At 44.6% G+C, this 139654-nt stretch overlaps 8 protein-coding genes and 2 long non-coding RNA genes across 18 annotated transcripts in view; 2 read left to right on the top strand and 8 right to left on the bottom strand.

Annotated features, from left to right (window-relative positions):
- Window positions 1–4235, bottom strand: part of lrrc73 (leucine rich repeat containing 73) — a 5476-nt gene extending 1241 nt beyond the window's left edge. The window contains exons 1-7 of the mRNA XM_062400604.1: window positions 4110–4235; window positions 3588–3813; window positions 2785–3158; window positions 2433–2593; window positions 1841–1963; window positions 1584–1684; window positions 1163–1403 (exon numbers count right to left, since the gene is read on the bottom strand). Coding sequence (XP_062256588.1) covers window positions 1163–1403; window positions 1584–1684; window positions 1841–1963; window positions 2433–2593; window positions 2785–3056 — 898 coding nt within the window. The 5' untranslated portion in view covers window positions 3057–3158; window positions 3588–3813; window positions 4110–4235. The remainder of the gene's footprint in view (window positions 1–1162; window positions 1404–1583; window positions 1685–1840; window positions 1964–2432; window positions 2594–2784; window positions 3159–3587; window positions 3814–4109) is intronic.
- A 541-nt stretch (window positions 4236–4776) lies between these two features.
- Window positions 4777–7683, top strand: mea1 (male-enhanced antigen 1). The gene is given in 5 exon segments (XM_062400601.1): window positions 4777–4920; window positions 6190–6508; window positions 6608–6716; window positions 6879–7021; window positions 7024–7683. Coding segments are annotated over 4 exon segments (603 nt in total). The 5' UTR covers window positions 4777–4920; window positions 6190–6205; the 3' UTR covers window positions 7072–7683.
- Window positions 7684–7717: 34 nt separating this feature from the next.
- Window positions 7718–19080, bottom strand: ppp2r5d (protein phosphatase 2, regulatory subunit B', delta). 3 transcript variants are annotated; one of them, XR_009923907.1, is made up of 17 exons: window positions 18807–19080; window positions 16930–17013; window positions 16102–16273; window positions 15083–15282; window positions 14037–14147; window positions 13780–13872; window positions 13571–13701; window positions 13075–13134; window positions 12708–12948; window positions 12417–12587; window positions 11660–11787; window positions 11310–11411; window positions 11107–11179; window positions 9996–10043; window positions 9661–9771; window positions 9048–9578; window positions 7718–8930 (listed from the first exon to the last, which is right to left on the bottom strand). XR_009923907.1 is itself a non-coding variant. In XM_062400600.1 (17 exons), the coding sequence occupies exons 1-17, from the start codon at window positions 18990–18992 to the stop codon at window positions 9450–9452; spliced, it is 1962 nt and encodes a 653-aa protein (XP_062256584.1). In that variant the 5' UTR covers window positions 18993–19074; the 3' UTR covers window positions 7718–9449. The 3 variants fall into 3 exon arrangements, 2 of the variants coding, with proteins under 2 accessions (XP_062256584.1, XP_062256583.1); XM_062400600.1 differs by having other exon boundaries at window positions 7718–9578; window positions 12708–12761; window positions 12840–12948; window positions 18807–19074; XM_062400599.1 differs by having other exon boundaries at window positions 7718–9578.
- Window positions 19081–22401: 3321 nt separating this feature from the next.
- Window positions 22402–35582, bottom strand: znf318 (zinc finger protein 318). 3 transcript variants are annotated; one of them, XM_062400834.1, is made up of 12 exons: window positions 35305–35582; window positions 34176–34688; window positions 33200–33309; window positions 31996–32743; window positions 30633–31815; window positions 30384–30490; window positions 30201–30300; window positions 29797–30101; window positions 27662–27844; window positions 27439–27532; window positions 26870–26988; window positions 22402–26289 (listed from the first exon to the last, which is right to left on the bottom strand). In XM_062400834.1, exons 2-12 carry the CDS (start codon window positions 34431–34433, stop codon window positions 23704–23706), a joined length of 5793 nt encoding a protein of 1930 aa, XP_062256818.1. In that variant the 5' UTR covers window positions 34434–34688; window positions 35305–35582; the 3' UTR covers window positions 22402–23703. The 3 variants fall into 3 exon arrangements, with proteins under 3 accessions (XP_062256818.1, XP_062256817.1, XP_062256819.1); XM_062400833.1 differs by having other exon boundaries at window positions 34176–34589; XM_062400835.1 differs by having other exon boundaries at window positions 34176–34586.
- si:dkeyp-121d4.3 (uncharacterized) lies at window positions 35535–57483 on the bottom strand. 3 transcript variants are annotated; one of them, XM_062400832.1, is made up of 21 exons: window positions 56550–57483; window positions 56340–56390; window positions 56067–56251; window positions 55938–55980; window positions 54873–54998; window positions 53795–53902; window positions 53506–53724; window positions 53259–53405; window positions 52785–53012; window positions 52482–52700; window positions 52042–52188; window positions 51710–51958; window positions 50558–50770; window positions 50248–50484; window positions 48878–48982; window positions 47733–47870; window positions 46630–46737; window positions 46327–46364; window positions 43921–46210; window positions 43067–43178; window positions 35535–35729 (listed from the first exon to the last, which is right to left on the bottom strand). In XM_062400832.1, the coding sequence occupies exons 1-21, from the start codon at window positions 57267–57269 to the stop codon at window positions 35641–35643; spliced, it is 5772 nt and encodes a 1923-aa protein (XP_062256816.1). In that variant the 5' UTR covers window positions 57270–57483; the 3' UTR covers window positions 35535–35640. The 3 variants fall into 3 exon arrangements, with proteins under 3 accessions (XP_062256816.1, XP_062256814.1, XP_062256815.1); XM_062400830.1 differs by lacking the exon at window positions 35535–35729 and adding an exon at window positions 36397–37254; XM_062400831.1 differs by lacking the exon at window positions 35535–35729 and adding an exon at window positions 36397–37254 and having other exon boundaries at window positions 53798–53902.
- A 1614-nt stretch (window positions 57484–59097) lies between these two features.
- On the bottom strand, window positions 59098–62499 carry srp19 (signal recognition particle 19). Its single transcript, XM_062401380.1, has 5 exons — window positions 62321–62499; window positions 61023–61098; window positions 60792–60863; window positions 60586–60694; window positions 59098–59737 (listed from the first exon to the last, which is right to left on the bottom strand). Exons 1-5 carry the CDS (start codon window positions 62356–62358, stop codon window positions 59607–59609), a joined length of 426 nt encoding a protein of 141 aa, XP_062257364.1. The 5' UTR covers window positions 62359–62499; the 3' UTR covers window positions 59098–59606.
- Window positions 62500–65065: 2566 nt separating this feature from the next.
- LOC133965826 (cullin-9) lies at window positions 65066–84976 on the bottom strand. Of its 3 annotated transcripts, none has more exons than XM_062400382.1 (45): window positions 84836–84976; window positions 83026–83727; window positions 82661–82815; window positions 81977–82570; window positions 81510–81651; window positions 81195–81439; window positions 80905–81091; window positions 80649–80831; window positions 80057–80255; window positions 79739–79940; window positions 79333–79523; window positions 79057–79253; window positions 78656–78795; window positions 78345–78433; window positions 78156–78261; window positions 77851–78078; window positions 77079–77169; window positions 76725–76896; window positions 76537–76642; window positions 76344–76439; window positions 76076–76251; window positions 75558–75691; window positions 75199–75384; window positions 74897–74926; window positions 74076–74212; window positions 73808–73990; window positions 73262–73419; window positions 72957–73155; window positions 72591–72759; window positions 71309–71454; window positions 71057–71183; window positions 70772–70977; window positions 70258–70517; window positions 69757–69874; window positions 69410–69658; window positions 68902–69042; window positions 68142–68306; window positions 67866–68029; window positions 67693–67786; window positions 67531–67605; window positions 67041–67151; window positions 66843–66960; window positions 66623–66756; window positions 66233–66324; window positions 65066–66113 (listed from the first exon to the last, which is right to left on the bottom strand). In XM_062400382.1, the coding sequence occupies exons 1-45, from the start codon at window positions 84966–84968 to the stop codon at window positions 65912–65914; spliced, it is 7932 nt and encodes a 2643-aa protein (XP_062256366.1). In that variant the 5' UTR covers window positions 84969–84976; the 3' UTR covers window positions 65066–65911. The 3 variants fall into 3 exon arrangements, with proteins under 3 accessions (XP_062256366.1, XP_062256367.1, XP_062256368.1); XM_062400383.1 differs by having other exon boundaries at window positions 74897–74923; XM_062400384.1 differs by having other exon boundaries at window positions 81249–81439.
- Window positions 84977–89020: 4044 nt separating this feature from the next.
- LOC133965824 (synapse differentiation-inducing gene protein 1) lies at window positions 89021–93177 on the top strand. The gene is made up of 4 exons (XM_062400381.1): window positions 89021–89087; window positions 89660–90297; window positions 90730–90867; window positions 93019–93177. Exons 2-4 carry the CDS (start codon window positions 89761–89763, stop codon window positions 93175–93177), a joined length of 834 nt encoding a protein of 277 aa, XP_062256365.1. The 5' UTR covers window positions 89021–89087; window positions 89660–89760.
- Window positions 93178–102072: 8895 nt separating this feature from the next.
- LOC133965899 (uncharacterized) lies at window positions 102073–103950 on the bottom strand. The gene is made up of 3 exons (XR_009923900.1): window positions 103657–103950; window positions 102933–103008; window positions 102073–102239 (listed from the first exon to the last, which is right to left on the bottom strand). It is a non-coding gene; the product is annotated as an uncharacterized LOC133965899 (long non-coding RNA).
- Window positions 103951–119630: 15680 nt separating this feature from the next.
- Window positions 119631–121882, bottom strand: LOC133966596 (uncharacterized). The gene is made up of 3 exons (XR_009923957.1): window positions 121440–121882; window positions 120721–120791; window positions 119631–120027 (listed from the first exon to the last, which is right to left on the bottom strand). It is a non-coding gene; the product is annotated as an uncharacterized LOC133966596 (long non-coding RNA).
- Between the last annotated feature and the right edge of the window lie 17772 nt (window positions 121883–139654).

The following is a 139654-nucleotide window of genomic DNA, read 5'->3' as shown; positions in this document are numbered from 1 at the left end:
TTCTTTTCTTTTCAAAGAACCACAAAGAACGAGATTTAACTAGATCCACACTCGTTATAGGAAACCCCAAACCTCCAACTGTCACAACGCAGAAGCTGGAAAACACCAGACAGATCTGATCCTGAACCAGGTTCATTAGGAGAGAACCAGAGTGTCACTGGACCCACAGACCCAGAATGACATGAACATAGGTTTTGTCTCAGTTCAGGCTCCGCCTCCTTCAGACCGATGGCGCCACAGCAGCCAAACTAGACGTTTCTAACGTTTCCTTCAAATGTCTCCTTCAGTTCAGGAAGGTGGATCCTTCTCGGGCGGACCTGTCCCAGGATTCATTGTGCACCAGTGGCGATGCAACAGGAAATCCTCCTCAGACCAGAAATGTCTCATTGTGGTTCGAACTTTACGGACTCCAAAGGAGGCGGACCCTGAACTGAGAGAAAAGTACAGAATCAGTTTGAATAACACAAGAACACTGATACTACATCAGCAGAACCAACAGTTGACTGATTCTACATTGGTTCTGATCTGGTTCTGTGGAACCTAAACCTGTCTCACTGTCTATGGCCCCGTTCACACCTGGTATAAACATGTGGTTTTTGTCATCCAATCACAAGTGGACAGCTCTAAGTTCATGTGAGAACGTTCTCAGATTGGATTGAGATCCGATCACACCGGACCACATTCAGAGTCTGAGCCACGAGTCCATGTTGTCCTGGGACACGTGAAGTTTCACCAAGACTCAAATGTAACCTTAACCCTAACATAATGATCCATAGTTTCATTAAACTGGTCAAATCTTTCTTCACAGCTGAGATTCATTCACACTCTGCTCACTCGTCTCACACACACACACACACACACACACACACACACACACACACACACACACACACACACACACACACACACACACACACACACACAGTGAGTTGAGATCCAGTCACGAGATGCCGGTGGGGTCACATGATGATACCAGGGTACCTGCCCTACAAAGCTGAGCTGCTAAGCAAAGACATGTGGGAGAGTGAGGGGTTCTTCTCTGGCTCCTTTAACAGCTGCTGTGTATGGGGCCTATGGGACCAGTATGAATAGTAAACTGGGACAAGAGGTGAGAACAGTCAGTAGGGGCGTGGTGTGGAGCAGGGGAGCGCTCAGCCCTTACTGCTTTGGGGGAGCCAAGCGGGGGGCTGGTACTTGTCTCTGATTGGCTGGTACTTGTCTCTGCTTGACAGCAGGTCACTGCTGGGGTTGGCGCGTATTACGAGGGGCGGGGCCTCTCTGTCATCCTCTCCCTCCGAGAGCAGGTCACAGATCTGCTGCTGCAGCTCCGCACTGATGTCGTTCTCCGCCAGAACCAGAACCCGCAGGCAGGTCGGGTAGTTCTCCACCATGTCGAGGAAGACCTGGACCCAGAGACGCATAGGGGTTCAAATATCAACAAAACTTTATTTATACATAACTTCCAACAATGGGCAGAGGTGTTAAGGTCAGTGTCACCCCCTGCTGGACAAACACAGCAACAACACAGACCTGACAGAGTGAGACGTCAACTAACAACAGAAGAAGAGCTGTGATTGGTCGACCTGTGCTGATTGGTTGGTCAGTCCGGTTCCCTCCAGGTCCAACACCTCCAAGGTTCTGCTGGACGCCACAGCAACCGCCAACATCCCTGCTATCTGATCACCTGGAGTCAGAACCAGGATCATTAGAACCAGAACCGTCAAAAAAAAAAAAGGGAGTTGATAGATAATAAACAGGAAATGGATAAATAATAAACAGGAAGTTAACTGATGGATGAACAGGAAGTGGATAGATAATAAACAGGAAGTTGACTGATTACCCAGCAGGTTGTAGTCCAGGTTGAGGACTCGGAGCTGAGAGCTGTGGGCCACAGCGATGCTGAGTCGAGCCCAACCTTTGGAGCTGATTCCTGCGTTAGCGCTGAGTGTCAATTCCATCAGGCCTGCACACACACACACACACACACACACACACACACACACACACACACACACACACACACACACACACACACACACACACACACACACACACACACACACACACACACACACACGGTAGGGTTTTGGTTATTTGCTCTCGAGCTTTCACTCTTATCACATGATCATGCTCCCATACATTTTATTCAGGAGGTTCCTATAGAATGATTTGCTGGTTGCCTCCTGCCTAACCCTGACCCTAACCCTGACCCTAACCCTAACCCTAACCCTAACCCTAACCCTGACCCTGACCCTGACCCTAACTCAACCATGACCCGACACAGGGGTTCGGTGTTGTCTAGGTGGTTGCAAGGGAAATCAGTGTTGCTCCTTGTGGTTGCGGGTTGTTATGAGGCTGAGTTTCCTTTGGTTGCTAACATGGTACCAGGTGTTTTTTGTGTTTTCCTTAAGTGACGTTCAGCTGGTTGTGACCTGACTTTGCTCCATCAGGGGGCAGCATCCCGCAGATCAGACCCAGCGCCTCATCTCCGAGCATGCAGTCTCCTAGATCCAGACAGACCAGGGCCGGGTGGGTCGACAGCGCCAAGTTCAGGGTCACCAGGCCAGCGTCCAGGAGCGGGCTGCCATGGAGACTGGGGAGAGACAAAGTCAAACCAATTACATGGTCCCCAGTGGACCAATCGTCAGGGTTCAGGTGACCTTGACCCTTGAGGAGGGAGTCAGCGAGGTCACTTGGACCATGACGATTGGTCATCACTTGGTCTTGTATTCACAGCCACTGAGATGAGTCAAGCGTTTGATTGGTCCCTGCTAGTCTGCTCACAATAGGGTCTGCAGGGATCGGTTGGTGCTCACGGCGTCGGCCAGGTGTCGAGTTCTGCTGATGCTGGAGACCACGCCCAGGTTAAGGTTGAGCTGGGCGAGCGAGTGAGACTCGGCAACACTGCGACAGATATGTCCAAAGTCACGATCGGAGAGCTGGCAGCCTCGGATGGACAGCAGACGAACGCTGTCCTCCTTCAGACTCTCGCAGATGTCCTGAACCTCGGCCGCTGAGAGCTGCTCCCCTGTGATCTGGATGGAGGCTGGCAGCATCCTGGATGGGACCAGGAGGGCTGGGGGAACCAGGAGCACCAGGAGCACCAGGGGGACCAGGAGCACCAGGAGCACCAGGGGGACCAGGAGCACCAGGGGGACCTGCATGAACATGGAGATTAAGTGTATTTCAAAACATGTTTATTAATGAAGTAGCTGAAATACCTTCCCTCATATCGGTGAACATATTGATCCAGCATGCGATCAATTTATAACCACAACTGCCACAAACATCTATAAGTTTATCGGCAGAGAAGTAATCTGATCTTGAACTTAACTTTTCAATAATTGATTTTCTAACAGCTGATACATGATCAATGAACTCTCACCACAGATCAATCTTTGATTGAATCATTCTAGCTCCTGTAATAGAAATCAGTCAGTGATCGATTATTGATCGGTGCTGATCAGTTTGAGATGATTAACTTAAATATTTAATTATCAGTATTGAAAATGTACTTTGAGCAGCTGATCATTGATCAATATTAAACTGAGACTCTGACTGGTTAAGCTGTGAGCTGATCAATGAACCTGATAAATGATCGATCAGATGACGAGGGAAGGATCGGGACTCTCACGCAATGATGTCATCACTCGCTGCAGACCACGCGACGGTTGTGATAGACCGCGACGTCACAGTCGATCGATCCGGTATCGATCGATCAGCTTCGATGTGAGAGCGGCCGAGGCTGCGTCCGTCGGTCAGAGAGTCCCAGAGAGAGAAGGAGCACAGGAGGTCTCACTCTGAGTGGATTCACTGAGACCAAACATCAGCTTTCATTAAAATAGAAAAGACATATTCATATTCCATTGATAAACAATCATCTCACAACTTTCTTCAGCACTTTGTTTATGATGACGTCACGTGTAAAATATCACATCATCGATAGTTTTTAAGTGAAATAACGTTTCAGAGAATTAAATGCATCCATTGTTTTTCGATATGAACACAAATTGTGAAAACTGAGTAAATGTTTTACAACACTTCTTTTTAAGAAAACTTTAGTTCTATTGATTTTATACATTTTTATTGAACTTAATTCAAATTCGAACCTAAAAATGAAACTGATCAGAGTGGTCCCTCTTCCTCCTACACCATCTTTACCCGTGTGACGTCACAACCCGCTGAGCCTCCTTCTTTGCTGGTGACGTCACGTGGATAAAAGGGGGACTGTAAGAGTATTAATGATTGATATCGATTATTGATTAGTGATCATTAGGTGATGGATCAGCTGATCAGAAACATCAACACGATCACCGGCTGACACTTCCGCTCCGGATTTTCAAAATAAGTCTTATGCGAACGACAAAGAGGAACACACACAGACGCACAAACATACAGACACAGTTTAATAAACCAGTTATTACGTCATATCTTTATATATAGCACAAACATTATAGAGAATTAAGTTTGAATGATTTTATTTACTTTACAATTTATTTAGTCCTTAAATGTGCCTGATTATTTATGATAAAAATCAATAGTGTTACTATTCATATTTAATCAGAATTATTTTTATTTATTCAATTTATTTTTCACATGTCTTTTTAAACCGAATTGGCAGTGCGTTCAGGCACCTGCGGTTTAGGGAATCAAAATCATATGAATCCATAACTGATACACAAAATTAAACAAAAACGACGATTCTTTATCTTTGTTATTTTCTTGATATTTTGTTGTTAATAAAGTTGTTGTTAAAAAAAAACGTCGGACGTCGTGACACACGCGGAAGTGCCTGATCCGCAGCTGCAGCTAGCCGCGGCTAACAGCTACCAGCTAACACTTGCAGCTCCGAGCAGAGAGACGGAAACAGACAGACGGAGACAGACGGAGACAGACGGAGACAGGCGGACAGACAGACAGGTGAGCGTCTGAACGGATGACTCACGTGGAGAATGTTTATAACTGTGACGTGAAAAAACAACAGGAAGAGAAAGTTTCACAACCGGAAACACAGCAGCAGTTAGCTGTTAGCCGCTCCAGATGCGCCAGGTAACACCGCAGTGTTAGCGTATTAACTGATCGGTGTCTCTGTGACCTCTGACCTTTACACCAGATCCGCGTCTCCTCAGGTGTCTAGACCAATCAGAGGCCTTCATCACTAATAATCTGACGGCTGACTGAATGATTGATGCAAGTGACGTCTACAGAACAAAATCTGTTTCTGAGCAAAAAACAACAACAACACACACGTTGCTATAGAAATGATTATTGGAATAGATTAATTGATGAATCAGTGATCACTTCAGAGCAGCTAACATGCTAATATCATGCTAAGAGTATGTGATCACGGACCATAGCTCCTGACGGTGTCAGCTGATCGAGGACTTTGATCACAACCAGAGTTCTTGATAGACAACATGTCTCCTCACATCTTCTACCATCAGGAGCTCCTCAGTTCATCTGCTCCTTAATCTCCATCACACATGATGTAGAAACACTTTAAACATGAAGACACCAACTGGTTCTTCTCATGTAGTGAATCCTGTTGTTGTGTTGTTGTGTTGTTGTGTTCAGTTCCATTAGCATGTGTGTGTCCTGGGAGAGGATCCTCACATGGGACTGAGCTTCATCACTGATCACTAAGTTTCTGTTTGACTTGTGTTGATTTGAGAACAGGAAGTTGATCCTTGTTCACATCTGTGAGACTAATAACATGTGATTGATTGATATAATCAATCAACAAATCAATCAAATTTGATTTGTTTAGCCCATATTCACAAATCACAATTTGTCTCATAGGGCTTTAACATGCTGAGACATCCTCTGTCCTTCAGCCTCAGCAAGAAAAGCTACTAAAACCCTTTTAACAGGTACAAATACGTAGAAACCTCAGAGACACATGTGAGGACCCGTCTCCCAGGACGGACACAAGTCAACAGATGTCAAGTGAAGGAAACATCATCAGGATTAAAGTTTCAGCAGCATTGATGAGGGTAGACATCTTGAAGGATAACTTCAATACCATATGTCAAACAGTCCTGCTGCATCATAGTCTGAGATATAAGACATTAAGAATTAATTAGTTATTGATCAGATTATGTTACAGATTGTTTGAAGTTGAAGAAACAACTCACTTCCTATAGAGGGCAGAACAGGGTGTACAATCTGACTCTGTGGTGCCCCCTGCAGGTGTCTTTGTCTGTGGATGGAAGTGCGGAGCTCCGCCATGGGACCGGAGAGAGTCTTACCGAGCTCCGAGGACGAGCTGGGAGAAAACGAACGTACGGCCAATGGAACGCTGCCGCTTCCGTCGCCGGGAGCCATGTGGAGTGGGGGCCAGGGAGGGGGAGAGGAGGAGGAGGAGGAGGGAGAAGAGTTGGAGCTGAATGGCGAGGGGGAGGAGGAGGGGGGTTATTATTATCAACCTTTGAACCAGGATCCTGAGAGCGTGCACGTCATTGAGGACGCGGAGCCTTCAAACGCTGAGCAGCTGCAGCAGAGGATCGAGGTGAAGTCAATACTGCAGTAAAACTTCTGCATTACCTGTATTAAGTATCAATATTGAAGTAATTATACTCTATTACAAGTTAACAAACGTCTCTTCCAGGTGATGGGCCTCCACCTTCCTGAAGCTCCGCCCCTTGACAGTGATGAGGAGGACGACCCAGAGGGGGCGGCGTCTCTGAGGAGCCGAGCCTCCATCCCCATGGACGCAGGTCGGTCGTCCACGTGTCCTCTACCCTAGTACTGTCATTACTGTGGTTGCTGTGGTAACTGTTGTCATTAAGGACAGAAATATTTGTCTGGTTCTGTTCATTTAAATAAAGCTTTTTAAATAAAAACAAGCTGATCATGACATCACTTCCTGATCTCCACAGACCACGTGGAGCTGGTGAAGAGGACAATGGCAGCGGTGGCCCTGCCGTCACTCGGCGTGCCGGCGTGGGCCCAGGAAATCTCCGACGACCAGTGGATGGACATGGTCCACCACACGCTGCAGAGCCGGCACACCGCCGGCACACCGCCGGCACCCTGCGCCTCAGCCACCATCGGGACATCAGCGGGCCCTGAACGCACCACAACCATTTCAGGGACACTGAAGTAACAGCATGAACGTCACAATAAACTTTATTGATGTCAGACTCCGTGACGAACATGGGGGTGGGGGAGGGGTTACACTACTCAAATTTTATTATTAAGCAACTGATCAATTGATTGGTTGAATAGAATTCTTCGTATGAAATCAGCTGAGAATCGAACTCATCAGTTAATTGATCAGAGATGAGGACCAATAACGTAAATGTATTGAACAGGAAGTTTCCACTGTCATGTTTTCAGAATAAATGTTATTTACTGAACTGATAAATGAAATCAATGACTTTATAGATTTCAAACTCACAAGGTCAAAGCCCCTGATATAACACTGAGCGAATCATGTCTGATAAATATCAGTTGATCAAACCTCATTGCGTTTCTGACATTTTATTTTGAAAATGACTGCAGGTTTCAGACAGGAAATGCTCTGAGGTCACAGGTTGTCCTGACAACTAACATTCCAGGTTTTTTTCTTTGTTCTGGAAAAAGTATTAAATTTTCTTGTTGATAAATGAAATTATTGATTAAATGTGTGATTTTTAGGGTGAAGTGTCATATTCCCACATTTATTAAAATACCTAATGTGTATATGTGTGTGCGCGTGTGTAAATCAAACTCTGTCAAACATTATTTCTTTTATTTTCTTCTGTACATGAACATTTGTACAAAATCACACTTTGACTCATGTGATGTTCGGACTTATTGAAAGGTAAAAATAAACTGAACCCTGGAATAAAAACTGAGCTCACCCATTCATCATGTGTCCAGCAGGGGGGGGCAGAAGAGCAGATGCCAGGCTGAGACATCCTGTTCTGCCCCCTGGTGGACAGAGCTCAACATGATCAAGTTTCTAAGTCCAGGGCTGTGATCACCGTTTTGTCCAGAAGTGAGTGAGAACTAGAGAGGCGGGGCTATCCCACCAAAGGAATGGTCACTGGTTTGAATGACAGCTGATCGATGTAGGACAATCCCAGATGACGGTGAGGGAGGGGCCGGGTCTGACGAAGGGGCGTCGTCCCGAGTTCATGGAAGAAGATTGATTTGTCACAAAATTGCGTTCAACATTTAACGTACAAGTTCACACAAAACCTGAAAAAGACGAAGTCCTGACCTGAAGGTCACATGACCATTTAACCACAAGGAAAAATTTATGTTAAGTTATTAACAATAATATTCCATCAAATCAAACAAACCTCGTGAATTTGAGCAAAAAAATGACAGATGAATTTATTTTCTCTGGAAAACATTCAAATTTAGTTTTTCACTCTGACCTTTGCTCTCTTTTTTTACAATCCAACATTATAAACGTTTATCTGCATCTTTCACAAATAAAGTCCAGTAAAGTCTCTGATGTCACAGAATAAATAAACACAAGTGTCGCAGCAGAGGATCATGGGAATCCCAGTCTGATCACACATTCGCCGCAAACTGTTCAAGCTCAGCATTTTACTTTGGCGGGTTGAAATCTCTGACGTCCTGTGTGAACATTTAAAGACGTAAATGATGAATTGTCATTGGCTTCAGCAGCCGTGATGTGGGCGGAGTTAAACCATGCAATGCTACTTGTTCCTTCCACATGGCTGCGCCCTCTAGTGGAGAATCCAAATAAAGACTGAAAGCAGTTAGCAAAAAAACAGAGCCTGGGTATCCAGGTCAGAGGTCAGAAGTGAAACCTGGTTCACCCCCATTCAGCCTGAGCTGCTTCGTCCTCACAAACCAATCAGACGGTTCCTTTCGTTTTGTCCAACGGCCATGTCAGGATTTAGTCTGTCCTCAGAGCCTCGACAATTCATCGCTTGGTTTGACCTTTGACCTGACGAGTAACGGCTACATCTCTACAGTTATAACAGAGGAAAGCAAAAAACGTTCAGTGGATGATGAGACTTCAACAAAATAAAACCAAGCAATCAGGGAAAGAGAAATGAAATCATGTTGGAGTCAAACTTCTGTACCTCCAGGATTTACTGGAAGCTGATTGGACATCTACATTCACTGTCTCCTCGTCAGACCGTTAAACTGACATCTTCTGACTCCGCCTTCCCTGGACCTGTCTAGTTTCATGGACCTGCTAGCGAAGCGTTCAGGGAGATGTTGGCGGTGCATTCAGGGTCCTGATGGTGTTCACACTGCGACAGGTGAAGCGATGGCGATGACAGGGTGGAGTTTTGAAACTGTCCTTCTTGTTGTCAGCCACCAGGGGCAGAGGTGAGAAGCCTTTTCTTCTTCTTTTAACGCAGCGTCAGCTCCCCCGTCATCTGACCCTGGAACAGCGTCGCCACAACAACGTTAACTTCCTCCCCTGAGAAACGGACGGGAGGGAAGCGGGTCGCTGCAAAGAAGAAACCGCCCCCCGGTCAGAGAGCCTCCTGATTGGCTGTCAGATACTCCTCTGCTCTCTTATGAGCCTCCAGAGCTTTGATGGTGAAGACGTCCTGAGGAAGTTCAGACCTTCTCCTCATCAGAGCCTGGTCCTTCTTCACACCCTGAGACACACATAGGCTGTTACACAACTAGTGTGTGTGTGTGTGTGTCACTGTGTTTCACTGTGTGTGTCTGTGAGTGTACCTGTGAGGCCTCACTCTCCACTGTCTTCTTCAGCAGCTGAATGTCTTCAACTGTCGGAGTTTCTACTTCCATCGAGTACACAGCTACAGTACTGTCACTGTACATCATGTACTGTACACACACAGACAAACAAACACACACACACACACACACACAGTATGCAAATCAATGGTGTCCAGATAAAAAACTGATCAGATGATTTTTAGACAAATATCTTTCTTTTATCAATTATAAATATGATGTCATCAGGACAGATTCAGATCAATCACAAACTGATCATCAATAAATAATCAATCAATTCAATAATTAAATAACTAATCAACAAAAAACCTGACCTCATCCTGGGGGGGGAGTCCAGGGCGGAGAGGGTGGAGCTTGTTGGTCTGAAGGTTAAAAAGAACTCATTTAGAGAGGGGACGTGAGGAGACACGTGAGGAGACACGTGAGAGGACATGAGGAGACATGTGAAGGGACGTGAGGAGACATGTGAGGAGACACGTGAGGGGATGTGAGGAGACATGTGAGGGGACATGAGGAGACGTGAAGGGACGGGAGGAGACATGTGAGGGGATAGTGAGGACACAAGTGAGGGGACGGTGAGGACACACGTGAGGGGACAGTGAGTCCACATGTGAGGAGACATGTGAGGGGACAGTGAGGACACATGTGAGGGGACATGTGAGGAGACATGTGAGGGGATATTGTGGATACATGTGAGGGGACAGTGAGGACACATGTGAGGGGACAGTGAGGACACATGTGAGGGGACAGTGAGGAGACATTTGAGGGGACATGTGAGGACACACATGAGGGGATATTGTGGACACATGTGAGGGGACAGTGAGGACACATGTAAGGACACATGTGAGGGAATAGTGAGGAGACAGTGAGGACACATGTGAGGACACCTGTGAGGGGACAGTGAGGACACATGTGAGACACATGTGAGGGGACATGTGAGGGGATATTGTGGATACATGTGAGGACACATGTGAGGACACACGTGAGGGGACAGTGAGGACACATGTGAGGACACAGGTGAGGGGACAGTGAGGACACATTTGAGGACACATGTTAGGGGACAGTGAGGACACATGTGAGGACACACGTGAGGGGACAGTGAGGACACATGTGAGGGGACAGTGAGGACACATGTGAGACACATGTGAGGGGACATGTGAGGGGATATTGTGGATACATGTGAGGACACATGTGAGGACACATGTGAGGACACATGTGAGGACACATGTGAGGACACACGTGAGGACACACGTGAGGACACATGTGAGGGGACAGTGAGGACACATGTGAGGACACATGTGAGGGGACAGTGAGGACACATGTGAGGGGACAGTGAGGACACATGTGAGGACACATGTGAGGGGACAGTGAGGACACATGTGAGGGGACAGTGAGGACACATGTGAGGGGACAGTGAGGACGTACCTGTGGGTTTTGTTGGGCCAGCTCTTTGATCTTGTGCCAGATCTCCTCTCTCTCTTTCACTTTGTATTTCTCTCTAAAGGAAATAATGCAAAAATCAGTCAATCAGAAAGTTGACATCACTGAAAGACACAATAGCTGCTGCAATTCATCAATTACCAATAATCAATACAACGAAAATGAATCAGTGTGTGTCTGTGTGTTACTTCTGTTTCTCAGCCTTGTACTGTTGTGTACAGTCGTCAAACAGTTTCTGGTTCATTTCCATGAAGAGTTTCAGAGCGTTGTAGATCAGACCATGGATCGTCCTGAGGAAGAGGAGGAGGAAGAGTACAATAACAGATAATTCAATATTTACAGAATAATTTCTACGTTTTTTTATGTTCATGTTTCCATTCAGTGCACAGCTAACCTAGCATAGCTTAGCACGAAGAGTGAACAATAACTAAACGGTCAGTTTGAGCCAGAGCAGCAGTAAACAATCAGAACCTGTATGTGGAGTATTGATCCTGTATTGATCAGTATCAGAGTGTGTGTGTGTGTGTGTGTGTGTTACTTGTTCCAGTGGCTCTTGGAGTTCTTGTAGAGAGCAGGGAACATGATGGGGAGGATCACGGTGGCGTTGTCACTGATCAGACTCATGATGTACTCGTTATTCCAATAATACAACGCTCGCTCTGCCACCTGCACAGATGACATGATCATCATTGTTAATGTGATCATTATCTTCATCATCAACATCTTCATCTTCATCCCCACAACCATCACCTTCAATCAATCAAATTGTATTTGTAGAGCCCATATTCACAAAGCACAGTTTGTCTCATAGGCTTGAACAGGGTGAGACGTCCTCTGTTCTTCACCCTCAACAAGAGTAAAGGGTGATGACGACCTTCGTCATCGTCATCATCACCGACATCATCATCCACTTCATGGTCATCATCCCCATCATCATAACAATCTTCATCCCAATCATCATCCCCATCACCGTCATCTTCACCATCATCATCAGACGGTGAGGACAGGCAGGACCAGAACCCTCGTTAAATGATAACTTGAGTTTGGCTCAGCAGATTGTCCTCTGGTTTGAATCCCTGTCTTCCCCTTCCACATACCTAAGTGTCCTTGGGCAAGACACCGGACCCAAAATTGGCCCCAAGGTCTTTGCCGAACTCATAGAGAAAGTGCTGCACTTAGATCCAGTGTATGAATGTGTGTGAATGAGTGAACAGTGACATCAGGAATAGATAATAAAATACAACTTTACCATCAACTGTCAAATAAGCACAGATGTTCAGTTGAGGTGTTGTTACCTGGAAGTGTGGGCTGGACACACACTTGGCGAGCTGTCTGAAGAGCGGCTCCTGGACTTTGACAAACTCTGACGGCTCAATGACGTCCAGGATCTCCTCCAGTTCGTTCAGGAACATCACCTCCTTTGGACTGTGAGTCTTTGGCCAGAACTTCAGCAGACCCATGATCACCTGCAAGGTGTGAAACATATGTGCTTCTACATGTTACACACATCACACAGGGCCCCCCCCCCCCCCCCTCTACATTACTGTAAAACAACATGGCCCATCACCAGCAGAGGTTCGACTCACCGGTTCGGTGAGGCTGCTGTCCTTCTCCAGGAACTGGACCACACAGTACGCCAGCTGAGGAGAGACACTCACATGGTTACATCCAGTCCTGAGGACATCACTGATGATGTCACAGACAATGTGAGGCCTGACCTGAGGATGGTAGACGCTCAGAGACTTCACTTTGTGAAGGGGCAACAAAACTCGAATCAGAAACATCTTGTGTTCTTCTTTCAACGGTAGAGCGAAGCCATTGATAATACTGAGAAAGAGACAGAGGGACAGATAGAGAGAGAAAAAGACAGACAAGAGACAAAGAGAGAGATGAATCATTAAACATGTTACACGGAAACAGTTGTTTGTGTATGTGTGTGCGTGTGTGTGTTACCTGCCCAGTATCTCCAGCAGCTCAGCGATTCCGTTGTGATGTTCGGTCTCATAAATAAATCTGTAAAACATTTAAACCACATTCAAGTTTGTTTTAGAGCTGCACGACATCAGGAAAATTTGTGATCTGCAATTACGTTGTTTAATATCGCGATGGTGATACGACTTGCGATAAATAAACATTCTCTGGCTATGGACGCAGAGACTACAGACAGCTACACAGCTGTCTCTCTGTCCGTGGGAGCAATGCATGGTGGGATATGTTGCTGACCATCAGTTGAACAAGACTTTTCAAGATGCATTGTGGGAAATTATATATAGGGCATAAATAAATTCACCAAACATTCAGAACTACAAAATGGCGAATTCACTATAAAGTCATAAGTGAGTGATTTCAGACAAAGTTCTTGAGACCAGACTGTTTCCTTTGAGTGTGATCTGTCCCCATGGAGTGTGTATGTGCTGTCAGCTGCTGTGATCTCAGTGCAGGTTCTGACCTGTAGAAGATGTTGTTGATCTGGCGGCGGATGTAGGCTCGGAGGCCGAGGAACTTGCCGTAGATACGGTGGAGGATGGTCTTCAGAAAGTCTCTCTCTCTGGGGTCCTCGCTGTCAAACAGCTCCAGAAGCTTCAACATGTCAACAGACCAGGAGTCAAAGTCTCATACGTCATCGTGCCAAACGTCAGCACATTGATCTGCTCTTACCGACAAAACAAACTTCTGGTCGATGTATTTTTTGGCGATGTTTGGCTGAAAATCTGTAGACTCCAGAAATCGAAGGAAGAACTCATATACGAGCTGTGGAGACAAACAAGGTTTATAAAAAACATCAATAACCATATAGTGGCTTATAAAGATGATCAGTGACTGTATAGAAAGATGATCACAGAAACCCTAAAGGTCTTAACCCTCATCACTCTGTAGGGTTTATGTTTCAAATGAACAGGAACCCGAACACACACCTGCAGGTGAGGCCAGGCAGCCTCCAGCGTGGGTTCGTCCTCCTCGGGATCGAACTCCGCTCCGGTCGGGTTTGATGACGGAGGAAGAGCCCGGAACAAGTTCACTGAAAACTGAACACAACACTGGATTTGTTCACGACCACACTCAGCTGCGTTGTTACATTACATTACATTACATGTCATTTAGCTGACGCTTTTATCCAAAGCGACTTACATTTTGAGAACACTCATCATTTTATGAGGGGCCATCTAGGGGTTCAGTATCTTGCCAAGGACACTTAGGCATGCAGATGGGATAGAGTGGGATTCGAACCGGCGACCTTCTTGTTGCAGAGCACCCGCTCTATCCCCTAGGCCACGCTCTCCCCATGAACGTTGTAACGTTAACACTACGACAATGTTTACATTACAGCACCTTTCAAAATCCGGCTCTGACTGAGATGATGATTATTTCAGAAATTAAAACAAGGTCGCAGTGACCTTTACCTTTGACGAGTGAAATGTAAACAATTCATCTTCAGTGAGTCCAAGTGAACATGTGAGCGTAATGTATAAGAATTCAGATGTTCCTGAGATATTACATACACATGTGTTTGAGAGGTCAGAGTGACCTTTGACCTTTGGCCACATCCTGGAGGCCTTTATATTGAAACACTTTTATATACATCTATGAAAACTGAACGTTACAACCGGTTTTGAGGGGGGTGTGTGTCTGTGTGTGTTCAGCTGCAATATGACACTTCACCACTAGATGTCAGTAAATTCTAAACACTTTTAAAAACATAGTTACAATGTGCAATTTAAAATCAGGATAAAGAATCTTCAAGAGTAATAAGACATTTAAATGAGATAACTCTTAGATTATCAATAATCAATCGCAGGATCAGTTTCATCGTTTGAAAAGTTAATCAATAACTGATATTGCGTTAAGGTCATGCTGCTGATTCAGTGTTGTGTTTGTTCGAATCATCTTTATTAAACTTCATAGATTTGATCAACATGAAACTCAGCAGGGTCACCACGTGCGTGTGTGAGTGGTGTGTCACCATGACGACGGCCTCGGGGTAGATGACCTCGGTCACCACGTCACTGTTGTGTGTGATGTGCTCCACCATCTCGTTGAGCCCCGCCCTCTTCACCTCTTTGTATTTGAGGTCACTGAGTGGGTCGATGATGAAATCAAACAGGACGCAGCACTGACGCAGCTTCTGCACAAACAGCTCCTCACACTCCACCGGGGGTGCATCTGGGGGGGGGGGGGGGGGGGGCAGGTATTATGACACTGAGACAAAACATACAAGCTACCAGCTGACAGACTTTAGTCTGATTGGTCACAGAGGGACATTTAGAGTTTCTGTGCATCAGGCTACCGTCTGGTTTACTGTGCTATGAAGAAGGATCTGTGGTCATCAGGTGACATCAGGTTGAATCTAGAGTTTTCAGGCCTACGAGGCGTGTTCACTTCTTATCAGGGGGAATCACCATTGTAACTTATCTCCAACTTAACTTGGAGCAGGTTATCTGTTCAGCATAAGAGATCGAACAGTATAAAGCTCCGCTAACCCTAACCCAATCAATTCCTTTGAAACACGACATCATGTTCTTAGAGGATCCGTGGAGCTGGTGTGGATGTTAGAGCCTCTGAGGAGGACCAGGGTCTTCAGAGACTGTTCTTTTTAGCCACAAGTTCTTCTTCATCGCCCACATTTTCCATTTCCTCTCTCTCCCTCCATCACAATCTCCATTTGCTAAAACCACCTCAGCCACTAGCGTCCACATAGGGCAGGCATCAACAGCAGTCAGGCTCAATCTGATTGGCCAAATATACGCCATGTATCTAGCTGGCTGATGATGTGTTTGTGATCCTGTATCATGTTGGCATCTGAAGTGGTGGTGGACCAGGATCCAGGTGGCAGCTGATGGTGGATCCTGATCGTGGACTCTGACCACAACATGACTGCTTGATATATAATACGTCTCCTCAGATACTCGACCATTACTGTCAACAATCAAAATACAGGCCCAGGTCAATGTCAAGCTAACATCAAGTTAATGTCGGGCTAACCTTTGAGCGCAGGGAGCTTCTGGAGCTCTCGGTTCTTCGTGAGGCTGAAGCGTGACGAGCTCTGACGACGTTCCCTCTTCACCAGCTGAGCACCTCCTGAATATTTGATCTTGTTGAGCTGCGTGGGAGGAGGCGTGCTGTTACTGGGACGTTTACTGCCGCTCTGCTGCACCTGAAACACACACACACACACACACACACACACACACACACACACACACACACACACACACACACACACACACACACACACACACACACACACACACACACACACACACACACACACACACACACACACACACACACACACACACACACACACACACACACACACACACACACACACACACACACACACACACAATGTTGTCTGGTTATGTGTCGGTTACACACGGGTCAGAGGTGAACCACCATCGGATCCAGGTCTAAACCGAAGGGGGATTAGGAAGGACCCGCCCTCCACCTCCAGTCTTCAACCAGACAAAGGAATTTACAGCTGCTGAGGTCATGGTGAGGATGTTGTGACAACAATTTTCATATGGCATCATGTTGTCTTTAAGATGATATCATCATTTCTCAGAGACGCTAGACTTTAGACATTAGAAAACGATGTGAGAGATTTTTTACATTTCATTTCATTGATGCTTTTATCCACAACGACTGAAACTAAGAGCGTTCAGCCAATAGGGTTCAAACCCAGAACAACAAGAATCAAGTGCGTTTGTCGGTTTCATTCATATATTGTCTTTGTGTGTGTGACCAGTCTCAGTGTGAAGAGGTGACCCTGAGCCATCATGTGTGTAGCGTGTTAAACGTGTCACTCACCTCATCTGTACTGTCTGTGGCATGATCTATCCCACAACTCGTGTTGCTGTTGCTCTTCGTGCTTTTGGCAGATTTGTTTGTTTCCTGTATGAATCAATCAAAAACATCATGTATCAAATCTGACGATTCTGTAGTGATGATGATGGTGTGTGTGTGTGTGTGTGTGTGTGTGTGTGTGTGTGTGTGTGTGTGTGTGTGTGAATGGAACAAGTTCCTGATGAGTCGATCAAATCCACCTGAACAAACCCGACTTCAGTGGTAGAGGAAGTGATGAAAGATTATGATTTAGTGATGATTAATGGTGTGATTTAATGATGCTGTGATAATCATGATGATTTTTTGTTGACGTAATTTATCTGCTCAAATATTAAATAAATGTGTTATTCAATATCTAAATCCTCACACTTACTGATGAGGATGACTGAGGGACATGGTTCAGGTCTGACTGACTGAGGGTGATGGTTCAGGAATGACTGTCTGAGGGACATGGTCCGGGTCTGACGGACTGAGGGACATGGTTCAGGTCTGACGGACTGAGGGACATGGTTCAGGTCTGACGGAATGAGAGACATGTTTAAGGACTGACGGACTGAGGGACATGGTTAAGGACTGACGGACTGAGGATGATGGTTCAGGACTGACGGACTGAGATACATGGTTCAGGTCTGACTGTCTGAGGGAAATGGTCCGGGTCTGACGGACTGAGGGACATGGTTCAGGTCTGACGGACTGAGGGACATGGTTCAGGTCTGACGGACTGAGGGACATAGTTCAGGTCTGACTGTCTGAGGGACATAGTTCAGGTCTGACTGTCTGAGGGACATGGTTAAGGACTGACGGACTGAGGGACATGGTTCAGGTCTGACGGAATGAGAGACATGTTTAAGGACTGACGGACTGAGGGACATGTTTAAGGACTGACGGAATGAGGGTGATGGTTCAGGACTGACTGACTGACTGAGGGACATGGTTCAGGACTGACGGACTGAGGGTCATGGTTAAGGACTGACGGACTGAGGGTGATGGTTCAGGACTGACGGACTGAGACACATGGTTCAGGTCTGACGGACTGAGGGACATGGTTAAGGACTGACGGACTGAGGGACATGGTTAAGGACTGACGGACTGAGGGTGATGGTTCAGGACTGACGGACTGAGGGTGATGGTTCAGGTCTGACGGACTGAGGGACATGGTTCAGGTCTGACGGAATGAGAGACATGTTTAAGGACTGACGGACTGAGGCACATGGTTAAGGACTGACGGACTGAGGGACATGGTTCAGGTCTGACGGACTGAGGGACATGGTTCAGGTCTGACGGACTGAGGGACATGGTCCAGGTCTGACGGACTGAGGGACATGGTTAAGGACTGACGAACTGAGGGACATGGTTAAGGACTGACGGACTGAGGGACATGGTTAAGGACTGACGGACTGAGGGACATGGTTAAGGACTGACGGACTGAGGGACATGGTTAAGGACTGACGGACTGAGGGACATGGTCCAGGACTGACGGACTGAGGGACATGGTTCGGACGTGTTGCTGCTCTGAGGGGTTCCGGAGCTAACAGCTAACAGCCTGTCTTCTGTCCCATGAATAATTGAGGGACGGGGAGCGAGCTGCAGCTGGAGCCCGGGGACGAGTCGCTGCAGCCCGGGTGATCGTCAACTAGTTCCCGGCCAGACCAGCAGGAGTTTGAACCAGATCAGGCGGCGGGTTCATAGGAGACACCCGCAGTCACACAGTCTTCATCCGGCTAACAACTCTGCAGCTAACGGAAAGCTCAGCCGTCCTGTGCTAGCGGGGCCTTAGCATGTTAGCTCTGCGCTGCTCGTTAAACATACTCGGTCCCCGGGTAACGGTTCCACAGACTCACCTTGTCCTTCTTGGTTTTGTTCGGCATCTTGAATCTGGGGCTGGGTGTGTTTTCCCGGAGCCTCCGTGATGCTCTTCCCCGGGAATCAGACGCTGTCAGTTGGTCTATGTCTGATACCTTCGTCCGTCCCGGTGCCAAGTTATCTGATTGGCTGCCGGGTGAGGGTTTGCCTCGCGACCATAACATCACATGCAGGGATTATTATGATTCGGTTAGATGAGGGGGAGGCGGGGCTTCTTCCTTCCCCAGCAACAAACACCTGGAGGCTTAGGGTTCTGTGAGTGTAAGCGTGTGAGTGAGTGAGTGAGAGTGAGTATGTGAGTTAGTGTGAGTGAGGGTAAGAGTGAGTGTGAGAGTGAGAGTGAGTGTGAGTGTGTAAGAGTCAGTATGAGAGTTAGTGTGAGTGAGGGTAGGAGTGAGTGTGAGAGTGAGAGTGAGTGTGAGTGTGTAAGAGTCAGTATGAGAGTTAGTGTGAGTGAGGGTGAGTGTGAGAGTGAGAGTGAGTGTGAGTGAGAGTTTGAGAGTGAGAGTGAGTGTGAGTGTGTAAGAGTCAGTATGAGAGTTAGTGTGAGTGAGGGTAAGAGTGAGTGTGAGAGTGAGAGTGAGTGTGAGTGTGTAAGAGTCAGTATGAGAGTTAGTGTGAGTGAGGGTGAGTGTGAGAGTGAGAGTGAGTGTGAGTGTGTAAGAGTGAGTATGAGAGTTAGTGTGAGTGAGTGTAAGAGTGTGAGTGAGACTGTGAGTGTGAGTGAGAGTTTGAGTGTGAGAGTGTAAGTGTGAGTTTGAGTGTGAGAGGGAGTGTGAGAGTGAGTGTGAGAGTTTTTGGGAGTGTGTGAGAGAGTGTGTGAGTGAGATTGTGAGTGTGAGTGAGAGTTTGAGTGTGAGAGCGAGTGTGAGAGGGTGAGAGAGATTGTAAGTGTGAGTTTGAGTGTGAGAGGGTGAAAGAGAGTGTAAGTGTGAGTGAGTGAGTGAGTGAGACTGTGAGTGAGAGTGTAAGAGTGAGTTTGAATATGAGAGGGAGTGTGAGAGGGAGTGTGAGAGAGAGTGTAAGTGTGAGTTTGTGTGAGAGTGAGAGTTTGAGTGAGTTTGAGAGGGAGTGTGAGAGAGTGTGTGAGAGAGTGTGTGAGAGTGTAAGTTCGAGTTGAGTGTGAGAGGGAGTGTGAGAGTGAGTGTGATTGAGAGAGTGAGTGTGAGTGTGAATGTGAGAGTGAGTGTGAGTGTAAGAGTGAGTGTAAGATTGTGATTGAGACTGTGAGTGTGAGTGTAAGAGTGAGTTTGAGTGTGAGATGGAGTGTGAGAGTGAGAGGGAGTGGGAGTGAGACTGTGAGAGTTTTTGTGAGAGTGAGTGTGAGTGAAAGAGTGTGCATATAAGAGTTTAAGAGTGTGAGTGTAAGAGTGTGCGTATAAGAGTTTAAGAGTGTGAGTGTAAGAGTGTGCATATAAGAGTTTAAGAGTGTGAGTGTAAGAGTGTGCGTGAGTATGAGTGATGTGTCTACTGTGGTCCAGGTTCTCATAAACCATGATAACAGTCTGAAGTTAGATAAGTGCTTTAACTGAACCACACCTAATAACTCAGATTAATCACTAAAGCGCCACCTGGTGGACAACACATGTTCAGCATCAGAAATAGTTCTTATCCCTCAGAGACAACTTACAGGCAACATGATTTCAGAGAGAAGACATCACAACAGGTCTGTTTGATACGTTTATTTTTCTGATCATTTTATACAACTGAACAATCCTGTTGATGTCACAGTGACATTCTAATAAGATGTGAACCATGACCCTAACCCTGGTCAGTAGTTTTATTATCACTGTTTGAACTCAAAAAAATTAAGGGAGAACTACAATCACACATCAGGTCTTAATGAATGATTAAAGTATACAATCTTTAGTGATAAACATATAATTAGTTGAGAACAAAAACATAACAATAACCAATGAAACTCAAGGGTCAGTCAATGGCATCATGTGGTTCAAAGAATCTCTCCTGTGGAACCAGCTCCCACTCTGGGTTCTAGAGTCAGACACCTTTTCTACATTTCAGGTTAAACTTAAAACATTCCTCTTTGATAAAGCCTATAGTTCTGGTTCTGGTCCTGAACCATCCCTTAGTTCTGCTGCTATATGTCTAGACTGCTGGGGGAGCGCCCATCATGCACTCCCCTTCTCTCTGCCAGTGGAAACAGCTGCAGCTGGTTTGTACCGAGCTGCAGCTTCTAGGTCCTCATCCACTCGGCTCTCACTAGAACTAACACTCACTCATTACTGGTTCTCAGGACCTGACCAGCACAGGAAGTCACTGAGTGTTGCTTTGATTCCACAGTTTATGAGGCTGCATTTAAACATCATGACTCAACGTTTCTGATTGGTCAGAAACACCCCAGGAGTCTGCTGGAGGTAATTTTGTAGAGCAGTGCTCCTTCTGTTCCTCCTCCACAAAGGAGCAGATACCTGCTGCTGGGTTGATGCTCTTCTACTGTCTAGCTTTCCTGGTGTATCCTCTAGGCTCTGGACACTGTGCTGGGAGACAGTAAACCTTCTTGTGACCACAGGTATGGATGTGTCCTCCTGGAGGAGCCGGACTACCTGTGCAGCCTGATGGAGCTGTCAGCAGTGAGGAGGAGCAGAACCCAGAAGTAGAAGGAGTCAGGGAGGAGGAGCAGTGAGGAGCTTCCTGTGGACACCACGTTAAGAACATTCCCTGTTTGGGGCTCGTCCTGCTTCTGCCTCCATTTCACATGTTTTTACTTTGATTTGCACCAAATCAGAGGAACTGGTTCAGAACCATTGGTTCTTCAGAAGGACACATTGATCTCTGGAGTTGAACTTTATACTGTGAACATAAAAGTTCCCGTCATTTTGTTGAGAAGTGTTAAAACTTGTTTCCAGCTGCACTGAAACTCAATGAAAACAGAAAAATAAATACATTTTGAAATAAATGAAGCATATGATTCAGATTCTGTAAATTTCGATTAAACTAAGAGATGGAAAACAATGACGAGAATCGGACTTGTCTCCATCCTAACCGACGTAGTCTTACCTACAGGAGACCAGTCCACTTCATCCAATCCACACAAGCTGTGAACACACACACACACACACATTGAAACTGAACCATCAAACTGACCAAAGCTATTAAGTCATGACTGAACCAAAAACGCTCACGACATATGTCTTTATAGTCACTGATACACATTTGCGTTTGGAAAGTCCAAATTCTATTTCCTAGCCACTATTCCCTGATCCTGATAGAATGAGTCAAGAGGTCAAGTAAAGATGTGAAGGAGAAGCTGTAAGGAGTTAGGAAAGGAATTAGGAAAGGGAAACCACTATGGGGACAATCAGACTCCATTTACTCTGCATTTACAAATACAACTTTATTTATAAAGGAGCATCAACAAAATTTACTGTGCTGTAGGCAGTTATAATAAAATAGGAAGCATTGATGCTCCTTTCCTCAACATTTAAAGAATTCAAAAACATCTTTGTCTTTATAAACATTTACTTTTAAAGGTTCATTCTGCAACTTTTCCTCATTAAATCACCTAAAAACTGAACTTTGTCCGACTCACTTCTGAACAAAAATCACAGCCTCTTCCTGTTTTCACTAACTTTTAATAAAACTTTATTTAAAGCAACAGGTTTTACAAGACAAGCAGTTTTTCCTATTCTAACACGTCAGAACAGGGTTCCCAACACGACAAAGTACATCTGACTACTTCGGCTTCTCTAATTGGTCCGTGACTTCTTCGTCGTCGAGCAACTTAACAGAAGACAAGCAGTATGCAGGAGGAGGAGCTTCAGGACATTACCTGCAAGTGGAGGAGGGGCTACAGGACATCACCTTCAGGAGCATAAGAACATGATAGCGCTGCGATCTTTAAATGAACAGTCCCATACTTTTGAAACTCTTATCGGGTGATGTCTGAGGAGCCTGGTATACAAAAAATGACCAAAAAATGACCAAAAGTACGTGGACAGCAGGGATCTGCAGTTGATCAAGGTTTCTAGAACCAAGGCTGTTTCACAAACCTTCAGGTTCCAAGTTTAAACAATCAAACCCAGTCAACATAAATCTGTCTATGAACTAACCTGCATTCTGTAGTTAACAAGAACAAATCATATATCCTCCCCCTCATCTCTCTCTCCCCTCTCTCCTCCCTATTTTTACCTGCTCACCACAACTGGTCGAGGCACCCCCCCCCCATTGAGTCTGGTTCTAGAGGTTTCTTCCAGTGAATGAAGGATTTTTTCCTCCAGTCACCGAAGTGCTGCTCACAGCCTGCAGCTGTCCACACACCTTCGGCTATATAGTTCTACCATTAAACCATTTTGAAGAGTTTCTGTCTGTCAAGCTAACGATGACTAATTCTAAGGAAATGCTTGTTTCCAATGATTCAAGACAATTACAATAAAATGACCTGAATAAAGAAATGAAAAAAAAACAAATTCTCAGTCTATTACATTTTAATGGATTTCTTCATTAACTAATTAATAAACCTCAGAAAGGAATCAAGAGTAGAATTAAATTCCTTGTTTTGTTCAAACAACATTTTCTATATGAGATCAAAGTAAAAGTGACGATTGACCAATTTATGATTAATCAGGTGTTTTACGATGTAAGAACACAATTGTTCACAGGATCAGTAAACTGGTGAAAAACAGAGCGGCAGCCAGTTGTTCACTCAAGACTCAAACACCTGAGACAAGATTGTTCTGGATGCTCAGGTGAAACCTGAGTCATGTGACTAGAGAAGACGCCAACTGGTCCTTTTAACAGATGCAGTGTTTTAAGAGTCGCAATTCTCACATGCAGCAGAACTTTAATAAATTGTGAACCACAGAAACTGTCCATGACCCTTTTGCCCCCAATATATTACATAAGGTCCAGTCAACTCTACTCAAAGTTAAAATCATACTCAAAGTCCAAGGAGGTCATGTCAGAGGGGAGGCCGAGTGTTTCAGTGGTGATCTCCATCACTTGAGGGTCTACCTCACTGGGGTTCCCCTCCTCTGACTGAGACCCAGTGTCTGGGTCCGATGTGTCCAGAATTTTTGGGTCGGAAACTGCTGATTCAGAGTTCCCTGAAGCTATCTCTGATTGTAGCTCAAACTGGCCCTGCTGTTGCTGCTGCCGCCGAGTCTGGTATCTGGTTTGGGATCGAGTTTGTCTGACAGGGCCGGAGGCAGGGGGAGTTTTCTTGCCTCTAGTTTTGGGGCTTGCTTTGGGTTCAGGTTCTGGAGTTGCATCAGGATTGGACTCTGTATGAGACCGGGAGTCCTGAGCTGATTTCAGCAGAGTTTGAGGTGTTGAATCGGGCTCGGCACTTTCAGTTTGTAGGGGAATTTGGAACTCGATTTGAGTTACACTCTGAGTCTCTATCTGAGGTGAAGGAGTCCGTTTTGGTTGAGTTGTTGCTGAGGGCGTTTCAGAAAGAGTCTCCTCTGGTGTTGGAGCAGGGCCAGACTTCAAGGACCAAACTGAAGCAATCTGAATTTCAGATTTAATCTTGGATTGGGAATTTGGTGAGTAACTGGTTGAGTCTGGTTGTGGTGATGTCTGGACGTCAGTTGTAGGTTGGAACTGGGTTTCGGCCGGAGGTTGTAGATTTAGTCCTTGAGGAGCTGGAAGTGGAAGAGGGCTATTCTTGTCAGCTCTGGAGTCGGATTTTGTGATGGAAGAAGGACCCGATTGGCTGATGCCACTGTAGAAGATGCCAAATAATTCCCTGGCCTTGGCTGCAGCCAGGTTACTCTTCAGTTTCTCAGACTTCGGAAATCTGTCAGTCATGTTCATAAAAGGTGGAGGCTTGACGAACACAGTACGAGTTTGCTCGTTCTCTGGGACACCAGGCGCTGCAACGTCAGACACTATCTTTACCACCATTGATTGTGGAGGTTTGGCCTCCGAGGAAGCAGGAGGAGCCACAGATGACTGAGGTCTACCCTCTGGTTCTGTGGAACTGGCCTGAATGGGTGTGGCCTTGAACTGAGGGAGTGTGGCCTTGATCGGAGTGGGTGTGGCCTTAGCTTGAGCGGGTGTGGCCTTGATCGGAGTGGGTGTGACCGTAGCTTGAGCGGGTGTGGCCTTGATCGAAGTGGGTGTGGCCTTGATCTGAGTGGGTGTGGCCTTGATCGGAGTGGGTGTAGCCTTAGCTTGAGTGAGTGTGGGCTTAGCCTCAGTTGACACTGACTCAGAAACTGCTGGTGCAGGTTTAACCTCAATTGGGGATTGTATGGACACTGGCAATGGAAGACTAACTTCTAACGGTTTAGGTGGAGATTTAACTTCCAATGCGTTTTGAGCACTTCGAGCTTTTGAGAGACCATCAGAGATCAGCGGCAGGTCTTTTAGAGGAGGTCCTTGTAAAGTTGTGTTTTGGGGTCTGATTGAGAGAAAGGTATTCAGAGGTGCAGGTTTACCCATCATGGTCGTTTTCCTCAAGACTGCAGCAGGGGCTGGGAGGTTGGGCCGGATTCTTCCTCGGTTGGCTCCATTGGACACCCAAGGAGGAGGCATTGGCGGGTTACCCCCAAGCTTCTCTGCAATCTCTTTAGCAACAGCTACAGATTTAGCAAAAGAATCCTCCACACAGACTAGCTGTAGGCTTGCAGCTGCTTCATCTTCCTTGATGAACTCAGCAGCGATTTTCTCAGCAACCTTTGTCAGCGTGTTCTCCTTCTTCTTCCAAGTGAACTTTCCAAATGTCGGGGCTGTGACTGCTGGGGCGGGCTTGCCAGCCTCCAGGCTCTGTTTGCGGAGCTTGGCCCTCATGGCAGGACTGGGACCACAAAAGATTTTGGGCGGGTCGTAGGGCTTTGGTTGAGGTTCAGGTTTGGTGACCTCTGGTTTCCCTGCTGGTTTCCCAAGCTCAGGCTTTTTAAACGCTTCTCTCCGAGTCTTGGGGTTACCTTCATCTCGTTCTTTGTCATATTTGGATATTGAGTCTGAAGGATATTTACTGTATTTATACTTTTCTTCATCATCCTCTCTCATACCATATTTTGGGCGGTCATAATATCTCTCATCGTCGTTATTGCGATGCCGGTAGCGAAGCTCTTCTGCTCTGCTGTTTCTGTGTCGGTCACCCCTCTCCTCTTCGCTGTAGTGGTATTTATCTTCCCTTTTGTTGCATTTATAGTTTTCGTCCTCATCTTTCTTAATGTTAGAAGATCGCTCCTCTTCCAGATTCTTGGTACTTTTAAAATCCTCCCCTGTCTTGTTGTCTTTCAGTCTATGCTCCTCCTCCTCCTTTTTGAATATAGATTTTTCTTCCTTCAGAGCAGCATTGTCATCTTCATTCTTTTTCTCTTTGTCTTTCTTCTCTTTTTTGTGTTTGGCCTTTTCCTCCTTGTATTTGCTGCTTTTCTCGTCGGCGTCGGCGTCATGCTTGCGTTTCTTTCCACCTGTGTCCACGCCTAGTCCCGCCTGTCGATCCAGGTTCCTTCTCTGTTCATACAGCGGATTCTCATACATTTGTTTCTGGTGAAGAGGCATCAAGATAGAAAAAATTTAGATATGGTGAAGATAATGTAGAAACAACTAAAACAAACACAGCCAAGTTCTTTTATCTTTTAAAAGTTATCTGTTCGGGATGAGTCATTACTTTTGTGTACGATTTAGGGAAATCTAGTGTTGAGGTCACAGATCGCAGCCAACAGTGTGTTTAAAGGGATAGTTCAGCAAAAAAAAAAATTAAATTCACTTATCTACCAACCACTAGGATGGAGGGGGTAGAGTGTTGAGCCCATAAAACACTTCTGGAGTTTCGGGGGTAAACAATGTTGCAGCAGAATCCAATAAAACTGCAACAGTTTTTACGACTTATACTGAAGAAGTGTCTTGTGGACTAAACGTTTCACCCCCCCTCCACCTTGTGGGTGAGGAGATGAGGGAAGTTTAATTTCTCTGTGAATCATCCCTTTAAGATGCTTCGATGGACAAAGCCATCGTCTGCTCATAAGTGCCGTTGAACGATTTTACACAGCACATGGACAATTCTAATTCTTAAGTTTAATCTAACTCTCGTAAAGGGTTGGAAAGAGGCAAAACAGTTACATACCTTGTATTTCTCGTTGTGAGCGTGCGTGGTGACATGCTCCTCTGCACAGATGGCGTCTCCATAAAACTCTTTACAGATTAGGCAGAAGAATCCTCGGACGGGCTGCAGGAACTCCGAACCTGTAGCAAAACACAAACCACAAACTGAACACACAGACAGTAAAAAAATAAAGTGTCAATCATGTTTACCTGGTCGATGTCTCTTTTCGAAACCTGTCAGGACAGGAGAGGGTTAGTGCGCTGTGACTGTGAAATATTGAATCAATTGATAAAGAGTGGAGACGTTTTATTTTGGAGGAATGACTGTAGGAAATGTGTTTTAGCTGCTCAGTGACAGCAAACATATGAACACTGATGAGCAGTCAAAAACATTTCCTGCCTTCATCTGATGGAGACACATGATACTAATGACAGGTGAGGACAGACGTCTCATCTGGTTCCATGTTTTCATTAACAGATCCACACTGAGCTCCACCTGGAAGCAGAAGATGACTAACAACATTCAGTGGCTCGCACACCAGCAGCATTACCATTGTGTTGAAGAGAAACAACGGTGAGCGGCACAAGTACCTTTGGCAGGTTTAGTCAGTTTCTCCTCCGGTGGCGTGTTCTTGATGATTTTGGTTGATGTGGAGGCCCAGGGCCGGTCGTACGGGTCAAGAGTCTGTGGAAAGAAAAGGAAACTTAAAGAATAAAATCTAAATGTCCAGTCCTGGTCAAATTAAATGAATTAAATGTGATCCGTCTAACAAAGTGAGATAACGTGTCTTATGCTTTACGCGCTTTTACAAACCTTTCGATGGGTTTTGCTTTGCAAGTGCGTGAAAAAATCAAACATGGAGCCGGAGGTGACGTTACAGTTTTTGCACCAGTGGTTTCCAGCGTCATAGTATTCAAACGGCTCTGGGGGAGGGGTCGCAGGTGGGGCGCTGACAGGTGTCGCTCTCTGCGACATAGATGGCGGCGCTGCTGAGTTCTGTGTGAAAACAATGGTGAAGGAAAGTCAACATGGCGTGATGAACAGTCAGGATTCACTCACACAGAAACATTCAGAGAAAGAACAAGTTCATCAAACAAGTTGAGAAAGTTTCTTACTTCAGCGACTTCCAGACTCCAACTTGTTTACTCAGTAAATCCGTCGCTTTTAAAACCAATGATAACGTCTATAGTGAAGTCGACGCTTCCCTTGTTTTCGAGATCTTGATTCACAAAACTGATAAACCTTTGGTCTTTAAATTAGCTGAAGACCCAGTTCAACCATCAAAATCTAAATTCACCAGTTTAAAACTTCACCAGTTTTAAAACGTGTCGTTGAGATGATCAACAAATAAATCACCGGTTCTTAGTGTAAATCTTGATAAGCTTTGAGTTTCTGTATTTCACAGTCCTGTAAAACTGACTCGATAACAGTTTCAGTCTGTGTGGATTCAAGCTGACTCACTGTTCACTGACCCGAGATCAGTGCATTTGTCTGCATCTGAATCTAGACAACAGTAGTGATCCGATTTTAACTTTTATTCTGAAGTAGACAATTCAAGTGTTTAACAGTGAAATCTGACGATAGGAAAGCAGAAGAAGACTTTTTACTCTGATGACGTTCACCTCACACATTCACACAACAATGCATCCAGCCGCTATCAAACAACAAGTGACCGAAAACAAAGGCAAAACAGTATTTTTGAGTAGTGGGATCCCTAAGACTTCGCCTTTGCTGTTATATGGAATAATAAAGAACAGCTGTTGTAGTAAATTCTGTGCAGGACATGGTCGTTATTTAATCTATCGTGATAAGTATCGTATCATGAGGTTGTAGGCAATACCCAGCCCTATGAGGTGATGAGGTGATGAGGTGTGCTGATGAGGTGATGAGGTGAGGTGATGAGGTGTGCTGATGAGGTGATGAGGTGGTGAGGTGATGTGGTGATGAGGTGATGAGGTGAGGTGATGTGGTGTGATGAGGTGTGCTGATGAGGTGATGAGGTGATGAGGTGAGGTGATGTGGTGATGAGGTGATGAGGTGATGAGGTGATGAGATGTGGTGATGTGGTGATGAGGTGAGGTGATGAGGTGATGAGGTGATGAGGTGATGAGATGTGGTGATGAGGTGATGAGATGTGGTGATGAGGTGATGAGATGATGAGGTGATGAGATGAGATGTTATGATGAGATGTGGTGATGAGATGTAATGAGGTAATGACATGTGATGATGAGGTGAGGTGATGAGGTGAGGTGATGAGGTGTGCTGATGAGGTGATGAGATGTGGTGATGTGGTGATGAGGTGATGAGGTGATGAGATGTGGTGTGATGAGGTGTGCTGATGAGGTGATGAGGTGTGCTGATGAGGTGATGAGGTGGTGAGGTGATGTGGTGATGAGGTGATGAGGTGATGAGGTGGTGAGGTGATGTGGTGATGAGGTGATGAGGTGATGAGATGTTATGATGAGATGTGGTGATGAGATGTAATGAGGTAATGACATGTGATGATGAGGTGAGGTGATGTGGTGATGAGGTGAGGTGATGAGGTGATGTGGTGATGAGGTGATGAGGTGATGAGGTGAGGTGATGAGGTGATGTGGTGATGAGGTGATGAGATGTGGTGATGAGGTGAGGTGATGAGGTGATGAGGTGAGGTGATGAGGTGATGAGGTGATGAGATGTGGTGATGAGGTGAGGTGATGAGGTGATATGATGAGATGTTATGATGAGATGTGGTGACGAGATGTAATGAGGTAATGACATGTGATGATGAGGTGAGGTGATGAGATGTTATGATGAGATGTGGTGATGAGATGTAATGAGGTAATGACATGTGATGATGAGGTGAGGTGGTGTGGTAATTTGGTGTGGTGATGTGGTGATGATATGAGATGTAGTAATTGTTTATGATCAGTCATATTTCCTGTTACTTCCTCCACGGCTGTTTGTACCTTTAACGTAGAGCTGCTAGACGCCTGTCGTCCCTCCGGACTCTCTGCCTCTCGTCTCTTCTTCTCTGGCGGCGGAACGCTCTGGTCTTCAGTTGGTTTGCTGACTCTGCGTGGCCGGTCGGCCGGGCTGAGGCCAAGGATGAGCGCCACTTTGTCGATCTCGTTACGTTTCTTCTCGGCGGCCTCATGCTCCTTGCGGAGGTTAGAGATCTGAGTCATGACCTCCTCCTGCAGTCGGCTGATCTCTTGCAGCAGAGGGTCTTTGTGACCTTCTTTCTCCCTGCGCTTCTTCCTCAAGAGCTCACCTGTAACACAAAGCAGCCGCCAGCCACCCGGCGGTCACGTCATTGATGCTGGTAGTGTGTGAATGAACAAGTGGTGTCAGGTGGATCATGTGAACTCACCCTGTTGCTTTCTGAGTCTCTCCAGCTCCTTCATCAGATAATCCTTCTTCTTCATCCTCACCTCCCTCTCGTGTTTCAGCTTCTCCCGCTCTTCCAAAACCTGAAAACAAGAGCAGAAACACTTCCTGTTTCAACTGTCCGTACTTGTTGGGTTAAAGTGTTGCACTCTGACGTGAGTCAAACCTTTTGTTTCTGACTCTCATTGTTCTGCTCCTCAGACACTTTCCTGTCGTAGCTGCTGAGTTTCGAGACGCTCTTCTCTCTGTCCTGAGCTAATGTCTTCACGGAACCTTTGGAGAGAAACAAATCTACAATGAAGACGACCCGGCTTCTGTTAAAAAATCTAAACACATTCACACCTTTCACTCTAGAAACTACTGGAATATTAATAGAGCAAAAGACGAATATTCTTTTAATCACGATCACACTGACCTTTGGCCTCTGGCTCAGAGGCCAGTTTATGGTAGGGCTCTTGGTACTGCTGAGCTGGAGGGAACTCGTCGGAGCCGGTCTGGGGGGGCAGGCTAATGTTGGGGGGTGGGTACAGAGGTGGCCACTGCTGGTGCATGTAGGGCAGGTAGTTTCCATACTGGCCATAACCTGGTGGGGGGTAATTAGGGGGCATCATACCATGGACCTGTGGGGGGGGGTAGGTGGGTATGGGCACCCCAGAATGAGGAGGGAGGGTCTGGGGGTCAGGGATCTGTGGCAGCAGTTCGTTGTGTGGTGGCGGGGCTGTGATTTTCTGTTCGACATTTGTCTCGTCTTTGACAGATTTGTTTGGAGCCGACTTCCTGCAGCTGTCGTCACTGCTCCAACTCTTCCCCCGTTTCCCCCCCCAGCTGCGACTCCTGCTCCTGCTGCTGGAACTGCCGCTCCGGCTCGGCCTCCTGCGACCTTGGCTGCCGTGCGAGCTGTCAGAGGAGTACCGCCTGCGACGCGTGGGCGCCTTCGCAGGCTTGTTTCCGTGGAGACGCTCCTTGGTCCTAGCAGCCATATTGCTGATCTCTGTGACACCCAAGTCGAGGCCAATGGTCTTCAGCAGGTCCTGGATCTTCTCATACTCCTCCAGTGACTCCGTACCCGAGGGTTGGGCTGGGTTTGACACCTGTACTGCTGTGTTCTGGTCCGGGCTGATAATGGAACAACTAGCGTTCTTTGGGTCCAGCTCTTCTGTGGTGGATGGGGCCTGGAGGTGAGATGAGGCCCCTGGGGGGAGGCCAAAGGTCTGAACGATGGTGGCTTTTGTTTGGGGGTAATCTCCGTACAGCGCCTCCTCCGTCACATCTCCGTACATATCTAGCCCATGGTGTCGGACCGGCTCGGACACCGGTGGAGGTTTGGGCTCCTCAGAGTCTCCGTACAGGAACTTCTCCTCATCATCGATGTCGTCCACAGCCTTCATCTGGGTCTTGACCCCTGCCCCCTCCAACAGGTTGAGGATTTCTTTGATCTCAGTGTCAAACCCAGCATGATGAACTGTCTGCGGGTCAGACCCCAGCTCCGACAAAACGGACGCCACCATTTGAGGGTCCATGCCTTTAACCGCCTGCAGGATCTGGTCGGCCACACAAGGCACGTTGGAGCCGTCGAGGCCACGGGGGGAGTCTACATTCTGAAAAAAAACAAAAAAACAGGCGGGTTCAGGTCAAATGTTTCTTCTCATCAGATATTAGCTTGCTTTGCACTATCTCAAGGAAACAACCTGTGTATGTGACATTTGAATGCAAATACTTCTGTGGGTCCTGTGAAGTTGGAGTCACTTGGAGTGTGTTTTCACATGTTGGCGTCCTACCTGGATTGATGGTGAGTCGTAGCGTTTCTTCAGGATGGATTTTGTCGGCAGGCTCAGAATCTCCTCCAGCTCTTTCCTGCGTCGAGCCATCTCCAGCTCTTTAAAGCCTTTCTTGTATCTTTCATCTCCACTGTTGCTGCGGCTGCTCGAGATTGAGCTGGAGCTGCTGCTCTCACTGCGGCTTCTACTGCGGCCATGACTCGCTACTTTGCTGAAACTCCTCCCTCTGCTCCTCCCTTTAGAACGGGACCTGGATCTAGACCTGCTGAAAGCACGACTCTTACTCCGACCTCGACTCTTGGCCCGGCTTCGGTCTGGACTCCGGCTCTGGCTGCGGGGCCGACTCTTACTCCGACCTCGACTCTTGGCCCGGCTTCGGTCTGGACTCCGGCTCTGGCTGCGGGGCCGACTCTTACTCCGACCTCGACTCTTGGCCCGGCTTCGGTCTGGACTCCGGCTCTGGCTGCGGGGCCGACTCTTACTCCGACCTCGACTCTTGGCCCGGCTTCGGTCTGGACTCCGGCTCTGGCTGCGGGGCCGACTCTTACTCCGACCTCGACTCTTGGCCCGGCCTCGGTCTGGACTCCGGTTCTGGCTGCGGGGCCGACTCTTGCTCCGACCTCGACTCTTGGCCCGGCCTCGGTCTGGACTCCGGTTCTGGCTGCGGGGCCGACTCTTGGCTCGGCTTCTGTCCGGACCGCGGTCCATGCTCCGGCCCCGCTCATACTCAGGTCGAGCAGGGAAGTCTCTGCAGAGAAGGACGAGATACTCAGAATGACTCAACGTGCAGAGAAAACAAACTCTCTGGTGAAGAAGTGCTGACACACACGAAGAGAGTTTGTGGTGATCGGAGCTGACGACGTGTCAGGTGACGTAAACATGATCACATGACCTCTGCAGCAGAGGTATTGGTCACTTCCTGTCTGTGACTGCTGCACCCGGCTTCTCAACCTCTCACCTGAACCATGAGGAGCATCTGATGCTGCTGTGAACGAGTCTGCAGGTACAGTCTGTATTCAGTTCTCCGGAGTCTGAAGATTTAGCAGGTCACCTCGCTGCCTCTGCAACATTGGGTTTCTGTGCATCACTGCATTCTTATGTACACCGGTCTGTGGCACCACCAAGAGGCTGTGGCTGAAAGTTGTATTATTTTTTAAACCTTTCCCTCATATCCATTAGTCTATGGATTTTCTTTTAAGTGTACCTGTCATGATGGTGTGAAGAGGCGGAGCCAGACCCTGACGTCAGCTCGTTGCCAACAGTGATAACCAGGTTGTGGTCGATGGGAATTGGGCCACGTGGTGACAGAGACCTCTGCAACATAAAACCATAAAACATTTAAACTGAGAAAAACAGTTTTATACATGATCTCGTAACATGAACCAGAACTTCTCAGACGCAATGAGCAGTGTTTCTACCTGTTCGCTGTGCCCAGGTGAGGTCAGAGGTCATTGTTAAAAAAATAATTAAAAACAGACTTTTGACATGTGAGTTACTTGACTAACACATGACTAAGGAAAATAATATAACCAGTGAAGACGATTCGGTTTCCTTTTCTTATTGAATAAAACCAGGAAACAACTATTAAATTTTTTTTGGGATTCTCTGGGAATCAAACAAACAGTTTGAAAACTGTATTTTGGTGATGAAGTGGCATGTGTTTGAATTGAGTAACTAGTTCACAGATCCAGGGCTTCCACCACTCGCTGGGCCTAAGGCAACAAGTGCCAGAGTTGAGAAAACATCAAGATTTGTATTTGAGGAAATACAGTTATACCAGAAACCTCATGAAGCAGGTCCGCTACAGAGCCGCAGCAGACCCTCTGAAGTGGAGCTCGACCCGTCTGAGGAGCCCGGACCCGTCTGAGGAGCCCTGACCCGTCTGAGGAGCCCTGACCCGTCTGGGGAGCCCTGACCCGTCTGAGGAGCCCTGAACCGTCTGTATATATTGTCTTTGCAAAAGTGATTTTTTTTCAGTTGTGTGTGACTGTTTGAATACTTTTGTTTTTCTTACAAGTAAACATATTTATACAAATCTAAATAATATTCATTCTGGGGGGGGGGGGGCAGATCTTTAGTCGTTGGTGCTGTCACATAAAAAACGTTTTATATTATAAAACACGTTGAACATACACCAGCCTTATTCGAATCAGAGCCCGACAGGAGCCCGTCGGACTCACCTCTCTCGGGGGACCTCCAGCCCAGTGCTCTGCGCCTCGGTGGCTCCCTGGTCCGGGGGACGGGTACCTCCTGCGCGGGGGGGACCGGCGGTATGAGTCCGGTGGACCGTGTTCGGGATGGCCGTGGTGGTACGGAGGTCTGGGCCGGCTCCTGTCGTCTCGGTAGTCCGGAGCCGGGTAAGGCCGCGGAGGCCGCGGTCCTCGGCCATCGGACGGCGGCGGGTAGCCTCCCCTCGGAGGAGGCCGACCACGGTACATGTCGTACCGCAAATAATCAGCGGCTCCTCGCGGTGAAGATTCAAACAGAACAAGGTTCTTCCACGAGGCTCAAAACAATGATTTTAACAGTCAGCCATTAAACAACTTCTTCTTGTTCCTGGTTCCATTAGTTTCATGCTGCGTCACCGCCACCTGCTGGACGGAGGGAGAATCAGAGGACGTCAGACGTTTGACTCCGCCCACGTTGAGCACATCATCAGAAGACTTCCAGTTGGATGTCCTCAAAGGCGCCACCTAGTGGCGGAGACCATGTAGCTCATATGAACACTGCTCCATAATCAGTCACACCAGGATATTTATATATATTTATATTTGTCAAATAATCATCGCCTATATTTAATGAAATAATTTGAATTTTTTTTTATTTTTTATTGTTAGCTGAATTACAATGTAATATAAAATTCCAGAGTCCCCTACAAATAATGTCCAGTTGTTTCTTAGGACAGCCCTGGGGCCTCAGTTATAACCGTTGCATACGCACAGAGCGGGGTCTTAAAACCTGCGTACTGCCACGCCCCCCCCCCCCCTCTCTCTCCACACTGGCTCTGGTTCTGTCTTCCAGTTAAAGACTAGTTTCTCTCTCAGTCATCAGAACAGCTCATTGTTGAACTGTTGGATTCTTTACATCATTCTCAAAATGCAAAGTGACTTCAGGTCATGAAGTTACTGATTTGATGATTTATACATGAAACAGAAAAATTTGAATTGAACCATGTTTTGTTGCCGTTTTATTTTTGAACTAAATTACAGAGCAACAATTCTGAAAATGTGTGAAGTGTGTTCTGAAGATTGTGCTGCGTGTTTTACATGAAACAAATAACAGGTAACCTAAAGTTCAGTGGTTCCTTACCGTGATGTGCCGGAATCAAACCCTCCCACAACTTCATCCTGGCATGTTGTGCTCTTATGTAGAGTACTTCTCAAAGTATTTCCATGAATCAGCAGGAACCTGAGAGCAGATTCATAGACCTCAGACAGGACCGAGGAGTTATCAGGGCCCAGCTCAGATTCAAACTGTCGCTGTGAAGGATCTTCATCATCCTGACACTCTGAGCCAAACAGCTGAGAACAAAGACGTGATTTCGGATTAACTGATCAATGTTTTGTGACAGGCTGCAGGATCGTTCAGTTTTCTGTGATGGTGTGGAGAGAAACACAAACTCCTTTTTTAGTTCCTCTACATTAGTCAGGATAAGTGGGACTGGACAGGCGGAGAAGTCTGAATGTTGGGCAGCGTCCAGCACGAGTCGCCCGGAGCTCCATCTTCACCTGAACCTTCAATTTAAATCAGGAACTATATGATCAAACACCAAAACATGAATGTGTCATTTTCACATGCACCCACACACTACTGCTCTTGTGATGTCATCCAAGTGTCCAGAAGCCCCAACATTCATATTCAACTCAACACAAGGTCATATCCAACAAGATATCAGACTTTTAGGCTGAATTTGAACGTCGGGGGGATGCAGACACTTGATGACACCACAGGAGCAGGATGGGGATACGTTATCTTTTTCTCTTGTTTTAGTCTGAAGCTTTGATCACTAGTTACTTCAGTCTTAATGGATCTGCTCTAACTCAGTTTATTACACACTTCACCCCCCCTCCCCCTCCATCACAGTGGTGTCTAGATGGGAGAAGTTTTAACTTTTTCAAGATAAAACTATCCCTTTAAATCCGGTCAGCTCCAAGTCATGCCCGTAATAGATAAAGGGCCATAACAAGAATATTAATATGAAACAATGACATTAGCTGTGGCTCAGGAGGTAAAGTGGGTCATCCTGTAACCAGGTCGGCCATTCGATCCCAGACTTCCCCATTCTTCACACAGACGCAGTCAATTTGATTTTGCATGTGCAATTTGCATAAACCGTTTATATTTTCCTGTAACATTATAAAAACACATGTAATGGACATAAACAGTCAACGTTACCAACAGTTAATTTAATCTTTGATGTTGTTTATTAAGAACATTAAAGACTCAGGGTAAACAACAGATCAGCTGATAGAGTTTATTGTTCAAGTCAGACAAACATGGATCGACAGTTCCTACGTGATAAGCTAAAACTTGACTAAAGGATTTCAAGATGAAGATTTAAGAATGTGAAGAACCTTTGTAGTTATTCAAATCAATCTATCTATCATTAGAAATAAAAGAGACAACATAAAAACAAGAAAATAAACAACTCTTAATTGTTCTCCTTGTTCACCTCCACCTCCCACTTCTCCAGAAAATCTTGAAGGTTCAGATTGAAAACGTCAATGCCTTTGGGGGACAGGTGGATGCCATCAGCCCGGTACAGGCCTGTGTTTGTGCCGCACCGGACGTTATCATGAGTGAGCGAAGTGCCACCCAGTTCCGAAATGATGTTCTGGATCCTGCGATTCACAGTGGTTCGGACCAGATCGACTTCGTGGCTATCGGCCGAGTGGCGCCACACCCTCCGAGGGAGGATGTTGGACCACACGAGGATGCACTGTGGGAAGATGCTCCTCATGGAGGTCAGGTCCTTCCTGACAGCGGCCAGCAGGTCAGTTGGGCTGTCAGTACTCAGGTCGTTGCCCCCCAGATGCATGATGAGGACGTCTGGGTTAGGCCAGGTGACCTTCAGCTGGTGGAGCTGGGGCAGGAGCTGGGACCATGTCATGCCCTGTGTGCCCTTCCACCAGATAGCCACCTTGCTGCGGTCCATGCCCAGCTGCATACCTACCTCCGGAGACTTGGCTCTGGATTCGGCCCAGTACACCAGCGAATGGCCACAAATCCAGACATTCTTGGGCTCGATGATCGGTTTGCCTAAAAATTTAAACAGAATACTTTAATAAGACAAAAAGACCAACCAATCTTTTGCATTGGATCTTAAGAAGTTGTACAAGTGTGCATAGGCAATTGGACTTGCTTATGTTGCCCATGTACACTTGAGCAACATCTGAAGATACAACAAGCTGGATGACTGAGAATCTTTATGATATTTTGCATTGGATGATCCTTAACGACTGAGAACCAGTCGAACTTGGGCTGGTTTCACAAAGATCTGTCCGACGGGTCTGTTGAGTATGGTCAGTATTTGTTTTGTTCATCTGTCTTAAGAGGTTGTTACTGGAATGACAAGGCAGCACAAACATTGTAAATTGCCTCATTACATATCTACTATAATTCTGAAGTTCTGGTTGATTGGTAAATTTTGTTCAAACATTGAGGCGAAATCCGACTGTTACACAAAAGCCAAACAGTCTTTATGAAACAAGCCTGGGAATACAATTGCTAATATTCAAAACATTCGTAGCTGTTTCAATCTTAAGACATTAACCTTTGTCATGAAACCTAACAGCTTCTTCTTAGTTGTGACCATGTATCATTGAATAAAGAAATAACTATTGCATCAGGAGAGATAATCCACAGGTTCTACAGTTTACAGTTTGTATTGAATGGCGTCATAACCAAAACGTGTTAAGGGAAAGCAAAAAATGTTCAACGTCTGAATATTTAATCAAATCTACAAACCAGTTAAATAAAAATGATTTTAGAGACAGATGTTTGATTGACTTAAGACAATTATATGATCATTTTCAAAACAATCTGAAAAGATCAAAATAATCACCTACCTTCAAACCGTAAAATATTGCCATTCTGCAATATACACATATTTCTATATGAAATAAAACTATAAGTAAATACTTCAGTTAAAAGATTGGAAAAGCTCTTGAGGACTGTGAGCTGCAGATTTAATCGTCTCTAGCTAAATGCTGAGTGTAATGTATTAGGATACACTAAATCTCAACATTGGCTGGTCATGGAAACATAACATGCAACATCATTTAAGTTCCATGAAAAGCACAGAAATCATTTGAAACCTGAAACGACAAATTTACAAAAGACCTTGAAATAATGTTTTGACTTCTAACCTTCGAGGCCATTTTCAGGTGAATTAAGGTCTGGTATTTTGCCTCGAGAAAAGATATGGATTTTAATCACCAAAATAAAAAGTTAACTTAGTGCTTGTCAAGGCCCATTTTGTAAATATGAAATTCAGTTGCAATCAGACATTTGGAGTCATGTAGGACTTTAACTGATTCCATATCTGTTCCGACTCCATACTGGACCTCGTCTTCTCCTCTTCAGTCTGAACCAAACTGATCTGTACAGGAGTCTGCTCGTCAGTCATCTGAGCAGATTGTTTGAATACAAAGATGTGTTTGGATGCAGGAAAAGCAAAAGTGTTTGAAGATCAACTGAGATGTGATCTTATGCAAAGACTAAATGACGTCCCCAAACCGCTTGGATAAACCGTTTCCCCAAACCCACCATACCAACTGCTCGATGAGCCATATTTTACTTTTACAAATAGAACGACTGTGTCTACTCTCTACAACGACATCTTGCTAGTAGCGATATCCAGTAACGAAGAGTTTTGAGATGCCTGAATCCTCGGCTCAGATTCAGGTCCGGGGCTCAGGATCAGCGCCTTAACTCAAAATCTTAACATCAGTCGGTAAGTTTTATGATATTTGATGGACGACCTCTGACCAATTATTTTTAGATAATCACAACAAATAATTCACAGCCTAGATATTTAAATGGTCCTATTCACAGATCTTCAATTTATTAAGTGACGCAATCTTAATGGAATCAATTTATTAATAAAATTATAAATGTAGCTCTTGAACAACCTGACGTTTAGCTCAAAATGTATGGTTAAGGAAAACCATTGACATTATTGGACGTTAGGTAGAGAGTTTACCACTTACCGTGTTGATGACAGACTAGCAGTATGTCGCTTTTGAAATTGATTAAGCTAACGATATCCAGCTGACCACTAAGTGATGTTTAAGTTCTCCACGTTAGCTTGATGAGCGCTTCAGAGACGGTACAGAAGACAGAGCTCATGACCCAGAATTTTTTGAGCTTGAATTCACTGTTAATGAGTTTCAATACCAATGCAATATACAGCAATTAGTAAGCAGGCAGGCAAATTTAGCTTCGATAAAATGCTACTCATCATTAGTTACTGTAGAATAATTAGTTTTCCTTTCAGAAGTAGTGTCATTATTGGTGACAGGTCATTCCCAGTGTTAACGTGATGGTAACGGCCTTGCAGTGAAAGCTCCATGTAGTCGGTTAATCATCTTTGGATAATCATAAATGATAAATATACTGTACATTATCCTGTAGAACACAGATCACTTTTTGGATGTTTATATGTCTATTTTCAACTTGGAAACAACCTCAGTGACACAGGAACATCTGGGATATGTCCATCACTACCACCGTTGCTGTAAATGATTCATGACTGATGCAGCCTTGTGTTAATCGACTTGTTGAACTTGTGAGTCAAACAGAAGAACAAACTCAGCTTGAACTTGAGGTTCAATGGCTTGACTACAACGCCATTTACACAAGGTCATTAAGTAAGGACGGTGAAGTAAAAGTAAATCCTCTGCTGGGGAAACTGTGCGAGCAATTTTATATTAACTAAATCATTTTAACATACTGAAACTTAGTTCACTGCAAATTAACCTCAATTACTATGTGCGGGAACAATTGTAAGCAGTAGTTTGGATCTTCTGTTAAAACTTTTCTGAATAATTGAGCAAACTTGACTTACCCTGAACAGCAGAAATGAAATATTCTTTATATTCGATGCACAACACAAATTCTGTTGACAACAAAGAATGAAACATCTGGAGAGTTACTGTAGGAAAAAAAGTAGCTTTTCGTTGTAGTTCAGACTGAGCCGTTAGTCCACTTGTTATTCCTCTACAGGGTAGTGCCGGCCTCTCCTGAAAGAGGGGCGATCAATGCGTACTGACAAATAGTCAGTAACAGAACATACAGTAGAAATATTAAGTATGATGTAAGCGATCTCTTACCAAATTATTAAGTGACCTACAACAAAGACAATTAGAGGCAGATTGCATCAGTGAGCTCAGTTTACTTATTTTAGTTGTTTAAATGATCTCACACCATCTATTCTTCATCTCTTCAAATTCAAAGTCAGAAGAGGGTCTATAGATTGATGTATTGATACTGAGTACTGTTTGTCTTACAATTCATCTTTGACTCATCATGGTCAAGGACTGTGGACCGTCAGACTGTGAGAATGAGGCTCAGGTTACAATCTGAGGGACCAATGAGTGAAAAGCCAAGTTCCGGCTACACAACCTGTGGTCTTCTGAGCTGGAGTTTTGAAGTTGTTTTGTGTTCATACAACACAACAGACTGACAAAAGAGGTCACACATAACACACCATCTTTTAACATGAGAAACCCCAGACTAGTATATCTGCTCTTGTAGTTGTGGCCTGGTACAAATCTAGTCGGTCGGCGTGACGTGTTGGATCTCTCAAAATGCATCTTTAAAAAGTTCACACAGCAACAGCCAATCAAACTCCAATTCAGCTTAGATCTGGTAATAGCTGTATTTAAGCTGAAGAAAACAAACCTCAGCTGGAGAAACAACCGTTTATGAAAGTATCACTGAAACTTGGTATCTAGTATTTACATATTGAACTTGGTATCTAGCTCAGAGTAGGTATCTCATCTATAAATGACTGAAAAATGTCAGACACTCAAGGTAAAATATGAAAAGATATACCCTGTTGGGTCAGTACCAGGTTTTAGGTATTGTAGCAGCTCTGGTATATAACGTTTTCAAATAAAACTTAACTATACTGAAAACATGTCTTAATTTCTTAACCTCTGACTGGACAGTGGTTGTGGGGTTCAAATAGTTTTTTCAAAAGTTAAATTACAACAGTCATAATATAAAGAAAAAGATTTTACTTTGTGGAGTCAGGTTTGTAGTTTCCTTCTTTTCTTGATCGTTGGAACAAAGACACGGTTCGGTTAACGTGAGTGATGGAAAGAACGACCGCCCTCAGCCGCAGAAGAAAGAGTTGTTTTCGAAACGCTGAAGACTTCTGGGTAACAGCAGCTTTATGGCTCAGTTTTAGGGAATGGCAATACCATTGTTTGGAAGCTCAAGTATTACTCCAGACATTTTCCCTGTAGCTGACTGCAACAGCGTAAACACTTGTTGGTGCCAATGAGCGAGCACAAGAGCAGAAGGTACATCTCCATAATGCAGACACAGGGCTGGGCGATATGGAACAAAATCTTGTCAAGATAATTTTTTTCATCAGTCAATATTGATATATATCACAATATAATTTAAATAAACAGAAAAAGCTTTTTGTACACTTGTGTTAATGTACAGTGTTCTTATGTGCAAACATTATTTCTTATGAACAAAACTGATTTTACTTGCTCGTACACTCCTGTGCCACTGAAATTAACTTATTACGTTTCTTACAAACCACTACAGTGAAAAGGTGAATATAATGTAATATATTAATTAATTATTACAAATTATTTGAAGTATATTTTTTATTCTAATGCGTTTTTATATTTCTTTATTCTCGTGTCTACCTCACTCTGACGTGCCTGCTACTGTAACAACTGAACTCTCCTGGTGTGGTCATCAATGCAGTTTCATTTTGTACCTCACCTTGAAGCAGAGTCACTGAGGAGCATTTCTCCGCTGGTCAACAAGTGATTATGCTCCTCTGATGTTTTCTAATCATCACACTAAGAACTGATTTTGATAAAAACTAATGAACTCAAGTGTGTGTGTGTGAATGTGTGCGTATGTGTCTGCTTGTCTCTGTACCGTCTCACACACAAACTGATAATCACAAGTATTTAGTTATTAATCTATGATGTCGGATAATGACTCCGGATGTGTGTCTCAAACTCTAAAGCATCAAACAAACACAAAGTAAACGTCAGTCCTGTACGTGTCCTAATACCTTGTGATTAGCGATGATGTTTATTGTTAAAGTGTTGAGTGAGTGCAGCCACTGCACTGTGCGGAGTGGTCCACCTCTATGCAGAAGGGTTAGGGTTAGAAACCCAAACATTAACATGTGTGCTGCTCCTCCGCTCTGTGTGCGTCAACCGAACTTGATGTGGGTTAATCTCTATTCCATCCAAATGATTGGTTCGGAGCAGCGCTATTCTCTTTCTCATGGAGGGGATGAGTTCTAACATCATTATATTGACGCGTCTCCAATTTCTATTGAAGAAAGGTTATATTGCGATTCTTATCGATATCGTTACACTGCCCAGCCCTGTGCACAAGACATCTCTGTAGCGTCAACAACCAAGTGAAATGCTATGATGAATTCTACGTAAGTTGCTTTCTTTCTAGATGACACTGTTGACAACAAGGCACAAATCTAGCTTAGAACACGTAGCACTAGAAAGGTTACGATCATATGGCCTAACCGTGATAATTAGGCCTCGTTATTCATAGACAAAACTTACTTGGGAAGCAAAACTTCCATTGTGTTAACGCATATCTCCTTGACATTTAATCATCTCTGGGCTTCTCACTAAAACCTGAATAACTCCAGGAGACAGAAGTCTATTTAAGCACAGCTGTTGACTTTAAACTACAGATAATATAAGTAACATGCAAGTTTTAACTTGAAAAATGTATTTATATCTATGAAACAAGCCGCGAATGTAATCTACTTAAAGCTAAACTCAATGTCTGTAATTCAAAGGTTGCTAATTCCGTGCATCTTCTATTTAATAAGTCCTAATACCTTGAGGGATCAGTGTGCCATCCTTGTTCCTGTCTCCTATTCTCTTCCAGGTTTTCATCTCCTGGAACTGCTGCTCCCTTTTCTCTGAAATCCTCTGGTTGTACAAATCCAGCTGCAACAGAAATACAGATGTCTGGTCAAGGCTTCATGTGATGCAAATTTGTCTGCAAGTCATCAGAAAAGTTTTATTTCTACTTACGTCTCATTCATTCACCCATTTGGGATGAAGTTGACCATTCTCCCTCCTTATACATCAGAACAATGATATGAGCTATCTGTACTGTCTAATGTTACAGCAAGCAGCGGTGCTAAGTGGCTAACGCTAGGGAACTTGTATATTTCAAATGGTTAGCCACGACAATGTCATGGTCAATGACAGATGTTTGCCTGCAGTCATCTAGAAAATATCCTTCACTTTTCTGTCCAATGTATTAAATAACCGTCAAATGACCGCAGGGACCAGCTATGGAAACCATGTCAGTCAACCACTGACACCACTTTATAGGAGTTACACTTTTTTCTTCCCCTTATCGACCCGTCAAACTTTACCAAAACTTCTTGTCAAATAATGTTTGGCAACGATGAGCTAAGTTACGTGTGAAAACATCTGGGAATGAAACCTATCTTTCTGAATTACTGACAGCGGATATATCTCCCACTGATGCTCCAAGGCAACAGGAATCTGTTATTGTTTCAGGAAATGTATTTCAGTCGCCAGCAACAACCTCTTGCAGTTCATCAAAACCCACACCCTTGTTATCGATTTCTCTTAATTTTCATTCTTGAGAACAAGTACCAGTACTTGTATACTCATGTTAGAGGTTTTAGTGAACAAGTACTATGGCTGATCATACCTTCTCCCTCTGCTTTGCCTTGATGTCATCCTCTGAGTTTCCTGTGGTCTGAGGACTGGAGGCAGAAGGAGATTCTGTGGGTAAACTGAACTGCACAGATTTCACTGGTTTAGATGAAGTCTGCACCGCCAGAGACTTCACTGTCTCTATGACCTTCAGGCACCTGGCTACTGTTGTAGAGATGGCTGATTGGTCATCACCAGCAGAAGATGAGGATAGTGGTGTTTGTGTTATCGTGGCACTTGTTAAAGTCTGTGGAGGACTGGAGTCATTGGCTGTAGAGGGCTGGCCAATAAAAGAAAAGACTTTATGATTGGAGGATGGAACAAAGGGAGGTTGTCCTGAAGGGCGTCGCGGAGGAGGTCCAGGAGGCGGTCCTGGAGGAAATCCAAATCTCTGAGGTGGTTGAACAGCTGTTGGAGCACCTGTGTTGGCGGTTGTGGAGCTCTGTTCTGGAGGAATATGGGTGGTGACTCCAAGTGGCCAGTTTATAGGTGTAGGTGGACGTTGGTACTGAGCAGGTGGGGGCCCAGGGGGTGGTCTGGGAGAAGTGGTTGAGAGGGTACTCCCCATTGTCTTGGTAAGACTCTGCAACTGTCGCGCCTTCTTAAGCGCCTCCAGCTCCTGCTGGTCCAGGAATTCTTCATACTCTGAGACAGCTTTACACTCTCTGCTGAGTGGCTCCAAACTTGAGGATCTGACAGGAGAGGGTGAGTTGATGTGATCCGATTCAACAGAGCTTAATCTACGTGTTTGCAGTTGTTCCCTTGAATCCTCTCTTTCTGTGGATGAGGACTTTGAGCCGTAGATTTTCTCTTGAGCTCGGCTCGCTAGCTTGGACATGTCTCCTGTACTCAATTTCAGACCAATCGTACGAAGAAGACTCTGGATCTTGTCATAGGGTTCTGTCTTGCTCTTTAATTCCTCACTTGTTCTCTCTAGTGATGCATGTTTAGGACTTGGTTGTTTGTTTTGCCCCTCTGGAGCTCGACTGCTGCTGGGTTGATTTTGAGCCAATCCCACAATCCGAGAAAACCCACCACCATCTAGAAGTGCCCGCTCATGAGGCAGTAAGTCATCATTAACATGAATTGGTTCGGATCTCTTTTCATTGCCCACCTTTTTATTGAGCATGTCAAGGAAACGGTCCAGGGGTGGTTTCTCAGCTGGAGGTGGCGTTGTGTTCTTCAGATTTGGCGATGGGCTTGTAGGAGGTGGTTCTGTGGGAGAAGAAGGTCTGAACGAAGGTTTGGAAAATGAAGAATGAGTCAGAGAGGCCTGGGTGGAGGCAGGTGACAGTGTAGACTGTGATGGATCATGGTAACCAGGAGACTGGCTCTGGTTTACAGGTCTATACTGATCACTGTAAGGTTGGTCCGCACGTGCTGGGTCATGGCTGCGATGGTCATAGGCTTCATCATAAACATCGTAGCGATCAGTGTAACGGTGGCTGCTAGACGTAGGGGGACCACATGGAGGTTCAACATAGTGCCGACTCACATAAGGGCGGTCATCGTATGGATGGTTGCTGTATGGAGGATTACTGTAAGGGCGATCAGCGTAGGCACGGCCTGGGTACAGATCACCACGCTCACTGTACTGCCGATCTTGGTAAGGACTGTATGGTCGATCATAATACGGATCATCATAGGGCTGAGGAGGACGATGGTGGTGCTCAGGTCCTTCGGGTCGCTTCTTCAGGATGGACCGGACTGGTTTATATTCAGCGAGTGGCATGGCAATCCTGCCATGGTCATAGTCAATGCAGGTCCTCTGTCCAGGCTCCAATCCACTGGGGTCTATTTCCACCAGTGACTTTTTGTAGGCGATCATCTCGTTCAGCTCCTCCAGCTCTCGCTTCTTCCTCGCCAGCTCATCATCGACGACTCCACGTCTGGGAGGAGGGCTCAGTTCCCTCCTCCTCTTGTGACCTTCCTCACGCTCTCGGCTGGTTTTGCTCCTCTTCTTGAAGGCCCTGTCCTTGCTCCTATCCCTGCTCCTACTGTGACTCCTGCTGCGGCTCCTGCTTGAGCTCTTGCTTCGGCTTTTCGTACGACTTTTGCTTCTCCTGTGCCTGCTGCTTTTACGGACACGGTCGGGACTGGGGCTGCGTCTCCTTTTGATGATGCGTCCAAACTGGTCTCTGGCTGGACTCTTGCTCCTGCTCCTACTTCTGCCATATCGACGCCGACTGGCGCTGTGATCCCGTCTGCCAATACCAGTCTTACTGTCCTGCGCTCTTAGACTTTTCACCACCGCCTTCAGCTTGTCTGTCTCTGGTTTTTCCTTCCTGAAATGGGTTTGATCATTCCGTGTTAGGGGTGATTATTATTTTTAATAAATAATAAGAGTGATTTATTATTAATAAATAATGATAAATAATAAATAAAGGAAGCGATGACTCACTTAGTCTCTTCTGAAGCTTTTGTCAGCTTTATAGTCATCTACCAGAGGACACAAACAAACATTTGACTAAGTAAGAAAAACCTGACCTGTAATTTAAGTCAAAACATTGTAAAAGCAAAACACAGCTTCACATCAATGAACTTATATGGAAGCTGTGTTAATTCCAATATTTTGAACGTAAATGGCGTCATGCAAAAGAATCAGGAAACATTATTTAACACATCTGGAAGAAAATTAAATTAACTACAGAGTTCTCTCTTAATTTCTTCTCTGTATTTGTATAAATATAAAAAAAAATCTTACTTTTCCTTTGTTTGCTCCGACACCACCGAGTTTGCGAACAGGGAGGAAAACACTCTCTGTATGACGTCTGATCCTGATGGCCTGAGTCCCCCCCTCTGCTGTCTCATGCTTGAAGAAACAATTAGTGAGTTATGACTCAGAAACATTGAAGGTACATATATTGAACGATCGTCTCTGTGATCTAAAACAGTCTCAACGGATTAGAGCAAGTGAACGTTTATTCAAATAATCAAGTTTTTTAAATTATAGTAACATTGTTACACTTCCTGACAGAGCTAAAAATATTAGTAATTATTTTATAATAATATTTTTACCTGACACACATGCACACAAGTTTCTATGTTCTTTTTGTTGTAAATATCCTGTTAATTTACAGTTATATCAACATTGTTATTTTATAATATATATAAATAGTATTATTAACCTTTTCATCAGTTTGTGTGTTTTACAATATTATGGTCATGTCTGGCAAAAAAGCTTCATTGACTTGAATATAAAACTTGTTTTCTTATCACATGACTATTACGTCAGTCAGGGCTCACTTATCTCTTAATTCAGAGTGAGAGTTCTGATTTACCACGGCAGTAATAAACACAGGCTACTTCCAGTGCCCAGGTCAGTGTCCATTTACTCTAACCAGCATCACTCACTAACTTTAGAATCTTTGATCTGCTTTTCAAAGGTGTAACGTTGAGGATTTCTCTAGTTTTCTCAGTGAAGCCTAAAGGAATATAAATGAAACTTCACAGAGTTTAACTGTTTCTTTCTTTAATAAAATAATATACATGATCACTACTGGATGAGCTGCTTCTTTCTTTACTTTGCAGTCGTTTGATTGTGTTAAGAAACTGTTGAATGGTTCACACAGTACAACAGATGAGGAGACTTTCCTGTGGCATCGCAGGCTCATTGCCGTTCTACAGCTGGCCACTGATTTGTAAGACTGGTAATTGGGTGGCACTGTGTCATTCTCTGCATGAATACTTAATATTCAGCTTGAAAAATTAAATGACAATTTCCTTTATTTAGATGTAAGACGTTTTAGGGAGCTGCAGGAACACTGGAATCTTCAGACTAGTGGACTCCGGTATCAGACGACTCACCGGAACAACGCTGAACTCAACCTTTTCGTTCAGCTCCAGTTTCTTCTTCTCGATCACCTCAGCCATGCGGAAGAAGAGCTGTGGGTTCTGACTGCACTTGATCATTCCAGAATCGGCAGAAAACTCGATCACAATGCCCTGGTTAGAAAAACGGCATTCACATTAACGGGAAAAACCCTTCACACCGTTTTTAGTCATTACTGGATCGACAGCATTTCTCAGGGTCTCCGACGGTTCAGGTTTGAAACTCAGAACTTGATTTGTCTGCAGTTTGTAAATTCAAACTGAAAACCCAGAGTTAGGACCAGGACTCGGAGCTACAGTCCTACACACCTACCCTTGATCAGCTGACCACAATAATCTCATCATCGAAACCACAACTTTATCTTTGTTCCCATTCCTATAAAGGTTCTCAAAGAAATTCTGCCCCTAATTAATATTACATTACTGACCACAATGTACCACAGTCCTTTAAACTAGTTGTACTCAAACCCCTTCTCAAAACATCCCCCCTGGACCTTGAGGTTTTTAACTACAGACCGATATCCAACCTCACCTTCCTGTCTAAAATCGTGAGAATGTGGAAGCAAATCAGCTGTGAGAGTTTCTCCAGGATGTAATCTAAGGACTTTCAGTTGGGTTTAGAGCCTATCACAGCACGGAGACAATTAGATCTCAGTGCAGCATTAAACACTATTGATCATAAGGGTTAGGGTTAATAGAGACTAGAACACTTAATTGGCATTAAAGGAACAGCCCTGACCTGGTTTGACTCCTGTTCATCAGATCGATTCCAATTTGTGCAAATAAATGATGAGTCATCAGTGCGCACCAAAGCTAATCACGGTGTTCCACAGGGTTCTGTGTTCGGTCCAATTTTTAGGGTTACCCTTATCATCAATGTAGTGAATCCTGTTGTTGTGTTCAGTTCCATCAGCATCTATTGTGTCCTAGGAGAGGATCCTCATATGTGACTCTCTGAGCTTTATTCACTGGTCACAGCGTTTTTCTGTAGTTTGACTCTTGTTGTTTTAAGAACAGAGTAAATTGCTCCTTGTTAACATCTATGGGACAAACTGGGATTGGTGAATAGGAGACCATACAAATAAAGTGTGATTGATTTATTGATGGTTTGTAAATCTTACATGTCTACGTTGTTCTGTCGACTCTTCGAAGGAGTCCGGGAGAATCTCCACGAAGGTTGCTCGCTCCTCTTTGGTCTCTCGATTGGTGGCCATGTTGAAACGCACCTTCACAGATCAGACAGATAAACCCATTTTTAATGGTAGAAAAAAAGCTGCTGGTTGATCATGAAGAAGTAACTGAGTCCAAATACTTAGTTACTCTACAGACATTTTAACACAAACATCTGAGCTTTCTTCTTGTTACATTTTTGGAACAGAGTCCTACTTTTGCTTTAATGTGTTTTGGGGAATTATCCATTTTTTTATTCTTTTTATCGAGCGTCACCTTTTCAACCCAAATAGACAAGGACCCAGAAAAGATTATACCTGGTTGTGTATCTATCAGTGCCGTTCACACACAGACTTGCATAACAGGAGAAACAACATAGGAAAGTGAGGAATGAAAGAATAACCCTTCTAACTACAACAAAGAGGACACATTTCATCTTCCTTGGATATTTTTCTTTTTCTCAAATCTTTTCTTATTTTAATGTGGTTTATTTTACAGTTTTTATTTAATTTTAGGTTAGAGTGGCTTAAATGAAATTAATCTTTGAACTAGGAGTGGACGATACACTCGATGTGACGCGGCTTGTACCACGAGCGATCTATTAAATGACTATATTGCGACGATTGAGTATAAATAGTCATGTGAATGTTTTTAACAGCATGACAATTTAGAAAACTCTTGTGCAAATGTGTATTTTAGTATCAGGAGGGAAGAGCCTAAGAGAACACGAGACAAACAAATAGAAGAGTCCTGTGTGTGTGTGCGTGTGGAATCAAGTTTATTTAACAAATGTAGCAGTAGATGATTTTAACAATCTTCAATATTTTCTCTTGATCATATAGCTAATGGTTTTAAGTTAAGCCAGCGATGTCATCAGTTATTGACTTTAAAGTGTTGATAAAAAGGTTTGTTACAGAGATTGAAAGATGATGTTTCCACACTGATAAGTGTCTGTTTATTGTTAAAGTGTCAAGTAGCACAGGTCAGCAGGACACTCCCACACAAACTCAGACAAAGACGAGCAGATCTTTAATGAGCGTCCTGATCCTGAGGCAGCGCTGGTTAGAATTATTTCTAAATATTTATAGGTTATGTTTTCTGTTAAATATAAATACGATTTCTGGATGTGGGATCTGCCACAGAAGAGACTGCTCCTCTGTTAAAAGAGAGTTCTGGGTTGTTGACATGGAAAAGTTTGGGTTCTAACCCGAGCCCTCATCCTAACCCTAAAACCAAGTCTTAACTCTCAAACAGCAGCATGTCCTCACAATGATGATATTGAAGCAAAATTGGCCTCAAAAATGTAGAAAGACAAACACACCTTGTCTCCGTCCAGCATGGTGGCAGACGACAGCAGGTCACTGGGACTGAAAGGAAGTTGTTTCTGTTGACCATCGACCGTCATCACCAGTCGACCCATTTCCCGTTGAGGTTTGACTCCGCCCCTGATGTCAGTCGGCTGATCCTTCTTCACCTCCACCTTTCCCTTCTCTCCATCAGCTTTTTCTTCTGCCTCTTCTTTCTCATCTTCATCTGTTTTCTCAACTTTTATATCCACCTTCACCAGGAAACATCTGGACTTAATGTGACTATATTAACATGTTTGCAGTACCTACACTTAGTTTTCTTACCTGAGCAGGGAGCGTGTGTCCGTCCTCAGAACTTCCTCCTCCTCTTCCTGCTGCTGCCTCTGTTTCTGCTGATTGCGTCGGGTCCTCCGCCTCCTTCTTCATCTCCTTACGAGGGATTTTAGAAATGGCTCGTAGGACGGTTCCTTCGAATCGCTCCTTGCTGATGGCGTCCATGGAGCCAGGGTGTCTAATGGTGAAGCCGAGTGGCGTCCACTGCAGAAAGAAAACCTCCATCAGCAGAAGCTCGTTCATATCATCAAATTAAAAAAAAAATGTAATAATCTTACTGGTTTCACTTTTACTTTCTAACATATCTGTTAAATGAGGCAATGAGTGGGTTCAAGCTCTCTCGTAGTCAATACATGGAAATACATGGAAGCAGCTCAGCTGCATAAACTCAAATGAAAAGAGGAAAAACAGGTTTCAGGCTTTATAGTGCTGGTTTACTTAGTGAGAACAGCCTCTCGTCTCATCATGGTGGTGCGATAGTTACGCACTCAAAGTTGCGCCATTTGTCCATCCTTCATTGGATTTGTAGGAAACTTGTTGAGCATGTTTAGGAGACAGATTTAACTTTTTTTAGTCAGTTTGATAAGAATATGTCAAAAGCATTCCGAGTTATAGTCGGTAATTGGTAGGCCACGCCCACTTCATGTTTTTGGTTCATATTTGCACCAGGAGCACAAGCACCAAATTTGGTGTAATTCTTTCCATTGGCAAGTGCAGTACACATTTTTTGGCGCCCCCCAGTGGGATACACTCAGAAGGCTTTTAGGCTCCGGCTCCTCAACACAACCGAGTTTCATGATAATTAGATAAATTGTTGTTGAATTACGGCCAATTCATGCAAATTAGCATAGAATCCATCACATTGGATTGTTTTGGTTCAATTGGCTTTTTTGTCGAGCACCAGTGGAACTTCTTTTTAAATTCTGTTTAACAGCGCCACCGTGTGGCCAATTGAGATAATGTTGCTTGAAAAGTTGATGCAGTTATTGTGCCACATTTCCTGTTTCTAGCTCATTCCAGCTCACAGGAAATTATATGTTTTCTCAGTTTTTTTACTTCATTTAAATTAAACAAACTTATATGATAAGTTTTCATAGATATTAAATATAAATGAATTGAATATCTAAGTCTTCTCCTTCTCACCTTGTCTTTGGCTGATGCCAGCGCCGCCGCCACATCCTCCTTCTTCCTTCTTTCGGCCTCTCTCTCTTGCTCCTCCTCCTCCCTCCTCCTCTTCCTCTCATCCTCCTCCCGTTTCTTCTTCTCCTTCTCCTCCTCCTCACACTTCTTCTTCTTCTTCTCCTCTTCCTCCCGTCGCTTCTGCCCCTCCAGGATTTTGTCCTCCACCCTCTTCGTCCTCCGCAGCCTGATTGCTCTCCTTTTCATGTTTATCTGCAACACAGAGATGGTCGGTGAAGCTCATCACTTCCTGTCCCTTTCCTCCAGTGGTTCTGGTTGGTCAGAGCCTCACTCACCAGGGTGGTGGTGAACTCCACCTGCTTGTGGATGTCGCTGCTGTTGAACTCGCTGTCGCTGAAGTTCTCACAAACATCGAAGGGAAGCTCTTGATGGTCGTTAGTGTTCACGATTCCTTCTTCAGAGCCAAGATAAGTGATGATGCCCTAAAATCACCATAGATTATTAGAACAGATGATAATTAGTTCTCTCTCTCCACCTCAGACGTCTCTGGTGACGCTGGGGTGTGTTTATGTGTATGTATCTGTAGTTGCTTCAGACCTGCACTCTGGAGACCCTCCACAGTTTCTCCAGAGTGTTGAAGCAGAGACTTACAAGACTTTCTGCTGGTGTGATGTGTGAAAAACAAATCTGGATCCAATTCTCAAGAGAACCTCTAGAGGTCATGTGTGTAAAAAGCTTGTGAGTGTGTATTGTTCCGTGTGTGTATGTGTGTTACCAGCTGTCTTGTCTCTTTTGTGTAGCTGAAGGTGAAAGGGATTTTGGGCTTGATGTTTGCTGCTCTCTTCTTTCTTGTTGCCATGTCGACCAGCAGGTTGATCAGCACATGGTCGTTCTTCAGGAGCGTCACGCCACAGTCCCGGTGGCTGAAGGTCACGTTGGTCCTAACGGGGCCGATGTTGGCGTGGATCTGTCCCGGGTAACCTGGCAAGACGGGCTAAGAAGAGAGCAAGAGCCATCAGGATGTTAAATAGCAGCACCGCAGTTCAAAATGATGACACTCGTCAGGGTCGTCACTCACCGTGGGCTCGATGATTGGCTGACTGACGATGCCCTCATACAGCTCCGTGTCCAGCCACATGTGGGGCCCCAGCTCGAGATTGGCTCTTCCTCTGGGAGTCTTCATAGACTCTCTGTTGCTCTCATTGTTGCTGTTGTCAACCTCAGAGTCCTCCTTGGCTGTGGAGAGCATCAGGAGGAGCGGCTCCTTCACACGGCGGATCCTCACAGCCTGCTTTCCTGTAAGTAGCTGATCAAGCACTGATGACTCATTATTTAAAATCAAACGAAAAAATCCTAACATAGGGCTAGGGCTAACCCTATGATGCACACAGAGACAGGAAGTGACGTATTGACTCTGCTGCAGAGGTCATGTGATCATGTTTACATCAACTGACACCGTCGTCACATTTCTATCGTAACCCTCACCACAAGCAATGTAATCAGAGTACTATTTTTTAATGGTGTGGACAGGTACAGAGGGGACGCTCCTCACCGTGACGACGCTGAACTCAACCTCCTCGTTGATGTCCTCGGTGGAGAACTCCACGTCACTGAAGTTTTCCTTGATGACAAAGGGAAGCTCGTCGTGTTCCTTAGACTTGATGATGCCTTTGTTATCTTTCAAGCTGATGATGACACCCTGAAACACATGGAATTAAAATAAACCACAGATGAGTGTGTGTGTGTTGGTAAGTTACAGTTCTGGATCATTCGCGGTCGATGACATCGTCAGCTCTGACCTTCTCTCTGGTCTCGTTGGTGTGGCTAAAGGTGGCAGGTATTTTGGGTTTGATGTTGGTTGCTCGCCGCTTCTCCGTCACAATGTCCACCAGCAGGTTGATAAGCACCTGGTCATTCTTCAGCAGAGTCACCGCGCTATCCTTCCTGTCAAAAGTCAGGTTGGTCCTCAGAGGTCCGATGTTCACGTAAACCTGACCTGGGTACTGACGCTCGCCGGGCTACAAACACACAAACATCAGCATCAGTGACAGGGAATGAAGGAAGACGAAGACAAGGACAAAAAAAAACTACCTGAGGCTCAACAATTGGCTGAGTGACGACGGCCTCGTAGATCTCTGAGTCCACGTTCTCCGTCCCACCTGGCGCCACTTTAACGTCAGTGGCAATCAGAATGTTCTGCACAGCCAAACAACACAATGTTACAAATAACTTAATACAGCAGAGCATTATTGTAGACACAACTAGGGTTGCAAAAGGGCGGACAATTTCCTGAAACTTTTCATGGGAAGTTAAGCTCTGGAATTTGGGGAATTATGCCACAAAGTATGTAGTGCGAATTGAACGCTGAGCAATAAAAACATCATTCAAACTCTATTTTGAAGAAGTATGGAATGCAGCACACGCTGCACGTTGAATTTCAAACCTGCACTGTGCATTTCTCCATCACATGCACAGATAATTCCCAGCATCCTGCACACTACTGCATTAGCCCAAGGACTAGTCAGGTAAGTTTGAGAAGTGTTCATCTGTTCTATTGCTATTCATTTATCCATCAATTGTAAAATATTTTTAAAGACGACTCCAATTGTTTAGCTACCTATTTATATCTCTGGCATTGCATTAGTATTTTTTTACAAGCTTTCTTCTCATCCCATTCTATAGAGCAATGCATCTCATGTGTGGAGACATTTCACTCCAGCCAACGTAGAAGGAAAGGCTGTGCACATTTGCAAATACTGCACAAAGATCTATGTTAAGAACAAATATGCAGAGGCATATAGTCACGTGCAAAAAGTGTCCTCAGAGAGTATGACAAAACTAAATGTTTATATTTATCTGTTTATGTCAAGGTAAAAAAAAGATAGTATAAATTACCCACAAAATTGACAGTTCGTTCCTGTTAATTCCCGTATATTCCCATGGAAAGTTTCAAACTTCGAATATACCCGTAATTTTGCAACCCTAGACATTACACAACACTACAAACATACATCCAAGTAATAAATCTATTTTAATTCAGAACCTTTATTTCAGGAACCTGTATGAAAACAGCTAACATGTGCGACATTCTGCTCCTGAGTTACACACACACACACGCACGCACGCACGCACGCACGCACGCACGCACGCACGCACGCACGCTCACCTTCTCCTTACAGCCGGTGAAGTGAACTCTGACCCCGGGTGTCATGGCTTTGGGGTTTCCAAAGAAAGCTTCGAAGCTGAAGGTGAACTTCTCAAGATCTTCTCTTTCGATGTAACCGAATGTCGGCTGAAGAACCAAGATTAACAGATCAAATGATGAGGTCATCAATCACTCAGAAGAGAAAAGTTTTCTGATAATAAGAAATCAGTTACAGCAAATAAGGTTTAAGTGACATCGTGTGAGATTCCGGTTCACACTTTCCAAAACCAGTCACATCTGAAAACACACGTCACATGACCAATCACGTAAACTGGTCATGTGATGTAAACAGGAAGTAGATTGTCTCCTCTGCAGTTGGTTACTTAAGCCTGAAACATGCTTCTGCGACTGCGTCTGCGTCTTTTCACGCCGCTGTGGCGCAAGACTCGTTGTCATTCATGCTTCCCCACCTGTTGCGCGTCTGGCGGAGTAATGCTTTTTGTCGGAGATGACCTGAGAGACGCCTTCTTTGTGGGTGTGGCAATCGTTGTTGACTGTTTATTTACCTTCTACCAGTCGTGTTCTCCATTACAAACACACGGTGAACCATGGCAGAGAGTGTATTCACGATTCCAACCGAACCACAATTGATTGAGATGGAGCTGCTGGACATTGAAGAGCAACTTCTTATAATAAGTCATCAGGAAAAGCGACTGGAGAGGACTCGGACATCGACGGGTTATAAAGGACTCATATTTTCGGACCTCTTCCGACCGGAGTTCTTCGCGGTTGTCCATTCTTCTTTTTAAAATCTTCCGTTGTTTCTGCCTGTATTATGGGGCATGAAACCGGAAATGCAGCTCCAGAAGGGATGTAGAGCAGACCAATCACAGCTTTGCAGGCTGAGTGAGCTTGCGGAGCTTTGCCGTAAATTTTTGAAAAATGGGGCGACGCCCGTAAGCACGTAAGGAGGGATACATAAGCACGTAAGGGACCCGGAAGGGCTCTTGCGCTTACGGGCCAGTGAAAACGCAGAAGCATGTTTCAGGCTTTAGTTACAGACATCCTGTAGTCGGTGACTCTTACCCCGATGAACGAGATGATCCCTGTCGACCTGCCAGGAGGTGGCCTGAGGACACACACACACAATTAAGATTCACATGCTAATGAACTCGTGGCATGTTCTTCAACACGACTTCTCGCACAAACACGTACTTATCAAACGTGCGTTTTCCCAGCAGGCCGAGTGCCCGGGCAGCCTTACTGGGTTCAGGTTTGGGTTCTGGTTTCGGGGCGGGGGCAGTGGCCGCAGTTGTTTCTGTGTCAGCGGGTTCCTCTGTGGATTTCTTTGTGTCACCTTGAGTCGACTCAGTGGGCGGAACTGAAATCAGCGCTTTAATCTGACAAAAAAATTAAGAAAAACAAAGAAGTAAAAATTAATAAAGATTTATACTGAAAGTTTGAGGCCTGGTCCTGGTCTGTACTGACCCACTCAGGCTGGTCGGGCGGAGGGTTGGGCATCGGCTCCTCCATGATTGTCTGAAGATGCAGAGAGAAAAGAAGAATTACTGAACGAACCATGACCAGACATTTCTCTTAGTTTAGTTCACATATAAACATTTGTTCACTGGTTAATATGAGATTGAACTGTTTCTGAGTGTTGAATCTAAATCAGACGGGAGGATCCATGGGGCTCACCTCTCCTGCCCAGCCGGGAGGAGGGAAGGCCGGGAACCCGTATGGAGGGACGCATCCAGGAGGAGGCACCGGAGGAACGGCCACTGGTGCGAAGGCTGCAGGGTCCGGAGGAGGCATCGACACGGGGGGTGGGGGAGGTATGCCCAGAGGAGGCATCGACACGGGGGGTGGGGGAGGCATGCCCAGAGGAGGTACAGGTCCAGGAGGACCAGCCTCAGGTCCCCACGGCTCAGGAGGACCTTCAGGACCCCAGCCCGGGTGTCCCCAGCCAGGAGGCCGGTCAGGTCCCCAGTCTTCGGGGTGAAAACGTTTCCAGTCTTCGGGGTATAAACGTCTCCAGTCTTCGGGGTATAAACGTCTCCAGTCTTCGGGGTGTAAACGTCTCAAGTCTTCGGGGTGTAGATGTCTCCAGTCTTCTGGAGGAGGCAACCAGTCGTCGGGATGAGGCCCCCATCCCTGTGGCGGTCCTCTTGGTCCCCAGTCGGGATGGGGAGGTCCTCTCAGATCCCATTCAGGTGGCGGGGGAGCCCATACTCCCGGAGGGTGAGGCCCCCACTCATCTGGGGGCCGATGCCATCCTTCAGGCTGCGGTGGGCCCCAGCCTCCCAGTCGAGGAGGCCCCCAGCCCTCAGGCGGAGGAGGGCCCCAGCCAGGTGGACCCATGTCGAAGGGAGGCCCGTCTTCGCCTGGGGGTCCCATTGGGGGTCTATCCCGTCCCATCCCCAAAGAACCGCTCCGTGAGCTAACAGCAGCTAATGCGACCAACGATCCCGGTTCAGAGTCAAACTCATCGGTTAACTCGACTCCGATGTTTCCTTCATTGTTTAAACTTTACATAAACTTCGTCCACTCAAATAAACGTCGACATTTAAAACAGAAAAATGTACGATCCCCCCAAACTCCGACAAACACAAACACGCCACTCGAAGGCTGTTCTACTTCCGGTTTCCGGTTTCAAACTAGGTTTTGGTTATCTGCTGCCTCCACCAGGCAGGAGGACGAAACTACAGCGTCCTGCTGCTGACGGCAGTACAGAACCAGATGATCTTGAGGCCACGTGGTATAAAATTAACACAGTAAAACACCAGTTAAATGTCAGAGATCAAAGTGTCCATCAGAAGAACCAGTCTCAGAACCAGGATTATTAAAGACCCCCATCACCCAGCCATGAACTGTTCTCCTGCTGCCGTCTGGCTGACGGTACCGCAGCATCCGGGCCGGCAGCACCAGGCTCAGAGACAGTTTCATCCCCCAGGACATAAGACTTTTAAACTCCTCCCAACTTTAATAACTCCACTAAACAAGCCCCGTGGCATAATTGCACTATTGTTTTTCTTCAGCTATATATATAAATATATATATATATGTTTATATTCTATGTTATATATATTTTTTGGGTTGTAATTACCTGAGCATTACTGGAAGAGAGCTTGTGACTCAAGCATTTCATTGCCAGCGACTGCTTCATGATATTGTTTTGCATTTGATAATAAACTCTTGAATCAGTGGTTGTGACCAGTTTCTCTGATTTGGTGCAATCAAAGTAACAACAGGTGAAATGGAGGCAAGAGCAGGACGAGGGAATGTTCTTAATGTGTTGTCCACAGACAGCTGCTCTCTGCTCCTCCTCCCTGACTCCTTCTAGTTCTAGCATGAGGAGCTACCTGCTGCTCCATCAGGCTGCACAGGGAGGGAGATACACAAATCAACAGCACACATGCCTGTTCCTGCATTTTGTGTCTGAGAGACAAACGTAACTTTAATGAGTCAAATCAAACAGTTTGTAATTTTTAAAAAGGTCACAAACAACAACCTGAGGAGCAAGAAAAAAATAAACAAGCAAAGAAAGAACCCCCCCAAAAAAGATAATTCTATCAGGGGAGAGTTCACACACACAAAGTTGGGAAACTTAATGAATAGTTCAGTAAATGTGTTTTTCAACTCAAAGGTTCACAAACGGAATTCGTTCTTTGTTCCTGTTCACGTTCTCTTCACCCGTGTTTCAGTTCCGTGGCTGAAACCTTTGGAAGCTGCATTTGACGACAGATTGAGACTTTCAGAAGAAAACTGCACATTTAGTGAGTGATGGTTTCACAAGGATAGTTTCATGTTGAACTGTCAAGTCACTCAGTTGAAGGAATCACACTTGTGTTTGTCAATCAAATTTTATTTGTAGAGCCCATATTCACAGGTCCCAGTTTGTCTCCTCGTCTTTAACCAGGTGAGACGTCCTCTGTTCTTCAAGAGTCAAACTACTGAAAGCTTCAACAGGTGGAGAAGGTAGAAACCTCAGAGACACATGTGAGGATCCGTCTCCCAGGACAGACACTAGTTAACAGATGTCCCCTGTCACAGAGGACATCACAAGAGTCTTTACAGCTTTGATTAGAATAAACACTTTGTAGCAGAACTGAAGGTCAATGACCTGATGAACAGCAGCAAAGTGTTGTTTAAAGATTATATGGGTTTTAAATAAAGATGCTCTTTCCTTTTAAAAATTGACAGTGTCACAGGAGAACATTATTAAATCATTGAAGAAAAACACGACTCATGCATCAAACTTTAATTTGATATAACTGAATTATTACAGACAGTGTCGGCGTTAATCGAGCATTTCAATAATGACTATTTTATTTACAGGATGAGGTCTAACTGATTTACTCCCGCGACACAATCCTCACAAGGTTTCTTCAATTATCTCAGAACAAAAAAAGCGAGAATTTACTTTTTATTCATCTTCTCTTGCAAGATCCAGATGCATTAATAAAATATGGAGAGGGGAGGGATTCAAACACAGATGCATATTCCAGGCCCTCTTTGAAATCCTTAATGTGACTGAAAGGAGTTTCCTGCTGAAACAAGTCAATTAGCTGTTCATAGTTTTCTTCAGTTGACTGTTCGCCACAGCCTGATTTTCCTTTTCAAAACGAGCTCGACTTCAGAATTAGATTCTTTCTGAAACTGATCCAAACAATCAAAAATCGATGACCTCAAAGTGATAAACCTTGGATTTTGGAAAAGTAAAATTGTGTTGTACTGTACAGTCATGTCCTGGGTCTACTTCTTCTTTTTCTTGCTCTTCTTCCCTCCTTCTCCCTGCTGAGAGCTGCTCTCTCCTCCCCCACTCTTCTGGGTCCGAGTCTTTAATTTAGGGATCATCTCCGCAACGTAAAACATCACATCTTTACCTGAGGAAATAAAACACATCACATCTTTACCTGAGGAAATAAAACACATCACATCTTTACTGAGGAAATAAAACACATCACATCTTTACTGAGGAAATAAAACACATCACATCTTTACTGAGGAAATAAAACACATCACATCTTTACTGAGGAAATAAAACACATCACATCTTTACTGAGGAAATAAAACACATCACATCTTTACTGAGGAAATAAAACACATCACATCTTTACCTGAGGAAATAAAACACATCACATCTTTACTGAGGAAATAAAACACATCACATCTTTACCTGAGGAAATAAGAAAAAAATCGCAGCACATTTCAACAATACATTAAATTTTTTCCCAGCATTTTTCTAAAATCTGTCAAATTCCTCCTCCCAAATTAAACTGTTAAGGATCCTTATGACTCAACAGAAACATGTTGGAACATCAGGCCAGGGGCGGAGCCTGTAGAGCAGCAGGAGGCGGGACATGACTTATAAACTCTGCTCTGGAAAGATCAGTGTTGTTGTTTCCATCTCATCCACACCGGCCCTCATCACCAGAAGATCTGGAATCTCCTCGTGTTTCCAAGTGGACGTCTTCGTCTTCTACGTGTCCAGCTCCTCTTCTTCATCCTGAGACGTTTGTGTTCTTCATGTTTCACGTCACGTGTTAGAAACCTCATCCACACGTCCACTCGCTCACTGGGAAGCTTCCACACATTGTCCTACTGCTTCCTCACATGGACTCACTCTGACATTTTACAGCCCATCCGGAAAAAGTTTGGAACGAGTCCAGAGTTCAGTGCAGGTCTGAAAGCAGCTTCACTCACTCACTCACACACACAGTGTAGGACTTACGGGAGCTGAATTTGTCCTGACAGAGACAACCATCTTCCTGCTTCAGCTGAACTCTGATACGACCTCTGAACTGGACGTCCCGGTTCCACTCCCTGGGATGCATTTTGTTCTGTAAAACACACACATAGTACGATAGTATAGTGATCGTACATCATACATGAACTTGTTCCGTGATGTCGTGTGTGTGTGTGTGTGTGAGTTTTTACCTCCATGTAGACGTTCATGCCAGCAGCCGTCAGGACGTCTCGGATCTCAGTACAGGACGGATTCTCCACAGCCTGCAACAAAGGACAGGAGTGGCTCTTCATCACTGAATGATCACCACCTTCACTCAGCTGAGTGAAACCAGGCACCACACATTGGTCTCAGGTGGGCAGGCCTCACTGAACATGTCACTCTGCTGCGTGAAAGGTAAAAATGTGTAAAATGTAAGTCACCTTCTCTGTTGGGATCCTGCGTCCCTCAGCCAGTGTCTTCTTATTGTTGATGTAAACTGGGTAGAGACAGATGAACCTGAAACATGACACAGACGACACTGGTTCAGGAAGTCCATCACTACTCGTTAACATTTACAGGAAAATATGACAAGACTCTACAGTTACAGTTTACTGTGTTGATATAACTTTGACCAGGGAGAGAGTCCATGTGCACGGTTTGGAGCTTTTTCAGACATGCACTACGGAGGATGTCGGCAGAATTTGGTCTGGATTGTTTTTCTCACATGAACAAAACAGCAGGGGATTCTCTGCTCAGACGTGTTCACAACAGCATAGAAATCTGCAGGAGACTCAGGTGGGGGGGGGGGGGGGGGGGGGCACCAGCAGGATGAAACATTAGTTCTGATGCAGAGATCGCAAGTTTTTGATGGAGCACCTAGACACAGATGTGAGCTTGTATGACCAAAAGTCGTCTTGACGTTATCTTGTGTGGCTCCGCTTTTTCATCCCGAGATATTTGTATCGTTTTTTTAATTCCAGGACTTTCTGCTGACGTTGTACTCTGGGCTGTCATAAGAAACTCTGGAGGAAGTCCGGACTCTCTCAGTCGGACCTTCTCCTTCTCAAATACACCTCCTCCAGAGAAAGTCTGAAAACAGCTTTCATGACACGTTCAGGGGCTGATGAGCTGAGGTTAACTGAACCAGCAGAAAACACTGAGTTCCATTAGGAAAATATGAATCAATTGAACATTACATGATGTGAACACCCGAGTGAGAACAAAGCATGTTTCAGGACAAAATGACACAAACAGGTTTTTGACATGAAACACAACTGAGTACATGAACACGTCATGCTAAAGGACCAGACCTCGTACAAAAACTACCGCGTTTTAACATCCGCCAAGGTTTCTGCTAAACACGTCGTAAATCTTGAATTAAAAACAAACCGTTGACTATTTATCACGAGACGGAAAAGCGACTTAATGACCCATAGTAAGTTAGTAAGTTAGTTAGTGGCTCTCACTACCCAGCATGCACTGCCGTTAACATCCGCGTCAGTCTTCAAAACCAAACCGGTGTTTTCTTTTTAGAATTAAAAATATAAAATACAAATATAACTTAGCCGAGCTGAAGCAGATGACACGAAATAACAAACTGTACCACGCTTATAATTAAAAAACACGTAATATCAACAGAAAAACAAGTTGACCTTAAATTCACATATGTCCTATAGGAGTCTCGCACTGTTAGCTTAGCCTCACTCGGCTAAACGGCTAGCTCTGTACTGGAACTCACCTCAACTTGTCGGCGGGATTCTGTGTTAAATGAGCCATTTAGAACCTTGAATATACACTTAGATAAACAAACATGTGTATCTACGGTCTTTGACTAAGCGAGTCTCTGCTGCTCAGTGAACAACAGGCCCTACGACGTGATGCTGCTTCTTCTTCGGTTTGCAGCAGATTAGACGCTTCGTGACGTGTTGCTGCCCCCTTCTGTTTGTTATTAAAATAATCCTTTAACAGTCATATAATACAGAGCTCAGTAAAGTGAAGGAACTTTAATGTTCACAGTGTAAAGTTCAACTTCAGACATCAATGTGTTCCTCAGCAGAACCAGTGGTTTTGAACCAGTTCATCTGATTTGATGCAAATCAAAGTAACTGGTGGACAGTTACAGTTCATCACTGGGTTCTGTTCGATCCTCGCCGTCAGGTACTCCTGCCAGCACGACTAGAAAACACACACACACACATATTTTACACACACACACATTCCAAACTGAGATTTTTTAGACCAATTTTTCAAACCGAGGGCTATAAGAATTTCCCAGAATGCCATGGAAATCACCGGCAAGCTGCGAGACCCACAAATGAAGTATTTTCTCCATTAATAAGGAACTAAAAATTACTACAATGATTGTAAAATCTTAGATGAATATAGTTTAAATGACTTGTTATTATGTTCACACCATTACAAAAATAAATTCACATGATCCAAACAGTCCATTAAAAGTGGGTCAGAAAGTGATGACCAGTCAAAATGTCCTCCCTATATAGAGTGCAGGATCCAAATGGTCATCAGAGCTCAGTAAAGTGAAGGTACTTTAATGTTCACAGTGTAAAGTTCAACTTCAGACATCAATGTGCTCCTCAGCAGAACCAGTGGTTTTGAACCAATCCCTCTGATTTGATGCAAATCAAAGTAACTGGTGAAATGGAGGCAGAAGCAGGACGAATCATTAAGACCTGATGTGTGATAGAAGTTCTCCCTTCATTCTTCTGAACAGTGTGTTATTGTTCTATATTAAATCCAGTAGTAAGTATGGAGTCAATTATTATCAATCAAATTTTATTTGTAGAGGCCATATTCACAGGTCCCAGTTTGTGTCCTTGTCTTTAACCAGTGAGACGTCCTCTGTTCTTCACCCTCAAGAGTCAAACTACTGAAACCTTCAACAGGTGAAGAAGGTAGAAACCTCAGAGACACATGTGAGGACCCGTCTCCCAGGACGGACTCTAGTCAACAGTTGTCCCGTGTCACAGAGGACATCAGAAAGATCAGAGTCTTTACAGCTTTGATTAGAATAAACACTTTGAAGCAGAACTGAAGGTCAATGACCTGATGGATTATTGTCAGTAATGGTCCAGAATCTGAGGAGAAATCTTATATATCAAGCAGTCTAGTTGTGATCATAGTCCACGATCAGGATCAACCATGGTCAGGATCCACCATCAAGATCTGATGCCACTATCGTCCACAGTCATTGTCCACTGATACCATCAGGATCCACCATCAGGATCCCGATGTGGATCTGCGGACTATGAGGCAAAGTGACTCTGGGGGAGAAGTGAAGTCAGTAACATTTACTGTTAAGATATATAAATATCTTTGATGAGATAAGGATGGAGAAGAGGAAGGAGAAGCTGGAAAGAGAAGCTCCGTGTGTCATGTGACCCCGACCTTGAAGACCTACAGCAGCAGAACTGAGATCAGGTCTAAGACAAACCTGGACCGGCTCTAACTAGAAGCTTTATCCTAAAGGAAGGTTTTACTCCTAAACGTACAGATGGAGTCTGCCTCCCGAACTGAAAGTGGGAGTAATTCCACAGCAGAGGAGCTTGATGCTGAAGCTCTGGCTCCTCCTCCTCCTCCTCCTCCTCCTCTAGAGACTTTAGGGACAACAGCCTGAATTCTGGGAGCTCAGGGTTCTAGTGGTGATAAGGTACGATCAGCTCTTTGAGGTATAATGGTGCAGTGTTATTAATGTAGGTGAGGAGGAGGATTTTAAATTCTATTCTTGATGTAACAGGAAGTCAGTGTAGTGGAGCTAACACAGGACACATGTGGTCTCTGTCCCTGGTTCTTATCAGGACACTTCCTGCAGCATTTAGGACAAACTGCAGCCTTAAACGACGTCCTGCTGGAGCCGGATAATAATGAATTACAAGAATCATGTCTGGATGGAATAAAGACGTGGACTCGTTCTTCTACGTCTTGTTAAGAAATCAGAATCAGAATCAGAATTATTTTTATTGCCATGTATATATATATACTTTACAAACAAATTAAAAGCAACAATATCGAACAATATAAAAAAACAATATATACAGTAGTTATGTGTGGTTTTAAGGTGCAGATTGGTGATAGTGCCAGTAATAGTTATAAATTATGTGCAAGGGTGGGTTCTAGGAAGAAGGCAGTCCTAGAAATGTGTTTTAAATGGGAATCAAAGGACAGATCAGGATCAAAGATGTGGTTTCATTGGAAGTAAAGACAATGTCGTCTAGAGCAGCTTCATTATTAGATTATGTATCTCAAAGGTGTTTAGGGCCAAGTAATAAACTTTGCTCTGTTTGAAATACATGAGATCAGAGAGTGCAGAAACTTAAACTCTGGTTCCTGCTGAACTTAGAAGAATTCAGTCTGGAGAGCTTGAAGTGTTAATGATATATGGATAAATAATAAAAAGGTTAAATGATAATAAATGTCTGGGTCTTTAATGAATGTGGTTGAGTTAAAGGAGAACTCGGAGTCGAGCTGCAGCGCAGCACAAAAAGCTTTTATTTATTTTTGCAAGAAACAGAACTTGTTCAGACTTCGACCATATGAATATAACATCTGTCTAAATTACAGAGTAACATCAGATGTCGCTCGACAACAAACCAGAAACATCCCGACAGTCTTTGTTTAACAAATGACAGTGAATAATCAATAGATCAGTTATTGCAGATTCTTCATACACGTAGAAAACTGTTAATGTTGCTTTAATTATTTCCTCTCAAACGAAGACAACCTCCATCGTAAAAACAAACCAAAGAACAGGTGACGACCAAAGACAAGGTAGCAACAGGTACGAAAAGATAAACGAGAGGATTATGGATTAATAAATCTCGTCCTTTTTTAAAACATCTCCTTCTGATCATAAAGCAGAAAAGGTTCAGAACCAAGAACGAGCCGACGAGGATAACAAGGGACAAGGAAAAACTGTTCTGCTGCGATTTTAGTAATGATCATAAAATTTAAATCAAACTCAGGCTGAACTGGTTCAAATTGTTTCTCAAAAAATGTCAAATCTTGACCTTGACGTAAAAATTAACAATGAACTTATTTAATAAAAAAAAATGTACAGGTGAAAGTCAGAACATTTTGTTTTTCTCAGCCTTGTGACCCTCGTCGTCTCGTGCTCTGACATGACGACATCACAGGTGAAAAACAGCGAGTGGCGAAGCAGTGCAGCTGTGTTCGGGGGCGGGGTTTCAGGGGAAGGAGGACACCCACCTGTCCGTCTTCCATCGTTTACAGGATACTGGATAGTGGTGAAGAGGGGGTAGGGCCGACCCGTCCTATACCATTCTTCCTCAAACACTTTTTACTTCCCTATGGGTCAGTCGAAGGGGCTAAAGTCCCGTTCCAGATTCTCAGACTCGTCGTCATCAGAGAAGAAGTCGTCCTCGTCTATGTCATCCTCGTCGTAGTCCTCGTGCCACTCGGGGACGAATTCTTCATCGTACTCGTCATCCTCATCCTCGCCAGCCTCCTCTCCTGTGTTGTTGTTGTTATCCGAGTCTACAGCCTCTGACTTAGAGCTGAGGAGTCATCACAAGATTTCCTTTTTATAAAGAACTTTTACAAGTGCACATAGACATGCATGTTCAACTTCTGATAAAAACGAGCTGGACGACTGAGAATCCTCACAGATACTCACACTTTGTTGGCGTCACCGTGGTTGGACAGGTTGGACGCCTGAGGCGAGTCTAGTTCCTGACTGCTCTTCGTCTGATAACCCACCCGGAAGTCCTGCAACCACAGAAATAGGAAACATTCGGGACAGTTTCAGGAAATGTTCTGATCGTTTTAACATGTGCTAAAACTACATTTCTATTGACTTAAGTTTTCTGAACTTGTTCAATATTCTGTATTTAAACTGGTTACCTCAGATGCGATTCTGGCTTTAAGTTTATTTAAGAAAGAACCAGGTTAAATCCAATATGCTTTCAAATGGTTTCACACCAGTTTTCAGTCAGACCGGTGTGTACATTGTAGTCTGGTTGTACACTGGTTGTAAACTGGTTTTGAACTGGCTCCAGCCGGTCACCTGGGTGGAGTGCTGCAGGATGGCGAGCAGACGCTCCTGGATGCGTCGGATCAGTTCCAGTCCGGTGTTCAGGTGATCTGGTTTCAGCAGCCGCACACACGAGGCCAGGTCCGTGCACTGCAGCAACGTCTCCTCTGAGAAAACACGGCAGGTTCAGAAACTTTATGATGATGACGAGGACAATGACTATAACGAGGATGATGATGAAGGACAGTCTCACCCAGCAGGATCTGCAGAGCATTGGTGTGAAGATCCAGAGCCTCCGTCTGTTGCTCCATCACGTCCATCTTCTCCGTCTCCTGGTTGTAGTAGCTGTAGACGCAGGAGTAAGCGAGTACCTGCAGACGACAGAGCAGGGCACAGTTAACATCAACAGAGCCAGCACCTCCGATGATTACATCCACGACGATGGTTCTACCTTCCGAGCCTGAGCGAGGACTTTACAGGCGTCGATGACGAAGGTCAGCGACTTAATCTGCAGAGCTTCATTAATTGACGACACTTTGTTCTCCAAGTTGATGGCAAAGTCCTGAAACAACAAACCAAACGTCAATGCCGATGTTTCACGGATGCAAGGTCTACGAATAAAAACCACAGACAACTTCCTGTTCGACATTTGAAAACACAAACACAGTTGATAAAAAAAAATCCTGTTATGCCCCTGAACCCTGTGCTGCTAATCTGTGGTAGGTTGAAGATGAAGAGCATGTCCACAAGCTCTAACTTCAGCAGGCTCCTCAGGAGCACAGCTTCCACAATTTTCTTTTCGTTGTTATTGTTTAGTTCATGAACTGGTTTATTCAACTTTTTTCTCCTTTGTGTTGCTTCCCTTCGAGCCAGGGTTGAAATCAGAATTATGAATCATCTTCCTGTTTCACAACAAAAGCCCTCCACCCTGCTGGTTGTACCTTGGCCTGATGGTGGAATGTGCATCTCTCATTATAATCCTGGAACTTCTTCTCCTGACGTGCTGCTTTACTCACCTGCATTAAAAACACCATCATGATAAATCAGTTTAAACTACAAGTGTCCATCATTTCCTCATCAGGGCAGCACATGTTCAAACTCACCATGGCAGAGCAGTTGTAGTAATCTTTGTGCGTTGGTTTCCATGGTTTCAGACATCGCCAGCAGAACCCGTGGTTACATTTGGCACACGTCATACTGAGGAGGGAAGGAGAAAAGCTGAGTCATCCTGTGTGTGTGTGTACAGTGTGTGTGTGTAGGGTCTGTGTGTACGTACTGCAGACAGCCCTCGTTCTTCTCTATCGGAGCCTGGCAGCTCGGGCAGCGTTTGGAGATGAGTTTAGCGAGATGTTTGCTCTGAGCCTCTGAACTCATCCCCTCATAAAATCCTCCGTCGTCCATCCACTGAGACATGTGGCTGCAGCTGGATGGATAATGTGCCTAAAGATCATAGAGGTCAGAGGTCATCAAATCAGCCTACTGGTCTGCACATTCAACAAAGACTTAAGTGTGCGTGTGTCGGTCTGACGTGTAGTTGGCTGTGACCTCTGACCTCGGGGAAGTTGCAGCTGAAGCAGGACGACCAGCGGCACTTGGAGCAGGTTCCCATGCTGCCCATGTTCTCCGTACATAGAATCTGATCACAGCCCAGAGGGTTGGTGCACCACGTCAGGTTGGAACAACACTCTACGTACACCCGCAACATGGCCTTCTCATACTGGGAGGAGGAGGAGACGAGAGGAGGAGGAGAGTTGGATCGGGTTCTCATTTACATCAACCTATTGTTTGGACTTCCATTTGACTTTTATTGTGAAATCTTCTGCATACTAATTAATTTGAAACAATTCACAGACAGGAAGTGACAAGCTATTTATTTATTGACTCTCCATCCGAAGCTGGATCGCCCCCTGCTGTCTGTCTGCAGGACAGGTCATAACCCTGTCTCCTCCATTGCTGTGTCTCAATTCAGCGGCTGCATCCTTCGGAGCCGACTTTGGTTGCATTTAAAATAAAAAAATGTCATTACTACTTTAAATAACAGTTAGTCTCTCCAGCGCAGTGAATGATGGGATATGTTGGGAAGGATTCACCTGATGGAGCCTCAGTTGCTCCATTGCTTCCTGGTTGGAAGGAAACATTAGACTTCGAAATGTCTAGTTGTGCTGCAGCGACAGAATCGCTGTTCAAATGCAGCCTCGAAAGGAGGCGACGCTGAACTGAGACACAGCGTCTGTCCAACTGAGACACAGCGTCTGTCCAACTGAGACACAGCGTCTGTCCAACTGAGGAGACAGAGTCAAGCTATACGTTACCTTGGCGACAGTGTCTTTGTCAGTGAGGATGCTGAGAAAGAAATGAGACGTGGGCTGAGCCTGGCAGTCTGTGATTGGACAGTTACAGTTCATCACTAGGTTCTGTTCGATCCTCGCCGTCAGGTACTCCTGCCAGCACGACTAGAAAACACACACACACATTCCAAACTGAGATTTTTTAGACCAATTTTTCAAACCGAGGGCTATAAGAATTTCCCAGAATGCCATGGAAATCACCGGCAAGCTGCGAGACCCACAAATGAAGTATTTTCTCCATTAATAAGGAACTAAAAATTACTACAATGATTGTAAAATCTTGAATATAGTTTAAATGACTTGTTATTATTTTCACACCAAAAAAAAATAAAAATAAATTCACATGATCCAAACAGTCCATTAAAAGTGGGTCAGAAAGTGATGACCAGTCAAAATGTCCTCCCTATATAGAGTGCAGGATCCAAATGGTCCTCACAAAGATATCTGTGGAGGATCACACAAGCACACACACCTTGCAGCAGTAGTGCATGCAGCTCAGCGAGGGGACCAGCTCCGTGGCGGCGTTGCAGGGGCCCAGGCAGACGGGGCAGGTGGAGGCGGGGCTCGGTGGCGGCTGAGGGTTTCTGCACTTGATGCCGGCGGCCATGATGAGGGAGTCCGGGTCGTCGGTGTAGCGCTGCACCAGCAGGTCCACGTTCCACTTACAGTGAACCAGCAGGTGCTCAGCCCGGTCCAGGTCAAGACTCAGAGTCCCAGAAACCTGAAGAGACCGAGATCAGATCAACTGAGAGAACTGACCTGCGTCCACAGATGTCAGAAAACCAGAGAAACAGCTGAGTCACATGAAATCAAACTCACCTGCTGGACCGTCCTCTGCATCAGCTGACAGACTTCCTCCTGTGTCATTGTCCGACCCATCGAGAAGAGAACCGCATCCAGAACGCCATCCTCAAACGGCTGCAGACCTGAAGCCAGGCTGCCACACACAAACACACACACACACACACACACACACACACACACACACACACACACACACACACACACACACACACACACACACACACACACACACACACACACACACACACACACACACACACACACACACACACACACACACACACACACACACACACACACACACACACACACACACACACACACACACACACACACACACACACACACACACACAATCAATAAAATGATAAAAAAAATAAAGACCTGATGATGTTTGTTCCTTTAAGAACAGATGAACTGAGGATGGTTGTGAAGATGATGAAGTCGCTGAGACACTAAACTAACTTAAATAACCCCTGACAGCAAATTGATAGTGTATAGGGTCGGATGTCACACCGAATATCAGCTTGGTTTCCGGTGGTGGCGTTGTCCTTCCTTAATTCAGTGCGGCTCAAGCAGAACTGGGCCTGACCCTTCTTCGGAGTGGACGGGTCCTCAGGGAGGAACTCCACGATGTGCGGGTTTTCGTCATTGCGGCGGATGCAGCCTTTACCGATGACATGCATGATGCAGGAGAGCACGTCGCTGGTGCTACAGCTGAAACGACCTGCACCCGGAGAACGAGACGCATCCTGTTTCTGACACGATTCTAGAACCTGGAGGACGGACAAGACATGAACACAGAGAGATGTTAGCAAATCTGACCTGAGCAGGGCGCTGCAGGACAAGTTGATGGAACACAAATGTTTTGGTTTCAACATAAAAATTTAGTTTATGTAATTCTGGAGCTACGTTTTCCATGATGCTTTAACATGAGTTCAGTTTAAACCGAGTCAGACCAACAAAATAAAAGCTCCTGTTCTTTCAAAATAAAAACAAATGTCCATGTGACTGTGGTGTGACCTCTGACCTTAAAGACAAGGTTGTCGATGTGCATCTCCTTCTCCTGCTTCATGATGTGAACGATCAGGCAGTAGATATAGTTCCTCTTCCTCTCCAGCGACCTGGCCGCATCCTCGTCCACGTTCAGGTACGTCTGTGCGGGCAGCAGCCGGAGCGACTCTGGGGCGCCGTCCAGACTGCGAGCCGCCACCTGCTGGTTCAAACTCACCACACCTGAGGAGACAGAAAGTGAGTCAGATGAGGGGGAGGGTGTGTAAAGGTGTGTGTGTGTGTGTGTGTGTCTTTGTCTGACCTTGGCAGGGATCATCCAGCTGGCTGCAGATCAGCGGTCCTCCCTCACTGATGAGCGGCATCAGAGCATGCAGAAACATGGCGGCTGACAGACCTGTCGCCTGCAGCAGAGCGTCCACCTGAACCTCCTGAAACACAGTCAGTGACATCACAACGACTGAGGACAGATGAGCCTGACCAGAGGATCCACATCACACAGACACTGTGTGTGTGTGTGTGTGTGTGTGTGTGTGTGTGTGTGTGTGTTTGTCACCTCCTGCTCGTTGAGCTGCAGCAGGATGAACAACTGCAGCGTAGACACGTGCAGCGTCCAGCAGCCGAACTGAAGCTCAGCGTGTCCGAGCCACGTCCACTGCAGCCGCCGAGGCTTTGAGTGACTCAGACCACACATGGACTGACCTGACACACACACAAACATCAGTGTTATGATGTCATCACTACAGCAATGCACACCAGGAACAATAATAAGCTCGTCATGGAGGCCGACATGTTTTCTCACTCAGTCTGAGCAACGCTTCACGCATTCGTTTTGGTTTCCATTGTAATTTAGGGACAAACATCCCCTACGTGGGCTGCGTCTACCTATACTTGACTCTGATTGGCTTGTAGACGGCGTCTGATGGCGGCATGTTGTCGGTTGGGGGCATATCAGTCTTTCTGGTGGATGGAGGAAATCAATGAAACTTCATTTGGTTGCCAAGGTAACATCATGATGGTATCAGCACCTTCGGGTGCAGTACTCCACAGAAGTAGGGTACCTCCTGTGATTGGTCCAAAAGTCCAAACTATCCAACACAGTGTTTTCACTCTGGAACAGTGAAAGAGTCTGAAGCTCTGAACCGACCCAGGTGTGAACAAGTCCTGAGAGCTCTTAAAGGAATAGTTCAACCAAAAAAAAAAAACTATATAGAAATGATGGAGGGATTGGTGAAGTGTTTGGGTAAACAAAACATTTTGGGAATTTCAGGGATACACAGTGTTGCAGGTAAATCAAGACAGTTGAAGTCAATGGTGATCGATTCTTCAAACATGTAAAAACAGATCAACACAAAAGACCTCCCTACTGCTCCGGTGGTGTCATCCAAGTGTCTGTAAGCCCAGACAGTCCTAAATGACTCGAAGTGGCATCATTTACATCACCAGCCTAAATGTCTCGGTTATCCTCCTCTGGGGCCGCGTTCTCGGATGGATCACAGCTGACATTTATGCTAAAGACAGAATCGAATGTTTGGGGTTAGGAAACTTGGATGAGACCACCGGAGCAGGATGGTGCCTTTTGTGGGTTTTTTTCTGTAGTTTTTTACATTTGGACAACGAGGCACCAGTCATTTCAATTCTACTGATTTGGCTGCAACACTGTTTAGCCTGTCAATTTTCCTTTTGTGTGAACTATGCCTTTAATCCATGTTTATAAACATAAATCCTTTTTTACCTCTGCTTTGTGAGGTGACCTTTAGTGCTGTGACAGGGGCCTATAAATAAAATGTATTATTATTAATAAAGTTTGGCCAAAGAATTGGTGAACTGGAACTAACTGTGAGTGTAGAACTGGGTGAACTGGTGCAGATAGGAGCAAAGTTCCGGTGAAAAATGTTTTGCTGGTTCGTCCAGGAAGCAGAGCGAGGACACAGCCCAACAACGAGGAGACAGAACCAGAACCTGGGCATCGGCCTCATCCTCTGACTCCTCCCACTCTTGCGTCATCTACGGCAACAAGAAAAGGACTGAGATAAAAAACTGACTTCAAATCAAATCTCCAGTATGATGTCATCTGTTCACTTCACACGCAGTTTACTATCTCAGTTTAAATGAATATAAAATCAACAGTTGGTGCATTCAAAAAACTAAAACCTAAATGACATTAAAACAACCACGAGGAGGAGGCGTGTCTTCCTGCTCACCTGGTCGTGCTCCTGCAGTCGGCAGTCGAGCTGCTGCAGCCTGTACAGGTGAAACTCCTGCTGCAGCTCAGAAGACTCGCTCAGGTTCTTCAACATCTGCTGAGGGAAGCGATTTGGGAAGCAGCTGCCGATTTGATTGATGACAGCGTTCTCTAACCAAACATTGCCCTGAGCCAGCAGTCGGTCGCCCAGGTAGTACCTGAGGAGAGAAAAAGGGCTTTATGCCATCAGTTTTCATACCGACATGTTGCTGTGTTTGACTTGCGTTTGACTGCTTGTGGTCCATTGTCTAGTGATGCTCGCACCTGTAGAAGTGTTCGAAGGTGTTGGCGAGCTCCAGGCCCGACAGGAAGAGCATCGGCTCCAGAAACTGCTGCAGCCGCTCCAGAGTTGCCACGGTTCCGGACGCCGCGCCGCCAGCCTGAATCATCTGATCGATGTACTGAGCAAAACGCTCACTCACCTGCACACGAACAAAACTGCGTTATCACACTGGAGAGATCAAGTAAGCCCCAGTTTAAACTGGTTATAGGTAGAAGAGGAGGAAGTGCTTCAGTCGATTATGTTTTAATAATAAGTGTGAAAAAAAATCTAAATAATTATCCAGGACCAGTTAAACCGGAATAAAACAAAGCTGCATTTACATCTTGTAGAGCAATGTAGATCATTGACTTAAACCTGGTATATATATATCTGTAAATTTGATCCTAAAGGGAAACTGGGTGTTATGAGGCACGTTTGCTTCAAAACTATTTTATATCCAGAGGTTAAACAAGACTTACTCCTGTCAGGAGGTACATGCACGGTTCAGATCGTGAAAATAAACCAGACTTAATTCTGTCAGGACCTACATGCATGGCTCGGAGGATGGAGAGCTGTAGCAGCGCAGCAGAGAAGCCGTGTCGAAGGGCGAGGACAAACGCCGTCTGCTGCCCAAACAGCTCCTCCATGGCGTTCTTCAGCCGCAGGTAAAGAGTCCGGTAGCGCTCCACGAAGTCGGGATGCCTAGAGCTCAACTCCAGGAACTTCTTTACCTGGGGGTAGGGGTGGGGGATTCAACATCTGGACCGAACCACACGACGATCCACTGATGTTCAGATATAAACATGATGTTCTTACCTGGCGCTTTACCACCCCCTGCCAACAGAGGGCGATGCCTGCAATGCTACTGCTGCTCTTCACTTTGGGCTTTGCTGAGGAAGATGAAGAGGAAGACGAGGCAGAGGTGGCATCCTTGTTTTTACCATCTTTACCATCTGGAAGAGAAGTTGAAAATTGAAAGAAATTATCATTGACAGTTGAAACAAGGAAAATCAGATGAAAAGAAATGCCCGAAAAATAAAACGGAAGAAGCTCTTGACATGCTCGGTCCTTCCTTTCTATCTTAAGTCTATCTTAAAAGATTAGTGCTAGTGGCAACAGGAAATGTGCCTACAAAATAAGAACAGTCCAAACTAAAGGAAAATGAGAATGTGTCCTGATGACATCAGCGTTGTTTGTTTGAAGCAAGAAGAAAGTGTTGCCCTGTGCTAAACACTACAGGTATTACAAAATCAGATCATAAAAGCTGAAGTTTGAGTTTGAAGCTGAAGATAAAAAAAGGCAGAGGGTGGAACCGAAACATCAGTGAGAGTATTTTTCAGCTTTTCTTCTATATTATGGCATAAATGAACAAATTATTACAGCAACACTATTAAGTCTATTAAGCTGCTGTTTAAAATAGTCCCTAGGAAAGTTCCTGTTTTTGTTTGATTAATTTTCAAATGACACTATTTGTGTGTATCGTGTTTTTTAGGATCAGAAGCGCCACAGTCGCATGTTTTCAGTTAATCTCTGCTGCAGAGGGCGATGTGATGATTTCCTCTCCTCGTCTGGACAGGTAAAATGTCACAGAGCAGATAATGCACATAATGCAGATGAGCCGATGAATAGTTACTTACTCTTCTGCTCTTTGCTTCTGTTGAGACCTTCTGAAAAAAAAAAAAAAAAAAAAAAAATAGGCCTTTACACATGGAGTAAAAATCTTATTTTAAACAGATGAAATGTGATGAGAAATGACAAACCACATTAAAGTCAGTCTCAGGAAGAAACATTTACTTTCCCTTACAATTTAGATTTAAATAGAAACGCTGTTCCTTCCCAGCGTGCTGCTAGGTCTCCTTGTGCTCAGTGACAATGTTTGATCACAGATGATCTAAACGAAGAAGACAGCACAACAAACAATGTGGCGTTTCAGACTCACTCGATTTGACTGGCGGTTTCAGCTCCTCGCCGTCCATTTGACTCGTGTCCACGTGAACCAGCAGGTGTGTGAGACGTCTCACTCTGGAGTTAAAGATGGCCGCCCGACTTTTGCAGCGACGGGCTGACTCAGTGTTATCCAGGTACTCGCTGAGCAGCCAGGACAGAGGGCTAGACGCTGAGGATTCTGGGTAAAAAAAAAGAGCATATGCGAGGACAAGCTTCAGTGTTTTACCTTTTCTGTGACAACCAAACTGAAGACTGAACTTTATTGTAAAAGAGCAATTTTCAAACACAAACTTACAAAATAATTAACAAATAATACTTGACTACTGTGTATGTCTGTGTGCATCTGTGTACCTGACTGTGTGATGCTATGGACGATTGGGGTGATCAGAGCTTCCCAGCAAGTCCGACCAAGAGCTTCAGCTGCTTCAGCGTCAGGAAGAAAACGATCAGCAAACATCTGCTCATGTCTTAGAGCGCTGTTCAGTCTGAGCCACAGAGACACACACACACACAGAGAGGGAGAGAGAGACTAATTACACTGAAGGATACATGATAAAATTACATACAGTTTATGTTCTCATAGAAAAATTATAAATGAAGTACATGTCCATGTTCCAGCTGTTGGTCTGTGAAGGAGCAGAGATCCTCTCTGTTTCCCCACATCAGCCTGAAACTCTCCAGGTCATGTGTCTCCTGACCTTATTTTTTACTTACTCCAGTACTCTTACTCCAGCAGCACTAGACTAGCTTAGCATAAAGACTGGAAACAAATAGTGTTGCTTAACTAGGAGCAATGCTATATTTCTGTCATATGACTATCATTACTACAGTGTTATAAGTGCATTAATAGTATTATTGGAGGTGGTTACTTGTTGAAGAGCTGCAGCAGCTGCGTCTTGTCGTCCATCACTTCCTGACACCAGGTGTGAGCCTTAGTGCTGTAGAACAGGTACGTCCGACAACAGAGCTGCTCCTTAAACACCGGCCAGAATGTCGGCTTTGGACCCAGAACCTCGAACCCATGGACCCGAGTGTCGATCCCGCCCTGTTACAAAGGACAAGGGGTCAGGATACTACAGAAGGATTATGCTAAATCATGGACTGGAGTATGATCTAGAGTATGAACTGAACTTTTACCTGCTGGCATCTCTTGATCCTGATCTGGATGATGGACCAGAAGCGAGACATGTTCTCCAGCAGAACCACACGACTGGCTGAAGGAGTCACGTTCACCTGCACAGACACACAAACACAACATGAACACTTTATCTGTGTCTATTACAACACATATGTACCCGTGGTAACATGTAGATTTGATGTTGAGGCTCACAATGTTGAGCTCCGTGTTGATGTTGGTTGGGTCGTCTCCTCCCAGAACCAGAACCCGGGCCGGCATATAGCTGGAGTCCTCGCTGGCCACCAGGATGGCCAGTTGCCTACACGGACGGACGGACACACACACAGTGAGTACACTGCAGTACCCACACATGTATCAGTATTAGCGTGTAAGCGTGTCACCTGATGACGACTCCTTTGTGCATGTAGACGTTGATGAAGTGTGACCCTGTGCAGCCGTTAGATTCCCAGTACGTTTTCGGGTTCTTGTCGGTCAGTTTGTTAGCTCGATGGTGATTGGATGAAACCTCCACCTTCTCCCAGCACTTGTCCTCCTTCAGCTCCACACTAGACCCTGAACACAGCACGAGTTCCAGCTGTCAAAACGCCATAACCTCAAGATTCACTTGTGTGTGTTTGTCTGTGTGTGAGTGTCTGTGATTACGTAACCATGTGACTAGGTTGTGATAGATTGATGTGTGTACAGTAAGTGTTTGTCTCAGAGACATCTCACAAACAGGAAGTGGATTAATGTACCTTGGCACAGGTTCCTGAGGAAGACGTCGAAGAAGGGGATGTTGATTGGTTGATGGCTGCGGCGGTGCTCCTCGATCTGACCCAGAACCATCTGGCAGAAAAAACAGCGACCACAAAAAGGACTCCAGTTACGAAGTGTGAGCCATCTCGCTTCCTTCCAATCTCTGAAAAGTGCAATAGCGACAAAACATGGGCCAATGGCATCGTCCGCTGCAACAGCATCGCGGGGGAAAACTTCACCCTCAACATAGCCCGAAAAAACTGTCGGGCGGACCTGCTCTCGGACCTGCAGGGGCTGTGCCATGTAGACCGACTGTGACGTCAATTCTGGTCGTATTCCCATTCGACGCACTCTAGCGTATAGTTTCTCACGTAGAGGAACCACAACAAGTCGCGGGATGTTTTTTTTTTTCAAGAATTTTTGGGACGGTAGACATGCCAGATACCAAATTAACGTGTAGAAGCACTACAAAAGTGGAATTTTCATAATATGTCCCTTTTAAGACATTTTTTTTTAATGAAGTATCGATCTTATTGTCTTAATTTTCAGTCATCACATGCCTCGAACAACCTCAAGCTAAATTTAAAAGATGTTGGCTAAATAACAGCAATTGAGAATTTGTGTCATTCATAACCCGATTAATCGCTTCAATAATCGATGACTAATCGACTATCAGAATAGTTGTTGGTTGCAGCCCTACTTTGACCCTTCACTGCCTCACTGATAGGACAGGGGCATCTCTACCCCGCCCCTCTCTCCCTCTGTGGTTACCTGTATACAGCCGGCGAGGACACTGGTGGTCATCTTCTTGTAGAGGCTGGCATACTTCTCGCAGTCGGAGATTAGGTCACGGAGCTCGGTGACGAGCAGCAGGTTTGTGCCATGTTTGTCCAGAGCTTTCACCAGAGCGTCTTTCATCCCCAGACGACACATCACCACTGCGTAGTCTTTGTTCAGAGACGCCAGCCGGTACAGGAAGCGAACAAACTGCTGGACCACCTAAGGACAAATCTCAGGAGGTTAATTCATGTCAGCAGGCTGGTTTCAGTTCCCATTGTCACACTGCAGAAGGGCACCTCTCTGTCGTTGACGAATGCCGTCATTGATGATAGGCAGGGCTCAATGCTTTCGTGCCACGGCAGCACATCCTCCTGGTAGTTGTCCAGGATCTTGTTCAGGATCCTGCATGAATCAAAACAAAGTCAAGATTTATCACTGTGATAACAACAACGCCACATAGAGGTCAGGTTGTGATTTGCCCGTGCCTGAGGATGGAGAGCTGCACGGCTCGGTCGGCTCGGTGCTGCTCCATTAGACGAACAAGGTCCTGGTACGTGTCACGACTGTGAGTAACCTGATCAAGAAACACAGACTGATCAATAACCATAATGATCCGGTCGCTATGAATATTACATTAAATTATTTCGCTGTTATCAAACCGCAGGATGTGTAGAATGTAAAGACGTCTCATGACAAACACTCAGAGCGAAGCATCTTCTCTAACAAAGGATCTTTGAGTTTTAACATCAAGAACCAACGTTTCCTCCATCGCACAATCTGTGAGGTGTGTGTGTACCTGACTGCGTTCATCCTCCAATTGTGAGGCGTCGTCACACAACAGCTGCTCCAGAGTCTGAATAACCTCTTTAGTCGCTGTCAGCTCCTTCAGACTCACAACCAACATCTGGAGCTCAAAATCCAGCTGTTCAAGATCGTCTACAAGAGAACACACACGCACAGTTTAGAAACATTGAGCTTTGTTTATAACCCTCGCAAATTGAAATGAGTCTGCTGTTATTTAAATATAAATTTGTCATAAATTAGTAACTTTTTTTAAATGAATAAATAAATCAAACCCCATGGTTACATGATTGAGTTTAAATGATAATAGTTTAAATGTGAACGACGGTGCTGCAAAGTCATGCAGCGGTTTTTGGAATTTCTTGCCCCAAGCACCCTAACCCTATACACTCTTACCTTTGCTCTCCAGTTTGTGGACCATGGAGATGTGGTTGAGAGCGATGATGGCAAGCATGGTCTCCGCTCGGGAGAGAGTCAGACATTTCTTGAGGACGGTGGTGACTTCACATGCTACCAGCTGCTCCGCCAGACTCTTATGGTTGGAGATGAGCATGATGATAACAAGCAGGCCATTACGCACTGACAGCATGCAGCTGCACAGAAGAAATCAGTCATCAACACTCAGGAGGCAATCAGCAACAGAAAAACCTGAACCGGGAGTTGGTACGTTACCCTTTAGTCTTGAGCATGAGGTCGATGGCGGAGGGAATGGCTCCCAGCAGCCCTTGGGAGCCTTCAGGCGTGGCCGAGCCGATGCTGGCAAAGATCTCCAACATCATTTGAGTGCCTGACTCTGAGAGAGGAAGACCACTGCCGACGCTGCGGAGGTCGTGTTTACTGGCTCCAGTGATCACCTTCAGAGTCTGATAGGGGGACGCTAACGTTAGCTATGTAGTATTAGTAACTCCACTTGTCTAAGTTCACATGTACAACAACTGAGGATGTCATGCAAATATTCAGTGCCATCTAATGATGAAGTTATATTTTAGAAGCAATATCTGTATATACATAAATACATTGAGTGTGTGAGTGTGTGTGTGTGCTATTTTTCGAAATGGCCACGGAGAACATTTCTCACCGCGAGCGCCAGCTGCTGAACATGTGTGACCGACGAGAACCCCTGCATGCAAGTCAGGATGGCTTTGACTCCGCCCTCAGTGGCGAAGGAAACTCTCCACTCATATTTCAGCATGAGGAGGTGAATGAGTCTCAGCGTGCTGATCACCATGTCTTTACACGACGACGACAGAAGCTCCACGAGCAGCTTCAGCACCTTGTCCCTGTCGAAACCAACAGAATCAGTCTGACGTCAAGGTCAGGAATCTATCCTAGATCACTCCTCTCTGTTAGACCAGCTTATCCAATCCTTGCAACCCTGTTGCGGTGCGTTTCTCACCGAATGGTCTGAGCAGATTCGCTCCTCATGTAGTTTTTCTCCTGCGCTCCTCTCTCCTCCATCAGTCTGGTGATGAAGAGCACAGCAGCGAGCTGCTGTGCCCGGTCTGAGCCTGACCCCCCCTTCCTCAAGACGTCCACCACCTCCCCCATCTTCTCCAACGCCGTCTTCTTCCCCTGGACCATTAGGTTATTAAACACTGCAGGGAGATCAGGTTGAGAGCGGTTGATACAGAGACATGGATAGAAACTTAAAGCTGAAGATCTTCTTTCTCTTTCTCACCTGTAGGGTTAGGTATCGTTGGTTTTTCTGATATTGGTGATAAATCAATACAAAGGGTACATTGTAAGTTGGAATTTAACATAATCACAATTAAGGGTTAGGGTCTATTTAATTTGAATATAATATGTTTTCTGGAGTGTAAAGTAGCTAATAGCTAACTGTTGGCTGCCAGAGTCATGAAGAGTGTTGTCACGTTGCCTGTGAGCAGAGAAACTCTCAGTACAGAGCTGAGGTACAGAAATCTGAGCTGTGATTGGCCCTGTGGGTAACAGCTGTTTAGGTTATATGTACTGTATCTAAGCCTGCTCACCTGTGATCTTGAGCTCCAGGTCATCAGGGAGCTCCCTGTCGTCCTCTGCTGGCAGCTCGCTCTCCATCTCTGAATCGGCAGGAACCTCCTTCTTCAGTTTCTTTGAGACAGAGCCCATGACTGATGACGACGAGGAGCCTGGTGCTCCTCCTCCCAGCGCTGATGAGGTCAGAGAGCTTTCAGCTGAAAAAAGAGAGCGAGAGTAAGCAGTGTCGTCTTGACAACAAACTCTAGTTTGTGGCGTCTCCGTCCTCACCCAGCAGCTCTTCATCCTCCAGACGTCCTCCTCCTCTCTTCAGATAGTGTTTGGAGAAGGCGTGGGAGCACAGCAGGTCGCTCAGACACGACGACGGCAGCTTCTGCTTCAGGTAGTGAAGCAGCTTCTTGGCCATGTCTCCAGGGACGGAGAGACTGATCAGGTACGAGTCGTCAAGGTCTCCATCCTGCAGGAAGAGTCAAATGTATTCACCTGAAACCTGTCCCAACACAGTTGAGCCACCTCCTCCCGTTTTTATTTTCTAAGCTTCACTGATGGACACAACGTACCAAAGGCTCAGTTTCCCAGCATTTTCTGTGACTGCTGTGTTGTCTGCGTGTTACCTGCTCCTCAAGGCTCTGCAGCAGAATGCCATTCATTTCCTGCTGCTGTTTCAGCTCCAGCTTCTTGATGAAGAAGATTATCTCCCACCACTCTGCTCGGCTCAGAGCTGCAGGCTCTGCTTGCAGACCCTCCAACAGGTAGGGCAGCGAGTAGAGACCACCCGGGGGCTTCGAGAAGAATGTCTGATTCACTGAGGAGAATTTTTTTTTCAGTTTCTGGATCAGATGGATACAGGTGAGTGTCAAGTAATCAGATTGTACCTGCGGTGAGTTTGAGCGTCTCTGTGAGGGACGAGGCTTTTTCCTGTGTTTCTTTCTCGGCCTGAGTGCTGCTGCCGCTGCCCAGAATCTCCACCATATGCCAGTGGACCCAGTATGTCCTGGACAGCGAGTTCCAGTACACCTTAATGCAACACAAAAACACATAGGTCAGAACTGATTCAAAACACTTCGAACTTTAGTTTTTAGTTTTGTTCCCTCTGAACCTCAGTTTTCACTTCAGTCTTTACAACAGCAGGGGGCGCTGCAACCATCCAGCTGTGAGTTTCTATTTTAAAACACTAACTTCTTTCATCGTTCATGAATCAACTGTTGTTTTACTGAGCATCACTCATCTGCTGCATCAATGGCCAAAGAATGACTAAAATGAAGATTTATGATCTGAACATGTGAATAAAAGAAATCTTTAAATTGATTGTGATGATTAAATGATTAACTAATTTCCTCACCTGAACGGGTGGCGAGCCGTCATTGCTGTAGCGAAATTCTCCTTCATCTCCAGCGCTCACCTCCTCGTAGTCCTCCAGCATGCGGACCATCATGCCGCTCTTTAGGTTGTCCTGGACATACTCCACGTAGGCTGAACGGCAGGCGAAGTCGGAGCGTGTTTTGAATCCGTTTCCCAACTTCTTCTTCGGCGGTGTGATGGCGGGGGCTGCGACGGCGGAGCTGATGGGGAGAGCGATGGGGGAGGTGCAGAATCGAGGCTGGAAGATGGACCTGAGGACAGGGTGAGACGCCTCCTCCACCTGCTCTTCCCCGACAACTCCTCCTCCGGGGCAGTGGGTGGAGCCGTTGGGGAGCAGGCGGTTGCGGTCCCAGCCCATCACTCGGACCAGTTCTGAGATCAGATTTGCCATTGCCATGGTGAAGTCGAACTCCCGCTGGACCCTTAGGTGCTCCGTATGGTGGCCGGTGCTGGTGGAGGGGCTGGCATCCTGTCTGTCAGAGATAGAATCCGTCCCCGCTGTGTTGAGTTTGTCCATGAGAGACGTGACGCACAGGTAACGCTTAACCAGAGAGAAAAGTAGCTTTCCCGGAATCTGATATACAACAAGAAGAACGTATAAGAGTAAGCAACGCCACTCCTCCTCCTGCAGGGTTACTGTTGGGGTCATTGAACAGTGTCTCACCTGAGGCAGGTGAATCCCCTCGAAGGAGATGCCATGCTCCTCCGAGGACGTGGTTTCGGCAAAAAGCTCCAGCAGCGTGTAGCGGTTGTCGAAGTCCATGTGCTGCTCGATGCCGTCCTGCTGACTAAGAGACAGGAGGACGTATGCTCGACTTCCTGCGGGGATGGAAATGAGAAGATAAGCCATCACACCTTTCCTCACCTGTCTGCTGCTCTGATGATATAACTCACACAGAACCATTACAAAACATGCGCCTGTAGAATATTACATTAGAGTTACAGACACCGTGTGAGAGGTTCAGTTCATCACTATGGAAACACTAGTTAACAGTGATCTTGTAAATAAAGTTTTTATTTTGATCTCACCTGCGTCGTGTGAGGCCAGAGCGCGGAGCATCTTCCCAGCACTGCGTCTGGTCTGTGTCTCCTTGTTGCACAGCAGCTCCATCAGCAGGTTGAGGGCGCCCGTCTCCTTGAAGACTCCGACCAGCGAGCCGATGCCGGCGTAGGCACTCAGCACGTGGATGGTGTGAGTGATGCTGATGGAGAAGTCGCTCTTCTTTGCCATCTGCTTCCTTGCCCGACACACCAGGTTCTTCACGTCTTCCTTCATGTCTGACAGCTCCATCTCGTCAAAGGTGACGTCTGCCGGGAACTCGTCGCCACTTCTCCTCTGGGCTCCATCTGCTGTCTCACCGCCCTGCTGCGTCTCGTACAGCTGCAGGGGGCGCTGTGTGTCTGTTTTCCTCTTGCCCAGCAGAGTGGGGCAGTTGGCGTAAACATCCTCTGTCGACATCCACATCAGGATGTTCTCCGGTTTGGATTCACCTGATGTGGAGCTGCTGGACCCGCCCACTCCAGAGCTGCCCCCACCCGCCCCACTTGTCTCATTAGCCCCGCCCGCAGAGCTGGAGCCGTCATCTATAGTGACGAGGCACCAACGAATCAGGTACTCTGTTTGGCTATCATGGGTTCGGCGTTGGCGGATCAGCTCCTCAGGATACGCCTGCAACTTCGGGCCTAGCTGGACCAGAAGGTTCCCATTGCGGCGTTCGCCCACCATGGTCGCTATCGAGACAACAGAGGATCAGAGGTAAAGACAGAAGAGGAGGACACAGAGGAAGGAGGACACAGAGGAAGGAGGAAGGAGGAGATATTAGAGATGGTGAAGGTCTCCTCTTGTCACAAGTTGAGGAGTGGAGCCTTGGTGAGCCTGAGTTAAAGAGATTAATTTATTGACTTCTCTCCGTCTCCAGTGGGATGTGCCCCTTCTCTATCAACCAGTCAACTGAAGTGAATCCGCACAGGTTGAGTAAACAGCAGTGACACGTTCACGGTCACGCTCAAGTTCTTCAGTTCCGCTTTAACACTACGAGCCGCTGCTGGGCTCCGTCTAATACCTGGACTAACCCTCAGACCAGCCCGAACGCATGAGCTCAGACTCGGGCTGACAGTTAGGACTCGACCTCTGATCAGGTTTTTCACATGATCGGCAAACTTAATGGTTCTTTACCTGGTTAACAAAGGACCGGCTTCTCTAACCCACGTCACTGAGTCGTCCATTAGTTAACCCCCACTGGTAGTTTAAAGTAAAAGTGCGGAAAACGTCACACCAAACTCCGTTTTAAAATCGTCAGATGAGTTAAAACGATGATTGAAGCCGTAAAAACAATGTGAATGGGATCAAAGTGTGGTCGCTGGTCGGTGACGAATCTTCTGGTGAATTCGGGATGAACAAACGGAAGTTTATATAAAGTTCGCCTGAGTTCAGCCTGAGCTCTGACTCACCAACCCTCGACTCTCCGGGCTGTCAACAGATTAACAGTTGATCTTGTGTTTGATCAAATGTCGGAGGTTATATTTGATGTCATTATTATAACATGTGGGTCATATGACGTGAATCCTGACGCATATTCAAAGTCTAAAATAAAACCTTGTGTTTCCTATCGCTTTAAAGTATTACTGAACTTCATCAGCTGCGGTTCCACCGGACTCCGATGGGCTGTTGTGTCAGTGCCGGGGCTCGCTTCGTGTCGGGCCGAGCTCCGGGACACTGACCCTGGATGTGAGTCACGAGCACCGGGCCTGTCCAGCTGTCCGCCCGGGTCAGCCCGGGAAGCGGCCGAGCTGACACGCTCCGGCCTGAATGCAGAGCCGCCGACATGTGAGCTCTTACCTTCCGAGTCCCAGACTTTTTCCCTGGCTTGAGTTTTCCTCCGAACCCGCTGTTTCCTCTTCCGACCAGAGCTGTCGTGTCCCGGGAAGCAGCGGCTCGTTTCCTCCGGAGCTTCGAGTTGCTGGATGCGCATTAACGCCCTGAAACAGGAAGAGCATCGAGCCCCTCTTCTTCTACTGTGTGTGACGGTGCATACAGTGCACTGCCCCCTGCAGGACAGGGCCACATCATACATTCAATGTAACCCTGATAATAACAGGAAGAGTAGGAACCACAGTATTAATATATATACCCTTAACTTATTCCTACTGTATTATCCCACCTATAGTGTATTCATATTTTTATATATATAACCTGCTCTTAGTGTATTCATCATTCTTATATCATACCTTACCTCTTAATACTGTTCATATTCCATTTATATTTCCATTTATATTCCATTTATATTTCTAGCTGTACTTCATATTTATTTACATATTCCATCTCTGCACTTTAACTGCCATTTTTTTTGCACCTCTGGTTAGATGCTAAACCGCATTTTGTTAGGGTTAGGGTAACTTGTACTTTGCAATGACAATAAAGTTGAATCTAATCTAATATGTATTATATACACTCCCGTTCAAAAGCTTGGGGTCACTTAGAAATTTGCTTATTTTTCAAAGAAAAGCATAGTTTTTTTCAATGAACATAACATTAAATTAATCAAAAATACACTCTATATAGTGTTGATGTGGTTAATGACTATTTTAGGTGGAAAGGTCTGGTTTTTAATAAAATATCTATATAGGTGTGTGGAGGCCCATTTCCAGCAACTATCACTCCAGTGTTCTAATCAATCAATCAATCAAATTTTATTTGTATAGCCCATATTCACAAATTACAATTCATCTCATAGGGCTTTAACAGGGTGTGACATCCTCTGTCCTTAACCCTCAGCAAGAGTCAGGAAAAACTACTAAAAAACCTTTTAACAGGTAAAAATACGTAGAAACCTCAGAGAGAGACACATGTGAGGATCCCTCTCCCAGGACGGACAGAAGTGCAATAGATGCCACGTGCAGGAGAACATCATCAATAATCAAAGTCTCTAGCAGCATTGATGAAGCACAGTCCATGGTCAGCAACCAGCAGGCCCACGATCCACCATCCAGACCAGACGCCACTCCAGTCCTCAGTCACCGTCCATCGCCGCCCACCAGGACCCATCACAAGCCACCACCGCGGCCCTGGTCCACCGCCCGTGCCCAATGCCAACGCGACACAGGGTCCGCAACCAGCACCACGATCAGCCAACATGACTCAGAATCCGCCACACTGGATCCAACACCGCGACCCCCGGTGCGCGATCCACAAACCGTAATCCATGGTGCGGCCACAGAGGCCCTGGATCTGCGGGTGATAAAGCAAAGGGATTCCGGGGAAGGGGGATAGCGATGGAGAAGAGGAAGGAGAAGCTGGAAAGAGAAGCTCCGTGTGTCATGTGTCATAAAATAGAAAAAGTAACGTTCTGCCGCACTAATTAGCTCTAACTATAAGCTTTATCAAAAAGGAAGGTTTTGAGTCTACTCTTAAACGAACAGATGGTGTCTGCCTCCTGAACTGGAAGTGGTAGATTATTCCACAGCCGAGGGGCTTGATGGCCGAAAGCTCTGGCTCCTCCTCTACTTTACTAAGGTACTTACAGCTCTTTAAGGTAAAAAGGCGCTCTATTATTAAGGGCCCTGAAGGTGAGGAGGAGAATTTTAAATTCTATTCTAGATTTAACTGGAAGCTAGTGTAGCGATGCTACTACTGGAGAAATGTGCTCTCTTCTCTTTGTTCTCGTCAGGACACGTGCTGCGGCATTTTGGACAAGCTGTAGAGTCTTTAACGACTTACTGCTGGAGCCTGATAATAATGAATTACAATAGTCCAGTCTCGATGTAACAAAGGCGTGGACTAGTTTGTCTGCATTTTTTTTTTAAAGGACATGTCTAATTTTTGAAATATTACGCAAGTGGAAAAAAGCGGTCCTAGAAATTTGTTTTAAGTGACTATTAAAGGATAAATCAGGATCGAAGATCACGCCCAAGTTCCTGACTGTTTTGTTGGAAGCAAGGGCAATGTCGTCTAGCGCAGCTTTATCATTAGATAATGTATCTCTAAGGTGTTTGGGGCCAAGTATTATAACCTCTGTTTTATCTGAGTTTAATAAGAGAAAATTGCGGGTCATCCAGGTTTTTATGTCCTTGAGACATGTTCGAAGTTTAGTTAATTGATTACTTTGTTCAGGTTTATTGACAAATATAACTGGGTGTCATCCGCAGCCGTGGAAATTTACAGAGTGTGTCCTGATAATGTTTCCTGGTGGAAGCATATATAATGAGAATAAAATTGGGCCGAGCACAGAGCCCTGTGGAACACCATGGTTAACTTTGGTGCGCACAGATGACTCATCATTAATTTACACAAATTGGGAGCAATCAGAAAAATACGATTTAAACCAGTTAAGGGCGGTTCCATAAATGTTAATTAACTGTTTGAGTCTTTGTAATAAAATTTGACGGTCAATTGTGTCGAATGCTGCACTGAGATCTAACAGAACGAGGACAGACACAAGTCCCTGATCTGAGGCTATTAATTCTTTAAATGGTACCCGCAAAACGCCAGGGTCAACGTCTACAGTGAAGACGCAACTCCAGGATGCTGGCCTTCTAGGCAGAGTGGCAAAGAAAAAGCCTTATCTGAGACTGGCCAATACAAATAAATGATTGATATGAGCAAAAGAACAGACATAGACAGAGGAAGATTTGAAAAAAGTGTTATGGATAGAAGAATCAAAGTTTGAGGTGTTAGGATCACACAGAAGAACATTTGTGAGACGCAGAACAGGTGAAAAGATGCTGGAAGAGTCCTGAAGCCATCTGTCCAGCATGGTGGAGGTCATGTGATGGTCTGGGGCTGCTTTGGTGCTGGTAGAGTCGGAGATTTGTACAAGGTAAAAGGGATTTTAAATAAGGAAGGCTATCACTCCATTTTGCAACGCCATGCCATACCCTGTGGACAGCGCTTGATTGGAGCCAATGTCCTCATGCAACAGGACAATGAACCAACGCAGACCTCCAAATTATTAAAGAACTATTGAGGGAAGAAGCAGGCAGCTGGTATGCTGTCTGTAATGGAGTGGCCAACGCAGTCACCAGATCTAAGTGCCCATCAAGCCAATCCAACTTGTGGGAGGGGCTTCAGAAAGCGTTGGGTGAAATTTCTACAAATTACCTCAACAAATTAACAGCTAGAATGACAAAGGTCTGCAATACTGTAATGCTGCAAATGGAGCATTCTTTGACGAAAACAAAGTTTGAAGAACAAACTTAAGATTTCAAATAAAAATCATTATTTCTAACATTGTGAATGCCTTGACTATATTTTCTATTCATTTTGCAACTTATTTGATAAATAAAAGTGTGAGTTTTCATGGAAAACACAAAATTTTCTGGGTGACCCCAGATGTGTATGTATATCAACTTCTTAATTAGGGCCCGAGCACCAAACAGTAGGCGACAGAAACCCTAACCCTAGACCTAATGAAATTGAATAGAGGATTATTATTATTATTAAATGAAGTGGCAATGAGGCTTTAACATAGTCAAATTCTTACCAAAATGTGCAGAACATTAGAAAGTGGTGAATTTTTTTTTTTACGTATTCTGGAGTAATTTTAATCGGGCGTGGGCAAATGGCTAATCTTTGTTGTGCAGACATTTAGAGATAATTGTCTCCAAAATGTTTTAAGTTTTCTTCATCGAAACGATTTCATTCATGATTAACTTTACAGTGTAAATACTGAAGAATAATTGATGGTTTAAAATCTCCCCCCTTATCTCTCTGTCTCTCTGTCTCTCTCTCTCTCTCTGAGTCCCCCCCCCCTCTCTCTCTCTGAGTCTCTCTCCCTCTCTCCCCCCCTTCTCTCTCGGTGTCTCTCGGTGTCTCTCTCTCTCTCTCTCCCTCCTCTTTTCTCCTCCATCACTTGTTCTCTACAGGAGAATCCTCCTCCTCATCCACCGACCACACGGACTCCTGCCGGCCGCCTGCCTCTCCCCTCTCTCGGCTGTCTGTGTCTTAGAGCACCGGGCATTCTTGCGGGACTCTCGGTTCTCTACGCCGTTCAGAACGCAGTGCAGGGCGGCTGCAGAACGGTGGTGGTGGGTGTGTGGGGGGGGGGGGGGGGATTGGATGGAATGATGCGGGGTCTCATGTCTCACCTTGGGAGGTGAGTGTGCGTGAAGCATGTGTGCGCGTTTGTCCTCTCGTGATCAGGACGCGTGTAAACGCTATGACGTCAGAGACGGTGACACTGTCGGTATTCAATTGATCAGATTTGACTGGGTGTGTGTGTGTGTGTGTGTGAGTGGGTGAGTGAGTGTGTGCGTGTGTGAGAGTGTGTTAGTCTGTGAGTGTTTGTGAGTGGGTGAGTGAGTGTGTGAGAGTGTGATGGTGCGTGATTGTGTGTGTGTGAGTGTGTGAGTGAGTGAGTGAAGCAGAAAAACTGATGGAGGAATTTAACAAGATTTATTGTTTATTTGTTGCTGATCTTCCACAAAAGCAGCTGAATTGACAGTGATCAGCTTTTGTTTGAAGTGAACTCGGTGATGAACAATAAACTGTCACTGGATCATGTGATACTGAATGAAAATTAAAAGCATCAAGATTCTACATGAAATGCTGAATTCTATGGTTTCTCTGTCTATGACATTATCAGGAAGTGATGTCAAGTTAGTCTCATGTGTAAATACAACCATCCTGCTGAGCGTGAATCCATTAAAATGTTTTTCTGTTTATCAGGAGAGCTCGGCCTGCATTACCTGACCCCTGACCTCTGACCTGTCACCTCTGATGCCTGACTACTGGGTGATTCCTCAGAGGAGGAGTGACCTGCAGGCGGGATGGAGGGAGAAGGAGAGGACCAGAGTCGAGGAGAAGAGGCTGGAACCTTCTCTTCAGGGGGCTCATCTTCAGCAGTAGGCGCCGGCGACTACAGACAAAATTGCCTCATTAACACCCACAGGCTGGGGGCGGAGCCACAACAGAATCGGATGTCTGTGTACTCAGCTCCTCAGTATCAGGGTCATGCGGTGGTGAGTGCCCCCCCTCAGCAGGAGCATGGCGGCTCTCCTACTCAGCTCCTGAACCCTGGTGCCCTCTTCCCTCACCATGTGGTGGTGGACCCCCACCTCAGGCCGTCCCCAGCCTTCCTCCCCTGCCTAGACGATATCCTGCAGGCATGGGGGGAGGCAGGGGGAAGTGACTGCTGCGAGACCACCTTCATTGAGGGGCTTGTTCCTGAAGCCTCCTCATCCTCCGCCGCCACCGCAAAGGAGGCGATGCTGTCCGCTGAGAGGAGGTTTCTGAATTTTCCTAGAGATAACACAAAGATTCACACGTTGTCATACGAAATCGACGACGATGATGAGTTCCAGGAGGTAAAGTTAAATGGGGCAGGTGGCATGTGTAGGTAGGCTGTACAAAAGGTCAAACTGAGGCTTCAGAACAGCAGCGCACAAACCAACAGGTGATGTCACAGTGAAGGTTGATACTGATTCATAATTACTGTTACTGTTACTTTACTCTAAAAGTCACCGACTCGAATCAGTTCTGGTGTTGTGTAAGGAAACGTCATAGAGAAAAGATGAAGGATGTTCAGTGACCTCACAATACATCTATAATATAGCTCACCTGTCAGAATGTCTGTATTTATATAAAGAAAATGGATTCAAACACAGAAACCTTCAGACAATACTCAGGGCTGAAAACCCTGCATCCTGACTGGCAGGAGAATAAATGTTTGTCACAAATACAGTTCATCCAGAGGGACCTGTGTGCGTGTGCTTGTGTATGCGTGTGTATGTTTTCAGAGGGATTACTCCAGCGAATCAGAGAGCGAGGACACCTTCCTGTTAATACCGCCCAGAGATCACCTCTGTCTCAGCGTCTTCTCCATGCTCTGCTGCTTCTGGCCACTGGGCATTGCAGCATTCTACCTGTCACACAAGGTGAGGACACACAAACACACTCACACACAAACATAGCCCTTGTATAAGAAATCTAGAGGCTGGAGGATGCTTCATGTGTCAAAAGATAATTAGTTAGTGACACATGTAGTTTTAAACGAAGCAACTGTAAGTATAAATATAGTATATATTATATATTTAAGTATAAACTGAAAAACAATTGAAAATGATTAACAGGTTTTTATAATGACAAATCAATCAGCTTTCTAATTATTAGATAAATGTTCCTGTCAAACTTTATTGTTGTTTATAGTTGTGTTGCAAGAATGAACGTGTGTGTTTGTCTTTATATCCGAATCTCATGCAAGAGTAGCAGATGTGGTCTCCACGGAAACTGCACATCTAACTCTCCAAAAAGAAACAGGGCTGGTTGCCAGTGGCAACCTTTCCCACGTTGAAAAATCCACTGAAAACAGAATGAAGAGGAGGAGGAGTGGGAGGAAGATATTCACATTAAAGGAACAGTTCACCACCAAAAGGAAAAACATGGTCATCAGTGTTCTGGAAGTTTTCTGGAAGCTGGTGAAGGAGAACTCAGGCAGCAGCTGATGTCTTACGCAAAAGATTTTAATGTCGACTTGATGCATCAAGAGACCAGAAGGTGAAAAAAAATATAAACGCTAACAGAGCAACATGAGCAACTGTCTCCACCAAGTCTGAAGACGTTACCCACAGCCTCCCAGTATATTTCCCTGACCCTGTGTCACCCAATCCAACAGCACATCCATGAATGTCGCTCTCTGTGGTACATGGAGGTGCTCACATTTTATTGGATAGTTAAGCCTTAAGTATGCATAAATAAATCACATTGTGTCCTTGCATCTGGCCACTGGTGAAATACGTTAAAAGAGTTAAAGTTGGTGAGAGTTGAAGGTAGTGTGTCTCTGTCTGGCTCATCTGAGTTAGACATGAAAGTTCCTCAACGTAGACACCACAATGCACTTTTGTTTTTGTTTTTTTTGTTATTTTTACAGTTAGCTGTTCATGGGGTTAGGGTGAGATGGTAGAGATGGTGCATGACCCTAGAACCACAAGATGGATTGTTCAGATCTTTTTCTATGTGAGGAGCAGGATCTTGATATTCAGACTGTCACAGGGAGCCAGTGCAGAGAAGCTCAGAGCAGTGATATGATCTCTTCTGGTTCCTGTCAGCTCTCGTGCTGCAGCGTCTTGGACCAACTGGTGGCTTCTCACAGACTCACTGTGCAGGTGGTTTACCTGATGGTTATAATTCCATTTGAAAAGGTTCATGAAATCATTGCTCCTCAGATGAATAGATGGATGAGTAGAGCGGTGACTCTCTGTCAGCTACAGAGCTGAAGAGGAGCCTGGACTTCTTCTTATTTTCTTCTATAATAATTTATAAATAGTACAATATAAATAATAAATAACAAAACTCAGAATCGAATTGGCTGCTTATGTACTTTCTCATGATTTAATATTGAAACAACATGTATTCATTTGTTCAATGTCGAACTAACAGGTGATAATTACCTCTGATTCAAATAACAAAAAAAAAAACAACTAGAATTAAAAAACAAAGCATTGAAGCTACACCATAGGTGCACACATAGCCTATGCAATTGGGCCGAACATTCATAGCTGTGCGTAGTGTGCAGTAGGTTTGTGTGAGTCATACTATAATTACACCACCGAAACACTAGTGTGTGTGTGTTGGGGGGGGGGGGGGGGTAACTGCGTAGGGCTCTATGTAGGGTACACATCTATGCATAGGCTACGGCGCAGAAGCATGAATTGGTCGTAATGCTCTGTGGCCGTTTTCCACTGTGTGTTTAACCCTGTGATTTTTTACATACGAAGAATTTAAGAAAAGTTATTATGTTTGTTTTTGGTGAAAAGTATCACTTCACTGTAAATCTTGTATCACTTTACTGACATGTTGTTCTGATTGAATCACATTCACAAGAACATGAGGTTACACTGACCTTTGAGCTTTGACCACTAAAATCTAATCAGTTCATCTTTGAGTCTCTCACACACACACAAGAGAAGACAGGGGGGAGTAAGCAGTTAGCTGCTGTGTTAGTGACCAGGCTTACAACAGTGAATGTAGTATCATCACAGTATCTGCATTTCAGTTACTCAGTTTTTTCCTCTTTGCTTCCTCCTCAGACCAATAAGTCGGTGTCTAAAGGAGACTTCAATCTTGCCAGCTCCAGCTCGAGGAGGGCTCTCTTCCTGGCCGTATTGTCCATCACTATTGGGACAGGTATCTATGTGGGTGTGGGCGTGGCACTGATCGCCTACCTTTCCAAGAACCACCACTGGTAGCAATGGAAACTACGCCCTGTTCTTAACCTGGACTTTGGCTTCGGTTGCGTTTACTCAGCAGCTCGGCTCAGGAGGACTAGACTGGTGTTGCTGCAGCTATTAAAGACTTCAACCTGAAAGCTTTGAACCAATCATATCCCAGGAGCTGTGTGACGAACTGTGGGAGTCTGGGGGACTAAGTTGAATAAACAATGCTTTAGCCCACGTTTTTCTGTGTGTTTACAGTGTTTAATTCTCCTTCTGGCTCAACAAGACGGGATCACTTGAACTTGATGGATTATTACTTTTCAAACCATCAAATTTTTTTTTGACAAAATAAAAACTGTTAAATTAGCTTTTTTCCTCATTGAATGTGTATTTTCATCTTGACCTCAAAACTAAAACAAATTTAACGAGAACATCTGATGAAATATCTGATCCCTAGGGTTGGGTTTATCAATCAATTTGATTTGTATAGCCCATATTCACAAATTACAATTCATCTCAAAGGGCTTTAACAGGGTGTGACATCCTCTGTCCTTAACCCTCAGCAAGAGTCAGGATAAACTACTAAAAACCCTTTTAACAGGTAAAAATACGTAGAAACCTCAGAGAGAGCCACATATGAGGGATCCCTCTCCCAGGACGGACAGAAGTGCAAAAGATGCCACATGCAGGAAAACATCATCAAGATTAAAGTCTTCAAGATTAAAGATTAAAGTCTCTAGCAGCATTTGATGAGGGTAGACATCCCGAAGGACAACCCCAACATGACATGCCAAGCAGTCCCCCTGCAATCACAGTCCATGGTAAGCAACCAGCAGGACCACGATCCACCATCCAGACCAGAACGCCACTCCAGTCCTCAGTCACCGTCCACTGCCACGAGCCGCCACCACGGTCCCGGTCCAATGCCCGTACCCGATGCCAACGCGACACAGGGTCCGCCACCACCACCACGATCAGCCCACACGACACAGAATCCGCCACACTGGATCCACCACGGCGACCCCCGGTGCGCGATCAACAAACTGCAATCCATGGTGCGGCCACAGAGGCCCTGGATCTGCGGGTGATAAAGCAAAGGGATTCCGGGGAAGGGGGATAGGGATGGAGAAGAGGAAGAAGAAGCTGGAAAGAGAAGCTCCATGTGTCATAAAATAGAACAAGTAACGTTCTGGCGCACTAATTAGCTCTAACTATAAGCTTTATCAAAGAGGAAGGTTTTGAGCCTACTCTTAAACGAACAGATGGTGTCTGCCTCCCGAACTGAAAGTGGTAGTTTATTCCACAGCCGAGGGGCTTGATAGATAGATAGATAGATAGATTACTTTATTCATCCCCGAAGGGAAATTAAGTCGTCATAGCAGCCGGTACATTTCAATACAATACAATACAATACAATACAATAAAATAAAATATTGCGGTAGAAACAATAAAAACAGAAACACAAGATAAATGGGTAGATAAGGTGCAGTGGCATATTAAGGTAAGTACTGATGATATGATAATATGATAATGATAATGATCTAATATTGATGGCTAAAAGCTCTGGCTCCTACTCTACTTTTAACGACTTTAGGGAGGACAAGTAGGCCTAAATGGTACTAACAGCTCTTTAAGGTAAAATGGCGCCATATTATTAAGGGCCTTGAAGGTGAGGAGGAGAATTTTTAATTCTATTCTAGATTTAACTGGAAGCCAGTGTAGCGATGCTAACACAGGAGAAATGTGCTCTCTTCTCTTTGTTCTCGTCAGGACACGTGCTGCGGCATTTTGGACAAGCTGTAGAGTCTTTAACGACTTCCTGCTGGAGCCTGATAATAATGAATTACAATAGTCCAGTCTCGATGTAACAAAGGCGTGGACTAGTTTTTCTGCATCTTTTTGCGAAAGGACATATAAGATATATATCTATGACTCCCCCCGCTTCGTCCGACGACTGGGCAGTTTGGACTAGGGAGTCAAAGGCAATGCACTGGCCCACGCACGTCATCAGTACTCTCCAGTCTTACATATCCCCTTTTGCCGAATTGTTTTTTTGAAATTGAGTTGATTTGTTTTATTTTAACGGAGTTGGTTGGACTATTTTTTTCTAAGGGCACTATTTAGATTTCCTAGTTAGGGTGAAGGTTAGGTCAGGGTTAGGTTTAGAAAAAATATCTCGAAGACACCCCGCTTCGTCTGACGACTGGGCAGTTTGGACTAGGGTTAGGATTAGGGATGAAAGCACATTGGAGAAGGAGATATTCTTGAATAACTTTTTTTCTGAAGGTCGTAGAGACTTGGAACGTGCATCTGTCTATACTAAATTGGGTATTGCGGATCGATTGGTACCATCCCCGAGCTTCTACGAACGACCAAATTGCCAAAAGTGGGAGGAGCTAATTAGGAATAAATGATTTCTGGTGGAATTTCTCTTCACTCTTACCTGCACTCTTACCTTTCAGGTTCAATCAAGAGGGGCCTGATGTGTATCCAGACCACTGCCTCCTTGGCCCCCATCCGGGCACCCATGATTGGGCCCCCTGAAGAGCTCCTGTGCCCCATACACCGCACAGCCCCAGGAGATGCTTCACTATCATTCTTACAAGGAACTGATCTTGGTTTTCTCCATGATTGGTCTAAAGAGCTGATATTTCTGTGGGGCACCTCTATTCTGTGTGTGCGCACCTTCGTTGGGGTAAGGGTTAATTCTGAATTTTGAATTTGATAAGATAAAATGATATTTATTAGGAGAACACTCTCTCGGGATGGTCAATATCCTATTATTTTTTAAGTTTGGGTGGCTTATATGCAGAGATATTTAATATAAAAGGAATTGTAATTAAGCACTCCCAGCATGCATTGCGTGCTTAGGAGATATTCTTGAATAACTTTTTTTGTGAAGTTCGTAGGGACTTTGAAAGTGGTTTCGTCTGAACTAATTTGGGTCCTGCGGATCGATTGGTACCATCCCCGAGCTCCTACTACCTTCGGAAGGGGTCGAACGAGCAAATGCCCCAAAATCTGAGGAGATATTCTTGAATCACTTTTTTTGTGAAGGTCGGAGAGACTTGGAAGGTGCATCTGTCTATACTAAATTGGGTACTGAGGATCGATTGGTACCATTTTCGAGCTTCTACGACCTTCGGAAGGGGTCGAACGCCCAAATCCCCCAAATTGGGAGGGGCTAGTTAGGAATGTGATTTCTGGTGGAATTTGTGTCGATCTTACCTGCATTCTTACCTTTCAGGTTGAATGAAGAGGGGCCTGATGTGTGTCCAGACCACTGGCTGCTTGGCTAGGGTTAGGGTTAGGGTTAGGGTTAGGTGAGGGGAAAATGAACCCACCTCCTTCAAAAAGGTGGTGGGGAGTGCACGGTCCTTCACTCCAGGGGGCTCCCTGGTCCCCATTTGTCACAGGTCCTGTGCTCTCAAACTAATACATAGGGTTAGGGTTAGGGTTAGGATAGGGGAAATTGATCCGCCTCCTTTTAAAGGTGGCGGAAGGTGCGCTGTCCTTCCTCCAGGGGGCTACCTGGTCCCTATTGCGATGGTAGGGACGACCTTGTCGTTTCCCATATGCCACCGTCGTCCAACCTCTGTCATTTGGGTCATAATAGGTCATGTTTGTGTTGTGTGAATTTGTAATATAAGTCTGTGTCGCCTTTGTTATTTATATATAATGAATTATAATTTTTAATATAGTTGAAGTTGTTTTCTATTTATTAAGGAGATATTTATAATAAATTTTGTATATAAAATGTCCAATTTATGAAATAAAATCAAAAACTTCAAAAAATAAAAAAAGTGAAAATAAAAATCAAAAATGAAAAACACGTGACCGAGTCACTCGTGTTAACGTGCCACCTGACGACGTTTCGACCCTCTTGGGTCTTCTTCAGGTCAAAAAGGCACGTATGATGGGATGAAATGGCTACCAGTTCTGAGCAGTGAGGTCTTTCCCCTACGAAGATCAGAGCAACAGTGAGGAGACGGAGGGCTCCTCTATATAGGCTGGCCCTCAGACTCCTTCCCCCTGTTGATTCTAATGTGAGCTTCACTTCTTGTGGCTGTGAATCATCCTGATACCGTGTATCTATGGATTTTTAAACTTGTTTATATATTTTCTTCTGTTTATAATTTTTTATATATTTTATATTTTTTATAAAAATTAAAAAAGTAACAAAATGAACTTGTGACTTTATGATTTTAAACTGTTCTTGTTCTAACTTATTCATAAACAATGTGTTCTGTATTTGAGCTTGTTAATTTACTATAAAGCAATAAAAAAATAAAAAAATTAAATAAAAACAGAGACTTTAGGTTTAGGCATAGAATAAAAAATGGTTAGGGTTAGGGCTATGATCCCTGGCTAGGTTTTAAACAGAGCAAATATGAATTAGGGTTAGACCCTAGTAATAACTTAGGTTTAGGCATAGAATAAAAAATGGTTAGGTTTAGGGCTATGATCCTAGGGTTAGGGTTAGGGGTTAGGGTTTAGGGTTAGGTTTAGAAGATCTATCTCGATGACTCCCCCTGCTTCGTCCGTCGACTGGGCAGTTTGGTCTAGGGTTAGGGTTAGGGTTAGGGTTAGGGTTAGGGTTAGGTGTGGGGAAAATAATCCCACCTCCTTTAAAAAGGTGGCGGGAAGTGCACGGTCCTTCACTCCAGGGGGCTCCCTGGTCCCCATTTGTCACAGGTCCTGTGCTCTCAAACTAATATAGAAGTTGTTACACAGTGTTATTTCACATATGTGGACTCTTAACTCTACGAACTATTTGAGAATATACATTTTTATGCTTCTTAAACCAACGAACTATTTACAAATATACATTTTTTGATGCTTAGGTCTCTCCACACATCCGAGGGAGGGTTCGTTGCTTAGTCAGGTAAGTATAAGGTAAGTCAAAGTTTAGCTTTTTAAGTCTGGCCCTGTCGCGACGTTTCGAAAGTATTTTTTCTTCTTCAGGCAAGGGCATTTCTTCAAATTAAAGTCAGTCATTAGTCATCCCCAGGGTGGGTCTCTGTGAGAGCTTGCTGTTTAGCTCCTTCTCCGGTGGAGCATGGTGTCAGTCTGAGCCCGGAGAGGGCATCGCACCCCTTTATATATCCCATTTAGCTCCTCCCCTTTTCAAAAACCTGCTGGCTCCTTGGCATCACAACTTTCCTCTGTTTCTCAAAACATTATTTTGGTGTGCCAGATTAATAGCTCCAGTTACATAATAATTGGGATTTTTTTGTCCTCTACGTAACCATACTACGCCTAGTTGGGTGGGGTTAGGGTTAGGGTTAGGGTTAGGGTTAGGGTTAGGGTTAGGGTTAGGGGTTAGGGTTAGGGGTTAGGGTTAGGGGTTAGGGTTAGGGTTAGGGTTAGGGTTAGGTTTTGGTTAGGGTTGGGGTTTAGGATTCAGGGGTTTGATTTTTGTGGCACTGGCCTACTGACCTATTTCGTTCAAACCGGTTGGAAATTTGACAGTGTGGTGATAGTCAGGTTGGTAGAGTACAGCTCCACCATCCCGGGGACCAGGGTTCAATCCCCAGGCAGAGCACAACAGTCAGGACCATGGGGCAGAGAAAGGGGCAGGTCAGGATACTCTACGGGCCTGTCGCAACTGGATGGTGTCATCATTCAGGCCCGTAGGCACAATGGTGTTCATTTTATGGATCCATAATTTTTCTGCCCTCTTTCTCTGCCCAACAGTCCATTGGTCGTTGCTCTCCAAACCTGAGATTATTAGTTTATTGGTGGGGTGTTGCTGGAAATGTTTGACCAGGTGGGTGGTTAATTTGCCTTCCCCAATGCTATACATATGTTGTTTGAGGCGTGTAAGTATTGTATGTTTCGTCTCTCCTATATAGTGTTTATGGCAAGTGGTGCATGTGATAATGTATATTACGTTAGTAGTGTTAAGGGAGAATGTGCCGAGTGTTGGAAATGCTGTGGTGCTGTGGGGGTTGGATATAAATTTTCTATTTTTGTAATGTGTAATATATTGTATTTGAATGGGGGGTCTATTGTCTGTAAATTTGGATTTTATGAGGAGGCTATGGAGACTTTGATTTTTCCTATATGCTGAAATTGTGTTGTGGTTATGGAAGGCCGGATGTATTGTTTGGGTGTGGGAGAAGTTTTGTTTAATGAGGTTATGGAGTCTGGTTGTTTGATGAGAGAATGTAGATATGAATGGAATTAATATGGGTTTGATTTCCAGGTTATTGGGAGGATGATTGGTTGTGGTCTCGGAGAGAGGGTTAGGGTTATGGTTAGGGTTAGGGCCTAGGTTAGGGTTAGGGTTAGGGTTTAGGTACTGGGTTGAGTTAGGTTTAGGATTGGGGCCTAGGTTAGGGTTAGTAGGGTTAATAGGGTTAGGGTTAGGGTTTAGGAACTGGGTTGGGTTAGGGTTAGGATTGGGGCCTAGGTTAGGGTTAGGGTTTAGGTTCTGGGTTGGGTTAGGATTAGGATTGGGGCCTAGGTTAGGGTTAGTAGGGTTAGTAGGGTTAGGGTTAGGGCTTAAACTAGGGAGATAGGTGGATTTTACTGTTGGGGGCCCTGTGGTTGGGAGTCCCTCCGAGACCGGAGGCTGGGGTGGAGCATCTGTGTTGTTGGAGCGAGTGAGGGCGAGGGAGGCCAAAGTATTATTTTTAATGTGGCGGAGGAATCGTTTAGAGTAGCCCCTGTGTCTGAGTGCGGAGAATAGAATTGCAATTGATTCGTGAAGATCTGAGGGTGTCGAAGATAGTCTATAGAAACGGATGATTTGTGATTTTATTAAGCCTTTAAATGTATGTTTCGGATGGTAACTTTTTTTATGTAGTAGTGCGTGTGTATCAGTAGTTTTGAAAAAGACTTTAGTGAGAAGTTTGCAAGGAGCCGAATTAATGGAATTATCAAAAAAAACTGTAGTGTCCAGGAAATTAACATGAGAGGGGTCTATGGTGTATTTTACTTTTATAGATGGGTGGTGGTTATTGAGTGTGTTGATAAAATCAGAAAATAAAGTGATGTCGTGGTGCCAAATGCCAAATATGTCGTCTAAAAAACGGAGATAAAGAAGTGGTTGTCGGGTGCATTTGGCCAATGCCTCTCGCTCCCACTCGCTCATATAAATGTTCGCATATGATGGCGCGTATCTCTGACCCATGGCTGTTCCGTGAATTTGGAGGTATTGTTTGTTATTAAATGTAAAATCATTATTGTTGAGGCAAATGTTGAGGAGTTCAATTATCTGTTTGTCCGGTCTATTAATGTCGGGATATTTATTAAAGATGGATGTAATCGCTTTAATGCCTATGTTTGTGTTAATGTTAGTGTATAAGCTGTCTATATCTATTGTAAATAAAAATGACTGATTTGGAACAACCATGGGTCGGATGAGGTCTATGAAGTGATATGTATCTTTTATGTAGGCCGGGTGTTTGTTGGAAAGGGGTCCAAGGAAATATTCTATATATTCTGATATATGGTAAGATGTGCTGTTGCAGTCGGAAACTATTGGTCTACCGGGGGGAACTTCATAGGGTATGGTCCAGGTTTGGGGTTCTTTATGTACTTTTGGAAGTAGATAAAAAAGTCTAGGTCGTGGGTGATCGGGGCCAAATAGATAGTGTTTTTGTTTGTGTGTGATGATTTTTTGGTCATATAGATTTTGGATAATATTTCTGAGGAGGGGTTGAGTTTGATTTTGTTGGTCAGATTGGATGAGTTTGTAATGTGTAGTGTTGGATAATAATCTATTTGCCTCCAGTAAATATTGCTGTCTGTCCATTATAACTGTTTTTGATCCTTTGTCAGCTGGTTTTATAATTATATTTGGATTTTTGATGAGTTGTTCTAAGGCCCTGCGCTCCGGCCCCGAGAGGTTGTCTGCCACGTCCCCAGGGGGCCGGTACTGGCGCAGGGCCTGTTTGTTCTTTTGCAACAGGGTTATGGTATTTTTGTGTGACTGTTCTATAGTGGGTTCCCAGCTGGATTTATTGGTGAAGGGTATCTGTATGTGTTGTGGTTTATTGAAAAAGTGGCTGATAATTTTGAGGCGTCTATTGTATTGATGTAGGTCCCTATGAAGTTCCTCCCAGTCAAAATGTGTAGGGCGTGGAATGAATGAAAGACCCCTTTCCAATATCTGAATTTGTTCTGCGGTTGGGGTGAATAGTGTAGATAGATTGAGGATATTTGATGTGGAGCTCCACCCCAAATCAGGTGCGGGGTCAGTAAGGGGCGTTATGTTAAGATGTAAGTTGGATGGGACTGTATTTAAGCCCGGTTTGGGTTTTGATGTGATTGTAAATTTAATTGTTGCAACCAGTATTCAAAAATGCGTGTGGCAGTAGCCGGTTTCCAGTGTATATTATCTTGCTCTGTAAAAAAAGTGTCGTGAGGTATTTCGGCTAAAAATGGAAAGTAAGTGGCTATGGTATTGTTAATATATTTAAGGTTGTGTTGCTGTTTACTAGTGAGGTTGGCAGAAAAATTAATAATGGGGAAGTAAATGTCAGCATTGGGGAAGGCAAGTTGGGCCTGTTTGTATAGTGATTTGAGCTGTTTACAAGAGGTCTGCCTGGGGTCCTGATCTTTGTTATTAATACCAATTGAGAGGACGACAATTTTAACATCTGGAATGGGGATGGCTTTCTCACACAGTTTAAGAAAATGGTACATATTGGCCCCCGGGTAACTGTCAAGTTGTATTGTGGGATGGTTGTGAGGGGGGATTCGATTTATGTTGGAATCCCCCAGTACCAGGACTGGTTTGCGGCCTTTGATGAACCAGTCCTGGATTTTGCGGTTGGGTCTGGAGATGTGATATGTGGTCTTAAATTTACCTGCTGCGTTGGAGTCGGACTGCAGAGGACTGAATGGAGAGGAGGTGGCACAGGGTCCTGGGGAGCTGTCGTCGGGGGGTGAAGGTGTGTCGGAGTCCGGAGTGGCACAACCGGGAGGCGGAGTCCCCGGGCGCAGTTGTTGAGAGGAGGTCTCAGATACGGTGTTGTGGGCTACATTAGCCTTTATTACGCCGCTCATCATGTGTGATGACCCTCCTGCTAATGCGGTCGGGGCTCCTTCTTGTCCAATCGTGCCAGTCCGGGCACCGGCAACACCTAGGGGAGAGGAAGGGGGAGAAGAAATGATGTCAGGAACCAAGGAAAACGCATCAGATTCTGTGATGTTGTTGAGCGGGTCCGGTAGCTGGTGGATTTGGGCCTCTATCTGTTGTGTGCGTCTGTTTGGCCTTGATTGTATATTAGTAGTCGGTAAGTCTGGGGTGTTTGGGGATGGTAGTGTCACTGAAGTGTTGGGTCTGGTGAATTTCTGTCGGACGGGGGAAGGGTGGGGATCGGATGTTATTCCTCCCGTCTCCTGAGGGACCTGTTTGGGTCCCCAGGAGACTGTTTTTACCTTTGATAGGGAGGGGGTGGGGATGTTTGATTCTTCAGGGGCTAGTTTAAGCTCCCTGGTGAGACTGGGGGGAGTCAGTTGTGGGTGAGCCCTCTGTGTCTGTAGAGGGCTCTTCTTGAGTATGGGCGGGTGGGGTAGTACGTTCGGGGGGGTGTTATTCTGTGATCTTGATGTAGGTAAAGCAAGTCGTGTGTGTTGGTGTAATGGGGTCCTGGTTTGGGGGAGGGGGAAAGTCATGTGTCTGAAAGTCGGGTGTGGGCCATATTGAGTACGTCGAGAAGGTTGTGGTTGTTGAGTGTCCATGGCAGGTACTGTCCGGGGTTGGGTAGGGGTGGGGAGGAGGGGTGTACGATATTGTCGAGTCCTGTGTGGCTGGGATGTCAGTGGGAACTTACTGGAGGCTGGCAGTGGTGGAAATTCGTCCTCGTCGGATAATTCCGGGATGGTGGAGAGGGAACTCCCCAACCTGCTCTTGTGTGTGGAAAGAGGTTTTTGTTTGTTAATCATGTTGCGGTGTTGTGTGTGTCTGTTCAATGCATGTTCGGTGGCTGTAATTGTGTCTGGCCTGAAGCGTTGCCCGTATCTCCTTCTAGCCCAACCAATGGCTATCTGTAGTGCTGTAGTGTTATGTGTTGTCTGGCTGAGAGTATGTATGGTGTTGGCGTAGTGTTCTTGTAATATAGTCATGTTTGTTTTCATCCAGTGTGTTGTATTGTTTTGTATTTTGTGTCGTGTGGTGTCAGAGGGTGTGGCTGGTTTGATGAATTCTGATAGTCTGTTGACCTGCCTCATCATTCCTGGTGGAAAGGTGTTAGTTGCAAGTGAGTGATCGGTTGTATGTTTATGGTGTATGGCCTGAATTAAACGGAATAGTTTTTTGGCTGCGGCTCGAGTTTCCGGGTCAGGTGCATGATTGAGTATGTGGGTGGGTGTTGTGTCTGTGTATGTGGTCCTGGGTGTAATGTTGTATTTGTTTTGTGGTGTTGAATGCGTGTTAATTGACATCAGTGGTGGTAGTGTTGTGTGCATGAGCTGTGGTCTGAGCCCTTGGCCACTCGACGCTACGGTCTTAGCTCTGTTAAAAAACATATTTTGATAATCACTGGTGGGGGTTCTTACCCTGGCAGCGTCGGTGAAGGTCTCATGGAGGTCCAACAGTGGTCTGGTTGATCTGCTCCTGGCCGTCCTTTGCCGAGCTGGGGTGCTGGATTGTTCGGTGAGGTTTTACCAGCTGTGCTCCAGCGAGATGGTCTTTGGCCTCTGGTGCCCTGGTGCCTGGTGGGGACACTGATACAAAAAAGAGGAGCTCCGGTGTGCTCGTCCCAGTGCGAGATAGAGTTTGTCCGGGAGGTCTCCAGAATGTTATTAAAAGTGTTTAACCCACAGAAAAAATGCACCAAAAAGCATGGGTCCAGATATAGTCCCCTGTCACAGTTTCTTAAAAAAGGGGGAGGAGATCTCAAAAAAGTTTTTGAGAGGAACAAGTAATCTCCATCTCAAAAGCAAAAAAGGAGGAGAGGAGGTCCTTTTTCCGATATAAAACTGTGTTTTTTGGAGGAAGACAAGGCCTCGGGCAGAAGCCCCCCAGGATGATCAAAAATTCTAACTTTTAAATAATTAAAAACAAACAATCTCAATAGTTAAAAAGCAAAAAGCTGCTTTAAAACAAGAGATAAAAGATAAAAGATAAAAAGAGTCTAAGGTGACGTACCGTAGAGTGGTTTTAAAATCCCTGACGTTTCGCAGTGGTTGTTGCTTCTTCAGAGGAGGCTGTTCAGACTGGTAGCTCTGGTGGTTTAAAAGTGTTGAAGGAGGGAAAGTGTGTCCCTCCTCCAAGGCTCAAACCACCTATCAGTTGGTTGTATTTGCAAATTGGTCGTTTGTGATTGGGCTAGAAGGGCAGATCCTGTTTGAATTTTGGAGGGAAAATTAGGGTCCCATCTGATTGGTTGCTTTGGGGGGCGGAGGCTAGAAAATATCCAGGTAATTTTATCTGGTGTGTGCTGTTTAACAATAACTATGGCCTCAGGGTTAAGGTCTAGGTTCTTAACGTGGAGGACCTGGGTTCGAATCCCCAGGGGGAATGAAACTTATGGAATTCCCCATGAAGGAAATCATTGTTCCTTCTACAACGTGAAAATATCTTTGTTGTATAGGCTGTTTAACCAGATGTGGGGGGGATTTTGTTGTGTTTTTCGTATGTTATTCTAACTAGGTTACCTTCCAGCCGGATTGAAGCTCACAAGATTTGAACTGATTGTCTATTTTCTACAATCACTGTGGCAACGGGGATGGACCCAGGACTTTGGCGTGGGGGATCCGGGTTCAAGGACCGCCCCGGGGCACCTAAACAGAAGTTTACAGGGATGGGCTCAGGACTTTGGCGTGGGGGATCCAAGTTCAAGACTGCCCCAGGACATCAAACAGGGGTCGCTGTTGTTGGGGTTACACGTGAGGGAAGCTGTCCCTCCGTATATAGTTGTTATCGATTTTTTGTTTAAGGTAAGAAGCTCTTGTGATTGGAAGGTCTATCCATCACTGGGTGGAAAGTCTGTGTGTGTACATGTGCGTGTGTGTGAGTGTGTGTGTGTGTAGATATGTGTGTGTGTGTGTGTGTGAAGATGTAAGTGTGTGTGTTATTATTTATATGGTTATTGTATTAAACGTATGTTCCAACCGGATTGTTATTCATAGGTCAGTGGCACGGGCGGGGTTAGGTTTTGGTTAGGGTTGGGGTTTAGGATTCAGGGGTTTGATTTTTGTGGCACTGGCCTACTGACCTATTTCGTTCAAACCGGTTGGAAATTTGACAGTGTGGTGATAGTCAGGTTGGTAGAGTACAGCTCCACCATCCCGGGGACCAGGGTTCAATCCCCAGGCAGAGCACAACAGTCAGGACCATGGGGCAGAGAAAGGGGCAGGTCAGGATACTCTACGGGCCTGTCGCAACTGGATGGTGTCATCATTCAGGCCCGTAGGCACAATGGTGTTCATTTTATGGATCCATAATTTTTCTGCCCTCTTTCTCTGCCCAACAGTCCATTGGTCGTTGCTCTCCAAACCTGAGATTATTAGTTTATTGGTGGGGTGTTGCTGGAAATGTTTGACCAGGTGGGTGGTTAATTTGCCTTCCCCAATGCTATACATATGTTGTTTGAGGCGTGTAAGTATTGTATGTTTCGTCTCTCCTATATAGTGTTTATGGCAAGTGGTGCATGTGATAATGTATATTACGTTAGTAGTGTTAAGGGAGAATGTGCCGAGTGTTGGAAATGCTGTGGTGCTGTGGGGGTTGGATATAAATTTTCTATTTTTGTAATGTGTAATATATTGTATTTGAATGGGGGGTCTATTGTCTGTAAATTTGGATTTTATGAGGAGGCTATGGAGACTTTGATTTTTCCTATATGCTGAAATTGTGTTGTGGTTATGGAAGGCCGGATGTATTGTTTGGGTGTGGGAGAAGTTTTGTTTAATGAGGTTATGGAGTCTGGTTGTTTGATGAGAGAATGTAGATATGAATGGAATTAATATGGGTTTGATTTCCAGGTTATTGGGAGGATGATTGGTTGTGGTCTCGGAGAGAGGGTTAGGGTTATGGTTAGGGTTAGGGCCTAGGTTAGGGTTAGGGTTAGGGTTTAGGTACTGGGTTGAGTTAGGTTTAGGATTGGGGCCTAGGTTAGGGTTAGTAGGGTTAATAGGGTTAGGGTTAGGGTTTAGGAACTGGGTTGGGTTAGGGTTAGGATTGGGGCCTAGGTTAGGGTTAGGGTTTAGGTTCTGGGTTGGGTTAGGATTAGGATTGGGGCCTAGGTTAGGGTTAGTAGGGTTAGTAGGGTTAGGGTTAGGGCTTAAACTAGGGAGATAGGTGGATTTTACTGTTGGGGGCCCTGTGGTTGGGAGTCCCTCCGAGACCGGAGGCTGGGGTGGAGCATCTGTGTTGTTGGAGCGAGTGAGGGCGAGGGAGGCCAAAGTATTATTTTTAATGTGGCGGAGGAATCGTTTAGAGTAGCCCCTGTGTCTGAGTGCGGAGAATAGAATTGCAATTGATTCGTGAAGATCTGAGGGTGTCGAAGATAGTCTATAGAAACGGATGATTTGTGATTTTATTAAGCCTTTAAATGTATGTTTCGGATGGTAACTTTTTTTATGTAGTAGTGCGTGTGTATCAGTAGTTTTGAAAAAGACTTTAGTGAGAAGTTTGCAAGGAGCCGAATTAATGGAATTATCAAAAAAAACTGTAGTGTCCAGGAAATTAACATGAGAGGGGTCTATGGTGTATTTTACTTTTATAGATGGGTGGTGGTTATTGAGTGTGTTGATAAAATCAGAAAATAAAGTGATGTCGTGGTGCCAAATGCCAAATATGTCGTCTAAAAAACGGAGATAAAGAAGTGGTTGTCGGGTGCATTTGGCCAATGCCTCTCGCTCCCACTCGCTCATATAAATGTTCGCATATGATGGCGCGTATCTCTGACCCATGGCTGTTCCGTGAATTTGGAGGTATTGTTTGTTATTAAATGTAAAATCATTATTGTTGAGGCAAATGTTGAGGAGTTCAATTATCTGTTTGTCCGGTCTATTAATGTCGGGATATTTATTAAAGATGGATGTAATCGCTTTAATGCCTATGTTTGTGTTAATGTTAGTGTATAAGCTGTCTATATCTATTGTAAATAAAAATGACTGATTTGGAACAACCATGGGTCGGATGAGGTCTATGAAGTGATATGTATCTTTTATGTAGGCCGGGTGTTTGTTGGAAAGGGGTCCAAGGAAATATTCTATATATTCTGATATATGGTAAGATGTGCTGTTGCAGTCGGAAACTATTGGTCTACCGGGGGGAACTTCATAGGGTATGGTCCAGGTTTGGGGTTCTTTATGTACTTTTGGAAGTAGATAAAAAAGTCTAGGTCGTGGGTGATCGGGGCCAAATAGATAGTGTTTTTGTTTGTGTGTGATGATTTTTTGGTCATATAGATTTTGGATAATATTTCTGAGGAGGGGTTGAGTTTGATTTTGTTGGTCAGATTGGATGAGTTTGTAATGTGTAGTGTTGGATAATAATCTATTTGCCTCCAGTAAATATTGCTGTCTGTCCATTATAACTGTTTTTGATCCTTTGTCAGCTGGTTTTATAATTATATTTGGATTTTTGATGAGTTGTTCTAAGGCCCTGCGCTCCGGCCCCGAGAGGTTGTCTGCCACGTCCCCAGGGGGCCGGTACTGGCGCAGGGCCTGTTTGTTCTTTTGCAACAGGGTTATGGTATTTTTGTGTGACTGTTCTATAGTGGGTTCCCAGCTGGATTTATTGGTGAAGGGTATCTGTATGTGTTGTGGTTTATTGAAAAAGTGGCTGATAATTTTGAGGCGTCTATTGTATTGATGTAGGTCCCTATGAAGTTCCTCCCAGTCAAAATGTGTAGGGCGTGGAATGAATGAAAGACCCCTTTCCAATATCTGAATTTGTTCTGCGGTTGGGGTGAATAGTGTAGATAGATTGAGGATATTTGATGTGGAGCTCCACCCCAAATCAGGTGCGGGGTCAGTAAGGGGCGTTATGTTAAGATGTAAGTTGGATGGGACTGTATTTAAGCCCGGTTTGGGTTTTGATGTGATTGTAAATTTAATTGTTGCAACCAGTATTCAAAAATGCGTGTGGCAGTAGCCGGTTTCCAGTGTATATTATCTTGCTCTGTAAAAAAAGTGTCGTGAGGTATTTCGGCTAAAAATGGAAAGTAAGTGGCTATGGTATTGTTAATATATTTAAGGTTGTGTTGCTGTTTACTAGTGAGGTTGGCAGAAAAATTAATAATGGGGAAGTAAATGTCAGCATTGGGGAAGGCAAGTTGGGCCTGTTTGTATAGTGATTTGAGCTGTTTACAAGAGGTCTGCCTGGGGTCCTGATCTTTGTTATTAATACCAATTGAGAGGACGACAATTTTAACATCTGGAATGGGGATGGCTTTCTCACACAGTTTAAGAAAATGGTACATATTGGCCCCCGGGTAACTGTCAAGTTGTATTGTGGGATGGTTGTGAGGGGGGATTCGATTTATGTTGGAATCCCCCAGTACCAGGACTGGTTTGCGGCCTTTGATGAACCAGTCCTGGATTTTGCGGTTGGGTCTGGAGATGTGATATGTGGTCTTAAATTTACCTGCTGCGTTGGAGTCGGACTGCAGAGGACTGAATGGAGAGGAGGTGGCACAGGGTCCTGGGGAGCTGTCGTCGGGGGGTGAAGGTGTGTCGGAGTCCGGAGTGGCACAACCGGGAGGCGGAGTCCCCGGGCGCAGTTGTTGAGAGGAGGTCTCAGATACGGTGTTGTGGGCTACATTAGCCTTTATTACGCCGCTCATCATGTGTGATGACCCTCCTGCTAATGCGGTCGGGGCTCCTTCTTGTCCAATCGTGCCAGTCCGGGCACCGGCAACACCTAGGGGAGAGGAAGGGGGAGAAGCAGGAATGTATATTACGTTAGTAGTGTTAAGGGAGAATGTGCCGAGTGTTGGAAATGCTGTGGTGCTGTGGGGGTTGGATATAAATTTTCTATTTTTGTAATGTGTAATATATTGTATTTGAATGGGGGGTCTATTGTCTGTAAATTTGGATTTTATGAGGAGGCTATGGAGACTTTGATTTTTCCTATATGCTGAAATTGTGTTGTGGTTATGGAAGGCCGGATGTATTGTTTGGGTGTGGGAGAAGTTTTGTTTAATGAGGTTATGGAGTCTGGTTGTTTGATGAGAGAATGTAGATATGAATGGAATTAATATGGGTTTGATTTCCAGGTTATTGGGAGGATGATTGGTTGTGGTCTCGGAGAGAGGGTTAGGGTTATGGTTAGGGTTAGGGCCTAGGTTAGGGTTAGGGTTAGGGTTTAGGTACTGGGTTGAGTTAGGTTTAGGATTGGGGCCTAGGTTAGGGTTAGTAGGGTTAATAGGGTTAGGGTTAGGGTTTAGGAACTGGGTTGGGTTAGGGTTAGGATTGGGGCCTAGGTTAGGGTTAGGGTTTAGGTTCTGGGTTGGGTTAGGATTAGGATTGGGGCCTAGGTTAGGGTTAGTAGGGTTAGTAGGGTTAGGGTTAGGGCTTAAACTAGGGAGATAGGTGGATTTTACTGTTGGGGGCCCTGTGGTTGGGAGTCCCTCCGAGACCGGAGGCTGGGGTGGAGCATCTGTGTTGTTGGAGCGAGTGAGGGCGAGGGAGGCCAAAGTATTATTTTTAATGTGGCGGAGGAATCGTTTAGAGTAGCCCCTGTGTCTGAGTGCGGAGAATAGAATTGCAATTGATTCGTGAAGATCTGAGGGTGTCGAAGATAGTCTATAGAAACGGATGATTTGTGATTTTATTAAGCCTTTAAATGTATGTTTCGGATGGTAACTTTTTTTATGTAGTAGTGCGTGTGTATCAGTAGTTTTGAAAAAGACTTTAGTGAGAAGTTTGCAAGGAGCCGAATTAATGGAATTATCAAAAAAAACTGTAGTGTCCAGGAAATTAACATGAGAGGGGTCTATGGTGTATTTTACTTTTATAGATGGGTGGTGGTTATTGAGTGTGTTGATAAAATCAGAAAATAAAGTGATGTCGTGGTGCCAAATGCCAAATATGTCGTCTAAAAAACGGAGATAAAGAAGTGGTTGTCGGGTGCATTTGGCCAATGCCTCTCGCTCCCACTCGCTCATATAAATGTTCGCATATGATGGCGCGTATCTCTGACCCATGGCTGTTCCGTGAATTTGGAGGTATTGTTTGTTATTAAATGTAAAATCATTATTGTTGAGGCAAATGTTGAGGAGTTCAATTATCTGTTTGTCCGGTCTATTAATGTCGGGATATTTATTAAAGATGGATGTAATCGCTTTAATGCCTATGTTTGTGTTAATGTTAGTGTATAAGCTGTCTATATCTATTGTAAATAAAAATGACTGATTTGGAACAACCATGGGTCGGATGAGGTCTATGAAGTGATATGTATCTTTTATGTAGGCCGGGTGTTTGTTGGAAAGGGGTCCAAGGAAATATTCTATATATTCTGATATATGGTAAGATGTGCTGTTGCAGTCGGAAACTATTGGTCTACCGGGGGGAACTTCATAGGGTATGGTCCAGGTTTGGGGTTCTTTATGTACTTTTGGAAGTAGATAAAAAAGTCTAGGTCGTGGGTGATCGGGGCCAAATAGATAGTGTTTTTGTTTGTGTGTGATGATTTTTTGGTCATATAGATTTTGGATAATATTTCTGAGGAGGGGTTGAGTTTGATTTTGTTGGTCAGATTGGATGAGTTTGTAATGTGTAGTGTTGGATAATAATCTATTTGCCTCCAGTAAATATTGCTGTCTGTCCATTATAACTGTTTTTGATCCTTTGTCAGCTGGTTTTATAATTATATTTGGATTTTTGATGAGTTGTTCTAAGGCCCTGCGCTCCGGCCCCGAGAGGTTGTCTGCCACGTCCCCAGGGGGCCGGTACTGGCGCAGGGCCTGTTTGTTCTTTTGCAACAGGGTTATGGTATTTTTGTGTGACTGTTCTATAGTGGGTTCCCAGCTGGATTTATTGGTGAAGGGTATCTGTATGTGTTGTGGTTTATTGAAAAAGTGGCTGATAATTTTGAGGCGTCTATTGTATTGATGTAGGTCCCTATGAAGTTCCTCCCAGTCAAAATGTGTAGGGCGTGGAATGAATGAAAGACCCCTTTCCAATATCTGAATTTGTTCTGCGGTTGGGGTGAATAGTGTAGATAGATTGAGGATATTTGATGTGGAGCTCCACCCCAAATCAGGTGCGGGGTCAGTAAGGGGCGTTATGTTAAGATGTAAGTTGGATGGGACTGTATTTAAGCCCGGTTTGGGTTTTGATGTGATTGTAAATTTAATTGTTGCAACCAGTATTCAAAAATGCGTGTGGCAGTAGCCGGTTTCCAGTGTATATTATCTTGCTCTGTAAAAAAAGTGTCGTGAGGTATTTCGGCTAAAAATGGAAAGTAAGTGGCTATGGTATTGTTAATATATTTAAGGTTGTGTTGCTGTTTACTAGTGAGGTTGGCAGAAAAATTAATAATGGGGAAGTAAATGTCAGCATTGGGGAAGGCAAGTTGGGCCTGTTTGTATAGTGATTTGAGCTGTTTACAAGAGGTCTGCCTGGGGTCCTGATCTTTGTTATTAATACCAATTGAGAGGACGACAATTTTAACATCTGGAATGGGGATGGCTTTCTCACACAGTTTAAGAAAATGGTACATATTGGCCCCCGGGTAACTGTCAAGTTGTATTGTGGGATGGTTGTGAGGGGGGATTCGATTTATGTTGGAATCCCCCAGTACCAGGACTGGTTTGCGGCCTTTGATGAACCAGTCCTGGATTTTGCGGTTGGGTCTGGAGATGTGATATGTGGTCTTAAATTTACCTGCTGCGTTGGAGTCGGACTGCAGAGGACTGAATGGAGAGGAGGTGGCACAGGGTCCTGGGGAGCTGTCGTCGGGGGGTGAAGGTGTGTCGGAGTCCGGAGTGGCACAACCGGGAGGCGGAGTCCCCGGGCGCAGTTGTTGAGAGGAGGTCTCAGATACGGTGTTGTGGGCTACATTAGCCTTTATTACGCCGCTCATCATGTGTGATGACCCTCCTGCTAATGCGGTCGGGGCTCCTTCTTGTCCAATCGTGCCAGTCCGGGCACCGGCAACACCTAGGGGAGAGGAAGGGGGAGAAGCAGGAATGTATATTACGTTAGTAGTGTTAAGGGAGAATGTGCCGAGTGTTGGAAATGCTGTGGTGCTGTGGGGGTTGGATATAAATTTTCTATTTTTGTAATGTGTAATATATTGTATTTGAATGGGGGGTCTATTGTCTGTAAATTTGGATTTTATGAGGAGGCTATGGAGACTTTGATTTTTCCTATATGCTGAAATTGTGTTGTGGTTATGGAAGGCCGGATGTATTGTTTGGGTGTGGGAGAAGTTTTGTTTAATGAGGTTATGGAGTCTGGTTGTTTGATGAGAGAATGTAGATATGAATGGAATTAATATGGGTTTGATTTCCAGGTTATTGGGAGGATGATTGGTTGTGGTCTCGGAGAGAGGGTTAGGGTTATGGTTAGGGTTAGGGCCTAGGTTAGGGTTAGGGTTAGGGTTTAGGTACTGGGTTGAGTTAGGTTTAGGATTGGGGCCTAGGTTAGGGTTAGTAGGGTTAATAGGGTTAGGGTTAGGGTTTAGGAACTGGGTTGGGTTAGGGTTAGGATTGGGGCCTAGGTTAGGGTTAGGGTTTAGGTTCTGGGTTGGGTTAGGATTAGGATTGGGGCCTAGGTTAGGGTTAGTAGGGTTAGTAGGGTTAGGGTTAGGGCTTAAACTAGGGAGATAGGTGGATTTTACTGTTGGGGGCCCTGTGGTTGGGAGTCCCTCCGAGACCGGAGGCTGGGGTGGAGCATCTGTGTTGTTGGAGCGAGTGAGGGCGAGGGAGGCCAAAGTATTATTTTTAATGTGGCGGAGGAATCGTTTAGAGTAGCCCCTGTGTCTGAGTGCGGAGAATAGAATTGCAATTGATTCGTGAAGATCTGAGGGTGTCGAAGATAGTCTATAGAAACGGATGATTTGTGATTTTATTAAGCCTTTAAATGTATGTTTCGGATGGTAACTTTTTTTATGTAGTAGTGCGTGTGTATCAGTAGTTTTGAAAAAGACTTTAGTGAGAAGTTTGCAAGGAGCCGAATTAATGGAATTATCAAAAAAAACTGTAGTGTCCAGGAAATTAACATGAGAGGGGTCTATGGTGTATTTTACTTTTATAGATGGGTGGTGGTTATTGAGTGTGTTGATAAAATCAGAAAATAAAGTGATGTCGTGGTGCCAAATGCCAAATATGTCGTCTAAAAAACGGAGATAAAGAAGTGGTTGTCGGGTGCATTTGGCCAATGCCTCTCGCTCCCACTCGCTCATATAAATGTTCGCATATGATGGCGCGTATCTCTGACCCATGGCTGTTCCGTGAATTTGGAGGTATTGTTTGTTATTAAATGTAAAATCATTATTGTTGAGGCAAATGTTGAGGAGTTCAATTATCTGTTTGTCCGGTCTATTAATGTCGGGATATTTATTAAAGATGGATGTAATCGCTTTAATGCCTATGTTTGTGTTAATGTTAGTGTATAAGCTGTCTATATCTATTGTAAATAAAAATGACTGATTTGGAACAACCATGGGTCGGATGAGGTCTATGAAGTGATATGTATCTTTTATGTAGGCCGGGTGTTTGTTGGAAAGGGGTCCAAGGAAATATTCTATATATTCTGATATATGGTAAGATGTGCTGTTGCAGTCGGAAACTATTGGTCTACCGGGGGGAACTTCATAGGGTATGGTCCAGGTTTGGGGTTCTTTATGTACTTTTGGAAGTAGATAAAAAAGTCTAGGTCGTGGGTGATCGGGGCCAAATAGATAGTGTTTTTGTTTGTGTGTGATGATTTTTTGGTCATATAGATTTTGGATAATATTTCTGAGGAGGGGTTGAGTTTGATTTTGTTGGTCAGATTGGATGAGTTTGTAATGTGTAGTGTTGGATAATAATCTATTTGCCTCCAGTAAATATTGCTGTCTGTCCATTATAACTGTTTTTGATCCTTTGTCAGCTGGTTTTATAATTATATTTGGATTTTTGATGAGTTGTTCTAAGGCCCTGCGCTCCGGCCCCGAGAGGTTGTCTGCCACGTCCCCAGGGGGCCGGTACTGGCGCAGGGCCTGTTTGTTCTTTTGCAACAGGGTTATGGTATTTTTGTGTGACTGTTCTATAGTGGGTTCCCAGCTGGATTTATTGGTGAAGGGTATCTGTATGTGTTGTGGTTTATTGAAAAAGTGGCTGATAATTTTGAGGCGTCTATTGTATTGATGTAGGTCCCTATGAAGTTCCTCCCAGTCAAAATGTGTAGGGCGTGGAATGAATGAAAGACCCCTTTCCAATATCTGAATTTGTTCTGCGGTTGGGGTGAATAGTGTAGATAGATTGAGGATATTTGATGTGGAGCTCCACCCCAAATCAGGTGCGGGGTCAGTAAGGGGCGTTATGTTAAGATGTAAGTTGGATGGGACTGTATTTAAGCCCGGTTTGGGTTTTGATGTGATTGTAAATTTAATTGTTGCAACCAGTATTCAAAAATGCGTGTGGCAGTAGCCGGTTTCCAGTGTATATTATCTTGCTCTGTAAAAAAAGTGTCGTGAGGTATTTCGGCTAAAAATGGAAAGTAAGTGGCTATGGTATTGTTAATATATTTAAGGTTGTGTTGCTGTTTACTAGTGAGGTTGGCAGAAAAATTAATAATGGGGAAGTAAATGTCAGCATTGGGGAAGGCAAGTTGGGCCTGTTTGTATAGTGATTTGAGCTGTTTACAAGAGGTCTGCCTGGGGTCCTGATCTTTGTTATTAATACCAATTGAGAGGACGACAATTTTAACATCTGGAATGGGGATGGCTTTCTCACACAGTTTAAGAAAATGGTACATATTGGCCCCCGGGTAACTGTCAAGTTGTATTGTGGGATGGTTGTGAGGGGGGATTCGATTTATGTTGGAATCCCCCAGTACCAGGACTGGTTTGCGGCCTTTGATGAACCAGTCCTGGATTTTGCGGTTGGGTCTGGAGATGTGATATGTGGTCTTAAATTTACCTGCTGCGTTGGAGTCGGACTGCAGAGGACTGAATGGAGAGGAGGTGGCACAGGGTCCTGGGGAGCTGTCGTCGGGGGGTGAAGGTGTGTCGGAGTCCGGAGTGGCACAACCGGGAGGCGGAGTCCCCGGGCGCAGTTGTTGAGAGGAGGTCTCAGATACGGTGTTGTGGGCTACATTAGCCTTTATTACGCCGCTCATCATGTGTGATGACCCTCCTGCTAATGCGGTCGGGGCTCCTTCTTGTCCAATCGTGCCAGTCCGGGCACCGGCAACACCTAGGGGAGAGGAAGGGGGAGAAGCAGGAATGTATATTACGTTAGTAGTGTTAAGGGAGAATGTGCCGAGTGTTGGAAATGCTGTGGTGCTGTGGGGGTTGGATATAAATTTTCTATTTTTGTAATGTGTAATATATTGTATTTGAATGGGGGGTCTATTGTCTGTAAATTTGGATTTTATGAGGAGGCTATGGAGACTTTGATTTTTCCTATATGCTGAAATTGTGTTGTGGTTATGGAAGGCCGGATGTATTGTTTGGGTGTGGGAGAAGTTTTGTTTAATGAGGTTATGGAGTCTGGTTGTTTGATGAGAGAATGTAGATATGAATGGAATTAATATGGGTTTGATTTCCAGGTTATTGGGAGGATGATTGGTTGTGGTCTCGGAGAGAGGGTTAGGGTTATGGTTAGGGTTAGGGCCTAGGTTAGGGTTAGGGTTAGGGTTTAGGTACTGGGTTGAGTTAGGTTTAGGATTGGGGCCTAGGTTAGGGTTAGTAGGGTTAATAGGGTTAGGGTTAGGGTTTAGGAACTGGGTTGGGTTAGGGTTAGGATTGGGGCCTAGGTTAGGGTTAGGGTTTAGGTTCTGATAGCTCTCGGTCTCTCATGTGGAGGACCTGGGTTCAAAACCCCCCAGACCTGGGGCTAGGACCAGGGTCAATTTTTGTCTGAACAGTCGTTTCTTCGAAAATACGATATATATTTTTTTATGTATAAAAATAAAAATGTATAGTAGTTGTAAAGCGGGTTGTGTGTCAAGATCAATGGCACGGGCTGGGTTAGGGTTGGGTTAGGGTTAGAGTTCAGGGTTCATGAGTATGGTTTATTTGCACTGGCCTATTGATCTTAAAGTGGTGGCACGGTTGGAGGAGCTCCGCTCCCTCTAACGGGGGACCAGGGTATGATCCCCAGGCAGAGCACGTCTGCAAGGACCATGGGACAGAGAAAGGATGAATACGGTTGCTGCCTGGGTTGGAGTATTTGTTGGGCGTCATTCTGTCTAAATTTTATGGAGGAAAATAAAATTAAAAAACTAAGTAAACCTGGTTGGGGATTAATTTTATCTATGAAGGTGGTATTTTATTACTGGAGTAACATAGACTAATGAAAATTGGGGATTTATGGAAACAAAATTGTAAAATGAATAATGGTGTAGTGGCAGAGATGACGCCCCTGGCCCAGAGAATCCTAGTTCGATTCCCCCCGAGGCATGTGTGTTAAATTGGTGCCTTGGGGGGCCTGAGTGGACCCAGGCAGCACGGCTGGTTGTAGAGGGAAAAAAAACAAAAGGGGGGAGGGGGAAAGGGGAAAACACGGGGGAGTTGATAAGGAAGACTACATGAGAGGGAAATTTAAACTGATTGTCGGGTGGGTGTCCTATGAGTGTAATTAATTGTCATTGAGGCCTGTTGGCGTGATTGTACCTAATTTAAAAATCCATAATTTTTCTGTCCTCTTTCTCTGCCCAATGGTCCAATGGTCTTCTGATTCTAGACCAGAGATTATAAGATTATTGACGGAGTGGAGCTGAAAATGGTTAATGAGGGGGGTGGTTAACTTGCCTTCCCCAATGTTATATATGTGTTGTTTTAATCGGGTGAGTATGGAGTGTTTTGTTTCCCCGATATAATGTTTATTGCAGGTGGTGCATGTAATGATGTAAATGACGTTGGTGGTGTGGAGTGTAAATGTACCTAATGTGGGGAATGCTGTATTGCTGTGAGGGTTTGAAATAAATTTTCTGTTTTTATAGTGTGTGTGGTATTGTGTTTGTGTTGGTGGTTTGTTATCAGAGTATTTTGACCTTATTAGTAAACTGTGGAGGTTTTTGTTTTTCCTGTAAGCTGATATGATGACGTGATTTTGGAAAGCCGGCTGTAGGGTTTGAGTATGAATGAAGTTCTGTTTGATGATGTTATGTAAACCTTTGATTCTATGTGAGAAGGTAGATATGAATGGTACCGGGACACGGGGTGGAGCAATCCGGGGAATGGAGCGAGTGGGAGCGAGAGACGCCAAAGTGCTGGTCTTGATATGGCGGAGGAAGCGTTTGGAGTAGCCCCTAGACCTGAGACTACAAAATAGAATGGAGATGGAAGAATGCAGGTCTATTACACGGGATGATATTCTGTGAAAACGGATGATTTGAGATTTAATAATGCCTTTAAATGTGTGTTTCGGATGATAGCTAGTTTTATGGAGAAGGGCGTGTGTGTCTGTTGTTTTAAAGTAAACTTTGGTAAGTAGTTGTGAGTATGACAAGTTTTTTGACCGGTCAAAAAAAACAGTTGTATCTAAAAAATTAACTTGTAGTGGATCTATGATGTACTTAACTTTAATAGACTGATGGTGGCTATTCAATGTGTCAATGAAATCAGAAAATAAAGAAATGTCATGTTGCCATATTCCAAAAATGTCATCTAAAAATCTGAGGTAGGTGAGGGGTTTGTGGGTGCACTTGGCCAATGCCTCTCGCTCCCACTCGCTCAGGTAAATGTTTGCATATGACGGGGCGTATCGCTGACCCATGGCCGTTCCGTGGATTTGCAGGAATTGTTTGTTATTGAATGAAAAGTCGTTATTGTTGAGGCAGATGGTAAGGAGTTGAATAATTTCTTTGTCCGGTCTATTGTTGTCGGGGTTGTTATTGAAGTTGGATATTATAGCCTTGATACCGATTTGTGTATTGATATTTGTGTATAGACTGTCTATGTCGATTGTAAATAAGTATGACTGATTTGGAACAACCATGGGCCGGATGGTATCTATAAAATGATAAGTGTCCTTGATGTAACTTGGGTGTTTATTGGAAAGGGGTCCAAGGAAATGTTCGATGTATTCTGAGATATGGTATGATGTACTATTGCAATCTGAGACTATTGGTCTGCCGGGAGGAACCTCATAGGGTACGGTCCATGATGGGGGTTCCTTGTGGATTTTGGGTAATAGATAGAACTGGCGGGGGCGGGGTTGGTCGGGGCCAAACAGGTAGATTTTTTGCTTGTGGTTAATGGTTTTATTGTCATATAAAGTTTGTATAATACTACGGAGGAGTGGTTGGGTTTGACTTTGTAGGTCTGACGGAATGGGTTTATAATGTGTGGTGTTTGAGAGTTGTCTATTTGCCTCCAGTAAATACTGCTGTCTATCCATAATGACTATTTTTGAACCTTTGTCCGCGGGTTTAATGATAATATTAGGATTTTGGGTAAGTTCTTCTAAGGCCCTGCGTTCAGGCCCCGAGAGGTTGTCAACAACGTCCCCTGGGGGCCGGTAATAACGCAGGGCCTGTTTGTTCTTTTGCACCAGGTTTATTGTGGCTGTGTGTGATTGAGCCGTGGTGGGTTCCCAATTAGACCTGTGAATGAAGGGTGTCTGAATGTGGTCCGGTTTATTATAGAAATAACTGATGATCTTTAACCTTCTGTTGTATTGGTGTAAATCCCTATGAAATTCCTCCCAGTCAAACTGTAATGGGCGTGGGATGAATGAAAGACCCCTTTCCAATAACCGGATCTGATCTGAAGTTGGAGTAAATAGTGTGGATAAGTTAAGTATGTTTGCTGTAGAGCTCCACCCCAAGTCGACTGCAGGGTCAGTATGGGGCATAGGGTTTGGAGGGTTAGGGTTAGGGTTAGGATTAGGGTTGGGGTTGGGGTTAAGGTTAGGGTTAGGGTTAGGGTTAGGGTTGGGATTAGAAGGTTTAGGGTTAGGGTTAGGGTTAGGGGTGGCGTTTGTGCCCGGTTTGGGTTTGGGTCTTACTATAAATTTAACTGTTTGAGCCAGTAATCGAAAATGAGTTGCGCGGTAGCCGGCTTCCAATGGATGTTGTCCTTTTCTGTTACAAATGTGTCGTGAGGGATCTCTGCTAAAAATGGGAAGTATGTGGCTATTGTGTTGTTGATGTATTTTAAATTGTACTGTTGTTTAACGCTGAGGTTGTCTGAGAAGTTTATGATAGGGAAGTAGATGTCGGCATTAGGGAAGGCAAGTTGGGCCTGTTTGTATAGAGATTTTAACTGTTTGCAGGAAGTCTGCCTGGGGTCCTGGTCCTTATTATTGATCCCAATGGAGAGGACCACTATTTTTGTGTTGGGGTTGGGTACCGTTTTTTCACATATCTTTAAAAAGTGGTACATGTTAGCCCCCGGGTAGCTGTCTAATTGTAAGTCTGGGTTGTTGTGGGGGGGGATTCGATTGATGTTGGAATCCCCCAACACCAGGACTGGTCTACGGCTTTTGAAAGACCAGTCCTGGAGTTTCCTGGTGTGTCGGGCGATGTGTGATGTGGGATGGTATTTACCTGATGTGGGAGTGTGTGGTGGTAGGCTGAATGGGGAGGAGGTGGAGGAGGGTCCTGTGGGGCTATCCTCGGGGGGTGGAGGTGTGCTGGACCCCCGAACGGCACAAGTGGGAGGTGGACTTCCGCGGAGAAGTGGTAGGGAGGTCTCAGATACGGCTTGAGTGGCAATATTAGCCTTTAATTGCCCGCTCATCATGTTAGGTGACCCTCCCGTTATGGTTGTCGGGGCTCCTCGCTGTTCCATTGTGCCAGTCCGGGGACCAGCAACACCTGTGGGTGTAGAAGGGGGAGAGGAAATGGTATCAAGGTTGATGGTTGAAACATTTGAATAACTGTGGGTGTTGAGTGATATGGACTGTAGTTCTAGGGTATTGTTTTGTGTGTCTGGTACTGGATGAATTAGGACTTCTGTTTGCTGTGTCCGTCTTCCTGTACTGATAGTAGGTGAGTCGGGGGTACTGGGGCTTAGGGGTAGTCGTGTCATAGGGGTTTTCCGTCTAGTCACTGTCGGTAGGATGGGGGAGAGTTTGGGGTTGGGTTTTGAGATGATTTCTGCCCCCTGGGAGACCGGTTCGGGTCCCCAGGAGACTACTTTCTTGCCCCTCACTGAGGGAGGGGTGGAGGTGTTTGGGTCAGGAGGGGTTTGTCTTGTAGTCAGATGTAGAGGTGCCCTCTGTGTTTGTAGAGGGCCCTTGTTATATATTGGGTAGGTCGGAAGTCCGTACAGTGGTTTTCGTCTTGGTTTGGGTATGGGGTGGTCAGGTAGTGTCGGTTGTAGGGGGGGCCTGGTTTGGGGTAAGGGGAATGTCTTCTGTCTGTTGGTCTGGTATGGGTGGTCATGTCTGGGTCGTTGAGGTTGCGGTTGTAGGCCATCCAGTGTTGTCTGGCACTGGGTGGGGGTGGGGAGTAGTGGTGTCCGGGGCTGTTGAATTGGAAAGGGCTGAAATGCAGGGGGTAACTTACTGATGACTGGTAGTGGTGGGAATTCCTCTTCATCGGATAATTCCGGGATGGTGGAGAGGGAGCCCTCCAACCTGCTCTTAGGGTTGAGAAAAGTTTTATTGTTCTTAATGATGTTACGTTGCAGTATACCTTCTGTTGCCTTGATGGTGTCCGCCCGGAGTCTCTGGCCATACCGCTTCCTAGCCCATCCGGTAGCTATTTGAAACGCTATGGGGTTGTGTGGTGTGTGGCCGAGGGTATGTATTGTATTGGTGTAATGTTCCCGTAATATAGCCATGTTTGTTTTCATCCAGTTGTCCGTATTGTTTTTGATCTTGTGACGTGTGGTGTCTGATGGTGTGGCCGGTTTGATGAAGTCCGTCAGTCTGGTGACCTGACGCATCATCCCAGGTGGGAAAGTGTTGGTGGTGATTGAATTATCTGTTGTGTGTTTGTGGTGTATAGCCTGTATTAATTGAAATATTTGTTTAGAAGCGGTGCGGGTGGCTGGGTCCGGTACCTGATTCCATGTGTTGGTGGGTGCTGTGTTCATGTTTGTTAACCGGCGTGTATTGTTGTGTTTGTATTGTGAAGCTGAGTGTGTGTTTACAGACATCAGGGGTTGTGGGGCTGTGTTTGTGTGTGTGTGTGTGAGCTGTGGCCTGTGTCCTAGACCACTCATCGGTACGGGCTTTGCTCTGTTAAAAAACATTTTAAAAGTCACTGGAGGGGGCTCTTACCCTGGTAGTGTAGTTGGAGGTCACCTTTGTCCAGTAAATGGCTGATGGCTTGTTCCTCGGCCTTCCTAGTTGGAGCTGGGGTGACGTTTAAGGCAGTGGTCCAGCAGAATGGGGTTCAGGTGCCTTTGGTTGTTGCCTGGTGGGTATCCCTGGTAGTGTAGGTCTCCTTGGTCCAGTAGTTGGCTGGGCCTCCCAAGTTGGAGCTGGGTTGGTGTTGGGCAGTGGTCCAGGAGGATGAGGATGAGTTCCAGGTGTATCCTAGTAAAAGAAGGGAACTCCAAAAAAAACGTCTCAGTATAACCAAGAGCGGGGGGGAGGTCTCCAGAAAAATAATTAATTAATAAGTTTTCCAAAAAAGGATTTTTAGGAAATAAGTCTCTGATAACCTCGTCCCAGCCGGGAGGAGGATCACAAGAAAAAAATAAATTAAAAGCAATATCAGATACAAAACTCCTACTGGTAAAAGCAAGGCCGCTTAAAACCAGAGTTTAAAAGATAGGAGTGTTGTTTAAAAAAATGGGGGGAGAGGCTTAGGCAGAAGTCCCTCAGGATGTTTAGTGCTCTAAGCTTTGTTGAAAACTAGTAGCTTTTTAGTCCAAAAAACAAAGAATCAAAAAGCAAAAAAATCAAAAAGACAATACTCCAACTGGTAAAAAGCCAGGCTGCTTTAAAACCAGAGTTTTTAGAAGATAGGAGTCTATTGTTTGATGTTCTAAGCTCTGTTTAAAACCGATAGCTTTTTAGTCCAAAAACCAAAAAAAGACAATACTCCAACTGGTTAAAAGCCAGGCTGCTTTAAAACCAGAGTTTTTTAGAGGATAGGAGTCTATTGCTTAATAAAAACGGGGAAAGGCTTAAGGCAAAAGCCACTCAGGGTGTTTTTGGAACGAGTGGCTTAGTTAAAAGGCAAAAACAAAAGACCCAACTGGTTAAAAGCAAGGCTGTTTAAATACCAGAGTGTGGAAAGAGTCAATTGTTTTAAGCATAAGGAAGGCCTCAGGCAGCAGCCCCCCAGGACATTCAAAAAACTAGCTTTAATAGTTAAAAACAAATCTTCTAATAGTTAAAAAGCAAGGCTGCTTTAAAACCAGAGTTTTAAAAGATAAAAGAGTCTAAGCTGACGTACCGTTGAGTAGTATTTAGGATCCTGACGTTTCGCATTGGTCGATGCTTCTTCAGAGGATGTGTGGACAAGACCGACAGCTCTGGTGGTTATAAAGTGTTGGAGGAGGGGATGTGTGCCCCTCCCCCAAGGCTCAAACCACCAATCAGTAAGTAGTGTTGTGAGTAGGTCTGTTGTGATAGGGCTAGGAGGGTAGGCCATTTTGTATGGTTTCCCTCCAATATATTTGAATCTTGGAGGGAAAGTTGTTGTCCCACACGATTGGTTCCCTTAGGGGGTGGTGGCTGGAAAATAGAGAGAGAAAAATGTCTGTATTCTGGCTAGATGTTTTAAGACAGTGTTTGGCCTACCAGGATAGCTCTCGGTCTCTCATGTGGAGGACCTGGGTTCAAAACCCCCCAGACCTGGGGCTAGGACCAGGGTCAATTTTTGTCTGAACAGTCGTTTCTTCGAAAATACGATATATATTTTTTTATGTATAAAAATAAAAATGTATAGTAGTTGTAAAGCGGGTTGTGTGTCAAGATCAATGGCACGGGCTGGGTTAGGGTTGGGTTAGGGTTAGAGTTCAGGGTTCATGAGTATGGTTTATTTGCACTGGCCTATTGATCTTAAAGTGGTGGCACGGTTGGAGGAGCTCCGCTCCCTCTAACGGGGGACCAGGGTATGATCCCCAGGCAGAGCACGTCTGCAAGGACCATGGGACAGAGAAAGGATGAATACGGTTGCTGCCTGGGTTGGAGTATTTGTTGGGCGTCATTCTGTCTAAATTTTATGGAGGAAAATAAAATTAAAAAACTAAGTAAACCTGGTTGGGGATTAATTTTATCTATGAAGGTGGTATTTTATTACTGGAGTAACATAGACTAATGAAAATTGGGGATTTATGGAAACAAAATTGTAAAATGAATAATGGTGTAGTGGCAGAGATGACGCCCCTGGCCCAGAGAATCCTAGTTCGATTCCCCCCGAGGCATGTGTGTTAAATTGGTGCCTTGGGGGGCCTGAGTGGACCCAGGCAGCACGGCTGGTTGTAGAGGGAAAAAAAACAAAAGGGGGGAGGGGGAAAGGGGAAAACACGGGGGAGTTGATAAGGAAGACTACATGAGAGGGAAATTTAAACTGATTGTCGGGTGGGTGTCCTATGAGTGTAATTAATTGTCATTGAGGCCTGTTGGCGTGATTGTACCTAATTTAAAAATCCATAATTTTTCTGTCCTCTTTCTCTGCCCAATGGTCCAATGGTCTTCTGATTCTAGACCAGAGATTATAAGATTATTGACGGAGTGGAGCTGAAAATGGTTAATGAGGGGGGTGGTTAACTTGCCTTCCCCAATGTTATATATGTGTTGTTTTAATCGGGTGAGTATGGAGTGTTTTGTTTCCCCGATATAATGTTTATTGCAGGTGGTGCATGTAATGATGTAAATGACGTTGGTGGTGTGGAGTGTAAATGTACCTAATGTGGGGAATGCTGTATTGCTGTGAGGGTTTGAAATAAATTTTCTGTTTTTATAGTGTGTGTGGTATTGTGTTTGTGTTGGTGGTTTGTTATCAGAGTATTTTGACCTTATTAGTAAACTGTGGAGGTTTTTGTTTTTCCTGTAAGCTGATATGATGACGTGATTTTGGAAAGCCGGCTGTAGGGTTTGAGTATGAATGAAGTTCTGTTTGATGATGTTATGTAAACCTTTGATTCTATGTGAGAAGGTAGATATGAATGGTACCGGGACACGGGGTGGAGCAATCCGGGGAATGGAGCGAGTGGGAGCGAGAGACGCCAAAGTGCTGGTCTTGATATGGCGGAGGAAGCGTTTGGAGTAGCCCCTAGACCTGAGACTACAAAATAGAATGGAGATGGAAGAATGCAGGTCTATTACACGGGATGATATTCTGTGAAAACGGATGATTTGAGATTTAATAATGCCTTTAAATGTGTGTTTCGGATGATAGCTAGTTTTATGGAGAAGGGCGTGTGTGTCTGTTGTTTTAAAGTAAACTTTGGTAAGTAGTTGTGAGTATGACAAGTTTTTTGACCGGTCAAAAAAAACAGTTGTATCTAAAAAATTAACTTGTAGTGGATCTATGATGTACTTAACTTTAATAGACTGATGGTGGCTATTCAATGTGTCAATGAAATCAGAAAATAAAGAAATGTCATGTTGCCATATTCCAAAAATGTCATCTAAAAATCTGAGGTAGGTGAGGGGTTTGTGGGTGCACTTGGCCAATGCCTCTCGCTCCCACTCGCTCAGGTAAATGTTTGCATATGACGGGGCGTATCGCTGACCCATGGCCGTTCCGTGGATTTGCAGGAATTGTTTGTTATTGAATGAAAAGTCGTTATTGTTGAGGCAGATGGTAAGGAGTTGAATAATTTCTTTGTCCGGTCTATTGTTGTCGGGGTTGTTATTGAAGTTGGATATTATAGCCTTGATACCGATTTGTGTATTGATATTTGTGTATAGACTGTCTATGTCGATTGTAAATAAGTATGACTGATTTGGAACAACCATGGGCCGGATGGTATCTATAAAATGATAAGTGTCCTTGATGTAACTTGGGTGTTTATTGGAAAGGGGTCCAAGGAAATGTTCGATGTATTCTGAGATATGGTATGATGTACTATTGCAATCTGAGACTATTGGTCTGCCGGGAGGAACCTCATAGGGTACGGTCCATGATGGGGGTTCCTTGTGGATTTTGGGTAATAGATAGAACTGGCGGGGGCGGGGTTGGTCGGGGCCAAACAGGTAGATTTTTTGCTTGTGGTTAATGGTTTTATTGTCATATAAAGTTTGTATAATACTACGGAGGAGTGGTTGGGTTTGACTTTGTAGGTCTGACGGAATGGGTTTATAATGTGTGGTGTTTGAGAGTTGTCTATTTGCCTCCAGTAAATACTGCTGTCTATCCATAATGACTATTTTTGAACCTTTGTCCGCGGGTTTAATGATAATATTAGGATTTTGGGTAAGTTCTTCTAAGGCCCTGCGTTCAGGCCCCGAGAGGTTGTCAACAACGTCCCCTGGGGGCCGGTAATAACGCAGGGCCTGTTTGTTCTTTTGCACCAGGTTTATTGTGGCTGTGTGTGATTGAGCCGTGGTGGGTTCCCAATTAGACCTGTGAATGAAGGGTGTCTGAATGTGGTCCGGTTTATTATAGAAATAACTGATGATCTTTAACCTTCTGTTGTATTGGGTTAGGGTTAGGGTTAGGGTTAGGGTTAGGGTTAGGGTTAGGGTTAGGGTTAGGGTTAGGTGAGGGGAAAATGAACCCGCCTCCTTTAAAAAGGTGGCGGGGAAGTGCACGGTCCTTCACTCCAGGGTGCTACCTGGTCCAATTTATTTTTCAACCAACTACAATAGCAATATTATATGAATCCAGATCACAAGCTCCAGGTACGTATTTTTTTGGGATGCCTTGTCCTCTACTGTAACCATTTTTATCCTAGTTGGGTGGGGTATTGCAGGGAATAATTTGCCTTCTTTTGAGGTCTTTCTTCCTGTCTGTTTATGCTCTTCCAAATTAAAACTGACGAAACCAACTGGTGTGGAGTATTCAATTGTGTCTAGATTGCATACACTGTGTCCATCGACTTTAGACCGTTCGTCATTTAGATCCCTGCTTCGAGTAGTTGGGTAAAGTATTTCCAGGATTTTTTGCCTTGCTCAGGGGTCCAAGGTTAGGTTTAGGTAAGGGGCCCTGTGGTTAGGGTTAGGATAGAGGGTCCCTGGTTAGGGTTAGAAATAAGGAGAGTCCTCAGTTAGGGGGTCATGACTGTCTTCTCAAATTAGAGTTAAGTGTTCCAGAAATTCGGATATAATACAGTCATTTCACACTGACAATTGGTTATACAAGCACACGAACTATTTACAAATATACATTTTTGTGATTATTTCTCTCCACTCGTCCGAGGAAGGGTTCGTAGCTTAGTCAGGTAAGTATCAGGTAAGTCAAATTTAGCTTTAGTCTGGCCCTGTCGCGACGTTTCGGAATATTTTGTTCCTTCTTCAGGCAAGGGCAGGTAAGTAAGTCGGTTTGAATTAAGTCATCTGTTTATCCCCATGGTGGGTCTCTGTGGGAGCTGGTTTTTCCATGCTCCTTCTCTGGTGGATCATTTTGTCTGTCTGAGAAGGGATGGGGCATCGCACACCTTTTTATATCCACTCTAGCTCCTCCCCATTGCTGAGTTTTTTGCCATCAACTGGACTGTGGAACCAGGCAGCAAGAACCTGGAGGAGGCACTGGCGGGTTAGGTGAGGGGAAAATGAACCCGCCTCCTTTAAAAAGGTGGCGGGGAAGTGCACGGTCCTTCACTCCAGGGTGCTACCTGGTCCAATTTATTTTTCAACCAACTACAATAGCAATATTATATGAATCCAGATCACAAGCTCCAGGTACGTATTTTTTTGGGATGCCTTGTCCTCTACTGTAACCATTTTTATCCTAGTTGGGTGGGGTATTGCAGGGAATAATTTGCCTTCTTTTGAGGTCTTTCTTCCTGTCTGTTTATGCTCTTCCAAATTAAAACTGACGAAACCAACTGGTGTGGAGTATTCAATTGTGTCTAGATTGCATACACTGTGTCCATCGACTTTAGACCGTTCGTCATTTAGATCCCTGCTTCGAGTAGTTGGGTAAAGTATTTCCAGGATTTTTTGCCTTGCTCAGGGGTCCAAGGTTAGGTTTAGGTAAGGGGCCCTGTGGTTAGGGTTAGGATAGAGGGTCCCTGGTTAGGGTTAGAAATAAGGAGAGTCCTCAGTTAGGGGGTCATGACTGTCTTCTCAAATTAGAGTTAAGTGTTCCAGAAATTCGGATATAATACAGTCATTTCACACTGACAATTGGTTATACAAGCACACGAACTATTTACAAATATACATTTTTGTGATTATTTCTCTCCACTCGTCCGAGGAAGGGTTCGTAGCTTAGTCAGGTAAGTATCAGGTAAGTCAAATTTAGCTTTAGTCTGGCCCTGTCGCGACGTTTCGGAATATTTTGTTCCTTCTTCAGGCAAGGGCAGGTAAGTAAGTCGGTTTGAATTAAGTCATCTGTTTATCCCCATGGTGGGTCTCTGTGGGAGCTGGTTTTTCCATGCTCCTTCTCTGGTGGATCATTTTGTCTGTCTGAGAAGGGATGGGGCATCGCACACCTTTTTATATCCACTCTAGCTCCTCCCCATTGCTGAGTTTTTTGCCATCAACTGGACTGTGGAACCAGGCAGCAAGAACCTGGAGGAGGCACTGGCGGGTTAGGTGAGGGGAAAATGAACCCGCCTCCTTTAAAAAGGTGGCGGGGAAGTGCACGGTCCTTCACTCCAGGGTGCTACCTGGTCCAATTTATTTTTCAACCAACTACAATAGCAATATTATATGAATCCAGATCACAAGCTCCAGGTACGTATTTTTTTGGGATGCCTTGTCCTCTACTGTAACCATTTTTATCCTAGTTGGGTGGGGTATTGCAGGGAATAATTTGCCTTCTTTTGAGGTCTTTCTTCCTGTCTGTTTATGCTCTTCCAAATTAAAACTGACGAAACCAACTGGTGTGGAGTATTCAATTGTGTCTAGATTGCATACACTGTGTCCATCGACTTTAGACCGTTCGTCATTTAGATCCCTGCTTCGAGTAGTTGGGTAAAGTATTTCCAGGATTTTTTGCCTTGCTCAGGGGTCCAAGGTTAGGTTTAGGTAAGGGGCCCTGTGGTTAGGGTTAGGATAGAGGGTCCCTGGTTAGGGTTAGAAATAAGGAGAGTCCTCAGTTAGGGGGTCATGACTGTCTTCTCAAATTAGAGTTAAGTGTTCCAGAAATTCGGATATAATACAGTCATTTCACACTGACAATTGGTTATACAAGCACACGAACTATTTACAAATATACATTTTTGTGATTATTTCTCTCCACTCGTCCGAGGAAGGGTTCGTAGCTTAGTCAGGTAAGTATCAGGTAAGTCAAATTTAGCTTTAGTCTGGCCCTGTCGCGACGTTTCGGAATATTTTGTTCCTTCTTCAGGCAAGGGCAGGTAAGTAAGTCGGTTTGAATTAAGTCATCTGTTTATCCCCATGGTGGGTCTCTGTGGGAGCTGGTTTTTCCATGCTCCTTCTCTGGTGGATCATTTTGTCTGTCTGAGAAGGGATGGGGCATCGCACACCTTTTTATATCCACTCTAGCTCCTCCCCATTGCTGAGTTTTTTGCCATCAACTGGACTGTGGAACCAGGCAGCAAGAACCTGGAGGAGGCACTGGCGGGTTAGGTGAGGGGAAAATGAACCCGCCTCCTTTAAAAAGGTGGCGGGGAAGTGCACGGTCCTTCACTCCAGGGTGCTACCTGGTCCAATTTATTTTTCAACCAACTACAATAGCAATATTATATGAATCCAGATCACAAGCTCCAGGTACGTATTTTTTTGGGATGCCTTGTCCTCTACTGTAACCATTTTTATCCTAGTTGGGTGGGGTATTGCAGGGAATAATTTGCCTTCTTTTGAGGTCTTTCTTCCTGTCTGTTTATGCTCTTCCAAATTAAAACTGACGAAACCAACTGGTGTGGAGTATTCAATTGTGTCTAGATTGCATACACTGTGTCCATCGACTTTAGACCGTTCGTCATTTAGATCCCTGCTTCGAGTAGTTGGGTAAAGTATTTCCAGGATTTTTTGCCTTGCTCAGGGGTCCAAGGTTAGGTTTAGGTAAGGGGCCCTGTGGTTAGGGTTAGGATAGAGGGTCCCTGGTTAGGGTTAGAAATAAGGAGAGTCCTCAGTTAGGGGGTCATGACTGTCTTCTCAAATTAGAGTTAAGTGTTCCAGAAATTCGGATATAATACAGTCATTTCACACTGACAATTGGTTATACAAGCACACGAACTATTTACAAATATACATTTTTGTGATTATTTCTCTCCACTCGTCCGAGGAAGGGTTCGTAGCTTAGTCAGGTAAGTATCAGGTAAGTCAAATTTAGCTTTAGTCTGGCCCTGTCGCGACGTTTCGGAATATTTTGTTCCTTCTTCAGGCAAGGGCAGGTAAGTAAGTCGGTTTGAATTAAGTCATCTGTTTATCCCCATGGTGGGTCTCTGTGGGAGCTGGTTTTTCCATGCTCCTTCTCTGGTGGATCATTTTGTCTGTCTGAGAAGGGATGGGGCATCGCACACCTTTTTATATCCACTCTAGCTCCTCCCCATTGCTGAGTTTTTTGCCATCAACTGGACTGTGGAACCAGGCAGCAAGAACCTGGAGGAGGCACTGGCGGGTTAGGTGAGGGGAAAATGAACCCGCCTCCTTTAAAAAGGTGGCGGGGAAGTGCACGGTCCTTCACTCCAGGGTGCTACCTGGTCCAATTTATTTTTCAACCAACTACAATAGCAATATTATATGAATCCAGATCACAAGCTCCAGGTACGTATTTTTTTGGGATGCCTTGTCCTCTACTGTAACCATTTTTATCCTAGTTGGGTGGGGTATTGCAGGGAATAATTTGCCTTCTTTTGAGGTCTTTCTTCCTGTCTGTTTATGCTCTTCCAAATTAAAACTGACGAAACCAACTGGTGTGGAGTATTCAATTGTGTCTAGATTGCATACACTGTGTCCATCGACTTTAGACCGTTCGTCATTTAGATCCCTGCTTCGAGTAGTTGGGTAAAGTATTTCCAGGATTTTTTGCCTTGCTCAGGGGTCCAAGGTTAGGTTTAGGTAAGGGGCCCTGTGGTTAGGGTTAGGATAGAGGGTCCCTGGTTAGGGTTAGAAATAAGGAGAGTCCTCAGTTAGGGGGTCATGACTGTCTTCTCAAATTAGAGTTAAGTGTTCCAGAAATTCGGATATAATACAGTCATTTCACACTGACAATTGGTTATACAAGCACACGAACTATTTACAAATATACATTTTTGTGATTATTTCTCTCCACTCGTCCGAGGAAGGGTTCGTAGCTTAGTCAGGTAAGTATCAGGTAAGTCAAATTTAGCTTTAGTCTGGCCCTGTCGCGACGTTTCGGAATATTTTGTTCCTTCTTCAGGCAAGGGCAGGTAAGTAAGTCGGTTTGAATTAAGTCATCTGTTTATCCCCATGGTGGGTCTCTGTGGGAGCTGGTTTTTCCATGCTCCTTCTCTGGTGGATCATTTTGTCTGTCTGAGAAGGGATGGGGCATCGCACACCTTTTTATATCCACTCTAGCTCCTCCCCATTGCTGAGTTTTTTGCCATCAACTGGACTGTGGAACCAGGCAGCAAGAACCTGGAGGAGGCACTGGCGGGTTAGGTGAGGGGAAAATGAACCCGCCTCCTTTAAAAAGGTGGCGGGGAAGTGCACGGTCCTTCACTCCAGGGTGCTACCTGGTCCAATTTATTTTTCAACCAACTACAATAGCAATATTATATGAATCCAGATCACAAGCTCCAGGTACGTATTTTTTTGGGATGCCTTGTCCTCTACTGTAACCATTTTTATCCTAGTTGGGTGGGGTATTGCAGGGAATAATTTGCCTTCTTTTGAGGTCTTTCTTCCTGTCTGTTTATGCTCTTCCAAATTAAAACTGACGAAACCAACTGGTGTGGAGTATTCAATTGTGTCTAGATTGCATACACTGTGTCCATCGACTTTAGACCGTTCGTCATTTAGATCCCTGCTTCGAGTAGTTGGGTAAAGTATTTCCAGGATTTTTTGCCTTGCTCAGGGGTCCAAGGTTAGGTTTAGGTAAGGGGCCCTGTGGTTAGGGTTAGGATAGAGGGTCCCTGGTTAGGGTTAGAAATAAGGAGAGTCCTCAGTTAGGGGGTCATGACTGTCTTCTCAAATTAGAGTTAAGTGTTCCAGAAATTCGGATATAATACAGTCATTTCACACTGACAATTGGTTATACAAGCACACGAACTATTTACAAATATACATTTTTGTGATTATTTCTCTCCACTCGTCCGAGGAAGGGTTCGTAGCTTAGTCAGGTAAGTATCAGGTAAGTCAAATTTAGCTTTAGTCTGGCCCTGTCGCGACGTTTCGGAATATTTTGTTCCTTCTTCAGGCAAGGGCAGGTAAGTAAGTCGGTTTGAATTAAGTCATCTGTTTATCCCCATGGTGGGTCTCTGTGGGAGCTGGTTTTTCCATGCTCCTTCTCTGGTGGATCATTTTGTCTGTCTGAAAAGGGATGGGGCATCGCACACCTTTTTATATCCACTCTAGCTCCTCCCCATTGCTGAGTTTTTTGCCATCAACTGGACTGTGGAACCAGGCAGCAAGAACCTGGAGGAGGCACTGGCGGGTTAGGTGAGGGGAAAATGAACCCGCCTCCTTTAAAAAGGTGGCGGGGAAGTGCACGGTCCTTCACTCCAGGGTGCTACCTGGTCCAATTTATTTTTCAACCAACTACAATAGCAATATTATATGAATCCAGATCACAAGCTCCAGGTACGTATTTTTTTGGGATGCCTTGTCCTCTACTGTAACCATTTTTATCCTAGTTGGGTGGGGTATTGCAGGGAATAATTTGCCTTCTTTTGAGGTCTTTCTTCCTGTCTGTTTATGCTCTTCCAAATTAAAACTGACGAAACCAACTGGTGTGGAGTATTCAATTGTGTCTAGATTGCATACACTGTGTCCATCGACTTTAGACCGTTCGTCATTTAGATCCCTGCTTCGAGTAGTTGGGTAAAGTATTTCCAGGATTTTTTGCCTTGCTCAGGGGTCCAAGGTTAGGTTTAGGTAAGGGGCCCTGTGGTTAGGGTTAGGATAGAGGGTCCCTGGTTAGGGTTAGAAATAAGGAGAGTCCTCAGTTAGGGGGTCATGACTGTCTTCTCAAATTAGAGTTAAGTGTTCCAGAAATTCGGATATAATACAGTCATTTCACACTGACAATTGGTTATACAAGCACACGAACTATTTACAAATATACATTTTTGTGATTATTTCTCTCCACTCGTCCGAGGAAGGGTTCGTAGCTTAGTCAGGTAAGTATCAGGTAAGTCAAATTTAGCTTTAGTCTGGCCCTGTCGCGACGTTTCGGAATATTTTGTTCCTTCTTCAGGCAAGGGCAGGTAAGTAAGTCGGTTTGAATTAAGTCATCTGTTTATCCCCATGGTGGGTCTCTGTGGGAGCTGGTTTTTCCATGCTCCTTCTCTGGTGGATCATTTTGTCTGTCTGAGAAGGGTTAGGGTTAGGGTTAGGGTTAGGGTTAGGGTTAGGGTTAGGGTTGGGGTTAGGGGTTAAGGGTTAGGGGTTAGGGGTTAGGGTTAGGGTTAGGGTTAGGGTTAGGGTTAGGGTTAGGGTTAGGGTTAGGGTTAGGTTTTTGGAGTTATCTCGATGACTCCCCCCGCTTCATCCAACGACTGGGCGGTTTGGAATAGGGAGCCAAAGGCAATGCACTGGCCCACGCACGTCATCAATACTCCCCCTTCTTCACATATCCCCTTTACCGAATTGGTTTTAAACCGTAGTTTTCATGTAATAGTTTTCTTATTCGTTTTCTAATGTAAGTTTAGGTTTGGTCTTTAGATGAAAGTGCTTTTTTATTAATTTGATAGGTTTTGATTTTCTTTTTTTGTTTTTGTCCTATATTGAAGTTTTTAAGGAGTTGTTTTGACTTCATGTTTTTGTATTATTTTGTTTGTAAAAAACAATTTGGACTATTTTTAGCTATTTTTTGTTTTTCTAAATCTATATATTAGGTGACACATCATCAGTAGTGTACCTCAGGGTCATTGGATGTTTCGGCCATTACCACCAGACACCCTCTCCCAAGGAAGGCCCCGCTGAGGTTGATCAAACCCCAGGGTGTGTCCCACTAAGTTTATAGTAATCTAATTGTAAGGTAATTTTGAAAAGGATTCACAGTTTTATTTAGGATCAACTGGTTAGGTTTAGGCAATCGGTTTAAATGGTTATGGTTAGGATTAAGGTTATGGTTAGGGTTAAGTTCTAACGTTAGGGTTAGGTTTAGGCATCGGGTTCAAAGCCTTAGGTTTAGGCACCGGGTTTACTGGTTAGGGTCAGAGTTCAGGCATTGGTTAGGGTTAGAATTCGGGTTATGGTTTTGGTCTCCAGCTCTGAGTTCCAGTCCTAGAAGAGACTCTGGAGTTAGGATCCTTTAAGGTTTGAGCCTCTTCTGTTGCTCGACTTTGATAGGACAGCTGGGTAAAACTCACACACCGCTCAGGGGTCAGCTGGGGTCATCCTTCTCTCGGTTTTTGAACAAGAGCTAAATGTTATTAAGCTTTTTTATTTAGCTTGTTAAAGCTCACCGGGCTTCTGGCTTTGAGTCCAAGTCCTATTAGAGACTCTGGAGTTAGTATCCTTTCAGGTTTAAGCCTCTTCTGTTATTCGACTTTGATAGAACAGCTGGGTAATACTCACATCCTGCTCAGGAGTCAGCTGGAATTGGAGCAACGGGTTCATCCTTCTGTCGGTTTTTGGAGAAATAGCAAAACGCTATGAAGCTAATCGCTAAGTAGCTACATGCTATGAAGCTAAGCGCTAAATGGCTAAATGCTAATCAGTGTTAAACTCTAAGCACTGCTCTGTGTCACTATACACCGCAAGACCCCAGGACATGCTTTTGTCTTAATAAAATAGACTGATCTTGGATTTGCTCCATGAGAGTCAGCTGTGTGCATGTGGGTCAGGTATAGTCTGTGTGTGTCCAACTCTTGTCACGGTTTTTTCTGAGTTTTAAATTGTATACTCTAACACGCTCTTGCTTAAGAGAACTCCCTTTTGGGATGGTAAATATCCTCTCATCTTAATTTTTGGTGGCTTATATCCAGAGATATTTAACAAAAAAAACGGAGAGTTTCAGGAAGTGCTCCCATCATGCATTGCCGAAGGGGCGTGGCCATTTTCTAAAATGGCGTCTGAGAATTCCATCTAATCGGTTTAAAATTGAGTAATTATGGGTTTTATTTGACTGAAAAAGCTATTTAAATTCTTATCGCTGGGGTGGGTATATTTATTCTTGTAAGACAGACAATTTCCAATTGATTATGTGTGTACAGATTGGGAGGTGCCCATAATAAAACACCTTTCTGAATATTATTTAAAAAAAATTGGAAAGTTATAATTGCAATATGAAAAAAAATAATTTTTTCAAGGGAAGCAGGGTCAAGGAGAGAAGCCTGTCCGGGCTAAACCCTCCTCCGCCGGTCCGGGCTGTACACCCTGCCTCCCCCTACTTTCTCCACTCTATGAGAGGAGAGAGGAGAGCAAGAAGGATCAAAATCTAGTGTCCATTTTCTCTGTTTGTTTGGATCTGAAATTATTGTCTTACTTTCAATATTAAAGGATACATTTTTAAGAGTTTAAAATAAATGATCTTTAAACCAAGTGTTGTTATATCTAATGTGTATAACTTGTTGGTTTCTTTTATATATAAAGAATCTTAGTTTATTGTAGATTCCAGGTTCTGAGATGGTTTCGGCAATTCATCTTTATTCCTTCTTTGTGTTCATTGTTTTGGTGGGGATATGCAAACCGTTTTTAAAAAGAGAGTTTGCTCATCCGATGGCACGGGCTGGGTTAGGTTTTTGGAGTTATCTCGATGACTCCCCCCGCTTCATCCAACGACTGGGCGGTTTGGAATAGGGAGCCAAAGGCAATGCACTGGCCCACGCACGTCATCAATACTCCCCCTTCTTCACATATCCCCTTTACCGAATTGGTTTTAAACCGTAGTTTTCATGTAATAGTTTTCTTATTCGTTTTCTAATGTAAGTTTAGGTTTGGTCTTTAGATGAAAGTGCTTTTTTATTAATTTGATAGGTTTTGATTTTCTTTTTTTGTTTTTGTCCTATATTGAAGTTTTTAAGGAGTTGTTTTGACTTCATGTTTTTGTATTATTTTGTTTGTAAAAAACAATTTGGACTATTTTTAGCTATTTTTTGTTTTTCTAAATCTATATATTAGGTGACACATCATCAGTAGTGTACCTCAGGGTCATTGGATGTTTCGGCCATTACCACCAGACACCCTCTCCCAAGGAAGGCCCCGCTGAGGTTGATCAAACCCCAGGGTGTGTCCCACTAAGTTTATAGTAATCTAATTGTAAGGTAATTTTGAAAAGGATTCACAGTTTTATTTAGGATCAACTGGTTAGGTTTAGGCAATCGGTTTAAATGGTTATGGTTAGGATTAAGGTTATGGTTAGGGTTAAGTTCTAACGTTAGGGTTAGGTTTAGGCATCGGGTTCAAAGCCTTAGGTTTAGGCACCGGGTTTACTGGTTAGGGTCAGAGTTCAGGCATTGGTTAGGGTTAGAATTCGGGTTATGGTTTTGGTCTCCAGCTCTGAGTTCCAGTCCTAGAAGAGACTCTGGAGTTAGGATCCTTTAAGGTTTGAGCCTCTTCTGTTGCTCGACTTTGATAGGACAGCTGGGTAAAACTCACACACCGCTCAGGGGTCAGCTGGGGTCATCCTTCTCTCGGTTTTTGAACAAGAGCTAAATGTTATTAAGCTTTTTTATTTAGCTTGTTAAAGCTCACCGGGCTTCTGGCTTTGAGTCCAAGTCCTATTAGAGACTCTGGAGTTAGTATCCTTTCAGGTTTAAGCCTCTTCTGTTATTCGACTTTGATAGAACAGCTGGGTAATACTCACATCCTGCTCAGGAGTCAGCTGGAATTGGAGCAACGGGTTCATCCTTCTGTCGGTTTTTGGAGAAATAGCAAAACGCTATGAAGCTAATCGCTAAGTAGCTACATGCTATGAAGCTAAGCGCTAAATGGCTAAATGCTAATCAGTGTTAAACTCTAAGCACTGCTCTGTGTCACTATACACCGCAAGACCCCAGGACATGCTTTTGTCTTAATAAAATAGACTGATCTTGGATTTGCTCCATGAGAGTCAGCTGTGTGCATGTGGGTCAGGTATAGTCTGTGTGTGTCCAACTCTTGTCACGGTTTTTTCTGAGTTTTAAATTGTATACTCTAACACGCTCTTGCTTAAGAGAACTCCCTTTTGGGATGGTAAATATCCTCTCATCTTAATTTTTGGTGGCTTATATCCAGAGATATTTAACAAAAAAAACGGAGAGTTTCAGGAAGTGCTCCCATCATGCATTGCCGAAGGGGCGTGGCCATTTTCTAAAATGGCGTCTGAGAATTCCATCTAATCGGTTTAAAATTGAGTAATTATGGGTTTTATTTGACTGAAAAAGCTATTTAAATTCTTATCGCTGGGGTGGGTATATTTATTCTTGTAAGACAGACAATTTCCAATTGATTATGTGTGTACAGATTGGGAGGTGCCCATAATAAAACACCTTTCTGAATATTATTTAAAAAAAATTGGAAAGTTATAATTGCAATATGAAAAAAAATAATTTTTTCAAGGGAAGCAGGGTCAAGGAGAGAAGCCTGTCCGGGCTAAACCCTCCTCCGCCGGTCCGGGCTGTACACCCTGCCTCCCCCTACTTTCTCCACTCTATGAGAGGAGAGAGGAGAGCAAGAAGGATCAAAATCTAGTGTCCATTTTCTCTGTTTGTTTGGATCTGAAATTATTGTCTTACTTTCAATATTAAAGGATACATTTTTAAGAGTTTAAAATAAATGATCTTTAAACCAAGTGTTGTTATATCTAATGTGTATAACTTGTTGGTTTCTTTTATATATAAAGAATCTTAGTTTATTGTAGATTCCAGGTTCTGAGATGGTTTCGGCAATTCATCTTTATTCCTTCTTTGTGTTCATTGTTTTGGTGGGGATATGCAAACCGTTTTTAAAAAGAGAGTTTGCTCATCCGATGGCACGGGCTGGGTTAGGTTTTTGGAGTTATCTCGATGACTCCCCCCGCTTCATCCAACGACTGGGCGGTTTGGAATAGGGAGCCAAAGGCAATGCACTGGCCCACGCACGTCATCAATACTCCCCCTTCTTCACATATCCCCTTTACCGAATTGGTTTTAAACCGTAGTTTTCATGTAATAGTTTTCTTATTCGTTTTCTAATGTAAGTTTAGGTTTGGTCTTTAGATGAAAGTGCTTTTTTATTAATTTGATAGGTTTTGATTTTCTTTTTTTGTTTTTGTCCTATATTGAAGTTTTTAAGGAGTTGTTTTGACTTCATGTTTTTGTATTATTTTGTTTGTAAAAAACAATTTGGACTATTTTTAGCTATTTTTTGTTTTTCTAAATCTATATATTAGGTGACACATCATCAGTAGTGTACCTCAGGGTCATTGGATGTTTCGGCCATTACCACCAGACACCCTCTCCCAAGGAAGGCCCCGCTGAGGTTGATCAAACCCCAGGGTGTGTCCCACTAAGTTTATAGTAATCTAATTGTAAGGTAATTTTGAAAAGGATTCACAGTTTTATTTAGGATCAACTGGTTAGGTTTAGGCAATCGGTTTAAATGGTTATGGTTAGGATTAAGGTTATGGTTAGGGTTAAGTTCTAACGTTAGGGTTAGGTTTAGGCATCGGGTTCAAAGCCTTAGGTTTAGGCACCGGGTTTACTGGTTAGGGTCAGAGTTCAGGCATTGGTTAGGGTTAGAATTCGGGTTATGGTTTTGGTCTCCAGCTCTGAGTTCCAGTCCTAGAAGAGACTCTGGAGTTAGGATCCTTTAAGGTTTGAGCCTCTTCTGTTGCTCGACTTTGATAGGACAGCTGGGTAAAACTCACACACCGCTCAGGGGTCAGCTGGGGTCATCCTTCTCTCGGTTTTTGAACAAGAGCTAAATGTTATTAAGCTTTTTTATTTAGCTTGTTAAAGCTCACCGGGCTTCTGGCTTTGAGTCCAAGTCCTATTAGAGACTCTGGAGTTAGTATCCTTTCAGGTTTAAGCCTCTTCTGTTATTCGACTTTGATAGAACAGCTGGGTAATACTCACATCCTGCTCAGGAGTCAGCTGGAATTGGAGCAACGGGTTCATCCTTCTGTCGGTTTTTGGAGAAATAGCAAAACGCTATGAAGCTAATCGCTAAGTAGCTACATGCTATGAAGCTAAGCGCTAAATGGCTAAATGCTAATCAGTGTTAAACTCTAAGCACTGCTCTGTGTCACTATACACCGCAAGACCCCAGGACATGCTTTTGTCTTAATAAAATAGACTGATCTTGGATTTGCTCCATGAGAGTCAGCTGTGTGCATGTGGGTCAGGTATAGTCTGTGTGTGTCCAACTCTTGTCACGGTTTTTTCTGAGTTTTAAATTGTATACTCTAACACGCTCTTGCTTAAGAGAACTCCCTTTTGGGATGGTAAATATCCTCTCATCTTAATTTTTGGTGGCTTATATCCAGAGATATTTAACAAAAAAAACGGAGAGTTTCAGGAAGTGCTCCCATCATGCATTGCCGAAGGGGCGTGGCCATTTTCTAAAATGGCGTCTGAGAATTCCATCTAATCGGTTTAAAATTGAGTAATTATGGGTTTTATTTGACTGAAAAAGCTATTTAAATTCTTATCGCTGGGGTGGGTATATTTATTCTTGTAAGACAGACAATTTCCAATTGATTATGTGTGTACAGATTGGGAGGTGCCCATAATAAAACACCTTTCTGAATATTATTTAAAAAAAATTGGAAAGTTATAATTGCAATATGAAAAAAAATAATTTTTTCAAGGGAAGCAGGGTCAAGGAGAGAAGCCTGTCCGGGCTAAACCCTCCTCCGCCGGTCCGGGCTGTACACCCTGCCTCCCCCTACTTTCTCCACTCTATGAGAGGAGAGAGGAGAGCAAGAAGGATCAAAATCTAGTGTCCATTTTCTCTGTTTGTTTGGATCTGAAATTATTGTCTTACTTTCAATATTAAAGGATACATTTTTAAGAGTTTAAAATAAATGATCTTTAAACCAAGTGTTGTTATATCTAATGTGTATAACTTGTTGGTTTCTTTTATATATAAAGAATCTTAGTTTATTGTAGATTCCAGGTTCTGAGATGGTTTCGGCAATTCATCTTTATTCCTTCTTTGTGTTCATTGTTTTGGTGGGGATATGCAAACCGTTTTTAAAAAGAGAGTTTGCTCATCCGATGGCACGGGCTGGGTTAGGTTTTTGGAGTTATCTCGATGACTCCCCCCGCTTCATCCAACGACTGGGCGGTTTGGAATAGGGAGCCAAAGGCAATGCACTGGCCCACGCACGTCATCAATACTCCCCCTTCTTCACATATCCCCTTTACCGA

This window comes from Platichthys flesus, chromosome 12, assembly GCF_949316205.1.
Source record: "Platichthys flesus chromosome 12, fPlaFle2.1, whole genome shotgun sequence".
Classification (NCBI taxonomy): Eukaryota; Metazoa; Chordata; class Actinopteri; order Pleuronectiformes; family Pleuronectidae; genus Platichthys; species Platichthys flesus.
This window is presented reverse-complemented; position numbering and strand designations above follow the sequence as displayed.

Bases quoted from the DNA above. Each gene is read 5' to 3' on its own strand.
- ppp2r5d (XM_062400599.1), bottom strand. From the start codon at position 18,992: ATGTTATGGTCGCGAGGCAAACCCTCACCCGGCAGCCAATCAGATAAC. The intron at 13,135-13,570 runs GTCAGAACCTGC...AATGTTTTACAG, and splicing joins ATCAACAACATCTTCTACAG to ATTTATTTATGAGACCGAAC. The intron at 12,588-12,707 runs GTGAGTCGAACC...CACACCTTGCAG, and splicing joins ACAGCAGCCTCACCGAACCG to GTGATCATGGGTCTGCTGAA.
- si:dkeyp-121d4.3 (XM_062400830.1), bottom strand. From the start codon at position 57,269: ATGGGACGGGATAGACCCCCAATGGGACCCCCAGGCGAAGACGGGCCT. The intron at 50,771-51,709 runs GTGAGAAGGAGA...TTCTTTCTGCAG, and splicing joins TGGCATCAGCCAAAGACAAG to TGGACGCCACTCGGCTTCAC. The intron at 48,983-50,247 runs GTGTGTTTGTCT...TGATCTGTGAAG, and splicing joins CCATGCTGGACGGAGACAAG to GTGCGTTTCAACATGGCCAC.
- srp19 (XM_062401380.1), bottom strand. From the start codon at position 62,358: ATGGCTCATTTAACACAGAATCCCGCCGACAAGTTGAG. The intron at 61,099-62,320 runs GTGAGTTCCAGT...GTCATGTTTCAG, and splicing joins AATCCCGCCGACAAGTTGAG to GTTCATCTGTCTCTACCCAG. The intron at 60,864-61,022 runs GTGACTTACATT...CCTTTGTTGCAG, and splicing joins GCAGGATCCCAACAGAGAAG to GCTGTGGAGAATCCGTCCTG.
- znf318 (XM_062400834.1), bottom strand. From the start codon at position 34,433: ATGTACCGTGGTCGGCCTCCTCCGAGGGGAGGCTACCCGCCGCCGTCC. The intron at 27,533-27,661 runs GTTTGTAAAAGC...TTCTTTCCACAG, and splicing joins AAAGCAAAACCCATCGAAAG to ACTCTTGACCCGTACGACCG. The intron at 26,989-27,438 runs GTACTTGTGCCG...GTTTTGCTACAG, and splicing joins ACTGACTAAACCTGCCAAAG to GTTCGGAGTTCCTGCAGCCC.
- LOC133965826 (XM_062400382.1), bottom strand. From the start codon at position 84,968: ATGCGCATCCAGCAACTCGAAGCTCCGGAGGAAACGAGCCGCTGCTTC. The intron at 76,897-77,078 runs GTACATTAATCC...TGCTGTGTTCAG, and splicing joins CCTCAGGAACCTGTGCCAAG to GGTCTAGTGTGGAGCTGAAG. The intron at 67,152-67,530 runs GTACAACCAGCA...TTGTTGTTTCAG, and splicing joins CATTCCACCATCAGGCCAAG to GACTTTGCCATCAACTTGGA.
- LOC133965824 (XM_062400381.1), top strand. From the start codon at position 89,761: ATGGAGGGAGAAGGAGAGGACCAGAGTCGAGGAGAAGAGGCTGGAACC. The intron at 90,298-90,729 runs GTAAAGTTAAAT...GTATGTTTTCAG, and splicing joins ACGATGATGAGTTCCAGGAG to AGGGATTACTCCAGCGAATC. The intron at 90,868-93,018 runs GTGAGGACACAC...CTTCCTCCTCAG, and splicing joins CATTCTACCTGTCACACAAG to ACCAATAAGTCGGTGTCTAA.